Here is a 142,664-nt window from a genome sequence, read left to right as displayed (position 1 = left end):
CTTACCCCTTCAGCAGCCACATCTCTGGCCAGAGTGTTCCTTGCTCATTCAACACCAATCCCAATGATGGGAGACAACCAGACAGGAGAAGGACCAACTGATCTCTTTGGTCTCCAGCCCATTTCCTCACCAAGGGTATGGGCTTCTGGGAGGAAGCCTCCTCCCCACCCCATCGCTCGTGGGCAATGCTCCTCAGAGGTCCCCAACCGAATGACAAGCTCCTACCACATGCCGACATTCCTATGGAAACCAAAAGAGCTCCTCAAGCCAAAAAACAACTTTATGCACACCTAAAATTCATGGCTTAAATCTGGGAGCTGCTGGCTGTTACTGCAGAGCCAGCCTCACCAATACGAAATCCCTCATGCCACCAGGCCAAAAGCAGTTTGGAGCTGTGCTAAATGTACAATTACAAATACAGACACTGTTTTGGTTGTGGTCCATATTTTTGTTTTATGAGGCAAGCGAAGCATAAATGAAGTTCTGTTTTGTTTGTAACATGCTGACACTTTCCCAGGTTTCCAGCCATTCAAAGCAAGGCAGGGGAAATATCTGATCATTTAAATCTATTTTCTGTTCTGTGCCTGAGCCTTTGTGAATAAATCCAACACCAGTTATTTAGAAACAGCTCACTCCCATATATAACTGTAATTCCTCCGTGCAAAAAAAAATCCTTGATGTTTAGTCAGTGCTGTTTTATTCAGTGGCAGTAAAAGCACGGAAGAAAAGACTCAGTTGCCTGTTTATTACCATGGATGTTATTTTTTGTACTTTACAGGATGCATTTGCTGTCAGGATTTGTAAAATATTAATCAAACAAAGAGAAAACAGCACAGAAACTACAACTTGAAATGAAGGTGATTTCACAGCGACACTAAATCCATAATGGCACATCCCCCATCTTTATTCTGTCAACTGTGCCACCTAAATGCTTCATTTACAGAAGGTTTGCTTTTGTTTTGGTATTTCTTGACATTTTATTGTCTCGGTTTCATTGAAATGAGAACAAAGGAGAGAAGCTGTCTGTGAATAACAATGTTAAGCAATTATCCAGTAGAAGTCAAAATACATGATCATGCGATTAAAGTACGTGACAACTCACATGCACAAGAGGGAAGAGCCACATTCAGCAGACGATATTAAATCAGTATCTGTCATAGCCTACTTGTCATACTCACTGCACGGACTGCGATTCTTATAGTGTGAAGAAAACAGGAGGTGGGAAGGTAATAGAATCATAGAATTGTTTGGTTGGAAAAGACCTTTTAGATGGAGTCCAACTGTGCCTGTCCACTACTAAACCATGAAGTTGCCTGTATTATACGTCATTGCTGTCTCCCCCCATACCTCCCCACCCAGATCATTTGCCGTAGGACCACATCCACCTGTCCAAAGGGAGACAACCCATCTTAGATTGGTTTGCACCAGAAATGAGTGCTAAATGAACATACACTCAAATGTTCTGTGTTGTCAGACCTCCCAAAGTACTTACATTGGATCCACTGGGCAATTTCAACTGGATCTGATGGAAAAAAAGGAATTCAGAGTTTCTAGGCTTACTCTGGGCCTGTGTAAGTAAAATTCACAAATACCCATATTTTTCTTCATCCGTTTCATCCAGTGGCACTGAGGGATTGTCCCAAACAGCGCATGTCCTCTGCTAAGAGGTAACCAAACACAGATATGAAGCCACAACAAAAGCAGCCTTTACAGCCCATCAAGCAATCACCACTGTCATCACAGTCGCTCTGCTCATTATTTCATTCCCTGTTCCATTTTTTCCAGACACTGAACTGTAAAGAAAATATTTTTGTAAGAAGAAAAGAAGACGAGGCATTAGCTGAGCAATGAGACTAGCCCTGCCACAGCATAAACCCACAGCCTGAGGGACAGCAGGACAGGCAGAGCAGGAGGGACAACACTGCCTACAGACCAAGCACAGGTACCCAGTGAGTGGGACGGGATGGGATTGGGATGGGATGGGATGGGATGGGCCAAAAGCTCCTGGTAAGAAAGAAGATGAAAAGAAGATAAAACCCAGAAACAGTGGGAGAGGAAGGAAATGGGCTGGGAAGAGGCAAGCAGAAGTAGAAAGCAAAGTTGGATAGACCTTAGCCTGCCCTAAAAGCCTGTGTTAACTGTAGGGCAAGAGGTTCTCTCTGGCATATGATGGCCTGAATGATCTAATGGGTCTTTTCCAGCTGAGCGTTTGAGACTCCACAAAGCCGCCAGGGTTGCTTTATGTAATCCATTGGAACAAGGGGCATTCCAGAAATTGTTTGCAAATAAAAAAGTACTGAGTTATTGCAACTTTTTCTTAAATCAGTCATGAAGTCAGAGGGAGAATTTTCACAGCAGCCCCAGAGGGAGCACGGTTAATATCAATCTGGTTTTATTGCTACATGAAGTTTTTTCTGGTCCTATTTATACTCTTAACTTGACTTGGAATCCACTCTTGAGGAGGCAAAGGCGAGAACATGTTTATTTTTATGCATAAAGCAATCTCTTTTTACATCGTAAAAACCGCACACTGGAACAGGATGGGATCATTTCTTTAACTTTTTCCTGGTAGTCTTTAACATTTGATCCAGTTCCTTTGCTGGGGAGAGATATGCAGGACACTGTGTCCGAGGGAGTGTGAGAGAAAGAGAACTTATACCCTGCGATCCTTGGTATTGATATCATTTCCTACCAGAAAGTTCAGTTCCGTAGTCAAAAGTCATCCTGTTTCCATCGCAGATGAACCATCTCCCCAGGCCCACAATGAGCTTTATGGTATCCACATGACCATTTGCTTTCCCCAAGCTCCTCTGCTGTTGGAGAACTTGTTTGCACCTGACTGGCCAACAACCTTTTTTGGGGAGGAAACCTGCTTTCCATACAATCAGTTGAAGATTTTTACATAAGTGTAAGAATTTGTTGAGCATCAGCTGACCTCTTGGTGCAGTACACATGGAGGGATCTTTAAAAAGTCACCAAAGCCTACAGAAAGAAAAGAAGGATGAGGAAGATGGGGTATGGTAGGACAGTATTGGTTGGGAGGACCTCATACCCTCCAGGATGGCACATCCAGGAGACACCTAGGCCAAGACAGCAAAGAGTCTATCATCCTCCTGCTTGGTCTTTGCAAGCAGTTGAGAATATGAAGTTGTGTGTTGGGTGCTCATCCAGATCTGTTCTACAGTCTCCTCGCGCAGCACCTTCATACTGCAGCTCCTGTGAAATGGCTTCTCTTTCGGCTTTTTTCTTCTTTTCTGCCTTAGATATTGGACAGAAACTGCTTCTTTGCCTTTACAGCCCAACAAGGACATGTATAGAGTTAAGAATGGAAGGAAAAGAACAGCCTCAAGATAAGGGAATAGGCTTTTTGGCTCTGTTTCGACTGTCCAGGGCTTCTTATCTCAGGAGAGGTGTTCCCATTCTGTGTCCTTTGTTCTCCCTGACTCTCCTCTGCCAGACTTTCTTTTGAGTCAGTCTCAGAGGGCTCCTGGAAATTTTTAGAGGAGACTTTTCCCTAAGCTTCTCTGAAGGGGAAGAAGGCCACTATTAAAACAGTGGTGACCTGGGTGGGAAGTTAGTGTTGGTCTCCTGGTGTTCCCAGAGTAGAAGACAAGGGCTGGCATTTGCCATCAACATGTCCAGCATTGGTCCCTGTGTCACTGGGCCAGGATTGAAAAGGCACTGACCAGTTATGAGCATCCATGGATAAAAAGCTACAAAAGCAGGCAAATACAGAGTGACCCTTAAATGCAACAACCCTGGACTGTCTCAAAACCAGTGCTGCCTGCCCTAGGTCTTGCTGCTCCTTTCTCGTAGGGCATCTGGCCCAGGAAGGCAAATCAAAGCAGATAAACCAAGGGTCTCACCTCCCTAGCACATAGCCATGTGCAGCTCTGTCCTCAAGACCTGTACAGCATGAAGATGTTTCCTACCACTCCTGGAGGACTGAGAGCAGCATGGATGAAGGCAACAAAGCTACTGGGATGAGAGAAGCCTGATAATGAAGTAGAAGCAATTTGGTAACAGTGTGTGGCCTCCAGGGGCAAGACAAGCTGAATAAGGTGAAGGTGTTTGTTTTCAGCTTCCATCTCAGCAAGTCCCTAAATCACTTTGGCCAGAAACAGAGTGAACCAGGAAAGGATCACTCTGTTCTTGAAATATTTCTTTCTCTTGTTCCCTAAGCCTGTGCCATTGGCCATTGGCAGTCAATCAGCCTGCTAAACAAATTGGCTGTGTTTGCTTTGACTCAAGTCGTGCCATGTTCCATCATGCAGCAGGTCTGCAAAAGGTGCCCCCTGTTGTGTTAAAAGGGGCTCCAGGAAAGCTGGGAAGGGGCTTTTGATCAGGGAGTGCAGGGACAGGATGAGGGGGAACGGTTTTCAGCTGAAAGAGGGGAGATTGAGATGAGATTTTAAGAAGAAATGTTTTCCTGTGAGGATGGGGAGGCCCTGGCCCAGGCTGCCCAGAGCAGTGGTGGCTGCCCCATCCCTGGAGGGGTTCAAGGCCAGGTTGGATGGGGCTTGGAGCAACTGAATCCAGTGGGAGGTGTCCTTGCCGATGGCAGGGGATGGGACTGGATGGCCTTTGAGGTCCCTTCCAACCCAAACCATTCCATGGTTCCATGAAGTCCCAGGCCTGAACGAAGTGGCTGAGGCTGCCCTGGCCACCGAGCCACCTGCAGGCGGCTCATTAGTCCCAGGCTTTGCTGTTAATGATGGCGTAGACAAAGTAGTTGTTCCTCACTGTTCCAGCTAGTGACCTTTGGAAATCTAGTGTCCATCATCCCATCCTGCTATCCCCCAGACACCAGCCGACAGGGATCGGGTGCAGCTTGCAAGCATAACGAATCCCTAGTGGCCTCAGAGCAATGTACAGAGGTCAAGAGTCATGTTTGCTCTGCCAGGTCCTGCCAAAGCTCTTCCTACAATTAAGCGCTGTTTGCTGTTGACAGGCCAGCTGTAAGGAGTCCCTTTTAAATACTGCTGGAACATCCCTATAGCCGAGATCCTGAGATCACTTCCCGATGCTGTGTGCAGCCTTTGGCAGGGCTGGTATGGCAGCCTCTCCTGGGTCAGCCAGTGCTCCTGTTGCTCTCCTAAAGGCTTGCAGGAACTAGACAACATCACACTGAGCATCCAATGAACCTTGCGCCTCTGCTGCGGGCATCTCCCCAAAGGCATTCAAAATCCAGAGCTCTGCTTTGCTGCTGAGACCACAAATGGTAACAAAAAAAAAATAGCCAAGGAGGTTGGTTTGTTCCCTGGAAACTCAGACCTAAGAGTTCGAGTCCTGGGCAGGCTAAAGGGGCTCATAGAAGCAGCAATGAGCTTGCAGCCACCTCGTGTCAATGCAGAAGCAGTCACAGCCTGCTTCCCAGCTCACCTCTACCTCAGAAAACAAAGACATGGTGCAAAATGCCCTCTGTGGCCCATCCTTCCACCCCCTTTGATAAACAGGACTCTGGACCCACCTGAGCAGGGCTGGAGCCTGACTGTGATCTCTATCAGGGGTATAAGATTTTAGTTACCTCCTAGTAGCTAAATCTGGAGCTCCAAGCATCTTCCTATTCCCTGCTCTAGACAGACCTTGTAATTCAAGTGTTAGTAGGAGCAGTAGCATTTTCTCCCACCAGAGCATTATTCTTACCCCAAAGTATTTTGCTGATGTTTTGCCATTTTAATACTCCCCAAAACTGTGTGGGACCTCGATAGGAGTGCTAAACACGAGGGCATATCAGGACATTGTCCTGATAATTAATCACTGAACTCAGAGCTGAACAGGATGCCTTGCCTGCATTAAAAACATTTATTCCTCTGTAAGTTTGGTTGCACATTTCATGCCTGGGTGCAGGAGCGATAAAACGGCTCTATTTCTGTCCCATCAGCACAGCTGGATCCCCATTCCTTTCAACTGTAAATATCCGTTAAAAAGAACATCTGCAACATGGAAATCAAAACATCGTGGCCGTAAATAGCAGCAGGAGGGAAGGTTTGTTAGACTAACGTGATTGTGTGGAAAAGATCGGGAGCCAAAAAGGACGAGGAATTTAATGGAAAGGTGAAGGATCAAGAAGGGTTAAGGTAGGGCACTTTCAAAGGGTGGAGGTGCCTCTAAAAGGGTAGATAGAATAAGAGCACTTAAAATGCAATAAGATGGGGTGTCATAGGAATCTGTCTGTGATCACAAACGCAACCACTCAGTCGGCCCAGAAAGCCAGGTATGTCCTGGACTGCATCAGAAGTGTAACTAGCAGGGCAAAGGAGGGGATTCTAGCCCTCTATCCTGCTCTTGTAACACTTCACCTGGAGCCCTGCGTTCAGTTCTAGAGTCCTCAGCACAGGAAGGACATGGAGCTGTTGGAGCAAATGCAGAAGAGGCCAGAGAGATGATCCAAGGGCTGGAGCACCTCTCATCCAAGGACAGGCTGAGAGAGTTGGGCTTGTTCAGGATGGAGAAGAGAAGGCTGCAGGGAGACCTTAGAGCAGCTTCCAGGTGAAAGGGGCTTCAGGAAAGCTGAGGAGAGGCTCTTCATCAAGAACAGGTTTGAGCTGCTGGAGGGGAAATTGAGATGAGGTCTTAGGAAGAAATGTTTTGCTGTGAGGGTGGGGAGGCCCTGGCCCAGGCTGCCCAGAGCAGTGGTGGCTGCCCCATCCCTGGAGGGGTTCAAGGCCAGGTTGGATGGGGCTTGGAGCAATGTGGTCCAGTAGGAGGTTTTCCTGCCCATGATAGGGGTTGGAACTGGATGGGTTCTAAGGTCTCTTCCAACCCAAACCATTCTGTAATTCTATGATCTCCCAGATGATGCACTGAGTGGTGCTTGCCTAGTGATCACTGAAATAATCAACACCCCCTTGGATGTCAATTTAGGACAAGCTGCTTAACAAACAGAGACTTTCAGGCCATAGAGAAGTTCACCAGAGCAGGGCTGACAACACCAAAAGGCCTAAGGAACTGCAAACACTTTAAAATTCATACCAAGCCTCCTGACAACATTCCTGTTGGCCACAGATCCCACTGAGAAGAAGCTCTGTGCTCCTAAAGCACACCATTAGCTTACAGGGAAATTGCTTCAGGAGCTTGAGAATGGCAGCACACCTCATCTACAGCCGACCTGAACGTACAGCCTCATGGACTGCACATTTCTCCATAAGCGGATGGAATCTGTTCATGGAATGACTTTCACTGGCAAGATGACAAATATGAGAGGTGAGCAGAGATAGACCAAACACAGTACTGGGCAGCTCCTCGTAGGTCTGCCCGACTGCGCTTTTCCTGCCGCTCTGAATGTGGTCAGCTGCTAAGAAAACGCTGATGCAAACATCGCAGGAATGTACAGATGCAATCAATGCTTTCTATAAAGAGTCAGTATTTATGTTCCGTTCTGAGAATGCAGAAGTGTGGGTTTCAACTCTAGCATCTCAACATCTACGGAGTGTAATGGATGAAAAGTGTGAATCGGGTCCCACAAGTTTTTCCCTTTGCAGAATGCAGGGTCCTCGTCCCAGTACAGTGTTCAGGAAAGAGGAACAAGTACGTCAAGATAGTGTATTCTGAGAAATAGATCAAGATTTGTGTCTTTGTCTGGATTTCAGACTAAAATCATTTTAGTACCCCTGGAGTTTGGGCACCCAGTGAGGTATCAAGACCTTTCTTTACAGACCCTTGTCTCCACTGTCTCCACTGTATCCAGGTGGAGGACTGAGGAAAGGCAGTTTTATACAAACAGAAGGTACATGAAGGCAAGAACCCAGTGTCTGAGAAGAAGCAGCAAAAGGGTGCACACAGGGCAGAGCTGGACACTCAAGTGGGAAAGAACCACATCAGAGCCCCTAGGGCAGAATAAATTCCTGCCACTTGTCACCTTGGTCAAACTGCTCCGTGCACCACCTTCGGATGTATTTGGACCTAGATATTGCCAAGGACTTCAGCCGTGGCCTCCAGCTGTAGCATGACCATTCTGATGTTTAAGCCTGCAGGTGGGACAAGCCACTGACTAGTGTGTCACACACAAGAGGGTGGCTGGAGAGGCAGCGACGCGGCGGTTGCCATCCGAGAACTCCAAGCACAGCAACCACCTTCCATATGGATAGTGATACCTACAACAGAGACACTGATATGTCTACATTCCTTCTCCAACTGTAGAGGGGGAATGCATTTCTATTTGTTCTCCTTCATGAATTTATGCACCAAGAATTTATCTCCTATATTGATCAAATTCCTCACTCTGACGCTGGAGGTTATTAAATCTCCAGTTTTCTGCATCTCTAATTTCCTCTCTCTGCTACGATGTTTGTTTAATATATAGGTCAGCACCATGCTCAAGCCAACAGCCACAGAAAGCGCCTTCTTTGGAAATGTCTGGCAACCAGGGTGCAAATAGTTTGGAGAATGAGAGGCCTGGATGGCAGCCCTGCTGCCCTGGGGCCAGGCAGGATCACAAACGGCAATCTGTGGATCAGCACTTCGCATTTCACTTTGCTGTAAACATTTGGGTTTAAGGAAACTCAGAGTAAATATTGGCTTTAACTTTTCATTGGTCAATATTTACTTCTTCTGTCAATAAAGCCTGATGTTCATTTTAGCAGAAGCCTGGACTTGTTTGAACAACATGGGTTTTCCTCTAAAACACGCATCCGCGTGAACGAGAGGCAGAACAGCCAGGCCAGTAACATCTGCGCTGCCCTCAACAACCAGGCTAGCAAAGCAAAGATGGTCATTTGCAGAGGAAACGCTCGAAAAAAAACACTGTATCTGAGCTTCAATCACAGATAAGCAAAACTCCAGTACCTTCAGTCCTTCTCACTGCTGAAAACTGAACTGTACTGTGGGAAGGCTCCTCTGGACCCTTCGCAACCTTTACCAGCTGCTGCAGACCCAGGTTGCAGCAGAGAAAGTGAAGGTGTCCTTCGGTATCCTTGCAAGGGGAACCACTCTTCCCAAGATTGCTTGATGACCACACTCCTATTTCAGGGGATGATATCTCCGTTGGCATGTGTTGTCCATGGGTGCAGTCTCATGCCAGCTCCAGCTGCCAGTGCACCCTTGGTGGCTGGGCACAGAAAAGCTGTCTAGGAGGAGCTTCTGGAGATCCCCAGCCCCAGGTTCGTCGCTAGCTCTCTAGAAAAGGTCAGCCATGAATTTTGCTTTGCCCTATCCTGAAGACCGGATCCAGCAGCGTGCTGCCCCTTCCTTTACACCATGTGAATGGCATTGGCTGCCACTCGGTACAGCCACGTTGATCTGAGGAGCCAAGCCAACCACGGAGGTGTTCCTCCTCCTGAGGTCCTGGATATGCCCTGGCTGAGCTCCCAGAGCAGCTCACACAGGGCCAGAGGACGTCCATGCCAGGGCAGGGGCAGAACAAGTCTTTGGGTGTGGGAGAGGACCATAGCAGCCCCAGTGCAGACCAGTTTACAGTTCTGCAGTGGTGCTTTTCCAGTTTGGGGGTATATTAACAGGTTCACAGCTTTCAGACTTCAGACGCTTAAAAAAACAGCATCAGAGGGATGTCTGCAAAATGCTCCATTGATATCATGGTTTGTAACAACAAGTTTAGAGGAATAGAGCCCTAAATCCTGAAGTCTGAGCTCACAAATCCCTTCAATAAAGCAGAAAGTCTGCTGAGAGACAGCGCCACAAATCTAAAGAAGGTGCTTCTAGAATAGCACGTGTTTTAATCCATGTTTGAGGCAGGTGCAGCAGCAGCAGCAGCAGGAGGGGATGAGGCGATGGGTTCAGGTGCCAGCACACATGGTTCTGTGCAGATGCAAATACCTCTTCTGATAGATTCCTCATGTCATGCACTGCCTCTTAGATATGCTGCCTCTACAAAAGGCCAAAATTTAGGATCAAATATGTGTGTCTAAGACATCTCCATGGGCAATAAGACTGCTTACATAAACAAAGGGCAGTTGGTTTTCCAATAGATTAGTCTTTCGTGAAAAGCCACAAAGGCTTTGACGCACAACCTCATTTATAAAGCGCTGAAGCTTTGTAAAACAAACCAGTCCTCTTTATGTCTACTACTAATAATTTTTCTTTAAGAGGCTTGTTACAGACTCAAGCAAGGGCTGCAGCCTCCAACTGTGTTACTGGGTTATTTAATCAGGGCTCGTGAGGAGCAGAGCACAGAGAGCAGCAGTGCAGAGACAGGAGGCTGGACTCATGCCACTGCCAGAGGACTGGTGAGCGTCACTGGCGGCTTTATTTGCTCCATTAGGAGAAGGGATGTCTCCCTGGGATGCCTCCTCCTCTGCCAGTTCAAAGAAAAAAAGAGCACAGCCCTCTGCACTCCAGCACTGGACTAGCAGCAACCAGGTTTGCAGTCAAATTTGGGGGATCACCAGCTCCAACTGCACCAAGAAACCCTGGAAAATGAAATGACACTGCTGGTCAGCAAGAGAATTGGATACAGCTTTAGCAAGAGGGAAAAGGTAGCATGATGAATCGTCTCTGTCTCAGTATGAAGCTATATCTCTTTCTGGTCCAAGCCTGTGGTTTCTGGCTGGAGGCTTCTCAGGCTCTGCACTACTTCAACTCGGGGCCAGTGACCTACTTTGTCCAAGGCTATGCACCTCGATCACTGCTCAACCCACCACACAAGTTATCTGGTCCCAACTTTCATGCCTCTATATAATTGTTTTCTTTCTTCCACTGAGCCTCACACCTCCCTGGAACCACAATGCTGTCAAACGAAATGGCATTGGTGGAATGTGCCTTTGGGGCCAGACCTTTAGTCCCTCCATCCGACAGACCATGATGGGGGCTTGCTGCCCTCCTGTTCTTTGGGATCTCAAACTTGGCTGCAGCCAGAGCATCCAGAGGGTTTCCCCAGGAGAAAGCCCAGTGCATGTTACACTTCTGCTCCACCCTGATGCTATTGCTTGGAGGTGGTGTTGCAGATGGACATGTGTGATGGCTCTTCTACAGACACAAAGGGGTTCTCACATTCCCAAGGTGTTATTTCCACAGAGGTGGAAGCTTCCAGCCCCTCTCTCTCCAGGCTTGTGCAGGGGTGAGCATGGGCATCCCCTCTTGCTCTTAGAGTTCATCATTTGGCTCTCGGCTCCTGCTGCAGCTCCACAGCAATACCGTCTTGGAGACCACGAAATAATGAGCACAAGTGGACTTGGAGCCTCCTGGTCACCATGAGGTGCTCCTGCAGTGCTGCATGAGGAGGTTTGCCTGGGTGCACAGTGCCTGCAGCCCTGCTAAATCAACATGTTAAAGAGCCCTGGCTTTGCTTGGCAAGGGAGGTTTGCTCTGACGTGGTGGGGAAGCACGTGCCTGATCTTGTTGACCATTTCTGCTTCATCCAGCCATCCCCAGGAGCTGCTCCTCTCCCATCGGCACCACAGCACATCTTAATCCCCCCACGCAGCTAAACAAGCCTTCCATCCCAGTGTTGTTTGAAAACAAAGGACAAAATTGGTTGCTTGAAAGATAAACGCAGCTGGGACTGGAATAAAAGTACTCACAGAGCAAGGTTGGGGGGAAAGTGAGTGGGGAAAAAGTCACCAAGTTGAACACTTGCAGCTGGGAAACATGAGGGCAGCTGAGAAAATTAAGACAAAGAGAGATCAAGCAAACCTCTGATTATACAAATGGTGCTTTGGGGGGGGGGCACAGCTGTAGAAATGCAGGTTCTGACAATCAAGGAGCAATATCTCAGCCCAGACACATCTGTGGGTGGCATGAGGGGTGCGCTAGCTGCCTCCTGATGTGCCCCTGCAGTGATTCAGCTGCCCAGTGTAGAGCTGCTGTCTATCATTGATCTGGCTGTGATGCAAAAGCAAGATGCTCAGGTACTGGAGGTGGTAACATCACTGCTTGCATAATACCCGGCTCTGCAGAAAATGTTCTGAATGGAAGAATTAAGGTGCAGCCATTTGAAAATAAAATTAAAGCTCAGGTAATTTTAGTGAAAGTCTTTCTTCTGGTCTGAAGAGTTTGAGAGGAAGGGCCAGAAATGTTATGGGAAGGGGGGTATTTTATTTTGGAGTTCATAGGAACATGGAATGGTTGAGGTTGGAAGGGATCTTAAAACCCATCCAGTTCCACCTCCTGCCATGGGTAGGGACACCTCCCACTGGATGAGGTTGCTCCAAGCCCCATCCAACCTGGCCTTGAACACCTCCAGGGTTGGGGCAGCAACCACTGCTCTGGGCAGCCTGGGCCAGGGCCTCCCCACACTCACAGCAAAATATTTCTCCCTAAGATCTCCTCCCAATCTCCCTTTTTTCAACTTAAAACCATTCCGCCCTCATCCTATCACTCCATGCCCTGGTTAAAAAGTCCCTCCCCAGCTTTCCTGGAGCCCCTTTCAGTACTCAAAGCTTCTCTAAGGTCTCCCTGGAGTCTTTTCTTGAGGCTGAACAACCCTAACTCTCTCTGGCTTTATAAATGAATTGCCTTGATCTCAAGCTGTGCGCGCCAAACCTATGAACCATGGCAACTCCTTGGAGTCAACAGCAAAGAAACTGAGCTTCCCGCTTTCTTTCCATTGCCATTAGTACCCATCACACAGGACAAGGGTGCAGCAGGCTCCATCCTCCCTGGGATGCATCGTTCCACTTGGGTAACAGCTCACCTTTACAAATTGTCCTGCTGTAAGTGAACACGCTGGTATCTAGATTTGCTTTTCTTTTTAAAGCACTAGTCTATTTAACTAACACAATAAGAAAGCCTACACCAGGTGTGGCTGATGAAAAGCATAATAAGCTGCCAATTACAGCTAGGAAAGCCACCAGAACATTGTCCCGTGGTGCAGCCATCAGTCACGTGTGGATCAGCTCGGCTGAGCCTGATAACAGCAGCCAGCGCTGCCATCCTCTGCCCCATTGACTCCAGGCGTTCGCCCCAGTGCAACACCCAGGGTCTTGCTGCATCCTGCAAGACGATCATAGAATCATAAACTCCCTAGGTTGGAAAAGACCTTTGAGATCATCAAGTCCAACTGTACCTGTCCACTGCTGGGTGTGAGCACGGATCAGGCAGACGGGGGAAGCAACATCATGACCACAGCACGTGCCAGATGGTGACAAATAAATAGGGGGGCTACTCTGCTGTCTGCAGGCAGAGGGTGGGGTAATCCTTTTGAAGCTGGACAAAGAAGGTATTTTCATGAGAGTAGTTGCATTAATAGGGTTGCCTGCTTGCAGACCTGCTGAACTGTCCACTGTGCAGACCCTTGCACTGGGACACATCAATCCATCTGCACGAACGTGGTGTTGGGGAGGCATCCAGCAGGCACGGCGGCTGCAACACCGAGCCAGCCTGTCCGGAGGCTTCATCTCCTAAACAGCCACATCTATTGTGACATGGTTGGACAGATGCCCAAAGGCTGAGGCTGTTAATTGTGCCTGGTTTTTAGTAAGCTTTGGGCTTTTTTGAGGGTTTTGGACATCTGTCTGATTGTGATGACTCGGAGAATGATTCGCATTGCAGGGAGAGCTTTGAAGCTGTGGGACTGCAGGAAGCTGCAGGAAGCAGATGGATTTAACTGACAAATTGAAGCTTACTGAGTTTTTGTTTAATTAACTTTTAATTGGCAAGTTTGGGGCTCATGCATTTTTAGCATAATTAGCTGCTTAAATTAGCTTTTGACAGAGTTTTAAATTTAGAAGCATACTTTTTATATCCCAGGTCTGGTTTTACACTGTATCCATGCTGTGATTCCTTTAAAATCAACTGATTTAACTGTATCGTGCCAAAGTATAAGGAGATTTGGAAGCTGCTGTGGGCGCCTGGGGCAGGAAGAATCAGAGGCACAGCCCTACAAGGATTATCTCTAGTCTGTATGGAGTTTCCTGTCACTTTGCACCACCGGATATGTAGGATCAAAGGAACACCAGAACATAAAGGACCCTAGGAATTCATGGGCACATTCCTTCCCCTGGTGAACACAAGGTTTGGGCATATTGTCAAGATGCCAGGCTGCACAAGGGACATGCATCCCGTGGAAGTCACCACCACAGGTTTGCAGACTGGCATCACAAGACAGGACATGGAAGCTGGAGTTGATACAAGTGAGATGTCTCCGAGTGCAGCTTCTTCTTGTTATTGTGGTAGAAGTCAAGGTGTTGAGATGGCCTGAAGCTAAGAAAGGTTCAGCTGGTGCATCCTCCGGTGTCTGCCTGGGAAAGTGTAGGAGGGTTTAATAAATCCTCCACCTTTCATAGGATCACAGAATGCTCTGAGTTGGAAGGGATCCACAAGGACCATTGAGTCCAACTCCTGTCCCTGTGCAGGAAAACCCCAACATTCACACTGCGTGTCCAAGTCATTGGCCAAATGCTTTTGGAACATTGTCAGGCTTGGCACTATGACTGCTCCCCTGGGAGCCGTTCCAGTGCTCCGCCACCCTCTGGGGGAAGAAAGTTCTCCTAATGTCCAACCTAACCCTCCCCTGGTGCATCTTCCTGTCATTCCCTTGGGTCCATTCATTGGTCGCCAGAAGAGCTCAGCTTTCTAGGCTTGTTGTTGGTGTTTGATATCCCTAGCAGCTCACGCTGCCGCTCCTCCTGACAAGATCACTGCTAAGGGAAGTTTTTTCCCCATCTGTCTATTCAAACCTGTAGAGAGAAACAATCACAAAAGGTCCTTTGCCACAGGCAAGAGGAAAGCAGAGTTCTCCACAGTTGCTATCATTGCCATGGATCTTTACACCACCTTTAGTGAACTCAACTCGTGTCAGTCCTGTAAGCCTACTTGTCTCCCTCAGACCTGAGCGCATCAATAGAGTTCTTGAAGTTGGCAAGTGGGTCTCTGCCACTGTGGCTGGAAAGAGAGGGGCGTGTAGAGACGTTTAGGCCACCTGGTGAGGTTGTTCTTGGATGTGTGCTCCAAGGATCTCTGAGCTACAGAGCTCCTAAGAAAAAAAGGCCTCCATAAATTGAGATGGATTGGGGTCAAAGGATGAGTTACATGGAAGGAGGAGTTCCCAGCAGCAGGGCTTTCAAAGAAGTTTAAACAAGTGCAAGTGAAAGAGAGAAACCTTTGAGTATCCCAGTTGAAAAAAGCGGAAAAGAAAACCTGACACAAGGTATCAAAGAGACCACGCGGCCAGGATTTGCCCCTCTTTCCAAGGCTGCATCTGCCTACCATTTTAGGAAGTCAATTGACAAGCAGGATAGGCAGATCCGTATTGGTCTTAATCCACCAGAATAAGGGCAGCAGAGAGGACAGAACAGCACAGCCGGCAGTGAGGGCTGATGCCTGTTTGCGCAAGAGCTGTCATATGTAAATCTGTGTTTTCCTCAGGATGAATAAACCCCACATTTTTCTTCTCTTTGCTAAGTTCTATAAGAACAGACCAAGAAAGATGTTGTGGAGGAGTGACCTTTCGCCAAACCGAACAAGAAAGGCATCGTCACTTTGCCCCTTTTTCCTGATGAAAAGGTTGACCAATATTTTAAGAACCACTGAAAGAATGGAAATGTGGGTAAGTGGAAATTCAAGTGGAGTAGGAAACAATAGTGTGGATTAGGTCATTCCTAGCGAGAACAGGGAGAAAATGTCAGGGATTCAAGTGGTCTCTGCCCCGGTTTCCTCTCCTGTTATGGACAAACGCAGGACCGAGCGCTCAACACTGACACAGCCCTGCAGTAAATGAATGGTTAGGGGAAGTGAGGGCACCCGAGACACCATCCCTGTGGGACTCAGGGGCTTTTGGCTGGGTGGTTCCTCCAGGCTAAAGCACTTCCCAGGAGGTGGCATGAGCCAGCAGAGCCCTGTTTGGGAGATGCCCCCCTGCCTCTTCCTGCTGGGTTGGGAGCCCTGGGGGCTCTGTTAATGATTGCACGTTTAACGATTGTGCATTAAATGATTGCGCATTTTCAGTAGCCTCTGGTTGTCTGTCCCCAGCACCCACTCAAAGATTTAGGTTCATGTATTCGGAACAGACAAAAAGCAACTGTCCGGAACCCTCCCTCCCACACAATCCTTTTGCCAGGGGAAAAGCTGGATTTACACAAAATAAAAACCCCAGTTCCTGGAAGAGGTCTGATTTCTGCAGAAATGTTGGAAAATTGATGAGTGGGGTTAGATATTTTCTCACCGACCAAAGTAAAAATCTAAGAGTTTTCACTGTGATTTTCTTCAGAAATTTCTACCAGCGTTCAAAAACACTGATAGAATGCTACATCTGTCACAAAAAAAACCAAAAAACCACATTTTTCCAGGACCTAAGAGTTATGGGATCACAGTTTCTCCAGCCAGGGGAGTCCTAGGGGAGCAAAATTACCAGGGATTCATTCCCTCACTGACTCATCTCCGTGCAGATTTGGTCAGAGAGACATCAGCCCACAGTGGCTCCAGGCTGCTCCCCACCTTGTCTCAGTGCAGCACAAGCTCTCATGCTCTTGCTTCAAACAAGTCTTAGGAGGAGCGGCTGAGGGCCCTGGGGCTGTTTAGTCTGGAGAAGAGGAGGCTGAGGGGAGACCTCATCGCTCTCTGCAGCTCCCAGAAAGGAGGTTGTAGTGAGGTGGGTGCTGGTCCCAAGTAACAAGGGACAGGATGAGAGGAAATGGCCTCAAGTTCCGCCAGGGGAGGTTTAGATTGGATATTAGGGAAAATTTCTTGCAAGAGTGGTGAAGCCCTGGCAAAGGCTGCCCAGGGCAGTGGGGAAGTCCCCACCCCTGGAGGGATTCAGAAGCCATGTAGCCATGGCCCTTCAGGACATGGTTTACTGGTTTAGTTGGAACAGTGGGATGGGCTGATGATTGAATAGGCTGAGCTTAGAGATCTTTTCCAGACTTGATGATTTTATCAGTCTATGATTATGATTCACCCTCTTGATGGATTTGGGGGGGGGGGGACAGGGGGCTTTGCTCTCTCTTAGCTGTTTATCCATTCTCAGCTCTCAATATCCAAGAGTTCCGCTGTCCTTTCAAACTGAACGATGGCAAATTTAGGATTCGGTGAGCCAGAGAATAGATGGGCAGCTTGGAGTATGGATGGAAACCTTTGCCTACATGATTAGAAATACCACATCCACTGCCCTGTGGGGCTGCAGCGAGGACAGTGATTTAGCCGGTGGCAGGGAAGCAAGCCTGGGGCTGGAGGAAGGCTAGTCTATGTGAGAAACCCTCCTTGTCAAGAAGAGATGAGGAGAGCTCCAGCTGTTTGCAGAGAACCTCTGCACCTGGCCAGCCTAATAAATCTGTCATGAATTCAGCTGCCGCCAACTGCCATCACAGCAGGGTAGCTCCTATCCTGCAATTTGCACATCCTGCCTAGAGGAAATATGCCCAAAAGTATTAAAGCAAAGCTGTGTTTCATAAATTGATCACATCCTGAGCCTTTCAGCCCTTCAGCGAATCAAATACCCAAAGGGATATTTCCTAAGACCTCAAAAAGGGAATGAGCTGTCAGGTTAAAATGCTGTGTTTATCAAATTGAGGTAGAAACTCCCCTGCTTCCTATGAGACTTTGAATAAATTAGAAGCCCATCTGCTGTGCTTGGATCCAAGAAATTAATTACTTCCAAGGGTGATGAGTTTTTACAATAAAGTAATTATCAAGTTAATAAAGAAGGCAAAGGTTGGATCTTCAACAAGAGCAAACTGCTATAACTTCAGGGCCCTAGCAGGGTGCTCTTGGGAATCCCCCGGGACTGGCCCCAGGGGTTCCAGGAGTGGTGCAGTTCCATAAATGAGAACACCACATTGGACCATGCTAAGAAGCATCCAAGAATGGGCTCCTTGAGACACAGCAAGAACAATTTTGGAACTAGCAGCGCATTTTACTGGGAAGTTGGGGATCTCTTCCTATTTTCTTGGAAACACAGAATGGGTTGAAAGGGACCTTAAAGATCATCCAGTTCCAACGCGCCTGCGTGGGTAGGGACACTTCCCAGTGGATCAGGAGGCTCAAAGCCCCATCCAGCCTGGCCTTGAACACCTCCAGGGATGGGGCAGTGCCAGTGCCACTGCTGAATAAAAGCTCAGTACTGGCTCAGGAACCAGGTCTTTCTAGAGTTCAGTCTCTACCTTTATGCTTACCTCATAGAATCATAGAATCCCTAGGTTGGAAAAGACCTTTGAGATCATCAAGTCCAACCATAGCTGTCCACTACTAAATCACATCCCTAAGTGCTTCATCCACCCATCTTTTAAACACCTCCAGGGATGGGGACTCAGTCACCTCCCTGGGCAGCTTCTGGCAGTGCATGAGAACCTTTCAGTGAAGAAGTCTTTTTCTAACGTCTGATTTGAACCTTCCCTGGCACAGCTTGAGGCCATTTCTTCTCGTCCTAGAACCTAACCTGTTGCCCACAGCTAATCTAGATATTTTCCTTAACAAAGAAGGCAAAGCCGAGCCCCATAACCAGCCACCTGATTTTACCATGAAATAAAATAGAACAGGTTGTGGTAAAAATTACATGCAGGAAGACTTGTGTTTATTTAGTTATAAAACAAAAGGAAACCCAGCTGAAGAAGAAAGAACAGGCTTAAGCTCTTCTGGAGTACAGATTAACAGGAATATAGGGACCCCAGGGACATGGAGAAGGGCTTCCCATCCTTCTTTCCAGAAAATTATGCTGGAAAGTATTATTTTCCTTACTGGAAACAAGCTTTACCAGGAAGCTTCCCAGGCTCTTATGCAAACAAATCCCCAACTGCACAATATTCCCTCTCCCTCTAACGTGCCCATGTGAGCCGTGGCTTTGCCAAGCGCTGCAGCAGCTTCGTTGCACCAGGCAGGGCAAGAATGAGGAGAGGGTTCTGAAGTGTCTGGATAATATTCCTGCCACATCTAAAAATACACAGTGCCATGGAGACAGGCTTCGGCTTCACACAATTGAATGTTTCAGAGTTGGCTCGGACGTTTCTCCTAAGCTACATCATTGTTAAAGACACAGAGTTATTCATGCAGAGGCCAGGGACTTTTTTTCCCACAGAGCTAATGGCCAAAAAAAGTGATGAATCAGGGCTTTGAGGTGATTTATCTCTCAGTCTCTCCTCAACTGTATTTTCTATTTCTAGCATCTGCTGTCGTTCAGGAAAGTCTTGTAGGTATCAACAGCACCCATGACTCACTCTCTGGCTCTTCCTTCTGCCATGGACAATTTTCACCGTGATGCAGATTCTGGCATGCTGTCTTGCAACAAGTGCCTCCCTGCGACCGGTACCACTACTGGGGAGCGGAAGATGCTTGAGTCCTTATGAGTCAGCCCAAACACCGTGGCCTTGTTTGTGCTGTCATTATTAACACGTCTATTTAGGTATTTTAATAAGCTTGATGATGACAATAGGTTTATTAATGGTTTTAGCTGTTAATAACCCTAATACCTGTCCACACTTCCCATCCTCCAGGGAGTCTCTTCCTTTTATAGAATCACAGAATCCAAGAACAGCCTTCCTCCTGCCTGGAACAGAGGACCGAGGAGCAGACCGTGGTTTCCAGACAGGACTGGAGATCACTGGAGTCCTTGTGGTTTAACAATCATAGAACCATGGACTCATAGAATGGTTTGGGTTGGAAGGGACCTTAAAGATCATCGGGTTCAAACTCCTGCCATGGGCAGGGACACTTCCCACTGGATCCAGTTGCTCAGGGCACCATCCAAATCATGACAGCAGCGTTAGGTGGCTGTAGGTGCATCCTGGTAACCATGAGATGAACCCCACCAGCCTTTCCCACTGTAGGGTCAGGCTTAGTCCTCTACACCGATGCAAGGATAGAAATTTTTCTTGGAACTGGTTGCACATCCCAGAGGGAATGGTCATAGCCCTGTATGTGCATGGAGAGCAGCATCGGGAAGGTTGGAGGTCTACCTGTGTGGGGCAGCCAGAGGATAGGTTTGAAGGACACAGCACTTTCTGGAGGGGCAGTCTGAGATGTCTATACCTGGGAATGTCCCTTCCTTCTTGGTTCAGTATTGCCCAGGGGAATACAATTTTGTGCCCTTTCCCAGTAACTAATGAGGCAGCCCAGAACAAGCAGAACAAAACAAATAGAAATTCAAAACAGGAAAACACTGCTGACTTGTGTGATTATTTTCTCTTCTGACAGAAGCAAATTAGCAAGGTCCCACCAGCAGACAATCTGCTCAGGCTGAAAAGAAGCAACATTCTCCCACTGAAATTAGACTGACTTGTCATATTAACTCCAGATACTCTCTTGGCAGTAGTCACGCTGCTGTGTGGAGTCTGAACACTCACAGCACTGCCAGGATTCTGTAGAAACTGCTATACCAGATTATATCAAGGCTTTATCGCACTCGGGACTTTGTGCCCATGCTTGATCCACAGCCATTGGCCAGGAGATTGTCCAGAAACCATGGGTCTGACCACGGTATCTCCAATCCCTCCACCACTGGATGTGCTCTTGCTGTGGGGAACTGCTCACAGATGAGCATGAAGAAGGCTCAGCTGTAATTATGGGCCCTACTCTTTGGCCTTCCTGCCTGTAGAGTTGGACAATACCTTCTCAGGTCCCTCAGGCCAGCCCGGCACGTTGGCACAGTGCAGACCAGGAAGAGGCTGCTAGTGTGACTGCAGCTGGAAACCCCATGGGAGGAACTATTTCTGCTGCCTCATTGCAGAAGGTTGTGAATTCAGGTAGAAATCAGTAGTGCACCAGGATTTAGGAGCTAAATACAGTGCAAACAGTCTTTCTAAGAGTAAAGTGTGGGCAAAAGCATGGCTTAGACTTAAAGAGTCCCTTCTGAAAAGGTGACCCAGAACAAAGATTCTCCATGTACAGTGAGGCCACTTCACCCTTTAAGAGCTGGGAAGAAGCTCAGTGCAGGATAATGGATGTTCTTGGAGATCCTCTGCTGAAGAACACTCTCCTTCCACAGTGGGATTCAGCCACCATGGTGTCAGTAACAAACTACCTCCAGGCGTCCACCGTACTGCCTCAGGGCCAGTGCCCAGACCACAAGTTCTCTGCTCTTACATCCTTGTCCAGTTCTGCTTTTACATGGAGAGAGTTTCACTAACAGAGGGAAATGAAAGAAGACGAAGCTCTTTCCAGTTTCCATTGGGGCAGGGGAAAAAGGAGGTCATGCCAGAGAGCTCGCCATCACAGCATCCCCTGCAGCACTTACCTGCTCACAGCACAGATATAATTAGGTCACCTGGTGGGAGCAGGAGGGATGGAGCAGATCCCCAAGCAGGTAGGGACACAACTGATGTGCTCCCTCTGGTGCTACGGTGGAGGGACGGCTGGAGGACGCCGTGGTGGGGGAAGTGTTCTGGTTGAACTTGTAAGAAACTGGGTCACACTTTAATACACTTTTCAAGGAGTTTTGGGGAGGAGTTTGACTTTGAATTTCCTTCGTAAAATTAGGAAGTGGCCTACATAAGACTGGGTAAAAAATTATACAAGGATCCCATGGTAATGTATAGAACAGCAGTAGAAAAGTCCAGAATAGCATCAGTGAGGGACCTGTGTCCTCCACAGAGAGCCAACAGAGACCATCTGCAGAGAAACTGCAGCTCCTTTGGAAAGTCAGTGTTGGGTTGCTGTGAAAGGAGAGACATTTGCCACCTTGTCAAGGCAGCTATGATGACTGTATGATGAACGGGGGTATGTGCTCAGGCTAAGAGATCTCCTGCTGAGCAGGTCCATGGCCACACTGAGACACAGCTGAAGTCCAGAAAGAGAAGTTGGCTGTTGGCTGCCTGTTGCTGCAGTAGGACCGAGCAATCTTTGCCCAGACTCTGTGGCACCAGACATGTGGAACACACACGAAGTAGCGTGCTATGCCCAGCCACCCTAGTGCAAGGGAAGCTGGCTGAGTGTGTCCGGAATGGTGTCCTGAGGACCTGCTCCATCCCTCATGTTCCACCAACCAAGAGGATTGATCCAGCCAAGGGCTCATGATGATCCAGACAGGTTTATAGAGAGAACTCATCCAGGGCCTACAGCTGGAGGCAGCAGGATCGAGAGCTGCCCACAGGCAGAGCATTGTGGAGGAGCATCCTTGGCCCATCAGGAGGCTGCTTGAGCACCATCACCAAGCTGTGAGCTTGTCCCATGCCCAGGCATCAGGGCACTAGGGCAGAAATTTCTGGGGGCTCGGAGTCTCTGGCCTCCCTTCCATTTTTACTTCCCCGGGTCGGGGAGGGTCCCACTGCTGGACAACCCAAGCACTGACTGCAAGTTTCTCTCCACCCCTAAAAGCACCTCTCTTTGACTGCCTTGGGCAGGACTTGCTTCTGGGAACTGTTTCTACATTTCCCACAGCTACGTGGGAGGCAGCTGAAGTGTTTAGGTGACACAGTCTGAGAAGACAAATTATAGCCCTAATTTGGGATGTTTAGGAAAAAAAAATAGAGCAGCTCTCAGGCACACCTGCATTTCCTCAAAACAAATTCTCCTGTTATTTCAAGCCCCAATACAAAACCCAAAGTCATTTACCTCACGGCACGTGGAGACCAGAGCTCAGTTTTCCGCAGGCAGGTGCTATTTGAGAAGGTAAACGTGGGCAGAGCAGGTGACTTGGCCACTGCAGAGCCCTTTTAGAGCTGCGTGCTGCTCTGTTGCAGTTACCCAATGTTCTCCTGAAGCTTGGGGCTGTCCAAGCCACTGGGTGACCAAAGATGCTGAAGAAATTTGGGAGCCAGTACTTTACCAAAAGTCAAAGTGTTCTATCTGCTGTATTTGTTATTCCCATGGCTTTTGTCACTGCGTATAAGAACACTTTTGTCCAGGAGGAATTATTGTGGCTGTATTTGTCGCAGAGAATCATCATCCTTGGACTGCCTCCCTGCTTCTCATTTGGAAAAGTCAGTGTTTGTATGACAGAAGTGTTTATATGAACGTGGTCCTGGAGCACATGGACAGGGACAGGACAGGGGACCATACTTCTAAAACCACGGACTTCAGCAACGTTCCTGTCAGCCTGGCACAATCCCACCTTGGTCAGCAACTCTGGATGTCAGCCAAGAGCTGAACTGGCTCCATGTCTCTTGCAGGTGGCTGAACACAGCGTTTCAGAGACTAAATGCAGGTGTCCCGGCTTGAATCATAGAATCCCTAGGTTGGAAAAGACCTTTGAGATCGTCAATTCCAATCGTATCTGTCCACTACTAAATGAGATCCCAAGTGCTTCATCCACCCAACTTTTAAACACCTCCAGGGATGGGGACTCAATCACCTCCCTGAACAGTCTGTTCCAGTGCTTTCACTGAAGAAGTTTTTCCTTGGGAAGTCCAAGGAATACTTTTTGCTCACTGTTTCTTCCCAGTGGAGGGAAGGGAGGATGAGGAGGAAGCCAAAATAGGAGGACAAGCATCCCTATAGACAAGCTCAAAGTGTTTCAGCCACTCTTTCAGACTCAGTCTGGATTAGTGCTCAGGTCTGGGTCAGGGCTGGATGGATGCTCAGGGCAGACCTGGACAGTCCGTGCTGTGACCTGGGGCACTTAACGAAGCTGGATGTGAGAGGTATCAGACCACGCTGATGAGCTTTGCCCAGTGACACACGAGGAGGGACACAGCTGCCCAGTCATAAGCCACGGTAGGTATTTGGAGATGCCCTGGGATTATTACAAAGGGGATTCTGTGGTCTGTGCTGGATCTTCCAGCCACGTGCAGATGCCTCAGGTCCCTTAGAGAACGTCACCTGCATTTAGGCAACCAAAAACCCCAATTCAGTGTCCATTACCTGCCAGCTCAGAAACCAGCAGCTCCCAGCTTGGGTCTGCAAGTGAGTCACGGCCACATGACAGATCCTGGCTCATGGCCACGTCACATGGAGTGAGGCTGAAATGTTGGCTCTGTTACAAACCATGGCAACATTTCCATCAGTTTTCACAGGGCCATAATTTCCCCTGGCTCATAAATGATGCTCCTGACCCTTTGGCCACAGCCACATTTGCCCAACGGCAATGAGCTGCCCCAGGGGGTGTTTGCCATGGCCCTGGGGCAGCACTGCTCCCCGCAGAGGTACCCAGCACCATTCCTGACCTACCGCTCTCCGGGGAAACCTAGGCATGTCCAAAAAGCATTGCAGTCCCATTGACGCGGTGTCCAACTGCCAGCCCCGTGAGAACCAGCGGAGACCAACTCCCAAAATCTCCTGCAGCCTCTCGAACCCCCTTTTTACCCCAAAAATGAAACCAAAGGTGCATTTTTTTTAACCCCCTTGTTGCATTTGTGGTGCTCTCCAATTTGAGAGAATCACATCCTAAAGACGGGCCAACAAAACAGTCCTGGAGACTGACTCTTACCCCCTCCTGCCTTCTGGCTCCTATAAAACCCACCTGGAAAAATAATCCCGGAGGCTGTGCTGACAAATGACTAACTCGTCCTGGTGCAGCAGTTTGCCCCTTCACTTTCCATGTGTGTGCTTTGGAAACCAAACAGAGAGAGAGACCCTTGGGGTGGCCAAAGCAAACACAGCTCTTTCTGGGCAAGCGCTCTGCTAGTCATATATAAATAAATATATAAACTGACGTATGGACAAAATATCAAGAAGCATAAATACAAACCCTGCCGTGGGCCAGAGGTTCCAGTCTGCAGAGCCAACGAGGGGCTCTTGTGGTGCTGTCAAATGTTATTGCTGCTGCCACGTTGATTTACAGCAGCTCTTTGTGCAGCGTGGCCCCTACACCAGGCTTGCAAGAGGCTGATTCCAGTGGGGGAGAGACACATGCGAGGGATGGAGGAAGGATTGTTCCTTCAGTAGGTGCAAACCCAGCAGGGGAAATCCCAAATCTTCTCTTTAAAGAAAAAAAATCTCCATCTTGATGTGATTTCTTTGCTTAAGAGCTGTTTATAGAAACTTTCAGAGGCCATGGGGAGGAGCAGTCTGCAAAACAGATCAGGAGCAAGGCTATCTTCTGTCTCCCTGATTGAGGGATGGGGGATATTTTGGGAACGTTTAGCCTGGAAAGGCAGGAAGGGAGGAGTTAGAGTGGAAACAAAGGGCTGGATTCTCCCCTGACATAAGGCAGCATAGGCAATGGAGCGGAGCTCCATCCCGCCAGCTCTTCTGCTCCAAAAATCCATGAGTAGAAGAGTTGGCCCTGTGAGACCGATGCTCTGCCGAGGGGCACCTCTATGCAGGGCAAAGATATGGGTCTGGATTCAGGAAGGAGGGGCAGCACATGGGTCTGTGTGCAAGAAGGATGCCTCTGGAACGAGGCTTGCTGTGACCTTCGTGAGCTGGAATGCAGGAGATTTACTGAGCAAAGGGTTTTCCAGCCATGCATGAAAAACCCAGAGCAGCTTCTACACATCGCTGGGGGAACAACAGGCAGGCGTGCTGGTGGGAGTATAGACAGCGTTACAGGGGTCCTCAGGACCAGGGGGGAGTAGAAAAAACTCTCAGAACAGCTTTTTTTCCCCAGAAAAACTCATGTATTACCCTGATATTACAATGCAAGGTGTTTGCTTTAAAAAAAACACACCTTCAAATAGAAAATATTCCTTATTGAAAATAAGATTATCTCAAGCAAAGCCTTCCACAGCACAGCAGGGAAATGGAGACTGTGTCCCCCAGCTCACTGACCTCCCTGAGCCAGCTGTTCCTGCTCCATTCTTCCTCCCACAGGCTCTGAGCCAGGAGACTGCCCTGAGGACAGCCCTTCAAGATCAAAACTTTGGTGCGTTGAGTACAGAAGAAAAATAACACAATCACGGAATGGTTTGGGTTGGAGGGGATCTTAAGGCCCATCCAGTCCCATCCCCTGCCATGGGCAGGGACACCTCCCACTGGTGCTCCAAGCCCCATCCAACCTGGCCTTGAACGCCTCCAGGGATGGGGCAGCCACCACTGCTCTGGGCAACCTGGGCCAGGGCCTCCCCACCCTCACAGCAAAACATTTCTTCCTAAGACCTCATCTCAATTTTCCCTCTTTCAGCTGAAAACCATTCCCCTCCATCCTATCTCTGCACTGTTTGATCCAGAGCCCCTCCTCAGCTTTCTTGGAGACCCTTTCAGTACTGGAAGCTGCTCTAAGGTCTCCCTGGGGCCGTTTCTCCTGCAGGGGGAACAACCCCAACTCCCTCAGTCAATCCTTCTGTGGCAGGTGCTCCAGCCCTCGGATCATCTTCTTGGTCTCCTCTGGACTCGTATCTATAGGTTTTGTCAAAACCCTCTGTTTCTTATCCTGAGACAAGGGTCCAAATTAGCTCAGAAAACTAAAAACATCCATAGATGCGCTCCAACTACTCTGTGCCCAGCAGACGTCTGAGCCACAAGACAAGCCATGCCTGACCCAAAGAACAACAACTGAGGATGTCATGGCATTAAACCTGTTACCCATGGTTGGGGCATAAAAGGAGGGATCAGTCAGCATTTCCTGCAGAGCAAGATCAAAGGGTACATTAGATACGGGTTGGGCATCTGTAAGTGGCCAAGCAGCAGTCTCGTATAAATTGTGGTTTAGACTGTGACCGGCTGCAATGGGAATTTTCAATCTGCAAATTCAGATTGAGATGAGATCTTAGTAAGAAATGAGCGTGGAGAGGCCCTGAACACGTTGCCCAGAGAAGCTGTGGCTGCCCCATCCCTGGAGGTGTTCAAGGCCAGGTTGGATGGGGCTTGGAGCAACCGGATCCAGTGGGAGATATCCCTGCCCATGGCAGGGAGTGGAAATGGATGGGCTTTGAGGTCATTTCAACCCAAACCATTCCATGATTCTATGATGTTTCTATGATAGGATTTTCCGTGGAATGGATCAAGGATTGCACAAGGGTGAGCACAGATGGTGGTAACAGTCTACAGGCATCTCACAGTCTGAGTAAAGGAAATTTCTCAGATGCTCATGGTACACCGTCAAGTGTAAAAGAGGATCATGAAAACAGTTCTAGTGTAATTTCTAAGAAGAAAAACTTTTCAAGCTTCCTTTTGTTGCTAAGAAATAGCAAAACATAAATACAAGCAAATGACTGCTGCAGAAGACACAGATGTGTGCTGTTCATAGTCGGTCATGGAGATACTCAACTGTGACAGCGAATTAAATACAGTTGGTTTCAATGGCTAAAATGATACTTTGTGGTAGGACAAAGGCTTCATGTATTACCAATAATAACTTCACCACTCTTTGGCAGAAATAATTCCAGACTTGGCTAAAAGATTCATATTTTTCTTTGTGGTTATTGAAGTCTCACACCATGTGGATTTCAAAGCATTTCTCACAGGTCATTACAACTCAGCTAGGAGGGGAATAAGCTGTTGCCTAATTGTTTTCAAGGATGAAACAGCACTAAGAATCTTCGAAAATGTGAAGAGCCCTTCAATCATGTGGTTTGAATTCTGATAGGGATTCAGCTTTGATTTTCAAGGTCATCATTCAGTCAGAAATTAAGGGGAATTTAAAAAAGGCTGAATATTTGCTTCTAAGTGTTCAACTCACATATACGAAACATAGCAAATTATGGTGTAAAGGCATTGTGTGATCTTAGACACTAAGTAACAGAAGTTTATGAATTCCTTTCCCTAGCAAAGGGCTTGAGAATTGTAGAGAATCTGGGATCATTTTATATTAAATACAACAAAATGGTGAGGCAGCCCCTCATAAAATGGCCCTCTCTCCCTAAGGAAGGTATCCCAGTGCGTTCAGCAGGAATAGCCCAGCTGAAGTCTTTATATTCTTTAATACAATACAGATGGCAAGCGAGACGGAAAGTGCTTGGTATGCAAGCGCTGAAGGTTTGCGATGATAATTTTAAAACATGTAATAATACTTCTAAAATGAAACTTCATCAATCTTTCTGTGCCAAAATTCATAACATGCATTCGCTGAAGTGTAAATTACAGCCAAGGCTGACAACAAATTCCTTGGATGTAAATGCTGGCCTCCTCTAAAAGAAAAGCAGAATAAGTAGAAAAAGATTTTGCTGGGCTGTAGGCATTATATTGCAAACACCTGACTCCACAGTGATCTCAGCAGATTAAATTCATAAAACTGTAGAACCATAGAATAGTTTGGGTTGGAAGGGACATTAAAGAACATCCAGTTCCAACCCCCTGCCATGGGCAGGGACACCTCCCACTGGATGCCCAAACCCCATCCAGCCTGATCTTGAACACCTCCAGGGATGGGGCAGCCACAACTTCCCTGGGCAACCATTCTAGTGCCTCACCACCCTCATAGTGAAGAAATTCTTCTTAATGTCTAATCTAAATCTGCCCCTCTCCAGTTTATATCCGTTGCCCCTCATCCTATCACTACAAGCCTTCGTGAACAGTCCCTCCCCAGCTTTCTTTTAGCCCCCTTCAGGTAATGGAAATCACCTAACCTGTTTTAGTCACTATCCATGAAACATGCATTGACTTTTCTGGAAGCCATAAACATCAGGGAAGTGTTAAAATGTTAGATCAGGCTTGCTGGGCACTGCTGTATCAAGACCGTGTATGCACGTGCTTTAGGAGCTTTGAATTATGGAAGGATCTAATTATGAAACTGCAAATCCCAGTTCTCTCTATTACTCAGAATCTCAGGGATCTCCTATAACCGTTACAGATGTCTCTGTGGGTGCAATGTATAAGCAGAGCCAGACAGGCTGCTACAATCTGCTACAGATCTACTCTGTTAGTGGGCAAGTCTCAAATTAGCATCATTTGTCCGTATAAAGTGTTTTATAGATTGATAAAGAAAGAAAAACAAAGAAATAATGAATGGAAGCCTCATTGTCATCCTGCCCATAAACTTTGTGAATAAGGTATCGATGGGCAGGAGGACAGAAGGCTGCTGTCCCCAGTGAGCCTTTCTAGACACCTCCCCGTGATGCGCCAATTGCAAGATGTTCATTAAACAGACCCATCACCCCCTCATTGTTTTGTTTGACCCCAGATCACTTTGTAAAGGGAACAGAAACCCAAGCAGGGTGAGGGGGACCCCAATGTCCTGTCCCTGGCCTGAGCAGCTGCCACCAGCAGAGACAGCCAGGGCACATCAGGTGCATGAACTGGTGAGCCCTTGGCTGCACCGTGGAAAACAAACCTCTTGCATTTGAGACAACTGATATGCTCACTCCAATCGGCACCTAAATATCTTCTTTGTGCTCCTGGAGCTTTGGGGCCAAAGTTCTGGCAGTGCCATTGCCTGCGGAGCTGAATTTGCAGCTGCTGTCTGGTTTTACATTGCGCCACAGAGAGGGGTCCACGGGGAGCCGCAAAGTGAGATCCCCGCACGAGACATTCCAGCTTGATGGAGGTGTCCCACTGCCCGGCCCTTGTTTCAGGACTGATTGGCACAAATCAGAGACAAAGGCTGCTCGGAAAGCTGGCATGTGGAGCTCTTTCCTCCTGTTCTCTGGGTAATTTAATAGCAGCCCAGGCTGGAAGGGAGCCAGGCAGCACGGTGAAGTGAGACAGTCTCCATTTGGCTTATTAAAGTCTTTCTTGATCCCAGAGAATTCTTCCTGAGAAAATAAAGCCCCTGTCTCCCATGGGCCAGCATGGGGCTAACAGATTGGACCTGTATGTCTGGTTTCTCTTTGCCTAGCCTGGTGCCTGGGCTCCTTGGCCACGAGCCCGCCAGCACCAGCTGGCCCCTCTTCCGCCTGCCTCTAAGGAGAGGGAATCAAGAACTACCTAAATAAAGCAAATGCTAATGGGTTAAAAGGGCTTAAATGGCCTCTTTTGCTTTCCTTTCTATTTTGGTGGTGTTTTCTTGGAGAGAAAAAAAAAGATGTGCAGCCTAGAGCAGTCTGCTCCTGTGTACTCAGATCTCGCCTCATTACAAGTGACCTGGGGAAAAGAAATAATAACTCCAATAAGACAGTGGATGTGCAGAATCCGTTAAAAATCACGGTAAATAAGCTTTATTTTAATCATTTCCCGAAGTCCTGTAAGTTAAGCAAACACCAGGTATCTTGCACTTGAAGATACATTCCTGCAACGTCAAGCAAAACACTGATGTGCGTGACATCAACCCATGGGCATTCACTGTCTGGAGCTCTCTGGTATGACTTGTCCGGCAGATGTAACCTTTGTACAAGAGCCGGCGTTTGGTGGTTGTATTCTCTAGCTATTTCTGGAAGTGAATGCAATGATTCTCAACTCGGATATGACTGTTTCCAGCATAAACAAATCCAGGCCAGCTTTCAACCATAGATTTAGAGTCTGGAAATATCATCATGGAGGATGTTTATTTGACTGTTTCCAGATTTTTTTGTTCTTTGGTTTGTTTGCAGTCTAACTCACCACTTTTTTTTTTCATAATTTTCCCAACCTAAATGTCTTTCCCCTATCATTTCAACATCGCTCGCTTCAGAAGTTGAGGAACAGCCAACCTCCTTCACTGTAACTAGTTTCCATTTAGGACATGACATCCTTCCAAGTTGTCACAAAGCCTAAGTGTGTATTCTATATACAACAACCAGCACTGAGAGCATATGTTATCTTTGGCGTAGGCAGTCACGCATTATAGCCACTGCCACGAGGACCCACGTCCATCCTCTGCTGGAAAAAAAAACTTTCCTTAAACATGTTTACCCATGCAGCATCAGACTTCAGTGTTTGGTTGACCTTTTGTCACTTAGGTGACATTTCTCAGAGCATATAGGACAGTTGGATTCCATGGCCTTGATTTCCCACTGTACTGGAAGCCTCCCAGTGCTGACGTGGGATTGTTGGGAGTGACATCATATTGTCTTTTGACAGCATAGACTCAAGGACGTACAGAAACAGACACGTCAGTCTCACCGTAAACATCTCCCATGTAGTTATCTCCATCTGAGCGATGCGCCCAATCTCCTTTAAAGACAGTGGAAAGGAAACCAGCACTATGCTCTGAATTCAAGGAATAAGATTAAATAGAAGCGATTGTTGGAGAAATCTGCCTTCACCTGGAGGCTGGCCATGGGCAGGAGGTGAGAAAATACCCTCTGTGCCTGAGTGCTCTTAAAAAGCCTCCAGTGCTTCCAGTCATTGATAACCCTGAGGGTGCCCTTGCTCCGAGACTGGGTGCTGCTGGACCTGATTGAGACCAGTCTGGGGAAAGGACTTTAAATTTTCAGAAGTGCATTTTGCAGATAGACTGATTTATTTCTGGCTGGTTTGGACCTGCAGAGATATGTGGGACACTGGACTCCTTTCCTGGCCACACTACAAAGGCTGACCATGGCTGCTTCTGTGTGCAGACCCGCTATCAGCCCCTAGACACACAAAGACACTTGTTGCAGGGCTCACCAGCAAGTGTGTGAAGCATCTGCACACACAACAGCCACAGGCACTTTGTTGCCAGTGTATTCTCGCTTAACACTTAAGTTGTTGGGACAAAATCTTCCAGGACGGAGCAGTTCAGATAAACTCCTGATACACACTCCTGGAAGGCAGCTATGGTGGAGGTGAATCAGCTGTTTCTTCATAACACCCAGACCTCCAGAGCAAGGCAGGCTATCGAGTACCATCAGCCGACAAGAGAGGTCCACAGAACATGAACTTCAGACCCCTTGGATTAGCAAGGTTCCATTCATCCGTCTGGAAGAAACCCTTGTACTACAGACCCCTGAGACAGAAGATACTGGAAATCAGAGTTGTGGAACACATTTCATAGAATGATGGAATGGTTTGGGTTGGAAGAGAACTTAAAGATCACCCTGTTCCAACCTCCCTGGATCAGGTTGCTCCATGCAACCTGGCCTTGAACCCCTCCAGGGATGGGGCAGCCACCACTGCTCTGGGCAACCTGGGCCAGGGCCTCCCCACCCTCACAGCAAAACATTTCTTCCCAAGATCTCATCTCAATCTCCCCTCTTTCCACTGAAAACCATCCCCCTCATCCTATTCCTGCACTCCCTGATCAAGAGCCCCTCCCCTGTATATATATATTGACTGTAGTCAATATATAAATATTGAAATATATTTATGAAATATAGAAATTTTTTTCCACCACCTCTCCCCCCTAAAATCCCAACTTTCCAAACAGCCTCCTCCAAACCTCTGTGTTTCTTGAGATCTGCTTTCACTCACGAATAAACCTGCAGGGGGTCAAACAGCAGAAAAGGGAACAAGTTAATTCAGTGCTTGCCCTTCTGAGCCCCACATTACGGCAGCAGAGATGTGTATTTTTGTCCTGCTTCCTCTGAGATATTTTTAGCTGCTCAAGTGACTTGTGGCAGTTCCCCGAGGCCAGAGTGATTCATACGGTTTGGGAGAAGGGCTGCAGAGCCAGTGCTGGAGGGAGCGCTCTTTGGGAAGGGAGAGTCATCCCAATAAAATCAAGAGCCTGTTTCAAAGGCATAAAGACTTTGAAAAAAATGGAATAGTGGTTCCAGAATGAGGTTTTAGCTCTGGCTAAACTAGAGATGTTGAATCTTCTGCATTTTATTATATCATAGAATCACAGAATGGTTTGGGTTGGAAGGGACCTCAAAGCCCATCCAGTTCCACCCCCTGCCATGGGCAGGGACACCTCCCACTGGACCAGACTGCTCAAATTCCCATCCAACCTGGCCTTGAACACCTTCAGGGAGGGGAGGGATCTATTTTTTCTGATGTTGGGGAAGGCTGGTGATTAATACCACAGGCTGGGTACAGGCAGTGTGCAGCACAAGACCGCACCATGGAAACTCCCTCTCTCCTCAGTCATCAGCATCTTTTAACATGGCCCTGGCACTATCTGCCACTTTTGTCCTGCTTTTCTCCCCTGAAGCCCAATCTCTGCCAATGCGCATCAGTCCTCCTCCTCCAGACCCCTGACCCATGTAACTCTGACACATCAGTTCCCATGAAGAACCTCTGGATTCTTTATCCATCTCTCCTTTGCAGACAAGTGGATTTTTCCAGCGTTCATGAAGCTCAGATACCAGAAGAAGGTAGAGAACAGGGCAGCTTTTCTGATCCTACAGATGTAGTTGCCCCTTCCTGCAGGCACCTGCTAAGATCGTGTTCAAGAATTGCATCTCTCCAGGCTGACAAAAACAAGAGCAAGGAATCTCACATTATTCCATGGGGAGGTGAGATGGGGTTGATTCAGAAGGTCCTTCCTCTAGTCCTTCTCTACTTAGGAACGGGGCACACCCCAGATGGACTTGGGTCTCCCACTGAGCCCCTATGGGGTGAGCAGAGTGTGGGCCTGGGAGAGTATTTTGATGTTTTTCACCTATCGAGAAGTCTGGAGAGGAGTTTGCCAGCATGTAAGGGCAGTAGTTGGCAAGCCTGTCCAGTGACTCATTTCCAGAGAGAGCAACTTACGGGACAACAACGAAGAATGGAAATGATCAGAGAGGGGAAAAGCAGCACAAGCAGCAACCAGAGCAACCTCCCTCTATCACCAGTACTTGTAAAACTGAGTCAGGATCGTTGCTGACAGCTGCTGCAGGGTATGAGTACCACGGGAAGGAATTAGGGCCCTTCTGGCAGGAAGGATCTACAGAAGGTAGAAAAGATCTTGAGGTAGAGAATGCAAGGAAAGACAATTCTTTGCCAATTCTCTGTGCCTGGCATGAGGGTCTGAAAGTCATCTTCGAGGCGCTTCTTGGGCTGAGGCAGAAGCCAGGATTCCAGCATCAGCTCTCAGTTTTCCCTGGTCACGTGGGTTCTGCTGGACTCCAGACATCCCTCAGCCGCAGTGTTTTGTGGCCAGATAATGCCTGGCTGTTTTCGTATGTATGTTGTTAGAGATTGTAAGTGACCCAACTGTACAGGGCGGTTCTTGATCAACGGGTCCTTCACGAGGTATTTTTGCAATGGACAGGAGCCAGTGAGATCATGTGCTTAGAAGTCGATTACCATCTCCTGCCGTCACAGGCTTGGACACAACAGTCAGGCTCCAGAAGTTATTTACAGCAAACCAGCCAAGCCCTTTGGCAAAGCAGTTGGTGAACACAACTGCCAAAGGCAAGTGCTGAGTCCAGCATCTTTCTCCCCATGACCAAAACTGCTACAAAAACAGCTTCTTCAAGCCCTGTCTTGCCCAAGACTCAACCTCAATCCACTCTTGCAGAGAAACTTCAGGTCTAGTGTCCACATTTCCTTGGTCTGTTCCACAGTAAACATAGAAGCAATGATTCCTGCCACCAGCCCACGCTGCTGAATTGTCACATCTTGGCCCAAGACTGGTGGGCTGGATAGTGAAATACGAGGAGATGGTTTGCAGCCAGAATAAAAGGCTGCTCCTTGCAACGGGAACAGAAAAAAATGCTTCCAGGCTTGGTACCTGATAAATACAGTTGTCATCCAGGAGAGGCAGGAAACAGCTTTATCTCTCTGCTTCAAAGGTTGCTCCTCCACAGATCATGGCCACATGGGAAAACTTAATTTTTCAGGTTGTACCCTAGAAAAGCAATGGAATATGAAAGAGATTAAACCCTGAGGAAAAGCCAAGCTCTGCAGAGGAATTATGTTGCATTTAGGCAAGTCTTTAATAGATGCATGAAGCCTTTCAAACACGGTTAAGCCAACCTAGGTTGAAGGTTCTGGCCACCACTAGGAGAGGTAGCTGAGGGACTAGAGAGTGAACCACCTCCCCTATTTTCCCACGTCTCCTGAGACCCTCCCTGAGGTTCAGGTGGAACCACAAAGCGAGAAAAGGAGCACGTGGGAAAATAGGTTTCGGGATAATATCTTACCACAGAGTAGTTGAGTCGTTCTGGGAAAAAGTTTCCCACCAGCGAGTGCGGTCACACTGGAACCCAAACTTCTCTTAAGAGGGGGCTAAAATGGAATGGCTGATTTCTAATTCCTCATTGTGGCAGGGCACTTTCGTTTTGAGTTTATAGGCTATGCATTTCAGTGTTTTAAATTAATGGTTTAACAATAATGTCCTAATTCAACACTGTATGAAATTTGATGCCGTGGGTGGGTGCTAAATATACCTCTGATCACATTCATGTTTATGTTCTGATGGCAATAGAAAGAAACAACTCAGGGTTACTGAGCGGAAAACTGTTATTTTGTCTGTTCTGGGGTAAACGCCAACATCTGGGGTTTTCTTTCAGACTTGGAGCTTTGCTCAGTTATAGGATAGAATGGTCCAGTTAGAAGGGACCTACAAGGATCATCCAGTCCAACTGCCCAACCACCTCAGGGCTGACCAAGTGTTAAAGTGTGTTGTTAAGGGCATTGTCCAAATGCCTCGAACACTGACAGGCTTGGGGCATCAACCACCGTCTTTGGGATCTTCTTGTAGTGTTTGACCACCCTCTTAGTAAAGAAACGTTTCCTCATGTCAAGTTTGGGCCTCCTTTGATCCAGCTTTTCTCCAAATTAGACAAACCTGGTGTCCTCAGCCACTCCTCATAGGACACACCTTCCAGCTCTGTCACTGGCTTTGTTCCCCTCCTCCGGACGCGTTCAAGGATCTTCACATCCTCCTTTAATCATAGGGCCCAGCACTGCACCCAGTGAGACTGCACCAACGCTGAATATAGTGAGATAATCTCCTTTCTTGGGTCAACTTCTTTATGGGTTAAAATCATATCTTGGCCTGAAAAACATAGAGAGTTGAGACACGAGCATCTGCTCCCCAGCTTGGAGCAGAGCAGCTTTTCTGAACTGCATGACTTGTGTGAGGCCACGACAAACCCAAACCACAGACCCATCTCCTGGAATAAACCGCAAAGAGGATGAAGAGTAAGAGTCGTTTGGAGGAAGCGCAGCGAGGGGCTGCCAGCATGTGGAAGAAATGAACCACCACAAAGGAACCCAGAAATGCCAGGGTTCCAGAGGGTTGAGCACTTGGATGTGAGATGAACTTCGTGCTGAGATGCAGCCTCAGAGATGAAGTTGCTGGGTAGCGTGGAGAATGGTCTCCAAACCTGGAAGCCAGCCCAAAGCTGATCCCCAGGGCCATTCTCAGGCATCATGCAGAGTTTTGGGGCAAAAACTGGCACAGTCCTCAATGGATGCAATCGCAGCTGTGAAGCCAGTGTGCTGATGGCTGGCAGGATTTAATTGAAAATAACAACAACAACAACAATACCACAACCTTTATTTCAGGCTCCTCTTATTTATCAACAGTTATAATTGCTAATCATGTTTGCCTTTTCCCTTCTTTCCAGCCTCCAGACCTTCCCCTCTGCCTCTGGTACAGAGACGTAAGTTATAATTTCACCCATTTGTCGTCTTCCTTCCCTACCCAACGCCCTCTTTCTCTTTCATCTCAGCCTCTGGCTGATCTCAGGAGAGGAAAAAGGCAGAAACAGAGGCTGTGGAACAAAGGCAGAAACTACAGCCCGTTGGTTGCAAGTAAAAGCAGTCTGGGGCAATGTCTTTCTAAATACTATACGAAGGATCAGTCGAATTCCCATGCAGTGCTCTACTTTAGCTCTTGAATTGAGCCCAGAGTTTAGAAAACACCAAGCAGAAATCATCTTCTCCCACCCTGCATTTTCAGCACATCAACAGAAACACCCCAGCCAGTCCTGCACTCCAGCATAGAATCATAGAGGGTTTAGGTTGGAAGAGACCTTAAAGCCCATCCAGTTCCAACCCCTGCCATAGGCAGGGACACCTCCCATTGGATCCGCTTGCTCCAAGCCCCATCCAGCCTGGCCTTGAACACCTCCAGGGATGGGGCAGCCACCACTGCTCTGGGCAACCTGGGCCAGGGCCTCCCCACCCTCACAGCAAAACATTTCTTTCTAAGATCTCCTCTCAATCTCCCCTCTTTCTGCTGAAAACCACTTCCCTGCACTCCGTGATCAAGAGGTCAAGAGATGCTCATCTCCGAGACGTTTGTCTTTTCCTCTACAACTTGCTGCCCAATAATTTTGAAGAAATAACCCCCTCAGAGGCCAGGGTCTGAATTCAGAGTCCTGGTGCATTACCTCTGCTCTTACGCAATCTTCCTTGACACTATAATTTAACAAATAGCTTAGGTCTTTATTATTTCAGCTTTGTCAGTAGCTGCTAGGCATGTTCTGGACCAGTCACCTGGAAAGAAATAAGAGAGAAGTGTCCATTCCTGTGCAGAAAGCAGTCAGGGGCTGTTTATGAGGGGAATCATGATCTGAACTGATACAAAGTTTAGGGAAAACAAAATGCTGCTGTTGCAATACAGAAACATTCAGAATCTACGTATCAAACCAAGCATGGAATTATATATATTCATTTTCAGAAGAAATAGAAAAGATTCCCGCATCAAAAGCAATAATGTCAGAGTCATGGTAGGAAATGAGCTGTGGATCGTTAGTAAGCATCATGAAAAACTGTGTAATTGTACAAAAATTACAAGTAGTTTCACAGAGAGTGATTGCTTACTTACATCAGGAGGAAATTATTTCATAATTCTCTTCTGGATGTTTCCCAGATTTTATGGCATTATGGTTTTCATTTAGTTTTAATTGGTAGAGCAGCAGTGAGAGAACAGAGATGTACAACAGTGGTTTTCTCCATGCATTAAAAGTTACCTGCTTGTAAATACAGCCCTGAGTATGGTCAAAAAAGCTGCATGTTCTGAGCTGAACAATCCAGAATCCAAAATGCCCTGACAAGGAAGGCAGGTTTATATCATCAAGTCATGGTATGGTTTGGGTTGGGCCCATCCAGTCCCACCCCCTGCCACAGGCAGGGACACCTCCTGCTGCATCCAGCTGCTCCAAGCCCCATCCAACCTGGCCTTGAACACCTCCAGGGATGGAACAGCCACCACTGCTCTGGACAACCTGGGCCAGGGCCTCCCCACCTTCACAGTGAAGATTTTTTTCCTTACATCTAATCTAAATCTCCCCTCTCTCAATTTAAAGCCCTCACCGCTTGTCCTACCGCTGCAGGCCCTTGTAAATAGTCCCTCCCTAGTTTTTCTGGAGCCCCTTTCAGAACTGAAAGCTGCTCTAAAGTGTTCCCAGAGCCCTCTCTCCCCCATGCTGAACAACCCCAACTCTCTCAGCCTGGAGAGGTGTTCCATCCTTCTGATCATCTTTGTGGCCTCCTCTGCACCCGTTCCAACAGGTCCATGTCCTTCCTGTGCCGAGGGTTCCAGAGCAGAACACAGTGCCCTTTGGGGTCACATGAGAAAGGAGCAGAGGGGCAGAATTCTCTCCCTCAACCTGCTGGTCACATTTCTTTTGATGCACCCCAGATACAATTGGTTTTCTGAGCTGCAAGCGCACATTGCTGTGTCATGTCCACTTTTTCATCCACCACTACCCCAAGTCCTTCTTAACCAGGCTTTCATTTCCTTCATTCCCCATCTTATACTGATACAAAGGATTGCTCCTACCTATGTGCAGGATCTTGCAATTAGTCTTGAAGTTCATGAGAGTCACACAGGTCAACCTATCAAGCCTGTCAAGGTCCCTCTGGATGGCATCACTCCAGTGTGTTGGCAAACTTGTTGAAGGTGCACTGGATCCCATTGTCCACGTCTGCGATAAAGATGTTAAACAACATTGGTCCCAATACCGACAGCTGAGGAACACCACTCATCACCAGTCTCCACTTGGATATCAAGCCATTGACTGCAACTCTTACAGTGCAACCTCCCAGGCAATTCCTTATCCACCAAGTGGTCCATCCATTGAATCCATGTCTCTCCAAGTTAGAGACAAAGATATCATGCAGGACAGTGTCAAAATGACAGCCCCAAAGCCTGACATCACTATATAAGGTTAAAAACAACATGGCAAATGGATGTGAAGTGGCATCCCTGTGCCCTGCCGGCTGCTGTATGGTAAGAGACACCCAGGTTTAACTGCAAACCCTCTACCAAGCACAGGGACTCAGCGAAGCCCTCTCCTTTGAACTCAGCCCTTGCAGTAGTTGGATCCGTAACTCCGCTGCGCTGCTGGGGTGGGTTTTTTCAGCCTCATCACATCCAGAAAGCTGAACGAAAAAGCACTGGATGTCATTACAATGCTCACTATTGGTGCCTCATGAGATACTACATTCACACTCTTTTCTGGGGATAATAGTGTTGATGTTTTATGGACAGTGAAGCATCTGGGGAAATCCTTTGCATTGAAGCCTCTGCTTGCATTGTGTCCCTATTTTTAAGGGGAGAAGGCAGCACCAGGGTGAGAACAAGCCGTTGCATGGCAGCCTCAGCTTGATCTCTCATCAGAGGTGCCATTTCTTTGTTTTCTGGTGGAAGAGAAAATACTTGCCCTCACGACGCATGGGATCCACAAAGAAACGTGAACAGGCAGAAGTGTATCACTGCTAAAACTATCTCCTTGCTCACAAAAGAAAGGGTATATTGGAAAGTGCAGTTTGTCTCTTTTCCTGGAGTGAGTGGCACAAAACACATAAAATCAGGATCCTGCCAAGGCCTGGCTGCCCTCGCACTGCTTGTATCCCATGCTTCTGGGACCACTCTCCAGATTCCTCGCTTCCAGTTCCAATAGGGCAACACTTTAGGAAACAGAGCTGTGGGAATTTGGCTGGATATTTTCACATCTTCCTCTCTGATGCCTATTTTCTTGGTGCCGAGTGCTGCCCTGAGACATCCCCAGGCTACAAGAACTGAAAAGGTCACCCAGCATCACATGGCTCTGCATTGCTCAACATGCTCAGCTGGAAGAAGCAATGTGGGAGCAAGTGGCCCAGGATGTGCTGAAGACGCTGCCCCCCTCCATCCTCACCCTCCCTTGCACCTCCATTCCATAGCGCTGCACCCCAACCATCATTCACGACTCAGCTCTGGTGAGTCCAGCTTCCCAACAGTTGCCAAGACCTCCACCTCCTCTGGAAAGTGAGGGGCTTTCTCTTATTTCTCCACCTCTGGGCAGCCCCTGGAAATGTCTTCAGTGCCAGACAGAGTGAGAAACGGTTTCTCTCCTTCTCCGCTACCTGCTGGTCAAGTAGTGTCTGAGCATGTGGCCAAGTCCACGGTGCAGGATTTCTGCTCTCAAGCTCACAAGCACTGTGCAGGACACAGGATTAGGATTGCTTCCTTGCTTTCATACAATAACTGAAGACCCAGGAACTATCTACCCACTTCCCAAGGGATACCTCGCTTCCTCAATACCCTGTTAATCAGGTGTTTCTAGCACTGCTCCCTATCTCTTCACATCTGGCTTTCAACTGCCCTCACACTTCACTAAGGATCAACAAGCTGGCTGGAAATGTTTCTCTCTGCCTGACTGACCACGTTGATGCTCCACCTTGGACCGTTCCCCACTTTGCCTTCACACCTCTCATAAAAAAACCATAATTCAGCAGCCATGCTTTGTGCACTCTTGCAAACGTGGCTAATCCAGATGGCTCCAACAATGCTGTCCTGAGACCAGCCGTGACAGCAATCTCCCACCATCTGGAGACTCTGAAGTGAGAGTCTCTGACCCTTAACCTAACCTTGGAGGGATGCTGTGACACCAGCTGATGCGTCACTCTGCAGAGAAATGATGCTTTGCTCCCCATCCAGTCATCGTATGTTGTGGGGCTCCCAGAGACGACCTCTTCTCCAGTCACAGCCAGGAGACTCATTACTGACCACTCTATGTTTCTATGATTAACCCTCTGGGAGTCTGTGGGACCAGAAATGCAGCATTAAAGGCTCCAGCCTTCCCAACACAAAGAGAGATCCATCACCAGCCCCCCCTCACAGTAAATTCCTCAGGCTGTGCCCATGCTGAGTGAATATTTTCTCCCCTTTGATTTAAGTTTATAGCCCTTCCTCTCCTGTCTGAGGCAGGACAAACTGGAGGGACCAAGCAACCTCGCTGATACCCCGCAGACTCTGACCTATGTTGATTACGACCTCTCCATCTTTCCCTGTTGTCAAACCACGGACTCTATATGGAGAGCATCCAGTCCAGCAACCTGAGGTGGGAGTCAGGTGCTTGAGCATGGGCACCCAGTGCTGTTTCAGACACATTGGGGTAGCTGAAGCACCCACGAACCAGCCCAAGGCTCCTCTGGATCTGCTCTGAGGATGGAAATCAGGTAGGACAACCCAAGTCGCATCTGAAATTGATGCCAATGTATGCGTGAACCCTGTGCTAAACCCCTAGTGCTAAGGTCACAAGCCCTGGCCTGGATATAGCTCCCCAGGTGATGGCACCCAACCTAACACAGGGGCTCAGCTGGACAAAATCAGAGCCTCAGGGTGGGGGATGAATCAGCCTTCCCCCAGCTCCCACCCAGCACCCCAAGAGGCTTCAGAACCAGCGACGCTGGAGCCAGGACCAGGAGAAAAGACTGTCCTGGAGAAGCACAGGAGAGTCTGAGGCACCATCCCAACACTCTGATGGGAAACAGCTGCTCTTCCAGGGATGAGGTCTCAGCCCCTTACACCACCAGCCACATTTCTGGAAGCCATTGCCCCATTCATTAGAGAGAAAAACAAGAAGAACCTCCCTTCCCTCCAGAGCTGACCTAGCAGCTTTGAGTCCATCAGAGTTATTTTTGCGGATTGTACTGGGAGGGTTGGATTTGGGTTGAGCTGAAACTTGAACAATGTGCAATGGTGCTGGGACCTGCTGAGCTAGTAGAGCACAATGACAGGATCTCTTTGTCTGCTGGAGCATTGCTCGAATCAAAGGATGTTTACCCAGCTTGTGGGGGATCACTTGATTGGAAAGTACATCCCCAGTCATGCTTGTCTGCCTGCCAGCTCTCCCCACCTCCTCCAGAGCTCTAACCACATCTAAGACTCCCAGAATAGCGCAAGACTAAGCAGATGCAAACTGATAACAATTCAGGCCCTACTTGAATTGCCTGTTGCTTTCTTGTTCCTCCAGCCCCTGTGGCAGACCCCAGCTTTCGCTGGAGATGTCACACAGACGTCACGTGGGAGGAGGTCAGCACTGGGAGAGCTGTTACTCACCCAAACACCTCCTGGCAAGATCAGCCTTACCAACTCTTGAAAAAATGCCTGGAGAAGTTGGATTGCACAACTGTGGGCTCTCCTGAGAGGTGGTCCTGTGCATCTGTGAGCCTGGGGTCTACACGTTCCTCCAGCTGCGTTGTCAAGCCTCGAGTCAGACAGCTTTACCATGAGCCCCTGCAGCCCAAAAAGCCCACTGACCCATTTCTGACAAGTAACTACAAGAGAAACCTGGTTTTGTCATCTTGCCTGACTGCCTTTGTTATTCCAACGTGCGCCCTTTCCCAGGAAGCACAGCTGTCTCTCTGGACACCAATATCACAAGGCAGAGGCTGGTTACTGCAGTGCATTGTTCCTGCTGCAGGAGACTGTACATCCTTCCAACGGCAATGATCAGCTGTCCAAGCAAGCAAAAGGAGCTGTGAAGCTCCACGTCACAGGGTAAATTGAGCCGTATCTTAGGCAGACAATGCATCTACCAGAAGATGCTTTGCACTTTAATAACATCTTTCATCCACAGAGCACTTGAAAATGTTTATAAATAAGCTTTCCACATCTCTTCAGAAGAGAATGTGTTCCTCTTTTAACACTGGCCAGCTGCACAGGAAAGAGTCGAGCAGCTCAGCAGAGATCTGAGTTTGATGCTGTGAGGAGAGCCCCCCTATCTCCTGCTGCTCTGGCTTCTGGGGCATGATGATACCAGACTCAGGCCTGACTAAAACGGAATCTCCTGAGCATGTTAGCAAAAACCACACAGCCTGGTACCAGAACTGGTGTTCCTCACCATTAAATATGTTTATCAGATATCCTCATCTTGAGTTTCCCTCATGAGCTGTTCCCATCAAGACAACTTCCCTTGTCGAGCACAGAAAACCACAGAGTATCCTAAAATCTCCAGATAACCAAGGCAAGCAAGCACAGTGATAACAACTTTGCCCGCCCTGAGCATGGCTGCACTCTTGCTTTCCAGAGTTCAGTCTGTTTTGACGAAAGTGCCAGAAAATAAGTTTTAGCTGTCCTGGTATTTAAGGGTGCAACAAGTGTGGGAGCTGCTCAGACCCCGAGGGAGGCTGTGGCATAGGAGGTCCTGTCCTCAGTCAGCCTTTTCCTGGCCCAAATCCCTGTGCCAGCCACAGCAGCTACCCAGCCTCCTTCGGCTTCTGTTGCTGCAGAGACCAAATAGCCCCAAATCACAACCCAGGAGGGACTTCTGTAGAGCTACACAAGATGGGAAGGGACAACTCTCTGCAGGGAGCCGTTAGAGACAGTATTTAGTTAGTGTCAGGGTTAGGCTTATGGTCAGGTTTAGGGTTAAGCTTAGAGTTGTCCTTGCAGAGAGTTGTCCCGGCAGACCACTGGCTGCGTGGAGAGCTGTCCTAAACCCACACAAGAGGAAGGTCTTTACTGCCGTAGGGGAAGTCTACAGCAGCCACCATGAGATGGTGCAGTTCCACCTGTCAAAGGGCTCAAGGAAACGATGGATCTGTCCTCTAAGCCTTTGGGAAGACATGGGAACTGCTTCTTTTCCCCATCTGTACCAGCCCGTAGGGTTCAAACCAGCACACGCAGATTGGTCCGAAACCACAGAACGAGTCCCAAGCAGGAACAAGGTGCAGAGGGCAAAACTGTCATACACACACACACACACCAGTCACACTGTCACCACTGGCTGGCATTGCAGCTCCCACACCTCACTCCAGATGCAGGTCCTCAACATGATGTGCTGTCACCAGAGGGCCCCTCCAGCTCCCTTTGTGGTGCCACCATGCCCTGTGCACCGTGCTGCAGACTCTGCTCAGGGAATCATCTGCAAGAAAGGGAGAGCCCCAGAGGCTGCAAGTTCCAGCCCTCCATTGCAGGTATGGTGGGAACTTCGGCTTAGAGGGACCAAGAAAGCCCCACCAGATCCCACCACCTCCTGCCGCAATTGCGAGACAGCAGAGGGACTGTTTGTACTTGGCAGTCTCCAAAAAAAAAAGCACTATCTCCTCACTTCTGGCTCAGCACTCAGCCTGGGATTTGGGCTCTTCCTGCATTTTGGGTCATTTTGCCTCCCCACCCCCAGGCTGCTGTGAGACATCCCAAGGGGAAAATGTCCAGACACAGGGGCAGGGAGAAAGGTCCAGTCAAGCCCGGGCAGGGCTGCAGAGGTCAGACAAACTCTGCTTGACCCCATGGGCAGGTCAGTTATTCCCAGTCTGTGGAGTTTACTGGAGGGACTGGGTCTGTGAGCACAGGCAGGAGGCTCCAAGGTTCTCTCCATGTCAACAGACAGCTGTGAATGAAGCACGGGGTGGCTGATACTCTCCAGCGAAGGGAGATGCCTGCAGATCTATACAGCCATCAGCAGCAATGCTGGTGGCCCCAGCCTCAACCTCATGCTGTCCCAGGCTGGGGAAGAGACCCAGAGGGACCGCGCATCCCCCAAACCACTTAGAATCAGAGAAGGGTTTTGGCTGGAATGGACCTCAAAGACCATCCAGTTCCACCCCCTGCCATGGGCAGGGACACCTCCCACTGGATCAGGGGCTCCGAGCCCCATCCAACGTGGCCTTGAACACTTCCAGTGATGGGGCAGCCACCACCGCTCTGGATAACCTGAGCCAGAGCCTCCCCCACCCTCACAGCAAAACATTTCTACCTAAGATCTCATCTAAAACCCCCTTCTTTCAGCTGAAAGCCATTACGCCTCATACAACGGGAGTAATTAGAGCACCAAATCAGGCTGTGCAGGGTGGGTGAGCTCCAATTCACAGGCATCCACAGCTCTGCCCTCTCCCAGGGAGGCAGCACCAGCAGATGAGAACAGACCCTGGGATGGAGAGAAACCCAGCCTCCCGTCCCGGCAGCCTTTCCTGCCCTTCCCAGAATAGCTCTGTTGTTCTGCAGCCCCTTTTCTGCTTCGTTCACTGAGCTCCCATTAGCCTCTTTTTTTTGCAGTCTCATTAGTACCAGGGATAAATGGCCCAATTGTTCCCCCTTCTCCTTGAATGAAGGGGCATTTTGTTTATTAAAAAGTCATGCTGTTAATAAGGATCTTCTCATAGCCAAAAATAACCGAAGCTGTGATTGTTTCCTCCCTGCTTCCTTATCTGCTCTGGAGGACTCAACCAGGAGAAGCTGAAGCCGGACCAGCTGCAGCTCCATGCTAAAAATATGCCTTGGAGTGAGAAGCAACAAAACATCATAAGAGCAGCAGAGGCATTTAGTGAAGCACTCAGACACGCAGGAGTAATAGACCACCCTCCAAGAGCATCTCCAGATGTTTGCTAAGGATAGTGTGTCTATAGAGGGAAGCACACTTCAGTCCCTTTGCGCTGGGGGACCAACACCCCCACTTCAGCACACGTTTCGGCTCCTCTCGGGGTGGTTGCCAAATGTTTTCTTTGCAAACATCACAGATGGCAGAGGGCAGGCTGTGACAGCCACCCAGGGCTCTCTACCAGGGAGCCACCAAAGGGGCTGGGATCAGCAAGGGCTCTCCTCACAGCCTGGGGTGTAGCAGTGTCTGGGGTGGGGTCTCATATGTCAGGGGTTGTTCAGGGCTCCCTGCAGATGAGGATGTCCCAAGGCATTAAAGCCACATGGTGACAACACCCTTCAGCCACGCAGGCTGCATCAGCCGCTCTGGTTTGGTTGGCTACCCCAGAGCACTCAGATAAAACCTTTGTGCCTTCCAAATAACTCAGATGCTTTTTCTGCTCTTCAGATGCAGGATGGGCCCTTGGAGACCAAAGTGGCCCGTAGGACACATGTAGTCACCCTCCTTGTAACCGCCTCCTCTATCCACCATAGAACCCCAACCCTGGGGACCTCTCTGCTCCCCAGAGAGCCTCCTGGCCTGAGGACCAACCAACATTTCATCACCATCAGTCCAACCTCACTACCAGTCCTCAGCCCTCCAAGCACTATCGGTGGGGTGGTGCCAGCCCTGCTCCACAGCCACCCTCCTGGCAGGAGGAAGAACAAGAACCAAGTCAGCATCGGTCATTCCCAGGCAGGTCTCTGAGGTGCCCTTCACGACCTCTCCAAGTCCAGGAGCATCCTGCCAATAGCACACACAACACTTGTGGCCTCCCATCAACTAAAGCCCTGCGAACCACTCTGCCTTCCCCCATTTCCCAGCTAACCCTTTACACTGTTTGTCTGTCTATAATTTAAGGCCATCACTTCACATGGCACAAAACCCTCTGAGCTGCTCTAAACCCTGTCATCAGGGGGCAGAAGCTGCCCAGGACATGGTGCTGGTGATGCTCTGCTCAGGTCCATCCCCCAGAAGGGCAAGACATGAACTCTCAGTAGCAAAGGGGGAAGACAAGTGTGACTCCTCGTTCCCAGGGTAGCTTTTGATGGGCTCTCCTGACCCCTCCTCTGCAGGGGAAGGGTCTCACCAGGCTTCCATGCCCACAGCAGCCCCAGGGAAGCATCACATCAGAGACAGCCTTGGACCCTCTGGGCAGCCCTGACTACAGGCACAGCTTCTGTGGTCCTCCCCACCCGCTCCCCAGCCGGGACTTTATTGCAGAAGCATTGCATGGGTTGGAGTGTGGGGAAAACTCTTTGTTAAAGCACACAGCAGCTTTGGAAACATTTTGTGTTGCTTTTCCAAGAGCTTTTTGCTTTCTGGCCCAAACACACCACTCATTTTTCTGCAGCGATGAAGATAAATGCCAATAAATCTTCCGCAGCCATTTCACAGGGCCAAGAGTGATCTCAGCCCTGAAGCATTCCAGTATCCTGATCTTGTGTTACACCCTAAGCCCCTGATCCAAACTTACACGGATCTGTAGCCTCAAGCATGCAAGTACCTCCTTTAACAAGGTGTGTATTCCCTCTGAACTCAATGATGCCTCTGTACTCGAGCATTTTACCGGATCAGCTCCTAAACAAGCAGCCTGTGTGCAGCAGAGAGCACTGCCAGTGCCGAAGCTCATTTTGGAACCCTCACAAGACCACTCCGGGCAACCCAGGTGTTCTGCTGCATTTTACTCCTTGCAGCTGGCATCAGCAAGCACCCAGCAAGGTGGGACGCAGACTCTGCAGCGCCTGTGGGTGCCTTGGTTTAGCAGGTCAAGGCACACATTCTCCTCTTGCCCCTTTAACACACAGGGCTTTCGTTTAGGTTGGAAGGGACCTCAAAGCCCACCCAATTCCACTCGCTGCCATGGGCAGGGACACCTCCCACTGGATCCGGTTGCTCCAAGCCCCATCCAACCTGGCCTTGAACACCTCCAGGGATGGGGCAGCCACCACTGCTCTGGGCAACCTGGGCCAGGGCCTCCCCACCCTCACAGCAAAACATTTCTTCCTAAATGATGCAAAGGACCTTTTTCAGCTGGATGGGCAGGTAGAAGCGGGTGGAAACCCCACTTTCCAGGGTGCAACAGGCCTGGCTTCAGGGCATTTATCACCCAGTGGTATTTTCCCAACACCTTTCAATGGTACCACAGCACAGGTGATGCGTGATCCTGGCATGTCCTGCTGTTCCTGCCTGCTCTGGCTTCTCCTTTCTGCATCTTGCAGCAAGCAGGACTTTCCCCTGACATCTTGCCACTCGGGAGACACCTGGACTTGTCCTACATCGGGGTCATTGCACTGCCCCACGTGAGCTGCCTGCCCCAAGAAGTCCAAAAGAGAGAGCAGAGAGCAGTCAGCTCAGCTCTGCAGAGCAACTGAACTGAGTTCAACTACACCAGCACCGATGCAGCGTGCGAGGGAGACCGCAGCTGGAAATTGGGTTATTGATCCACAGCAGATGGCACAGAGCCAGCTCTGCTGGGCCAGATAACTCTCCATCGCTCACCCTGCTCAGGAAAGCAGCCTCGTTCCCCTCGTGAAGGTGCAAATGTTGGGTTTGTTCACAATGATTTGGAGGAAGAGACTGTTACTCTGGAGTTTGCAGGTTCTAATCAAGCCTAAAAGTAAATATTGCCCTATCCTGGACACATGGGAGCCAATTTCTGCCGGTGGGGATGGGTGACACCAACCCATTGGGGTAGCAATCCCTTGCAGAGGGACAATGCACACCTCATTCAGCACTTCTACATCTCTGGAAGTCCATCCTTCCCTCTGCTTCTCCTGGGTGAGCAGGACCCAGGCTTAAGCTGCAAGAAGAAAGCTTGTTCCCTGCTATGAGTTGCAGGATCTGCAGTGCCATAGGCTTGTTTCCCATTGTTATTTCAGTCCATTCAGCGTAATTGTAGGGTGGTCCTTGCAAAACAACGTGACCTTGCAGAGTAGCCATGAAAGCAGACCGTTTCAAACCATCCGAGGCAAGCTTTGCCAGAGCTCTTATCTGTAAATGAGGTTAGAAATTCCTCAGCTCCCAGAGCCAGTACCAGGTCACAGATCTTCCAGAGATTTTGCAGTCTCTATGGAAGGAGGGAACATCCAGTATGTTCAGGAGAAATTCAGAATTAATTGTCCTAGCTGGTTCCAGTGAATCCTCATGAGTTGGGATGGAGCCCAAAGAAATTGTGGGTAATTTTTTTTTTCCCATCCCTTGAGTTTCAGGTGTTAAAAATTTATTATTGGTGATTTGCAGTGGTTCTGCTCCATTTCAAACACATCTCACATCATGTACAAGCACCTCTTCGAAACAGAGCTATTAAAAATGTCCACCCTTGTGAAGTATCTGAGGAATCCTCCTCCAAAAGTAACTGGTTAGCATGGGTTTTTTTCTCCCTGGAAGCCATTGTTTTAAGTCCTTTCCTCTGCCCACCTCACAGCAAATCCAATTTGCAATTCAGGGCAGGGGATTCACCTGATCAAGCAGTGCATTTCTCTGGAGAAGCCCTGGCCAGGTGGGATAGGACAGGCAGGACCAGCAGCTCAGCCCTCCTTCTGCCTCCAGCCCTGCTGGGTTAGACAGCACAGAGATCCAGCCCTGGACAATTTTCTCACATGCCCAAGAGGGATTTCACCCCCCTGCTTGCTCTAGAGAGCCCGGACCCAGCTCCATCTCTCAGAGCGGAGGCATATCTCACTGTACAACCAGCCTGGCTACTGCAGTCATAGAATCATAGAATAGTTTGGGTTGGAAGGGACCTTAAAAATCACCCCGTTCCAACCCCCCTGCCATGGGCAGGGACACCTCCCACTGGCTCAGGCTGCCCAAGGCCCATCCAACCCGGCCTGGAACACCGCCAGGGATGGGGCAATTTCCCTGAGCAACCTGTGCCAGTGTCTCACCACTCTCATTGTGAAGAAGTTCCTCCTTAGGTCTAGCCCAAATCCGCCCCTCTCCAGTTTATACCCATTGCCTCTCATCCTGTCACCAGAAGCCTTTGGAAACAGCCCCTCCCCACTTTTCTTGCACCCCCTCCAGGTACTGGAAGGTCACTATAAGGTCTCCTCAGAGCCTTCTCTTCTCCAGGCTGAACAAGCCCAACTCTCTCAGCCTGTCCTCAAATGGGAGGTACTTCAGCCCTTGGACCATCTTTGTAGCCTCCTCTGGACCCGTTCCAACAGCTCCATATCCTTCTCATGTTAAGGATTCCAGAACTGGACCAAATACTCCAGATGAGGTCTCCCAAGAGAGGAATAGAGGGGCAGAATCCCCTCCTCGCCCTGCTGGCCACACTGCTTTGGATGCAGCCCAGGACACGGTTGGTCTTCTGAGCTGTGAGCACACATTGCCGGCTCATGTTGAGCTTCTCATCAATCAGCATCCCCAAGTCCCTCTCCACAGGACAGATACATCCACAGCAGCATGGCTGCTGGTGAGTACTCTGTTTCCACAAGACAAGCGATGCTTAGCAAGGCCAGTCCCACCCTTGCACCCCACTTACAAGCCCTGCAGTGGTTTAACAGGGGCAACCTTGCTCCTTCCACTGCTTGTACAGCATCCATGGAGGCACAGGCAGCCCTGTCCAGATGTGGGAGTGTGACAAGTCCCACATCCCACTGCAGTCTGCCTTGCCAGCTAGTGGCATGTGCTTTAAATCACTTCCATACTGTTGGGAGCTGAAACAGCAAGAGGAATGGGGCTCTTTCCTCCCCTGCAGACACAGGACCAGGCTTTATTTGGTCCCGGCATGTGCACAAGGGCATGTGCTGCTCACAAGTTCCTTTGAAAAACTGCTCTGAGTCAACCAACTACAGGGAACTTTCCCACAAGGTCCCAGCCACAAACAGACACAAACCCCCAGGGCTGTTTTGCAGTCAGCTCCCCTAAATGCACCGGGGTAGCATCAGAGGATGCTCTGGAGCCTTGTGCTGGCCTCTTGCCCACTCGTGACTCATTTTGTGCAGAGCTGGAGCTCAGCTGCAAAGCGTGAGGTTATTTCTTTTGGAAAGTGCTGCAAAGGGAGCTTCAGGTTCCCAAGAAAAGGTTGACATGGAAACCCAGGATTCTGGTACAAGTCACCGAGCTGATTGTATGTAATTTCTGGGCAGCAGCAGCTCTGCTGTTTGCAGATGTTTGAACCTGGCTGATGTTTGAACCTGGCTGGGTGAGGCCAGCGCCATCCCACTCCTTTTGCCTGTCCTCATTATAGCAAGTTCAGCCTTTCTGTACAAATTCACTTTCTAAAGCCTGGTCCAATCAAATAAAGGAAATCAAATAAAGGGACTATTTATTGGTTTCTCACCCCAACACCACCCATTCTGAAGGGGACTCTGCAGAGCAGAGCCCCAGGGTTTGGCAGAGCCTAAGCCCGCAGGTACAGACTGCCTGGAAACAGATGTCAGACAGATGTGGCCCAGGCAAGCAAGACTTCCCAGCCTGCCAGGGGTTACTTTGATAGCAGTCAAGCACAAACCCCACCTCCAGGGGCTTTGAGACTTACCATCATCAGAGAAAACAATGCGATGAGGTCTCAAGCCTGCAGAAATCCCCTGGAAGCTACCAGCCTGGCTCACTTGTCAGAAAAAGCCAAGAAACTAAGTGGGTTGGGATCAGGCTGCTGGAGTAACCCCAAGGCAAGAAGTTCATGCAGCAGAGGTGTTAGAGAGGATGGAGGCAGCAGCACCTCCCAGGTAGAGGAGAAAGTAAATGAAGGTATGGTGGTAGGAGCAGCTTATCAGTAGAGATGGGCTTGGGTCTCACTCAGACCAATGGGTCTAAGTGGAAACTGTTCTGGAGCCACGTCTGCACTACAACAGAGCTTTCAGCATTGCCATGTCCAGCTGCTTTGCTGGAAAGAGTCCTCTGGGATCACACCACCTGCAGATCCCCGAGCAGCTGCATTTCTCAGCAGACTCATCAGATCAGTCCAGTGCGGTCCAATGTGAGGGGCATCCACAGCACCATTTCCTGCCCACATTGCTAGGTCAAAAGGCCAAGAGTCATCTGTGCTTGTAGTGCTCCCTCTCAGCTGCTCATCCTGGAGCACAGAGCCGTGGGGGAGGACATGCAATGCACCCTGCGCACAGAGCTGGGCCACGCACTGCAAACCACTGTCCGGGGTGGGGGAGCTGCATGCAAGATGCTGGCAGTGCCTGGAGAAGGGACCACAATCACCTACGTAACCATGCCATAACGATGAGACTCCCTCAGGCTCTCGGTGGTTCAATGAGCAGCAGAGAAAACCTCTTGTCTTCCAACCTACCGGCCAAGGTGCTGTTCTGTGCATGGTCCACAATGCCTCCTCACTCAGGTGAGGATCTGGTCTTCCAAATTCCACTCAGTGCCCTCCACATGATGATCAAAAGAGGCACCTCACAGCCATGTACTGACCCTAACATAGCAAAATCCTGTTCAGGATAGTCCCGCCAGGATGCTGCATCCTCACACAGGCTACTAACAAGCTCAGACTCCTTCAAAACCACTGACCTTGACTGCAAGGCAGCTGCTGCATCACCCCCATTTATAGCCCATCATTTTAAGGAGAACCAATCCCCAATCAGTGCTTTCCATAGAAGAGCAGTCAGGAGTTAACCTCCAATAGGATTCACCTGGGAGTTATTAGCATCCTTGCTGGGAGCCTAGTGCAAGTCCTTGCCCTCAGCCCCGGCTGGTGCCCATTCTGCAGGCACCACTCTGGCTATGGTTTTGCTGAAGATCTTCTGCAGGTCAAGGGACACTTCCATGTCACATCCCAGCACTGGGTCATGTGGCAGGATATAGTTCAGTAGAGGCTCCTGGAGATGAATCACCAAATCCCCATGAGCCTGGGCATGCTGTACCACTTGTGACTCATCCCAGAGTGTCACTACGTAGGACCTGATAGGACTGCCGCTCCCTTCCCCGCCCAGGCTTGTGTGATAGCAGCTACACTTCACTCCAATATTGACCCGTGCTTTTTCTGCCTTTGAAGGATTCCTGCTGCAGGCCAGCCACCCCAGACCATGGCCAAAGGATGGGAGGGGTTTAGAGTGACATCATCCTTGATCACGTCCAGGAGGAGCTTCATCACCTGAGGACAGGAGTGCAGGAGGCAACCCAACAGGTTCAGCCCTTTACCCTCGTGCATTCCTACCTAATGTCCCGTCACTGCTGGCTTCTCCACCCACAGACCAGCCTGTGCAGGAGCAGAAGTGATCATAGACTGCAGAAATGAGAGTGTGTGAAACAAATGCAGCCCCAGTGGCAGGAGAAGGGTTGAAAGTCAAGAGCCCCGCAGCCGGGGAAATGACTAAAACAGAAGATGGGGCTATTTCTAAGAAACACACTGTGACGGGACTGGATCCTATCCTGAACTTGAAACTGCTCCCAGGAGGACCACAAGTTCTTCTGGAAGGTCAGAACATGAATGAAGCGGTAGGGGAGTCACATCCTCATGCCGACTGGCCCTGCCTGGGTGACCAAGTCACCCTGGTTGTCTCTTCTCTGCAGCCACCCTCAAAAGGGGAGCAGCTGTGCTGAAAACAGCCACCCCTGCCCTCTCCATACATGGGGTTTCTATCCCTTACATTGAAAAATACAATGGTTGGAGAACTGAAATCACTGGAAACTGCTCTTACAGGCCCACAGTGAGCCCTCCAGCCTTTGGAGGCCACGTGCACCCCAGGAGCAGGTCCAGCCCTTGGCCACATGCCTTGTTCTCCAAAAGCCTTGGCTGGAGGACAAGAAAAGACGCGGGTGGCCTGCACAAAACCTGCTCACCAAGGACATGTGTTCAAAGCCTCAGCAGTGGCCATGATGAGACCTCTGGGTTTGAGTGATTCAGGCTCAAGAGCTTCCAAACTCATCACGCTGGTCCTCCAGAAAAGGGCCAGCCTCTCCACTCCAGGACAAGGTGTGAAGACCCTGCTGGTGCTCATGGAACAGGGTGGTGGCACGTGGCACAATGCAGCCTGAGGGCAGCTCTGTCCTTGGCTTTCACCTCACTCAGGGGTCAAAGCCTCGCATCCAAGGTACCTTGGTTGGCCTGGCGCAAAGCCATGTCTCTCCATGCCACCTCACAGCACTTATGTGGGTTACCCCAGCATTTAGAGCAGAAAGGTCCATTGCTGCCCACGTGATGGGTCCCCAGTTGCATGGGTTAGCAGAAAGTGGTGGAAATGGTGACCTATTTTATTCCTCAAAATAAAGTGAAAACAGCCTCTGCAGAAAACTCAGCAATTTGATGCTCTGGGGAGTTGAATCCCTTCCTTTTGAAGACCTAGGGGGGGAAAACACTTTACTCCAGCCCCTCCACCCATGGCCCACGCTTCTTCCAAAGCTTGCGCTGTGCCAAGCTGCCCTCCCATCTTGCAGGGAAGAAAATCTGCGGGATGGAGAACAGGACGAGCTGAGATGGGATGAAGAACAGGCACCGATAAGGCTGCAGGAACAGGAGGCAGAAACGTGGTAAAACGTGCCAGTTCTCTGTGATTGATATCAGCCCGGCGTGGCCCCGGCTCCCAGCTGAGTCCGGTTGCAAAAACCCTGGCAGAGCTCATTCATTTCATGGGAAATCAGAGCCATGTCCCACAGCCACCATGGCCTCAAACCAAGACATCCTTCCCAGGGGGTTTGCAGAGGTCAGTCTTTGATTTTCAGAGTATTTATCTAGTTGATTGGGGGGAAAAAAAAAAGAGTCTAAAATAGCCCCCATAAACACCCTGGTGCCTGTGCAAAAGCTGGCAGCAGGGTCAGCACACAGGAGAAGGTCAGAACTTGACCCATTCCCTGCCCAGTGCCTGGGGTTCCCACATGGAAAAGTCCTGGGGTTCCCACATGGACAAGTCCTGGCGTGAGAGCAAAGCCCAGACGCGCTCGCTGCCACTGTAGGACAAGACCATGGGCAAGACCTTGAAAGCCCTTGAGATGCCTCAGGCAGCTGCGGGCAGGGCTCCCCCGGCCCTTCGGGATGGATCCACACAGTGATCTGTGCTCAGTGCAGTGCTTGGATGGAGTAGCAAAGCAAAAGAGAGCCCTGCTCACTGGGCCCACCGCTAGAAAACAGACTGCAGTCCACCATGAGAAGGTGTTTCCCAGGAGGATCAGTCAAGGCAGGAGGGTGCTTTCACCATCCATCAGCACAAGGAGCCTTCCTTTCCTCTGCCCTCCTCTCTCAGGGAGGTATCTCTGCACGAATCCTGGTACCTTCGCTGCAGACTGGAATCATAGAATCATAGCATGATGGAATCGTAGAATCATTAAGGTTGAAAAAGACCTCATCGAGTCCAACCATCAACACAATACCAACACGTCCACTAGTCCATGTCCTGAAGATCCACATCTACACATTTTTTGAACATCTCCAGGGATGGTGACTCCAACACTGCCCTGGGCAATCAATGATCCTTCCGTTAGACCTCAGGTACCACTCACTATGGCTCTGCCCCTACACCAACACCCAGAGGTGGGTGCATGCTCCCTCCCAGCCTCACAGCCCTCTCTGACACTTTTCTGGGGCAACAGCAGCAGGTTAGGAAAAGATTCATGAAAAATGATTTTAAAAAAAGCAACAAACAACAGTTTGAGGAATTTCAGACAGAGATGGATGAGTGCTGTGACTGTTCATTTTCCTGACCTGGAACACGCAGATCTTGAGCACTCCCATGGCCAAATAAATTAGTCTGGACATCACTGGATCAACCAAGAGCTGTATTTCCCTGTGCTGCACGTGGTAGGATAGGTTGGAGCCCAGCGAATACCCCACACCGGAGTGCAGCCCTGGGGATGCGTAACACCCTGGCTGAGGTTCAGCTGATCTCACATCCCACTGCCAACCCCACAGACGAAGAGGTTAAACTCTGCTGGGCAAACCATCCAGGCAGCACTTTTTGTCCTTGTGCTGCATTTGATTTATGCTGGCTGCTGGAGATAAAGCCTCGGGATGGCCATCGCAAAGCGATGCTGCCATTTGAAGCACACAGAAATGGTAAAGATTTGTAACCCGGCACAGGGATCTGCAGCGCATCAGCGGGCTGGATGGCAAGACAGGAATGAGTGATGCTCCCAGGGCTTTATTTCCATTAACAACTGCAGTTATTTTAGGAGCTCAGCACAATGGGAAGTGCATTTGCAGGAGCCAGGCTGCTCCAGGAAAAAAAGAAAAAAGTAGATTCTTTTTTTAACAAAAAAATTCCCCAACAATGCTGCAGCTTGATTGGAAAAAGCCTGAGGTTTGTTTTTCTGTTTCTCCTTAGCTGGCCGTTCTTCTGAAACTATGGAGCATTTTAAGGTTTTTCCAGAAAAATGAGGAGCAGCAGCGCTGCCAGGAGCAGTTACTGAGCCGCCAGAGCTAAAAGCAGCAAAGGCACCAAAGGTTTCCAAAAGCCGCAGCTGGAAATAACCGAGCACAGCACCACAGGAGAGAGCACAGTGAAGGCGTGTGGGGCTGTGCACGATGCCTTTCTCATCCCGGGGTTTCCATTGCTGTCTCCTTGTGTTGGAGGTGGCTGACCATTATTAATGACTCCGTGTGGCCATGGAAGGGTGGAGGAGAATGGTCTTGGAGCAGAGCAAATGGGGTGCATGGCAGCAGAGGGCTTTGAATTGAGGAGGAGCAGGCACTGATCTCTTCTCTCCAGTGACCAACGATATGACCTGAAGGAAGAACAGGAAGATGCTCTAGGGGAGGCTTAGGTTGGACATTAGGAGAAGATTCTTCCCCCAGAGGGTGGGGGAGCACTGGAGCAGCTCCCAGAGAAGCAGTCACAGCCTGACAATATTCCAGCAGCATTTGGCCAAGGCCCTCAGACCCACGGTGTGAATGTTGGGGTGTCCTGTGTAGGGACAGGAGCTGGACTTGATGATCCTTGGGGGTCCCTTCCAACTCAGGGCATTCCAGACCTTTAAAACTAGAGCCTGGAAAATACCTGCAGTGTCTGGCACTCTCCACAGGGCTCAGGCTGGATGACAGGTGGCACAATCACCACCACAAACCTGTGTGCCAGTAACACAAGCAGAAAAGTATCTTCCTACCTTCCATGAGGAGCTTTGCCCCTCCAGATCAAAGAGAACTCAAAGCTCTTGTCCTGATCAGTGGGGACAAAGCAGCACACCAGGACATTCTTCATCTCCTCTTACATAGGTGCCTGCAGTGGAGCGGTTAAATAAGTCTTTTATTGGATCTGTGTCTCTTGGTAGACTGGAGAGGTTTCTGGTTGACCAGGTCAGATGGAGCCCTGCATGCTCCGGACAGCAGGCTGGTGTCTGACTGAGAGTCAGTAAGGGTCACTATATTTCCCAGCAAACTTTCATCCCTCTAAAACGCTCCTCTGCAGAGGGAGCTGCAAGAATGGTCCAAGCTGGGACCCCTCTGGATCTTCAAGAGGTGGCCCTAGAGCTGCTCCTCACGCCCCTTACTGCACAGGAGAGAAAGAGGACAGAAAGAGGGGTTGCCTTGTGTGAGATCTCTCACTCTGCAGCCTCGCTCAAAGCCCCTCTGCTGGGTCTGCAGGGCTGTGGCTCCTGAAACTGCCTGCACAGACCCAGAACATTGCTCCATCTGCAGTGATCACAGGACACACAGAGTAGTGGTGAGCACTTCTGGGAAATAACGTCCCTGACATACGGACACCTGGCAGCTAATGAGGGCGGGCACAGCAGAACCCGCTGCTTTCATTGCCAGAGTCAATTCCTTGGCTGTAATGAAGCTGCAGTAATGAGTGTGTCCATAATTCTTGTTTAATTAATGCTGTGCCAGTGCTTCAGGATCTGTTATTTTATGGCTTAGCCATAAAAGTCGACACTCTGTTAAAATGTGATTTGCGAGGATTCCCATCTTCCTTCCTTCCTTCCTCTCTATTTATTTTAGCAAAGGAGAGATTGCCCGTATTAGCTTATCAGACTTCCTACCTGTAACAACGCTTTGGTTTCCTGAAAAACCATCTAGTTAATTAAGTCAATTGTTTGCATTCAAATAGCAAATTAAATGAAAGATGTTGGGCAATGGCTGCAAGAGCCAATCGGTGTCCCCGCCCCGTGTCTGATCCCTGCAGTTATCAGGGTGCTGCTCAGGCACTGGGTGGTTGGCACATTTGTGGAGTCAAAAAAAGAAAAGAGATTTTTAAGTTCTGGAAAACACAGTAATCTGGAGATCAACATTTCTAGTCAACATTTAGGGAGATGGGCTTGCCCAATCAGGGCAACCAGAGGTGGCAGAAAGGTTGCCCGTCACCATCCTAGAGCCCAACACAACCCAGTTTTTGGCAGCTCTCATCTTTACCCAGGCCTGGACAGCTTCAGAGCTGATCAGAGGGCAGAAGGAAGGGGCTCTTCCCTCAGCACAGACATCAACATGATGGGCCTATCCCCAAACCACAGAAATCACCACAGCACTCATCCCCACTGGTCCCATGAGGACTTCGACCTGCTGCATCTCTGCCCCACATCTCCTGTGGCCTTAGTGTCTGTGTCCTGGAAGATCTTGACTATGTCCACCACAAAAGCAAGGGACAAATTCCTCAGTATCCCAGAAGTGCATCTCTGGGAGTCTCTGGTCCAGCCCTCCCTCAGATGAGGAATATCACCAGCTCCCAGTCAGGTCAGCTGTGATTTTGGCTAAGTCTTGAACAACTTCCAATGATGGAGACCCCCAACCCTTCTGTGTTTCTAGTGTATCAGCCTTGCAATGAAGATACTTTTCCTATTGTCCAAACTGAAGGTCTGAATATTGTCACATATTGTGGATGTTGCCCCTATTTTGTCACCTGGTGCTACTGAGAAGGGTTTGGCTCCATCACCTTTGTAGCTGTCCTTCCTAAAGTCGTAGTATTCTGTTGGACCCCATCCCTCCACACAGGTCCTGTGTTTGAGGTCCATCACCACCTCAGTAGCCTCTGCAGGACCCCCTCCAATTTCTCCATATCCCTCTTGAGGTGTTTGGAGGGAACAGGGTACAAAATCAGACACACTCATCCAAACACCCAGTGTCGAGCATGGGAGCTACATCAAAGCGTAGAGCTGTGTTTGTTTGGCTTTGCAGATCGGATTTCAATGCGTGAGCCCATTCGCCACCGAGCTGTTGATTTACCCTGGACCAGGAGGTTTGTCTTGGTGCTCTGTGATCAGTCATTGCTGTCCTGTGTCCCAGGAGCAGGAGATAGCACCCACTTGTCTTTGTCTCGGAGCACTGTGATCGCGGTAGGGAGAATCAGGTTGCTACACTGACGAGCTGACGCACAGGCTGGGTGGAACTTTCCATGAGAAACACACGTGTCCTTCTGCAATAATTGCCCTATTAGTTCAGGAAGAGACGAGAAATTACTTGCAAATGGCTCCTATGCAAACACTCCTTCCCTGGTCCCCACCTGCTCCTTCTTGGCTCTTCTCCCTCTCCCCGACGTCCCTCTTCCTCACCCTTTGCCAAAGGATGAAGACAGGGAAGTGAGGGGGGGCCTGAGTCTTTCCAAGGCGAGAATCCAGTTCATCACCTCTGGCTCTGCTGTGCTCCATACACATCTCCACCCACGGCAGGGTGGGCGATGCTGCAGTGGGTCAACCTGGGGAGAAGGTCCTCCTCATCCTCCCACTGTGTCTCTGCCCTGCAGATGTGCTCAGCAACAAAGGAAAGTCTTTTTCACCATCCTTTCCCCCAGCCTTCCCTAGGATGGCATTATTTGCCTTCCTTCCCCAGCACGGGAGAATACGTGAGCTGGATGAGCTGAGTAAAAATGACCTAATGCAGAGAAGAATCAGAAAATGAGCAACGAGAGGGTCATGACAATGCTTCCCGAATGAGTTAGCAGCACCCAGGGGACTCTTACCACCGCTGGATTTCCTGTCCAGGCAGCAGCCCAGCGGAGCTTATTTTATTTCCTTGACAGACAGCATCTGAGTCTATTTTTATTTTTACTGCAGAAGTGTTTTGTTTTCTCCTTCTTTGCTCCCTTGAATTGTTTCGGAGCGACACTGCTACTGCCAGCCACAGAGGGTGCTGGTTATTCCTCCTGCATCTGAAGGGCATCCGCTGTTTGCAGCATCCCCTGGGCAGGATGAAGCCCCACGCTGAGCTAGGTACCCCCATCACGCTGCAGAGATTCCATTCAGCTGCCTCATGTGGCTTTTCTGAGCCCAGCCCCAGGGTCACCAGCTGGAAGGACAGGAGCCCTCACATTCCTCTCTGAACTCCTTGGCCCTTATCAAACCCGCTGGAAGCGAAAGTCCCCAAATAAATCCAAACCAACACTGAATTCCAGAGCCACCATGTAGACAGCCAAAGAGCGGGTGTTGCCGTGGCGGCTCTCCAGACGGCTTCTGGGCACCTCAGACACCCAAAGAAGAGTTCACTGTGCTCCTGATAAGCCCCAAGAACTTTCTGAGCGAGGTGAAGGGACATCGGCTTTTTCAGCAGGGCAGGGGAATTCTTGTGTCTGCAGTTCCAACATCGAGCTGGGGAGCTGTGTTTAGTCTATAGCTATAAAGTAGCCTTGTTTCTATTTTGAGGATATTTGTCTAATCAGGGGTCCAAGGAATTATTTTGCTCAGCAGAAAGTTATGTTTATTTGGATAAGCTCATACTCCAGGCTGGGTGCCTCGGGAAAGCCCACTAAAGGCTGCGCATTGCTGAGTGTCTCGGGCATGGTGCACACCTGTAAGAAAGGCAAACTTTCATATTTTGCAGAAATAAGAGGAAGGCTTTACACTCACGATGCTCACCAGCCCTGAAATGAGACCCTCTGCAACCTGAGTGCTGCTTGCTGTAAAGCTTTACACCCCCTGGACGCTGTGGCCATTAGTGCATTTGCAGGTGAGGACCAGTGCTGGCCAAGGAGGCAAAACCCCAGCGAGACCCACGCTGCTCATTAGCTTCTCCCAACTCTTTCATCCGAGAGGTGCTCAGCAGCTTGAACTGAATTTTCATGCAGCCGCTATTTTCAGAACTTTGTTCACTTTTGTAAATCCCAGATGACCCCAACGCTCCGGGTGCTGCGTCAGGAAGCTGATGGAACACTGAGCTGAGGGACAGTTTGGAGGGTCAATCCCATAACTTATGAGGAGCAGCTGAGGGAACTGCAGTTGTTTAGCCTGGAGAAAAGGGGGCTGAGGGGAGACCTCATCGCTGTCTACAGCTGCCTGAAATGAGGTTGTGGACAGGTGGGTGCCGAGCTCTGCTCCCAAGTAACAAGTGATAGGACAAGATGGAATGGCCTCAAGTTGCACTAGGGGAGGTTTAGACTGGATACCAGGAAACATTTCTTCACTGAAAGGTTCCTTGGGCACTGGCAGATGTGCCCAGGGCGGTGGTGGAGTCCCCATCCCTGGTGGTGTTTAAAAGACGGGCAGATGAGGTGCTCAGGGATCTGGTTTAGTAGTGGACAGATAGGGTTGGACTCAATGATCTCAAAGGTCTTTTCCAACGATTCTATGATTCTGTGATCACCGGAGACAGGTAAGTGATTTACCAGCCTTCCCAAGTTTTTGTTGGTTCATGCCATCACTGAGGGTGTGGGGAAACTGTCATGTTAAACCCTGACCTTAGAACATTTATCCTACCTTCTCTACCTATGGATTCATGGCATTTTCTTTAACCTAACAAAGCAATCAGCACTTTCAAGTGATTGTTCCCATTTTCCCATTTAAATCCTTTCCCCGTGGTGCTTTGCCTCGTGGATGCCTTCAGCCTGGTGAGCTTCGTCCCGTGAACGCACCAAGAGCATCTGCTCCTTTTTGGACTTTACCCTGTTTGCAGATGACAAACACAGCTGAGTTGTGACTCCTTGCAACTGAGCAACCGCTCATTTTGAACCCCAAGATAAATCCTTGTTATCTGCTAAGATAAAGCCCACTATGGCATTCTCCCCATTTGGGAAGTCGCCCATTTCCGCATTGGGAAATTGCCTTTGGCCGTTGTGTGGAATGGCATCAGCGATGTCCACAGGCAGCTGCCTGCACACACGTGTGGGCTTTGGGATGAGCCTGAGATAGGCAGCAGCTCTCGCTGTCACCTCCCCGTGCCAGTCACCACCTTCACAACTTCGGTGGCAGTGGCTTGAGTTCAGGTAATGGCTTTTCGTCTGCCTTTTGGCCACTTTCCCCTAGAATGGTTGAATCATTGAGGTTTGAAAAGACTTCTAAGCTCATCCAGTCCAACCATCATCCCAACCCCACCGTGCCTGCTATCCCATGTCCCAAACTGCCACAGCCAGATACTTTCTGAACCCCACCAGGGATGGAGACTCCCTCACTGCCCTGGGCAGCCTCTGCCAGGGCTTCATCACTCTGTCAATAAAGAAATTTTTCCTAATATCCAATCTAAACCTCCCCTGGTGCAACTTGAGGCCATTTCCTCTCATCCTATCACTGGTTACTGGGAAGAAGAGCCCAGCACCCACCTCACTACAGTCTCTTTTCAGACAGTTGTAGAGAGTGATGAGGTCTCCCCTCAGCCTTCTCTTTTCCAGACTAAACAGCCCCAGGTTCCTCAGCTGCTCCCAGAACCCCTGAGCTCCAGACCCTTCCCCAGCTCCATTCCCTTCTCTGGATGAGCTCCAGACTCTCAATGTCCTTCTTGTAGTGAGAGGCCCAAAACTGAACCCAGGATTCGAGGTGCAGCCTCACAAGCGCCAAATGCACGGGGGTGATCCCTTCCCTGCTCCTGCTGGCCGCCCCATGGCTGATCCAAGCCAGGATGCTGTTGGCCTTCCTGGCCATTTGGGCCACTGCTGGCTCATGTTCAGCTGCTGTCAACAAGCAACCTCCAGGTCCTTTTCCACCAGGCATCTGGTGACTCCCCATGATTTCAGCATTGCTGCCCTGGGAATATCCCTCTGAATGTCAGCAATTCTACTTGGCTTGAGGTTGTGCCTCAAATTAGGAGTTAGGAAAGCCTAATCTCCATCTTCATTGCCCAGACTTACTGCATGGGCATCGACATCTCAATAATTTCTTCTCTTTGCATTCCTCGTAGTCTGATTGGATTTTTGTCTTGGGTATCTTATTTTGTACTAAATGAGGACATTTCTTTCTCCCTCCTACATGAGTGCCCCTCTAACAGCTTCAGCAGCTCCTCATCCCCTAGTGCCCCCTGGAAAAGGTGCTGCTTAGGGCAGCAGAGCTGTATCTCCATCAGGACCGATGTCCCTCCAGAACCAAACCCTTCCATGAGGTGATGTCCCCCCACCCAGATGCTCCAAGCTTCTCACTCTGCAGCACAAAGTCTTGTAGAAGATGGCACAGCTCTCTTCTGCAGCACATAGGGGACAAAGCTGTGGCTTTGGTGTCACCATAGGGCCCATGATGCAATTACTCATGATGTCCTGATTCAGAAGGCAGGAAGAGGGCACTGGTCATCCCAGGAGGACATAGAATCATAGAATCATAGTTTGGGTTGGAAGGGACATTAAAGATCATCCAGTTCCAACCCCCCTGCCATGGGCAGGGACATCTCCCACTGGATCAGGCTGCCCAAGCCCCATCCAACCTGGCCTTGAACACCTCCAGGGATGTTGGGATGAGCACCCGGCATTTCCACCTCTTGCCCCAGCCCTGCCTCTCCTAGCAATCGAGCACCTCCCAAGCATGTGGGGATGGTGTTTGCAGAGTGACTCACGCTAACCTGATGGGCCAGCAATAAATTCTGTTACAGCAATCACTAAACCTCTGTCACTCACGCAGGGCTATTTCCTTTTTCTCCAGGGAGTCATCCCAGGTCCCCATTTCTCTGCCTTTCACATGTGCTCGTGCCTCTGTCACCTTTAAGGACTCTGCAGGCAGGTTGGTGGTGCTTACTCCAAGTTGTGCACCACATTCCCACCCCGTGTGTCCCACAGCAGCTCCAGCCCTTGCTGCCTTTCCTGCCAGAGGGGCTGGGATCATTCCCATAAGCAAGGCAGTTTAGCGGCTCAAAACGGCTATTTTGTGCTATTTGTGCTATTGTAACTAAGGACATTAACGTCCTCCTCATCCTTGTTTCATAAGCTCCTAACAGCCCCAGCAGCTCCCCATCCCTATTCCTCCCTGGAAAAGGTGCTGCTCAGGGTGGTGGGGCTGCATCTCCATCCCAACCGATGTCCCTCAGGACAGGGAGTGGGTCTGGAGGTTGGATGTTCCTGGGCATCACTGACAGCTACAGGAGAGCTCACTGGACCTGGCGTTCAGGGCAGAGAGGAGGTGACAGCAGTACCGAGCTGCCTGGTGGCACAAAGCCCTCCGAGCCAAGGAGACACAAAGCCTGTGGCCAAAGTCACCTTGCAATAACAGTTTCCTAACACTGATGGCTCAAGACCGAGTGAGGGGAGGTCAAGAGGGTGACGGAGAGAGGGGGAACAGGGCAAGAAAAATCTGTGCCAGGGCCAGATATGAAGGAAAATTCTCCTGGCTGGGAAGGAGAGGAGATGAAGGCTCTCAGCAGTGCTGGGTAAAAGAGAAGGGTCTGGCTTGGAGGATCCAGATGTGGTGACAACAGCAGAGCTCACAAGGAGGTTATGCCAACCTGCCGGGACCCAGCAGCTCCAGGGTTGGTGACAGTTGCAGCTGGGACACCAGCATATGGACCTTGGCCCCGGGGTGCCAAAAGCATCCTCAGGAGAGCCCCACAGGTGTCCCATCAAAACCTGCTGCCTCCTGCTGATCCCTGAGGGGGTCCCCTCAGCTCTGCCTCAGTTTCCCCACCTGGCTGTCACTGCTGGTTGTTTAAGGAGGGAAACACAGACAGTTCCCTAGAGGGGATTGTATCTGCTGGGAAGAGCTGTGCTTGGGATAGATCGCCAGGGTAGGGGCACCATCTCCATCCCTGGGCTTCACCGGTAGCATCTCTATGCCACAGTGCCCCATGGCACAGAACAGCCTCACGACACCATAGGCACATTTCTGAGCCACCCAAGTAAACAGGTGATGGGCATGAGACATTTCAACTACCAAACCCACACAAAAAGCCTTTACAAAATGTTTTCATCACACACCAGAGCTGCTGAAGTGCTGCCTTTGGCGGTGGAGGAACAGCCCTGCCAAGCTGCACAGTCAGGACCTGAAATAGCACTGTTGGGTTTTTTGATGCTTCTTTTGGTGTGTCCCAGGGGGACCAGGAGCTACACTAGGTCACTTATGTCACTGGGCATTTCCATGTACAGAGGTTCGTGCCCTGCTGTGTTTAAGCAGCGAACACTGTTCCTGGGAACAGTCTTGTTTTGGGCAAAACTCGTTCCTTCAGGGAACCCAGACCTGGCCTCAGGAGCACAGGGCAGCTGCTCCATCATGAAAAACAGCTCAGAAATTCATGCAACCACATTTTCCCTTCTTTAGCCATGCAGTAATAGGATTTTACGCTCCTCAGTGAAGCAGGGGACGCCCGGCTCCACCAGCACTGAGAAACAAGCCACGAAGAAAAGGCAGCTACAAGAAATTATATTCTCCTTTTATTTACCTATGACCATGCCAATGTATTTTTGCTAGCTGCAGAGATGCTTCGCACTGTAAACTGGGCACCTGGAGGCAGGCAGTTCATCCAGCTCGGCCAGGTTCAGCAATAACCCCCGCTTCTCAGACCACAATATCATTATCCAGAGTAAGGAGAGCATCTGATTCCCAGAGCTGCTTTTCTCCATCAGCAACCCCTCTGTCGTCAGGGCACCATATATACACCCAGGCTCCCCCAGCGGCCCGCTGCTAGGGAACGCGTTTGGTCAGATAAAACCCGCTAACTTAGAAAATGTTGTACGCACTCAGCAAATAAAACAAAAAGGCATCCACTCCACCGGAGAACTCCGCCGCGACACACACAAATATTGCACTTGGAATTTCAGAACGGGTAAGGACACAAGGATTTCCTATTACACAGCAACGCGTCCAGCTATAAGGAGGTCAATAAATAAACCAGGGGTGGGAGTGGGAGGCAGTTGCCTTGCACGCCTCCAGCACAGGGGAAGGACCCAGCTTTGCTGCTCCCGGAGGGACCACGAGCAAGGGAAGTGCTGGGCTCCTGCGGAACAGCTGCTTCGGGGGAGCCAGCGGGCATCGCCGGCATGGGGAAGCACAGCAGCATCATGGGGTTGGTCCACTTCAGAAGTCTTTTAGCTGGGAAAGGTGTTCATGTCGGTGCTGTTGTCCCCTTGCCGGAGCCCTGCACAGAATTCCTCCTCTTCCTCGCCAAGTCGGGATCAATCGTTGCCTTCCAACAACGCTCGCAGCTCGGGCGCACGCTTCACAGTAGTCTTGTGGGAGCTTCCCTCCTGGCTAAAATCCATGCCAGAGTCACCCCGAAGGCGTCGTACCAGCGATGGTGAGACGGGGCGATGGAGCAGTACCAGACTGCTTGGCTTGTTGGTCCTCTTGGCCTCATGCTCAATGCCTTTGGCTGCCCCACACCTGTCCGCTGCAAGAATATGGCTTGGGGGCACAAACGGCAGCAGGAAGGCAGGCTCCTGCCGTCCCCTGGAAAGGCCTCCGCCACCCGATTCCATGTAAACACACAGCTCCAAGCCTGCCCCGAGAGAGTTCTTGGGTCTACAGTGGGGAGCTGGCTTTCTTCTGGTTAATTATGTCTAAGTACAAGTCAGAGCGGAGGAAGCGGGGGTAGGAGTCCTTCTCCATGAGCCCATAAATCCTCTTCTGTGCAAGGTCGAAGCAGCTGCGGGTGATGTTCTGCAGGTTCTCCTTGGTATGTTCCCGCGTGTAGGAGTCCAGGTTAACCTGTGGGCAGAGAGAGCAGCGCTGGTGAGCAGCTCCCCAGGCAGCTGTTATGCTGCAGAGCTGCACACCAGTGCAGGAGCCAGGCCTCACCTCCTTGCAGGACTGGATGGCGATGTACTCAGCAAAGATCTTCTTGGCCTTGGAGACCATCTTGGATTGGGATTTGATCTTCTTGAACTCCTCGCAGGCCAGCCAGAACTCCAGGTTCTCCTCGCTGAACTCGGTACGTAGGAAGGCCCTGAAGGCAGCGAGTCCATCTGTGGGGACAGAGACCTGTCTCTACTCCCAGTTCCCTCAGGCAGGGAATGGCCTCACTGGGAAGACCCTCGCCCTTTGCCCAGCAAACTTGCAAAGCTGCGTCCTACACAACCTCCCACCAAAAGCCCCTCCTGAGCCCTTGTGCTAAGCAGGCAGCGATGGCATTGCCAGGCCAAGCACAGCAATGCAAGCCATCCGTGTGCTGAATCCGCAGTCCTCAGCCCAGCTGCCTGGACAGAGAGCCAGGAGGGCGGCTGGGCTTGGAGCAGCGGTAGTAGCGGCAAGAGAGAGGATGCCCTGGCTGTCCCTATGGGAGCCTGGTGTAGGATGTGACCACAACACAAGTGCCCCAGCTGCACAAGAAGAGGAATGTTCTAAAGTGACTCCTTTTTCACAGACCCAGTGCACAGCTCCGAGTTAGGCTTTCCCTCCCCAGGCTGGAAGGGGCTGCATCCCCAAGCCACAGCTCTCCCCGGCCCCATCACAAATCCCGCAGGCAGAAGCAGAAGGGATGCAGGCAAGGGGCAGCCTCATTTCTCTTTGTCTACTCCAAAGACCGGAAGGTCTTAACAGAGGAAATCCCAACATTATCCATGCACGCGTCTGGATATTCCCCCGGCAGCAGAGGTGGATGAGATGGGAAAACACTTACATTTGTGCAGCAGCAACTTCTCCAGGGAGTCCCCCCATTTGAGAGCTTCCTCGGGAGTGGGCCTGCAGGAGAAGGGCAGCATGTTGGCAAAGTGAAGCTGTGAAAGCCGTGACACAACGCGAGAAAAACATTTCCATCTGACAAAGCACTGCTGGCCCCAGCAGGGCCAGCTCCAGTTTCAGAGCATCCACGGGCAGAGCCAGGCTTTGCACCACAGAGGCTCTGCTGGAAGGAAACCTTTGCCTTTAGGCTGGCAGGAAGAAAATCTGATATAAGAAGGTCTGTGTCAGCAGCTGCGTTGCTTGGGATGTTCCAGCAAGAACTGGAAAAGCTCTGGTCAATGTCCAGGAGGCTGCGGGACAGCAGGGATTTCAGCCACCGCATTCAAGCAGCTGGATAAGCAACCAGGTGTGAGAGTACAGAGAGCTCATGTCTGGCTGCTGGAGCATCTCCAGAGTAAAGTGGGTTTTCAAACCATTCTCCAGCCAGTTAAAGTTTCACGCAGAGGCACTGGGACAAAGCAGCCACCAGGGAAATTTCCAGCCCAAGCTTGTGCTGTGCCCGCTCCCAGGCACAAACCTCCCACCCGCCTGCAGTGCATTTTCAGCCAGCAAAAGTTATTAATTCTCCTGCAGATACAAAAGTGTTTGTCCACAGCTTCCCCCAACAAGGTAACCCCAAACCTCCCTGGAGGTGATGTCAGCCCATCCACAGTTTGTCCCCAAAACCTATGCCCCCCAGTCCCTGGGCTACCCGCTTGCAGCACCTACTTGAGTGACTTGAGCACTTTGTCCAGCTTGCCAGACGGGTTGGCCCCCGGCGACTCGTTTCGCCGCCGAAAAATCCCCAGCCGGTTCTTCATATCCTTGGCTCTAGAGGGAAGAGCAAGTTTTAGCAGGCGGGCGAGGGGTTGGGAGGACACCCAGCATTCTCATCCCACTCATTGCCCGCCGTCCCTCGCCCACCACCTACTCCTTCATGGTGTGCCGGCGCTGCAGGCTGCCGTTGTGGGGTCTCTGCACGCCCAACAGCATCTCCGTGTGAAACTCCAGTGGTTGGGGCTTGGAAAGGTCGCGGAAAAAGGGCATGGCTGCTGGGATGTCCCGGCAGCAGCTCCCGGCGTGACCGAACGCTCGGGTGTTCTGACGGCGGCTGTGTGCCACGCTCCCGCCCGGTGCAGGCAGCGCGGAAGTGGGAGGGCTCAGCACCAAGAAGCTTTAAATGCGACGTGGGGCGAAGGAGGCACAAGTGAGTAAGGACTGTGTCAGCCCCGCTGCTATTTCGGACAGCTGTGCCGTTGCTGGGGAAACTCAAGGAAAGGTGGAAAAATCAACGCCGAGGGTGGATAGTGGGGCCTTTCAAGAGACGGCGGGGAAAATAATCTCAGCAGGGATTTATGAGGGCTATTTATAGAGCGCAGGCGCCCAGGGAAGGCAGTGGGGCCGGCAGTGGGGCTGAGCGGGGTTAGGGGCAGAGTGCACCAGCAGTGCTTCACCGTGTCCCCACCGTGGGGATGGGGCTGCGAGCCCACGCGTCACCCACTGGTGTTCACACTTAGAATCATAGAATCGGAGTCACTTGTCCAGTGCCAGCCCAGAATGGCACAGCCACAGGGATGTAGGAGGTGGATGGGACAGGCACACACAGCACAGAGGGGTCCCGCAGACCCCCCGCACTGCCACGCAGCATGGCACCCCGCTCTGCCATCCCTGGATGGAGCCCCAGACACGGGGCTCCCAGTTCCCCCAGAGACCTGCCACCGGGACAAAACAGGACAAAGCTTTTTGCCAAGTGCCACAGGAAAGTGGGACCCCCATTCCAGCCCCAGCCTGGCCTTGGGAGGGCTTCCCCGGGACCAAGGCTGGGGAGCAAGAGGTGGAAAAGGCGACTTTGAGGACAAGAGCAGACAATGCTGTCCCCTCGTGGCACAGTTCTTGCATGACACCAACAGACGGAGGGGTGCAGGGCACTAGCGGGGTGGCTGGGGATGCTCATCCTGCACCAAGGCTGGTGGTACCACCAGGGTGGTATGGCCAGGCCACCTCTTGCAACCTTCCACAGGTCCCACCCTGGCGGGTCCATGCGAGGATGCTCAGAGAAGACACCTCTGCCTGTCCAAGCTGTGCCCAGGGCTGGCTGGGGACACAAGTCGGGATTCAAAGCAAGGGTGTATCCCACCCTGAGGGATGCTATCTGGACCCACAGCTCTCTCCAGTCCCAGAAGGGTAAAATATAGTAGTCTACTGGAAAAAAAATAGCTGTGACAACCCCAGGGTTCAGTCCTGCACGGTGGCACCCTGAGCCAGAGAAGAAGAGTAGCGGGCATTTGCGCCCTGCTCCCAGTGCCGTCTGTGCCCTTGCAGGGTAGCACGGGAGGTTTCAATGCATTCGCATCATCCAGGCTGTGGTCCCAGAAGGACACCCATCCCGCTGCCACCAGCTGACTGGCACCAGCTCAGCACTAACGTGGGAAAAACAGATCCAAACACGGAGCATCACACTCCAAACACCATCTGCCTCCCGTTATCACCCTGCCAACAACACCCACAGCCGAGGACCAGCCGCCACACGGGACAGGCTACCCCACACAGCCCCATGCAACAATTTTAGCAGTGTTCCCAGTTTAGCTTTGTGCCCAGCAGGGCTTTAAAAGCTCTGAAAAGCCCTTGTGTGTGTCCCCAGCACACGTGGGCTGCCTTCACCCGCACAGCCTGCTGCACGCCGGTTGTGGGTAGATTTGCCAGGTGTAAGAAGCCAGCAAGCACCATCCAAGGAGGTTCCCTTATTCAAAACCCACTGCTCCTCTTGCAAATGTTTGTAAATAAAGAGCAAGTGACACCAAATTAGGCTGCAGCAGCCGCAGGTATGCACAGCTTTCAGTTGCGGCCAATCCGCAGTATAAAATGCCACAGTAAAAATAATATTTTATATAAAATTGCTGGTTTCTGTCTGGACTTGTCCCACCAAAGTGATCTTCTGCACCTCAGCATGGCCACAAGGCCATGTCCAGCACCATCACCCGCGCTACTTCCGAACCACCCCCTGCAAAGCACATCACCCTTCCTCGCAGGATGCTGCAGTCCTACCTTTCCAAGTATTTTTCCGAGAAGTCCACCATGGCGTGGTACATCGGGCAGTGCCGGCAGGGGAGCGGGGCCGGCAGAGTGTGCCGTTGCCGGGAGGCAAGTGCCAAACCCCAGCCTCTTGCACCATAAATACTCCCTGCAGACAAGTGGCAACCAGGCTGTGCAGCCAATAGCCGGCCAGTGTGATGCCAAGAGGCTCCCCAGCGCATCCCCTGCTGTCTCAAGGTGAGGAGAAAACCCTCTCTGCAACCGCCCCTGACCCCGTGGCTGAGCCTCCCCCCACCAGCCCGATTCCCCTGGCTCAGCGCCGCAGCAGGGACACGCGGACGGAGGACGTCCCTGCTGCAGACCATGAGGGATTCATTTTAATTTCAAGTGTTGGCAGGGGGAGAATAACAAAAAAGAGCTAAAAATAGGCGGCTGCAGCTGGGAAGCGCATGGGACACGAGTGCCGCTCGCTGGCAGGCAGCGTGAGAGGCGAAGTTGTCAAGCCTGCATCTGCAGCCGGTGTGCTCAGCCCGCTCGTACCTCCTGAGCCGCTCAAACCACGTGCAACTTTTCCACCTGCACAAAGCCACGTGGAGGGAACGAGCCAGCCCCGAGCACCCCTGTGGCCGTGACACCTGGCCAGATCCTGCCTTGCAAAACTGGAGGTGGTTTGTTCCCAAACATCCTCGCTTGGCTTTGCCGGAGTGCCTGCCCCCACGCAGCTGCAGCTGCGCTTGCGGGAAGCAAAGGCCACGGCTACCTCGTCCTTGTCCGCTTTTTGGCATCCCAAAGCCTTACCAGGAGAGGCAGCGAAGCGTCCCTTGGCAGCCCCCGTGTTCGCTGCCTCTACGCTGTGATGTGCAACAAGGGCTGGAGCCCGTCCCGCAGTGGGAAACCTCCCCATTCCTCCTCTCGGCATGGGGCCAGCGGGAAGGAGGCCCCCAGCTCATGTTTCACTACTCGCATGTCCTCTTCCTGAACCCAACGCCACCGCAGCAGAGCTCTGCCAGCACCGGGGAACTGCGTCCCCATGCCACCGCGGCTCCTTTGACCTGTCTGTCAAAGCAAGGTGAATGCAGACTGCTCCCAGCCGGGCTGTGCGATGCCCACTCTCCTGCCCAAACCCCACGACTCCTCATCCATAGTGAGACCTTAGCTCACGCTCATCTTTGTTGCTTTCTTCTTTTTGGCAAAGCTTGGGAGAACAACAACAGAAGCCCCAAAGGCTTCCTGGACCCACAGGGCTCAGACAAGGTGTTTGACCATGGCCAACAGCCCTTGTATGCTCTGATGCCACCACAAAGTGACACTTACATGTTCCTGCTCCGTTTCTTGCGGGAGGTCTCATCCCCTTCATCACAGCTGCATTCAGGGTCAGCTCCACTCATCTAGGGGGGAACAGAAAAACAGCGTCTGCATCATCATGTCAGTACATGTCCACGGTGGCACTTCAAGTGTCACCAACCTGCATTGCCAGCATCCCCCAAGGTCCCTGTGCCCACCCAGCCCAGGGCCACAGCATCGACCAGGGTTCTTCCCCACAAGCACCGCTGGCTGTGGCAATGCAACAGGACACGCCCCTTTCTGCACAACCCATTCCTGTGTCACCTCCAGTCCGTGAAGTCCCTGGAGCACCTAAGGAGATGCCACGGCTTGTGGCCCAATTACCCCTCCAAGTTCAAGATGCTGACAGCGGTACCTCCTCTGGGGAGGACACTCGTATCCCCACTCTTGATGCTCCTGTTCCTGCTATCCTGAGTGGGCACAGGGAGCCCTCTCCATCCCACAGGCCATCACATCACTGCCGAGCCAGGCTGGGCAGCCAAAATTAATCAGGACCCCCACAGCAGTCTCCAAGCAGGAAAAATGAGAGCAGTTCAGCCAGAATGGAACCACATAATGGCAGCTTTCAAGCCCGAGGAGCACCCAGGGAGCCAACCAACCACCCCGAGGAGGTCTGGGTAAACCAAAGGGATCTCGTAGGCACCACCAGCTCAGGGCAGCACCAGCCCAGCCTCCAAGTCATGAAGCTTGGAGCCAGGAATGGGAACTCCTCATAACTCGGGGGCTTTAGCAATTTATCCATTACTGACTGAGATTGGAAGATGCTCACAACAAGCTTGACCCCACAACTGAGCTCAGCCCGACGCTGCCTGGGGCTACAGGGCACTTTCCAGGATCGCCGCCCTGCGGCCGTGCCGTGGGAACTCGCTGTGCAGCCCCGCAGCCCTGGGCTCGAGGCTTTTAACACTTCCTCCCATTCTGCGCTCGGGTTTCCGGAGTTTATCGGCCCCAAACAATGCAACCCTTGCAAAGCACCTTCCCCATGCAGATAGGGCCCCGGCAGGCGGGCTGGCCGGGGCGACACGCAGCCGGAGCATGCTTCCTGCCATTGTCCGGAGAGGCTCCGCCACGCTTGGGGACAAAAGGCAGCAGCAAGGCTCGCCTGAGGAGTCCCAGTGCTCCCAGCCAAAATATGCTCTTAAAACAACCCCCTCCCAGCCCCAACCAAGGGAAGGAGGGGAGCGGGGAGGTGCGCTGGGCATGATGGTGTTAAAAGGCCAACAAAATTAGTCCCATCCTCTGAAATGTTCACCTTGATGAAACGTTCACCTTGATCATAGACTCATAGAATAATTTGGGTTGGAAGGGACCTTAAAGATCAGCTAGTTCCAAACCCCCTGCCATGGGCTGGGACATCCCATGGGATCAGGCTGCCCAAGGCCCATCCAACCTGGCATTGAACACCTCCAGGGATGGGGCAGCCACCGCTTCCCTGGGCAACCTGGGCCAGTGACTCCCCACTCTCATCGTGATGAAATTCTTCCTAATGTCCAGTCTAATCTGCCCCTCTCCAGTTTATACCCATTGCCCCTCATCCTATCACCACAAGCCTTTATGGATAGCCCCTCTCCAGCTTTCTTGTAGCCCCTTTCAGGTATTGGAAAGGATGCTGTGGCCACAAGGCTATCGGGTGCAGGGATCGCTGGGGCTTGGCAGCTTGGTGGAGAGGATCCATAAGGGAACTGCATGGCAGTGTCCTTATCCAGAAACCTTGGAGGGTTCATCAAACCAGTTGGAAGGCACAGTCTGACCAAAGTCCCCTCAGAGACATGGCAATAGCCCAACAGCCAGTGCACATGGCGGCCCAGCACCATGTCCTGCTCCCCTGCCTGCTCCAGCCTCTGGGCAGCCTCGGCTCCTCCGCAGGCAGTGGGAGTGGGCACAGAGTGTCCCAGGAGGGGATACAGTCTGGGCGTTACGGCATCAGGCAGACAAAGCTGCCAGAGGTGGGAGCCCCAGAGGTCCAGCAGCCACACTGCCCTCAACCAGCACAAGCTGTCCTGGTCCCTGCTCCAAAGAATCCCAGTCTCATCTGCACCAGAGCAGTTTTGTGCAGAAAGAGCTCAGTTTGCCTGTGCTGAAAAACACCACCCGGATCAGCCGAGAAAGCGCAGCGGGGGCTCTCTGGGGCTGGTTCGGGGCTCGTTCCTCAGGTGTCTCCCAGCAGCAAGTGTGCAGCCTGTCCGATCTCAGCCCGCGCTGCAGCAGCCTCTGGCTGCAGAGCTGTGCGCTCCCGGGCTGCACGCACAGCGGCACTGTGAAACCTCTTTCCAGGAGCCTCGTCCCTTGCAGCCCTAACAGGACACTCTCACCAGGCACTGAATCTGCCACCAACCTCCTGGCATCTGCGCCAGGTGGCATTGATGTCCCTGTCATAAAGATGCCCCTTCTTGATAGCATCTGGGAGGGAGCCTGAACCCCCAGTCCACAATCGCTGGCGTCAGCCTGCAAGAGAGTTTGGGCTAAGCTTTTGCACAGCAGTCCCATCTGACCGGCTGTCAGACTCCTAAGAGCTCAGGGACTTCCAGCCCAAAAGCTGCTCCAGGAGAGGCAGTTTTTGAAGCAGCACAAGCCTAACAGAGAGAGGATTAACCCCATCGTGGGTGTAATCCCACCATGCTGCCACACTTGGTGGCATGCAGGCTTTGCACCAGCCTCCTGCCAAGAAGCCATCCACGCGATGTGGTCCTGCTCTCTGCAAGGTGGTCCTGAGCAGGATGACATGGTCCTGAGCTGTGTTAACACAGTCTTGAGCTGCACAACAAGACCCTGAGCAATGCAACATGGTCCTGAGCCAAACAACACAGTCCCAAGCAGAGAAACAGCAGCCAACGGTGCTGGCAGAGACCGAGCTGGTGTGAGCGCAGTTGGGCAGAGCAGCTGTGCTCAGCACCCAGCCAGGCTTCACCCCGGGAGAATGGGGCAAGCAAGGCTTCTCCCACTCAGTCTCTGCAATGGCACAGTGCTTCCTGTAAATATTTGTTATGCTTAAGTACAGCCAAGGCAAGCTCTGCTCCAGGGAGGCGGGGGAGCATCCCAGACTGCCAGCCCCAGGGGCACAATCCAGCCCTGCGCAGAGCTCCTGCACAGCGTTCCGCTGCTCCTGCTTTCTGCACATTAGGGGCAGAAATCACTGCTGACCTCAACCTTTTTCTGAGACGACCACCAAAGCCCCACAAGGGGCTGGCTGGGGCAGAAAGCCAGACTGCTCCTGGCATCCCCGAGCACACAGGGGACTCTGTCACTGGAGGCTCTCTGGAGTCTGGCTGTTCCTCGACCCCACCACTGTGAGCAGCTCTTTGCCAGTGCAGACACCGGGCTGCACCTCTCCCTTCATGGGTCTCAGCAGCTCTCCAGGACATGGGAATCTGTAGGATCTGGACCTCTTGGTGGCAGATGCCCACCCACAACAGCAGCACACTGGCTCTGGGTGGTAACCCCTGGGTGCTAAGCATCTCCCAGAGCTGACTACCAGCGGCAGGGACCTTTCTGGCCCCTCAGAAGCCACAGCCATTGAGGCAGGGGCCATGTGTGGGACAACTCCACCCCAGGTGCTCCCCCATCCTTGGCTAAGCAGGAGCCAACCAACCCACAAAGCCAACACCGGCTCACATACCTTTCTGTGGCCCGAAAACAGCAGGGTGAGCTGGTGGATGGAGCCACCATTTTTGGCAAGCTCTTTCTTGAGGGTCCTAGGGGAGGGCAGAGCCCAGTGGCCCTTGCTGCCCTGGCTGTCCAAGCAGTTGAGGGTGGTGTCGGAGGTGAAGCAGTGGCTCTTGGTCTCCTGCAGCAGGCTGCCCTCGCTGTGGGTCCGGCGCCGCAGCGAGCTCTGCACGCTCAGCGTATAGGCAGGCTGGCAGCCTGATGTCTCGACCATGCTGCTGCGCTTTGCCTCGTTCCTCTCTAAGTAGTGCTCATCACTGTCCTCATCCTCCTCATCATCATCTTCCTCATCATCATCTTCTTCTTCATCTTCGCCATCCGTGGTACCACTCACTGTGCCCATCACGCTCTGGCTGAAGGTGCTGTCAAGCCGCAGCTCAGGGATGATAAAGGATTGCAGGGAGCTGGGCTGCTCCTCTCCCTTCTTGGTGGCCACCGGCTGCTTTTCTGCCAGGAGAGGACCCTGGGTGGTTCCCAGAGCTTCGCGGGACTCAGCTGGCGCTGGTGCCTCTGCAGCTGGAGGAGCATCGCCTGCTGCTGCCTTTCCATTCTCTGAGTGCATCTGCCCTGGCTTCTCAGCGTCTGTCTCCAGCATCTGCCCAGAAAAGAAGATAAAGAAAGATGAAGGCAGAAGCCCTCCAAATCTCTCACTGCCCGCCTGCCTAACATCCCAACCAGAAGGCTGGCACCAATTTGTACAGCCCTAATGGTGCTCTGGAGGGGTGGGAGAACATCAACCCCACATCCCCAGATGGTGGCAGGTCATCCATCAGTTCCACAGCACCCAGTCCTCATCCTGATCCCTGGAGCGCTGGGTACCCCGTCAACAGCCAGCTGGTGGCTATGGGGCAAGAGTGGGACGGGGCAACACAAGTCCCACCTCCAACAACAGGCAGTGCTGGAGGGTTTGGAGGAAACCAGGGGGGATGGTGGCAAGTGGCTCAGCCCCGTGGCACAGCAAGCAGACAGACTCAGCTCCGTCTGCAGAGGCAGAGCTGGTAACATCATCCTTACCTCGATGGCTTCCCTGTCCCCCTGGGAGCTGCTGGGGGGGGCTCAGCCCTGCAGAGATCTTCTCTGGGGTCAGGAGGGCAGCAGAGAAAACCAGAAGCTCTCACCCAGCAGCTCCAATCCCTCCTGCACTGCATTATTAACTGCAAAAGGGAAGCACCGGGCTCTGCTCAGCTGTGGATTGCCCAAGCTCAGCCTGGCCGCAGCCGTGAGCAGCTCAGCTTCCCTGACCAGCTGCCCCGGGCTGTGGGGTTCCCCATGAGCACCCCACTATGTCCTCTGCAGACATGGTCTTGCTAAACTACAACTTTTCCTACCAGCTCCTTTCAGGTTTTATGCCTTCAGGGCTGGTTTCTGCCAGCTTTCCTCTGAAGCCAGGAAAGGTCTGAGCAAGCTCTGCCCTTTCAAGCATCAAAAACAGGAGTAGCCCAAGGCAAAAACGCTTCTAAGGTGTTTTGGTGAGCACGTTGAGACCTCCTCATTGCCAGAGCTGCACCCTCTCTTCTGTGTGATTCTCCTTTTGCACAGAGCCCCTCTGAGCCTAAAAAAAAAGCTCAGCAGAGGAGAAAGATCAAAGCAGAGAGAAATCCTCCCCCTGGGAAGCGCTTCCCAGCTATGCAGGCCCCGCAGGGCTGGGGTGGGGGTTATTGTACAGGATCAGCACAAGGTCCCCCAGCAAAAAATATCGCTGTAGCCATAGTTAAGATCCAAGCATTTTCAAGACCCTGACGGCAACCAGAAAGCTGGTGCTAACAGAGCCACCAGTTTCAAAACATGTAGTGGCCCTAGGAATTAGCCCATCCCACCTCACATCCCAGAGGGAAGACAGGCAGCCACAGAGCAGAGAGAGGTTGCAGACCCATGGTGGTCCCAACTTGTGACAGAAGACCCCAACAAGCCAGCCCTGGGAAAGGGGAAAGCCAACCAGCTGCTAAGCACCTCCTCGCCCTGCAGAGCCACTGTGCCTGGATGACAGCCTGCCCTGGATGTCACCAGGGAAGTGCATGCAGATGTCAGGCTGCAAAAGCAGCTGTCATCCTCAGGAAATACCCTGGAGGTGTTTAAGTCCTGGCTTCAGCACCATCTGCTTTGCGCAGAGGGGATGGCGCAGAGACCTCACGGCACCCGGCAGCCTCCGCTGAGATAACAGGTCTGAAAAGCCGGCCAGATTTCCAAAAAGATGGTTGGGTTCAGAGCCACAGCCAGGTGCCTCCCTGGCAGTGCAGAGAGGAGCTCACCATGCCCTTTTGTATCACGCCGATAGGGTCTCCTTACACCTATGAGCATGGAGACGAACCGCGCTGGCCCCCTCCACCTGACTCACCACAGGCAATCATTTAGCATCACCTGAAGTGCCCCAACAAAGATTTTAGTGAAGACTAAAATTCAGAGACCATCATGTCCTCAGCCCCAACTGTAATGTCTGTCCTGTCCCAAAACCATCTGGATTTGGTGGGAGACACAAAGCAAATGCTCATTTTACCCCATCCTCAGGGCTGTTTCACTCCCCCTGTGGTAATTTCTTGTAAAAATGGAAAGTTTCCAGGCTTGCCGTGCAAGGATGCTGGTTGCACCAGCGTGTGTTAATGATGCTGTTTGTCTTATTTGTACTGCAACCACTGTCATCATTATTTCATGAAATAATTAAAGGAAAAACCCACGCAGTCCTCAGTTCACTCCCTGCAAAGCCCTCCCCCTCCCCAGCAGCTCCCTATCTGTCCAGTCCTTCTGCTTAATATTGCTGGGTGCCCGCATCAGATAAGGGGCCAGGAGGAAATGAACAGGCTGCTTTAAAATGAGAGACATTCGGGGATTAAATTAAATCCCTGCACTAATTCAATCAGAGACTCTGCTGCTCTTCAGCGGCAGGGAGGATGCGAGCAGGAGCCTCACCACCAAGCGAGGTTTCCATCTCGGGTTGAAAGCATCAGCAGGGCTGTGAAATCCTATCAGCGTAGAATCATAGAGTGGTTTGGGTTGGAAAGGACCTTAAAGCCCATCCAGTTCCACCCCCTGCCTGGGCAAGGACACCTCCCACTGGATCCAGTTGCTTCAAGCCCCATCCAACCTGGCCTTGAACACCTCCAGGGATGGGGCAGCCACCACTGCTCTGGGCAGCCTGGGCCAGGGCCTCCCCACCCTCACAGCAAAACATTTCTTCCCAAGATCTCATCTCAATCTTCCCTCTTTGAGCTGAAAATCGTTCCCCCTCGTCCTGTCCCTGCACTCCCTGATCAAGAGCCCCTCCCCAGCTTTCCTTGAGCCCCTTTCTGTCCTGGAAGCTCCTCTAAGGTCTCTCTGGAGCCTTCTCTTTTCCAAGCTAAACCCCAACTCTCTCTGCCTTTCCTCCCATGGGAGGTGATCCATCTCTGAGATCATCTTAGTGGCCTCCTCTGGACTTCGGCTGTGGCTGAGCTCTGCTAAACAAAACCTACTGGTGGGGGAAAGAGAGAGAAGGGAAGCATCAGTAATGCCATCACAGCCAGCCAATAAGTGTGATTGTGGCTGGAGGCACCAAGGACTTCATCAGCACAAAGCCAAGGGCCACCTCAATGCACAAAGCGGAGTTGGGCCAGCAAGAACAGGGATACAAACAGCTTTCCTTCTCACCATCATCACAGCCAAAGGGCTGCTGGAGGAGGCAGCAGACACAGGCAGTGCTGATGCTGTCTGGGCAAGGAAGTGAAGGGACATCTGTCCTTCCACCTCAAAGTCAGATGTCTCATTGCAGCATAGGTCCCTCTCCCATGGCCAGCATCAGTAGCTAAGAAGCCAGCGGCCAAGATCTGGATCTCCCCATCCCCTAAGAGTCTCACGGCTCTCAGTCTCCTTTCCTTCAACATCTGGGTGTCCCTGTACTCAATGTGCAGCTTCTCCTGTTCTTAGCATCTCTATCTTCCCATCCTCAGCATCTGAGTTTCCCCATCCTGAGCTGGGATGGCCTGAGGTCTTTACTACCTCCTCCCTCACACTTCACTGTTCCAGTTTCTATCTCGGACTAACTGGTCAAGGCAGCATGTCCCAAGAAGGGGAAGAGAAAGTAGAAGATCGAGCTGCCTCCAAGCCCAAGGATGGCTCTCAGGGGTCATGTTAGAGAAGGAAGGTGACTGCTCTGAGATCAGAGCAACAAAAATCAGTTTCTCTAAAGAACTAGCCTTAACACACTCAAAAAAAGCCTAACATTGCCCTGCCTGCTCCAGAATCCTCAGTCTCTGCACTTGGAACCCTCTGCCCGGATTCCCTCTGCCTCTGGGCACCACTCCCTGACTCAAAAGCTCTCTTGAAACCAAGATGAGGGAGAAGTATCACAAACCCTTTGCTCTGTAATCTGACCATTTTTTTTCTGATGGCTGCTGCTCTGATGCCAGCAAAGCACATTTCAACAAACAGATATGGGGTTGTCAGCGTGGCCTCTACTTCTCCAGCATTTCTTTAAATAATGTGTCCTTTCTGGTGGCCAGGACTTCCAGCTGGGAAAACACCGGCCACAGAGATGGTACAGCTGCAGCTGAAGCCTGCCCTGGCCTTCCCCTGGTGCTGCCAGCTCTCATGCCGTGATATTTGGCATTCCCCTAAATCCCCAGCTCTGGGAGGTCAGGGATTTTTCTGAGGCTCTCAGCTTCTTATTTCAAAGCCTCTGCTCCTCACAGTCACGGAGCCGTTGTGGCTCAAGTAAATTGGGCACAAGAAAATTGAATTCTGCCTTTTCAGGCTCCTGATGCAGATGCTGAGGGTTTGCAACGCACATCTTTCTCTTAAAGTAATACTGGGGAAGAGGTGACTAAACACGCCTGGAACTGCAGCATTCTGCACCCGTGGAGCTCCTCAGCCAAAATCAGGGATTGGTAAAAGCAGGAAAATCGGTGCATATCACACTGTTGGACACTGAGCTGAGGATGACAGTGAAGGACACATTGCTCTGACTGCACTCTCACCCCAAGAGTAGTTACTGGACCTCCCAAGATATTGCTGGAAGAGCTGCTTGCAAGGGCTGTCCCCATCATCCCTGAGTTCCATGGAGCAGGAACCTCTCTGGCTTCTGCTTAAATCCACCTTTCCTCAAAGGTGCCTCACCTGTCCCCAAAAGCATTTAATTCTGTAGGAATGGGACCAGGTCCTTCTCCAGGGCAATTTTAGGGAGGACACAGCCAGCTTTGCTGCTGGCCATGCATTCCAGGTGTGGAGTTAATGTTCCTTCCCAGGGCAGAAGGGATGTGGGGAAAAGAGTGCCTACATCACCTGGGGAAACAGCAACGTTTCCAGTGTAGGTTTTCCTAAATTGGAAAAAGTTAATTACAGTTTCAGCTCTTAGCATGGGACAAACTGCACTCAGATCCGTCAGACCAGAAACTTCTGACTGGCCCTGGGAAATGCCACCAAAACCATCGACGACGTGCACCTCAGGACTTAAAAAGTGACCACTAACAACATAAGCACACAGCTAGAGGAAGCAGCATCTAACCCACAGCACAAGGCTGAGAGAAAACAAAGCTCGAAGCGCAAAGCAGAACTACCAAAACCTGAGACAATTTTGATGGGAGTCATTTTGAAAGCGCTCGTGAGGAACATCTCCCCCCCGGCAGCTCCACTCCTCACCCGCCTCGAGCCAGCACAGCTCTGTGGGGCCAGCTGGAGCCAAGGGTTTTCTACCCATTCCTGCTTCATTACTGAATCAATGAATAATTGATACAGAGCAATTAGTGTAACACCAAAAGCAAGCGTGGCTGTATTAACCCAAAGAGCAGGATCCAACAGTGCTGGGGCAGGGTGGCGAGGGTGGATATCTGCTTCCCATGAGATGCCTGTAGGGGTGTGAATGTTCATACCACCCAAAAATCCCTGGGCTTGAAATGTCTGGGAGCCCTGGAAGGGGAAGCCCTCCTCTGCAGGAAGAAATGATCCCATGTCCACAGCCCGCACTAATCCCATTACCCCATTACCAATCGACTGCGCTGCACACGGGGCCTGACCCGGTATCACCCAGCCCTGCTGCTGCAGGGGCCACGCTCTGCTCCTCTCCCCAGAGCCAACCTGCTCCCTGCAGCACAGTGGTAAACAGGAATCAGTGTTTAATGGAGAGCAACAGCTTTACCCGAAGCAGAGGGTGTACAGGAGGGAGCCAGCACTGCAGGCATAGCTTGCATCCTGCACTTGGGCTCAGCTGCTGAAGGTGTCAGCAAACAACCTGGGACAAAATCTCCTCATGTAGTTCAGCTGAGCAGCTGGAGTTAACACAGAGCGGCTACTGCTGCAGCGCTGGGCTCCCAGCTCCAAACTGCAGCCACCTCGGCAGTCCCAGCTCTGGTCTCCAACCTGTCCCCTGTCCAGTGCCCTCCGTCCCCACCTATGAGCTCAGACACAGCTCTGATTTCAGAGGTAAGGGCTAGATTTACTGGTTTGTCCCCAGTAAAGAGAGGGATTCCAAAAGCCCTGGAGCAGAAAGCCCATTTTGGCAGCACACACAACGCCGCTCCTGCAACAAGAGCCAGACGATGCCGATGGCACAGCCCTACACACCCAAATTGGCAAGAGAACCTCAAAACGTCCCCATTGCTACAAACTCCCCCACGTTCTCCCTTCTGCCCCAATGCCGTTCAACACCAACCCGTCAAACCCAGCCTGGCAGTGAATGAAGCTGGGCAGGAGCCACAGGTTCCCCAGGAGACAGCAAGGTCCATCCCAGCACAGAGATGCTGGAGGACCAGCACAGAAAGCAGAGCAGATGCCTTTCATCTGAAGGGACATCAGTGCTCCCAGCGATGTTTCCTCCACCTGTGGCCAGATCCTGCCCAGCAAAGGGCACAGCCCACGGGCTGCAAACTTAGAAAGTAAAACCTACCAAATCTGGGCTCTCAGTTGCATCCCAGCTGAACAAGCCAAGCGAGCGGCATCTCCCTCTGGCAGCTCCGGCCCCGACATGTGCCCACAGCACAGCTCGGCAATGTTAGCGCAGCGCTCGGCTCTGCCTCTGCAGTTATTAATGCCCGTGTCAAGCAGCAGCTAAAGCCGCCCCAGCCTCTCCCAGACACCACTCCCTCATGCCCCTCGTGCTATTTATGGCTCTGCTAGCGGTCCCCAGAGGCTCTATTACCTGCTGATAAAAGTGGATGAGCGCTCTGCCTTGAGGAAGAGCTATGGATCACCCTGAAACCCGTCACCTTCGCTTCTGCAGCTCCCCTTCCCCTGCCCTGTTCTGGCCTCGGGCAACGCCGAGCCGCAAAATGATTCCAGTGCTTCCTGCTAAATGAAACTCTGCTGCAGGTTCACAGTTGGGGTTTTTTTTGTTGTTTTCACAAAGTACTTTCTATGGAAAAGGGGCAGCTCTGAGGTGAGAGATGCTCTGCTGTGTGGCACTTTGCCCTCTGCACTGCAATTCCCAACAAGTGGCTCTACCTAAACAGGCAGGGAGAGAAGAAAAAACACACAGGAGGGTGTATGGTCTTCATCCAGGGCACAGCCCATGTGTGACCGTCTGCCCCCTCTCTTCTCTACAGGAAAGCTGGGGAGGGGCTCTTGATCAGGGAGTGCGAGTATAGGATGAGGTGTAATGGTTTTCAGCTGAAAGAGAGGTGATAGAGATGAGATATTAGGAAGAAATGTTCTGCTGTGAGGGTGGGGAGGCCCTGGCCCAGGTTGCCCAGGGAAGTTGTGGCTGCCCCATCCCTGGAGGGGTTCAAGACCAGGTTGGATGGGGCTTGGAGCAACTGGATCCAGTGGGAGGTGTCCCTGCCCATGGCAGGGGGTGGAACTGGATGAGCTCTGAGATCTCTTCCAACCCAAACCATTCCATGATTCTATAATTCTCCCACAAAGGCCAGTGCCCTCTTGTGAAACCCCCGTTCACACCAGGCTAAGGACCCAACTGCCTTGGCTGGATGTGTGTCCTCCTCATGACATTTTATTGACCAAGACAGGCAAGTTCTCCTGATGGCTACAGACAGAGAGCACAGCAGTGCCTCTGTGTGCTCTGGGCACAGACGTGTTCCTTTGCTCCCAGCCAGATGCAGGGTTGTGGATGCTCCTGGGATGGAGATGGGGAGATGTGCTGCCTCCTCTTCCTCGCAAGTAGCCACAGCTTTGTAGTGGCTCAGGGAATATCAAAGCTCCCTCACACAGTCTCATTGGACACAGAGCTGAGCTCAGCTTCTCGATGCCACCACAAACAGCAGCAACACAGCCCAGCCACACCAGCAACTGTGGTCAGCACCTATCCTGCCCACACTGGCAAAGGGAGCTGTGTCCAGTGAGTCTTGTGTCCGGTCTCTCCACAGAGCCACCCGGCTGGCTGTGTGCCCACAGCCTAGGGATGTCACCAAGCCAGGGGTGGCTGGCTGCCCCTGGCACTCAACACTGATCCAGCCTAGGCTCCTTGGCCCCTCTCAGCTGGGAATGAAACCACTCACGACCCAAATCCACACCCACCCACCGCGCTGTGTCCATCGTTTTGGCAGCACAGCTCCAGTTTTGCCAAGCCAGGCTCCAGCCTGCAGCCTCCTCAGCTTGGGTAGCCCAGCTCTGCACGGTGAGCACAGTGGGACCTGGTGCTGGAGGCTATCGAGATGACATCTCGGTCATAAATATCCCTAGCAGTATAAAAGAAAAAGATCGGGAAAGGGGAAGGAAGGGGTGGATCCCATCATTGGCACTCAGCCCACAACCCTCAGCATCCTTCCCGGCTGGGGGAAACAAGGTGCTGTGTGCAGGGGCAGAGCATCGTGCCCTGTGCAGGATGAGGGAGGTGACAGCCAGAGCCTGAGCTGATGCATTCAGCTGCTGCAGAGCCATTGTGAAGGATTCATCCCAACATCACTTACAACAGGAGCACAAGGTCAGAACTGGAAGCCATTGTCGCTGCCAGCACAGATCATGGTACAAAAACAACTACGGAGAGAAAAGGACCTGGCAGAGCAGCTCTGCCTGCAATTGGCACCAACAGGGCCACGCCCAGAGCAACCACAGAACAGAGGAATCCCAAATGGAACCAAAACCAACAGCTTTGGTGGCTCCAAAGGCAAATGCAACCCTCCTGCAATCATGCCATCAAGCCTTGCCCTACCACTCCATCAGAAAGATGCTTGTCACAGAGCAGGATGCCAAGCCAGGGGACCCCGACAGGGCAGGACGAAGATGTTTCTCCCAATCCCTTGCCACTCTGAGCACTATCACCCAGAGCCCCCCCAGCATTTTGTATACATTCTTTGGCTTTGCAAAGACATGAGGCTTTGTGTAACTTTTGCAAGGAAGTACTTGATCTTGGCTTCAGTCTGCCCCACCATACGCTCACAGCCTCCACCACACTAGAAGGGAAGAGCATCAGTAGCTACCACGAACAGGAGCTGTTTGAAGCTCAGGAGAGGAGCGCTCCAGCCAAGCAGCAGTGCCAGCCCTGCTTGGCCTCACCAGCATCCTCCCTTCGCAGGCAGCACTGCATCAGAGCACTTCCAGCACCTTCATTAAATCACAGCAGCGCTGGTTTAAACCACTTAGTCTGCGCCTTTGACCACTCTGAGCAAATGATCTCAACAGCGCTCATCCCCCCTGGGCTGCTGGCGCCACTCCTGTCAGCACGCTTGCTTTTCCCAGCTCTTCTAAAGATTTGCCAGAAACAGAGCTCCCAGGGCTTAAAAATGCCTCTGGCCATGCTCAAAGTGCCAGCGGCTGCTCAGGTCCCCACTACCCCACCCTGCCCTCCTTCTCCGGGTGGGATGCTGGTGCCACTGGATGTGGCCAGGAGGACATCTCACAGTGCCAGAGAGACAGGAGCCCGTGTTTGCCAGAGGGGAGAGGTCTGCTTTCCTAATGGCTTCAGAGTCCAGCTAAGCAAAAGGACAAATAAAGCTCTCAGTTGGCCCATCTGCTCGGTCAACCCTCGCTGCTCGCTCCTGGCACACGTGAGCCTTGGGAGCCCGTAAGGCAGCAGCACCGGGGCCGAGCGAGCAGCAGTCCTGGGCTGGCAGGCTCAGGCACCTCCACGCCACCTGGGCACCAAGAGCTGGCAGGGCTGGAAACCAAGTTTAATAGAGCCAGGGCTTGGGGCCAGGGGAGATGCTAAAAAGCCCAGTATCGTAACCCAGTGTCCCATCCAGTCCCACAGAAGCTGCCAGGTAAATCTTAGCCTCCCCAGGCTTTGTGCTGTGCCCCTACACTTAGGGCTGGAAGCCAGCTGGAGTGCAAGAAGGGAATGATGGGGTGAAAGATTAGCCCTCAGCACCCATCCAGGCTCACCTGCATCGCAGGGAATGAACAGTGAGGCTACTGCATAAAAGCATCCTTCAGTTTATAGAAGGACATTTGAGACATGCTTCGAAGCTTCACAGGAAGATGTAAAATCCCCCCTCACAGCCTTCAATGCCTTGGTTACATATGGGGCTTGTTCTTATGAAAGAGGGCTACAAATCCAGCAAGGACATGGCTCAGAATGGATCAGTCTGGGATAGATCAAACTGCATCTGCTTCTTTTATGGCTGCAGACTGCTTCACACCTACTGATGTATCTTCAGCTTCTCTCTCAGCTGAATTAAAGTCACCACACTGTCTTTCTCTTGGCCCACCAGGTGCCGAAGGGGACATCCATGTGTCACTATGCACTGAGGTCACGAACATGGATTCAAGGGTCCCATTTGCTCTGATGGCACAGGGACTTCTCACAGGGACAGTTTAGATATTTAAGAGGACAGAGCTGAACTGGAGCCTGAAACACAGGGAGGCAGCGTCTCCAGAGCCACAGCCCCCCAAGTCCCGCAGCAGCCTTTGGCTGTCCACAGTAACGAGTTTTTCCAGCCCAGGCTGTGCTCACTGGCATGGAACAAAACACTTATTTGCTTTACTTTTGTAACCTGGTTGGTAAGTGCTGCTGGGCTGATGCTTTAACCCTTATTGGGGCAGAATAAACCTCCATGTGAGCACCCTGACAGCACAAGCGAGGTGCTGGGAGTGTGTGTGGCCAGGGTCAGGCTGGCTCGCTGGGTGTTGTTGAGATGTGCTCAGCCCTGCCCAACCTCTCATGCTGGCATCACAGAAGAAAAGCAGGTTCTGAGGAGGCTCCAGGTTTACAGAACCCTTGGCCCTGGAAAGACCAAAATGGAAAGGCCGTTGGGCCAAAAACAAAGCAAGAAGGTGCAAGTTCCTCCCCTCCTTCCCATCAAACAGCCAGTTGTACTCTGGACACACAGGGCAAAGCACTCCATGAACGCAGGATGAGAGAGGAAGACATTCACCCCACTTGTTCCCAACCCAAGTGCTTATCACAGCCACCCCAATGCCAGTGGTGCCTTGGCTGTTTCAGCTCAAGGATGCACGTAGCCATCATCCAAGACCCCAGGTAAGGTGTAAGGGTGTTGCTGAAGGCATTGAGGTGTTGGGGAACAGGGACTGCAGAGGAACATGGATGCCCACCAGGGTGCTTGGGGCAAGGAAGAGGCGGCAGGTCATGGGACACAAGAGGGGTCACCCATGCTGACCCTTCCCCAGGCTGCAGGCGCTGGAGCCAGCACACGGGGAGCGCTTCCACCCCTCTGCCTGCAGCTCCGGCGCAGCAGCCCTCCCCGCACCAGCGCTCCAGCCCTGGTTTCCATCATCCCTCGATTACACGCTGTTTGCTCTTGTTGACAGAACATTTACTTGCACTTGTCAAGCAGGCTTTAAATAGTGAGAGAAACAGCCCTGCCCTTCCTGACCAGAGGAACGGCCAGGAAGGGCCACGACGCAGGATCGGTCCACGCCTGCTCGCACGGTCAGCAGCCATAGCAGAGAGACTGGTGGTCAGGCTCTGAAAAGTGCTGAGGATCCTCTACCTCCCCTGGGAAACAAGAGGAGTCCCCATCCCTGGAGTCCTGCTCAAAGTCCACACCACAAAGTGTCCATAGTCATTTAGCTTAAGGATAATCTACATCTTTCAGATACAGCCAGCCATCATCTCCGAGGTAATCTCAGGTCACGCAGTCAGAAGGAAGAGTAATCAGCCGTTCTGAGTGTGGAAGACACAAAGAAACAAGCAGTGAGGATCAGAAGATCGTAGCAGGTTTGTTATAAGCAGGGTGATGTGTCACTAAACTTTTCCCAGCAGCCACGCTTGTGTGGACTTGGGTTACACCGACCCCATGCAGTGCTCCAGGCTTGAGGAAGAGCAGCTGGAAAGCTGCCCAGTGGAAAAGAACCTGAGGGTGTCGGGCAACAGCAGCTGAACATGAGCCAGCAGCGGCCCAGGTGGCCAAAAAGGCCAACAGCATCCTGGCTTGGATCAGCCATGGGGTGGCCAGCAGGAGCAGGGAAGGGAAAGTCCCCCTGCACCCAGCACTGGTGAGGCTGCACCTCAAATCCTGAGTTCAACTTCGTGCCGCTCACTCCAAGGAAGACTTTGAGGGGCTGGAGAGCATCTGGAGAAGGGAAGACAGCTGGGGAAGGATCTGAAGCCCAGGGGTTCTGAGAGTGGCCAAGGGACTGGGGCTCTTTAGCCTGGAGAAGAGGAGGCTGAGGGGAGAACTCATTGCTCTATGCAGCTCCTGGAAAGGAGGTTGTGGAATGGTGGGTGCTGGGCTCTGCTCCCAAGTAACAAGACAACAGGAAATGGCCTCAAGTTGTGCCAGGAGAAATTTAGATATTGCATATTAGGAAAAATTTCTTTATTGACAGAGCGATGAAGCCCTGGCAGAGGCTGCCCAGGGCAGTGGTGGAGTCTCCATCCCTGGGGGGGTTCAAAAAGCACGTGGCCATGGCACTTTGGGACATGGTTTAGCAGGCAGAGTGGGGTTGGGCTGATCGTTGGAGTGGATGAGCTTAGAGGGCTTTTCCAACCTTAATGATTCTATGATTCTATGAAACCAGCTGGAGAAGCTCCAGCCCCAGCACCTCACCCTCGCCCCTGCTCTGCAGTTTGCCATCTCTTCAACAGTGTTAATGCAATTCATCATGGGGCCAGGCTGGAAACAGGACCAGTGCAGCGATTCAGGGTTAAAAAGAGCATTGTGCTCTGTGCAGATGGTCATTATTCAGCCCAAGGAGGCAGCCTCACTAACTCGATTAATTCATAAAGCTGCTTTCACTATAATCACATTGCCGCCGCTGTTTCCTCACCAGCCAAACTCCAGGCTCCACGCCTCCTCATTTGGGGACATTTCTCACCACGTTGGGTCACCCTAGTGATGTGTTTGCACATCCTCACTTAGCACAGCCAAGAAGCAGTGAGCAGCCTGCCAGGGCAGATCCAGACCCAGGGGTGAGAGTGGGGAAAGCTTTGTAGGTGAAGAAAACACCTACAACAAATGCAGCATACGGCAGCTGGCAGGATGGGTTCATCTCTTGGTGAAGTTCAGCCATGTCTTATAGTGGCAGCAGAGAAGCCACCAAAGTCCCACTTCTACCAATGTCTCCTGGGCCTCAGGGCTGGAGAACTGGACCACATTGACAGCCATGGTTGCCTTCAGAGCTCCTTCTGCACTGACTCTGGCAGGAAAAGCCCACTGGGAGCATGATTGGACCATCACAGCTGTGTCCCACAAGGTTTTCTCTTCTTCTGCCTCCAGAAGCAGATGCTCCACGCATCGTATGTTTTAGTCTCCCAGAAACGCACAGCTGTGCTCTTAAACCAGCTGCTCTGAAAACAGCAGCAATGCCAACACACAGACCGTGTAGGGTGCATCCACCAGGCTTGGCACCGTCCTCCCAGGAGACATTCCTGGAGGTGGTGACAGCCCTGCAGAACCATATCCCTGAGCGAGAAGGACCTTCTTACCCTTACTGCTTCCCTACCCAGAGGACCTTGAAAAACAAAAAGTGCCATCCCAAAGCCCAAAAATTGTCTGATTTCCCACATTTCCAAGAAATTGCACCATGCAGCTTTCCTCCACCAGTTTGGCCTCTCCAGCCTCTCGTCTCCAGATGTACCCGTTCTGCTGGGGATCTTCTGCCCCATTGCAACTGTTTGTTCTGAGCAGGACTCGGGGACAGCATTAACACGTTGAAAGCAGAATCGTTCTCAGTTCTCCTGCTGGTGCAGCAGCCACAGACGCTGCTGAGGAGCTGCTCTCTGCTCCGACAGAGTCCCTTTCTCCAGCTCCAGTGCATAGCTGGCACACGGCACATCTCTGCCTGGCACCAAAGCTGCACCCTTTGCTCCCGTAAGCCAGGCTTGAGCTGCAGCGAGATGAGCTGCCTCTTGACAAGTTGGAGCAATTTGGAAGGCTTTGCAAATCAGATTCCTGTTTGGAGCAGAAATCAGCATGCAGAGGCTCATATTTCCAGCTTATTTTGTCTGTCCGCAAAGCACAGACGCTGTTCTCTCTCTTTAAACAGCCCTAGTATCAAATGACTTGTAAGCAACAAGCAGAGCTAATGGATCACTTCTCCCTAGCAAAAATCAACTGATTTTCCCAGCTCCTGCTGCACTGGCATCCCCAGGGATGTCTGCCCATCAAACCAGCTGCAGTGCAGACTGGTCTCAGAGGTCCCAGCAGCCACTGGCCCGTGTCAGGCTCCTGCCCACAGCCTGGCCCCATGGGCAGTTGCCCACCCTGCTCTGAGCCTGTGTGCTCATCGAGCATCCTCGTGTGTCCATTGGGAGCTGCAGCCTCATGCAGGACTGCTCCTCCTTCCCCACGATGCTGCTGCTTGTACTTCAGGATCAGGTTTGCTATAAAATTGTAGTTTATACCTTGCCGAGATGAGAAATGGTGCTATGAGCTCACTTAAACGCTTTGTTTGTCCCCATGCTCCTTTCCTCCCTTCCTGGTCCCCACATCCCACCAGTGGGATTTCCATCAGCTTTGGCAAGCTGAGACAAATCTCTTTGTCACAACCTTTGAGGGACAACACTGGCTCTCCACTGCATCTAAGGAGGTCCCTCTTGACTAGGGAGGCACAGAGAAGCCTTGGAAAGGTTTATGTTGTCTTCTGTTGTATTTCTTCACCTGCACAGTAGCCAGGCCCCTTCCGTAGCACAGGGAGCAGACACTCCTCGGGGCTTCGCTCGGTGTCACAGTGTTTGTAGGTCTAGTAGAGAGCCAAACTCAGAGGATAATCCCACACACTGCTATGAAAACAGTCTGGGGTTAGAACTGGATGGGCTTTGAGGTCCCTTCCAACCCAAACTGTTCTGTGATTCTATGATCCCCCAGCCCATGGCTGGATTGCAGCCAGCTGAGAGCATGTCAAACCCCCTGCAGCCCCATCGCACACACCCCATGCCCAGCAGCCCGGACCCTCTGTGCAGGTACAGCACCGTGCCAACAAGACATATCACAGGTAAACAAGAGACATGGTAGAGTCTTGTCACCTGATGGAATTGGCTGCCCTGGGCTATTTGCATTTCTAGAGGCTTGGATGTTAACTAGGTTCTCAGGCTTTTCATGTTGTTGCTATTTTAGTATGTCTAAAACGTGCAGAAAAAGGAATCCGGAGGCTCTGTCTCCTGCAGAGATGTTTGCGCTGACCCAGTTAGAGAGGCTGCAGAGCAAAAGCCACGTCGTTCCGCCTCCGGATCCGGCCGGCAGCGCAGCCGCCTGCTCCTGCTTTTGCCCAAATATATGGTAAGAGTGAGTCACCAGCCAAACGAGATCATGCACCAGGGCTGTATCCACACATCACTGTGGGGCAGGAGCTGCTCCACCACTGCACACCAGCCGAGGGGAGGTATCCTGGTGGATTTTTCCCCTGAGACCTCCCATCTGCCTCACTTAAAGCTCTTTAAACACTCAGCACAGTGTGTTTCATTTCTCCCAGAGCAGTGGGTCAGCCACCAATGGTCCAAACCCAACTCCCAAGGCACGAGATGACTCCAGCAGAGATTGCCACCATCCCAGACAAGTCCTTGCTGGCAGCCACAGCCCCTCACCAGGCAGACGGCTGATATTAACTACATCCATGCATCCACGTTAACTACACCCCCACAGTGATCAAACCCACTCCACACACACATTTCTCTTGCCAGCGCTGCAGAGATAAAGCTCTTGAGCCCGGCTGAAGCTCCTTAGTGTGGGAAAAGAGGTGGTGCTGCCTTGCTAGGTTTGAAAAAGAGCACTTGTCAAATGACCTTTTTGGATTTGAGGCCACCTGTAGGGTCCAGATCAAACGCTTGTGCCTGAGTGCACACAAGGGGCACATCTCCACATCACTGCTCCCATGACATCAGCCTTTTAATCAGGACCCAGAGATCACTGCCTGAACCTCTCCCTCTGCATTCAGCCCTGCCTTAGAGCCAAGCTCTCACGGATGGCCGTACGCTGGGCTTTGTGGTCTCAGTTGTCCAAATAGAGATGCTGAGAGGCACCAGGAGGTTGTTTGCCGGAGGCTGCCTCGGTGCAAGGCAGCAGATGCAAATACAATAACTGCCTCCTGGAGCAGGGCAGGAAGCTGCAAGCACACCAGTGCCACAATACAAACTCACTCCTCGCCTGCTAAAAAAGCAGCTTCCAAGGCAGCTCACCTGGCAGAGCATCACTGGAGCAAAGACCCTGTCACAGGCAGAGACCCGTGATGCTCCAAGCAGGGTTTTCGGGCTCCCGCATGGGTCACTTACCTTGTTCTCTGTAGGAGCCAATGCCGGATGTTGCTGCTTGGTGATGTTCTCAGCCAGACACCAGCAGATCCTCTTCTTCTGCTCCTGGGAGTAAGCCTCCAAACTTAATAAGCACTCCGACTTCTGACGTAAAGGAAACACAGGCAGAGAGAAGGTCATTAGCTGCGTGTCGCAGGCCCCAGCTTTGTTTGCAAACTACTTGCTTCCAACACACTGTGTCAGATGAATGTGAGTATAACGGGAAAGCTCGCGCCAGTGTCCTGCGCTCTAGGCACGAGAAAGTAAAATAGATGGGAAATCAGCTTCCTAGTGAAATCCAGACAGGGAATGAAAGGCTGCAGAGCAGCAGACTTTTGCTTTAATAAGCAGGAGCGGAGTGGTGAGGCACAGGCAGAGCATCAGTGGTTCTGCACCTTGCGCCACCATGGTGAAAACCTGTCTACTAAGATGATTTTGAGGGTGGAAATTGCTCTTTGCTGCATGCAAACGTTAATGAGGTGCTGTAGCACGATCTGAGGAAAAGAAGTGCCTTTGGGCTGGGTGGAACTGGGAGGAAGGCAGATCTCCAGAGAAGCTCCAGACCAGCCTTGTCTGTTCTGCTCCTTCCTCAGAGCAAGCATCAAGAGTTGTTTGGAGAATGCTGCCCCAGCTCTGCTCACATACTGGCTGTGAGGGACGGAGAGTAACGATAGGAATTCATCTCAGCTGAGCCCATCTCCCCTCACGCCCTGGCCCTTCCCAGCATACACTCTTTGTGATCATAGAATCACAGAATGGGTTGGGTTGGAAGGGACTTCAAAGTCCATCCAGTTGAGCCTCCTGCCATGGGACACCTCCCACTGGATCCAGTTGCTCCAAGCCCCATCCAACCTGGCCTTCAACACCTCCAGGGATGGGGCAGCCACCACTGCTCTGGGCAACCTGGGCCAGGGCCTCCCCACCCTCACAGTAAGACATTTCTTCCAAAAAATCTCATCTCAATCTCCCCTCTTTCAGCTGAAAACTATTCCTTCTTGTCCTGTCCCTGCACTCCCTGATCAAGAGCCCCTTGCCAGCTCTCCTGGAGCCCCTTTCAGCACTGGAAGCTGCTCTTCTCCAGGCTCTCCTTCTCTTTCCAGCCCTAACAACCACAACTCTCTCAGCCTGTCCTGCTCCTCTTTGAAATGTTTTCTTTGGGCCAAATCCCGTTCATTTAATAACTCTTGCCCTTCTCTTGGCAAGTGTCTCACAGCCCTTCAGCCACTCATCACTTGTGCTAAAAATCAGGATGAGTAACATCTGCTGCCCACTGGGATTTTGCAGGTCTCACTTTCAAAAGGGTGCAGAAATGCCAACAGCTGGAGCATCTCCTTCCGTGGCCAGATATGAAAAGGAAAAATAAAAAGCAGAACTTTAGGACAGAAGTGCAAAGAAAGAAAAAAGATCCTTCCACTAAAGGGCATGCAAAAGGCCTTCATTTCCCCCTAGGATTTCCTTCCAGAAGGGCAGGTCTCTGCTAGCCTGTTTTTCCCAGAAAGGTCAGTGAGAACTAAGGAACTCACAGCTTTGTGACTCCAGAGACACAACCCAAAGGGGAAATGCTTTTTAGTCACACCATTTAAACCACTGTTTTCATTGGACACTAATTCATTCACATTTAATCCAAGATCCCTAATAATGCGGGAAATAAACCAACCACTCACGTCACCTCTAGAAAAAGAGATCTCTAATTCAGTCCTTGGCCCCTCCAAGAAGACTTCTAGGAAAAAGATTTGATCTTTCTTATGTCTGGACATCACCACATGCATTCCTACAGCAGAAAAAGGCTTAAACATTGGAAATGCATACTCAGGCTTACTGAGCATCATCAAAACGGAAGAGAGGTTTGTGATTCAGAGTCACAAGGTGGTGGGGCTCCCCTTGCCCCCCATATTCTGAGTTGTAGTGATGCTCTCAGCATCCCCACGAGCATCACAGTGCTTCCCATCCCAGATATCTCAGCTTCTCCCAGTCCCATCCCAGCAGATCACCAGGCTGTACCACAGGGATATCAATTCAGCCCTAGAAAGGCACCTAATCATTCCGACTTTCAGAGGAGTGGACAGATACCAATGTGCTGTGCCAGAAATCCAGGCTGGCATTCCCCCACTCTGCATTTGGGGCCAGAAGTGAACAACAGCAAGGACTCAGCGAAGCTTAAAAGGCATCAGCACACCTGCGAGGAGCCCAGTGCCCACAGCAAAGCTTTAACTACCGCACATCTCCATCCCTACCGAGCTTCTGCAATTCCCTTGGCATGAGGCCTAAAGTAATTCCAAGGGCATCTCACAGGCATCTCATATCCCCTTGCTCGTAACGGATGCACAGCTCACCTACCCTTGCTCTGCGGCCCCTTACCAATTCAATTAGAGTCCTCATCTCTTTGATTGAATTTAGCATAAAGCGATGCTCAGCCTGCACTTGCTGCTGAGAGCAAAGCGCCCCTCTCTCCCTCCTGGATCAGCCTCAGTGAGCTGGTGAGACTCCCCAGCCCCAGCAGCCTGCGAATATTAGAGCCAGGAGAGAAGATCATCCTCTGGTCCAAAAGTCAGAGGAGAAATTCAGTTGCCCTGGTGTGTCTCCTGAGTATTATTATCCTTCCAGTAACTGAAAGGGGCTCCAGGAAAGCTGGGAAGGGACATTTTACAAGGGTCTGGAGGGATAGGACGAGGGGAAATGGCTTTAAATTGGAGGGGGGAAGATTTAGATTAGACGTTAGGAAGAAATTCTTCATGTTGAGGATGGTGAGACCCCTGCCCAGGTTGCCCAGAGAAGTGGTGGCTGCCCCATCCATGGAGGTGTTCCAGGCCAGGTTGGATGGGTCTTGGAGCCCCTGATCCAGTGGGAGGTGTCCCTGCCCATGGCAGGGGGTGGAACTGGATGGGCTTTGAGGTCCCTTCCAACCTAAACCATTCCATGATTCTATGATTTCAGGCAAGGCTGAGGACAGACCTGAAGAGCCAAAATTGCATTTATCTAATCTATAGATACTTTACTATCATTTCTGTGCTACAGCACCAAGATCTCAGCACTTTATTCCTTCTCAGTGCTTTTTAACCTCTCCAATGCACATTTCACACGGGAAGAGCTCTGCTTTTCCCTCTCCCATCAACCTGCTCCCCCAAACAATGTGCAACTGTGTTAGCCAACCCACAGGGGATGAACACCTCCAGTTGCCTCTAAAGCACAGGTTCCTACTTGCAAAGTCCTTTGGGATGCAGCCACAGAGGGCAGACACACGAAGGATTGACGCAGATTGAATCATAGAATCATTAAGGTTAGAAAAGACCTCTAAGATCATCCAATTCAACCATCAAAGATGGGATAAAGCCCTACACATGACCCTGCAGTGCAGCCCCTGCTCAGCACTTCCATGCACCAGGAAGGCTGTGGAGCAGGGAGGTCGGCAAATACCAGGGCTGTGCCGTGCCCTGTGCACGCTGCCTCGCTCAGGGCTCGCTCTGGGAACCGACCTCCCTGCTATTGTTTTCATTCAGGGAGGCTGCCGCTTCGCCTGCCAATATTTACAGAGAGAAAACAGGGTTTAATCTCACAGTGCTGGGAAAGGAGGATGCAGATGGCGTGAAGGGGGCGTTTGCGACCAGATAAAGCGAGCGACTGAAGTAGCTGCCAGTTGCTTTCTGACTACCTTCAACCCCAGTGGTTTGAAAAACATGTTATTGCAGGTGTTGCGTGCCGGCCGGCACGGGAGCCTCCGGTAAACACATGGCTCCAGGGCAGTGCTGGACCCCACACCAGCGCGAGACCCCACACCAGTGCTGCCCACGAGAGAGCAGGAGGAAAACATCAGGCATAGTCTGGGAAGACGGAGACTAACCAGCACAAGCCCTGTTAAAGCAGGAAAACGTCTGGTTTTCTCCATGGGAAAAATCTCAGCCCCACGGATGCTCCCCCAGGCTGAGCTCCAGCCCTACTGTGCCCAGGAGCATGGGGAGATGACAGACGAAGGGTCTGGCCAGGCAAAGCTCCTGGTTACCACTGCAGACACCGACCAAAGTGGTGCTGTTGACTCTGCAGCCCATAGATCAGCTGAGGACCTTCTGGAGGATGGTTCCACCTCACAGGAAGGGCCCCTTGACCCTACACACCAACACCCCATGCTGCAAGACTCGCCCCTCTGTGCAGGACCCAGCGCAACAGCTCATGGTACACGAAGGTGGCTTTGCAGGTCTCTGCAAAGCAAAGAGATAATAATAATAAAAAGTCAGATTCAGCCTGACACCTCAAAGCTTTGAACTCCATGACCAGATCAGACCAGCAGTTGTTCTCATCCCACTGCCACCTCCCCATCCCAGCAGACGGTCAGGTCCTTGGGTGGATGTTCCCCAGCCCAGATCACATTTCTGCTCCTTCCCCCAGACTCCTCTGCAGGGTTCACGGCAAAGTGGTTCAGGGACAGGTCTCACAGCCCAGCTCAGCTCTGCCCAGCCCCTGGCCTCGAACGTTCAGAGCGTTGGTCCATAGCCAAACCCAGCAGAGATCCCAGAGGGGAAGTACCTCGGAAACGGGCTCCAGACTACAATAGCTTTTAAATCGTAGAGCAAACCTTCCATCAGTGAAACAGCAAGCCCTGGGAATATCCTGTGCACAAAACACAGGCAATGCTGGCCGGTTATTTCATGACCCATGGAGCTAGGTCTGATGAGAAAGTTCAGTCTGCTGCCATGCTAAGCTGTGCTGGGGGAGACCACATCTCTTCCTGCAGTTTTTGGACTGCTGGGCACACTGGTGGTGCTCAAAAAACAAACACCGGCAGCAACAGCAGGGGCCCTGTTTAAAGCTAGTGTGACCAAAAGGTGACAGGATCTCACGGGTGCTTGAGCAGATGATGTGCATGGAGCTGCTGTTTGTAGGGCACAGAAACCTCTGCAGAGAAGGGTAGCTTGTTGCTGCGTGGTTGTTTGGAGGCCAGAAATGCTTTGCAGATGAAGGATAGATGTGTCCATCCTTCCTGTGACACCAAGGGCTGACTTTTAGCAAATGGGTTTTTCATTGACCTACAGACACTCATGGATAAGAGGCACCAACGTAGCCAAGTGGATCTGCTACTTCATGGTCCAGTCCAGCCCACCCCAGGCCAATCAGATCTTGTTGCATTGAGACACTGCTGCTAAGGAGTGAGAAGATGGAGGAGCGATGCCACAGGATCACTATATCATGGCACAGCTTGGAAGATTTTAAGCCTCTATGAGGAAATGCCAGCCTGAAGAACCTTTTCCACCCACTTTGGAGCAGCACACAAGGACACAAGGCTTGGTCTGTTTTCACAGGCCAGCAGGTTGTCCTTACATAGCTCATCAGATACCAGCCTTCAGAGGAAACCTCAGCCCTGAGAACACCAGCCAGGCATGGAGCTCCCACGCAAACAGCACTATGGCAAACAGAGAGCAGGTCCACCACTTTCCCATTCTGCAAACACCCTTTCCTCTCAGGTGAGAAGGCTCCAAGCTGAGCAGTCCCAGAAACAGTAACACTGAGCTCACCCATCCACTGCAAACGCAGCCCCAGAGCAATCCATCCCTCTTTGCCCAGCACAGCCCCAAAGCGAGCAAGCTCCAGCCTGAGCAGTCAGCCCCAGGGAACAACAGTTGCCCTGCAAATGTACCCACTGGCTCTTTTTATAACGTCTCTAGCACTGTAACTGCATCAGATCAGCTCTTCCACTTTCCAACATCTGGGAAATGTGACCACGGTGGTGGCCAAGAAGGCCAACAGCATCCTGGCTTGCATCAGCCACTGGGTGGCCAGCAGGAGTAAGGAAGGGATCGTCCCCCTGCACTTGGCACTCGTGAAGCTGCACCTCAAATCCTGGGTTCAGTTTTGGGCCCCTCACTCCAAGAAAGACATTGAGGGGCTGGAGCTCGTCTGGAGAAGGGAACGGAGCTGGGGAAGGGGCTGGAGAACAGGGGTTCTGGGAGCGGCTGAGGGACATGGGGCTGTTTAGCCTGGAGAAGAAGAGGCTGAGGGGAGACCTCGTTGCTCTCTACAACTACCTGAAAAAAGACTAGTTAGATGGGTGCTGGGCTCTTCTCCCAAGTAATAAGTGACAGGACGACAGGAAATGGCCTCAAGTTGTGCCAGGGGAGGGTTAGATTGGATATTAGGAAAAACGTCTCTACTGACAGAGTGGTGAATCCCTTGCAGAGGCTGTCCAGGGCAGTGGTGGAGTCTCCATCCATGGAGGGGTTCAAAAACCATGTAGATGTGGCCCTTCAGGACATGGTTTAGTGGCACAGGGGTGTTGGGCTGACAGTGAGACTGGATAAGCTTAGAGGTCTTTTCCAACCTTAATGATTCTATCACTCTAAGAACGCTTTGACACACTAATTCTCCCATGGACCAAGCTAAGACATCTCCAGTGAAGACTCTGGAGTCACACACACTTACACAAGCCTCAATCTTGTCCCTCGCTACAGTTGCCATCCAGTTTAAACAGCATTTGTTCAAAGTGCACCCTTGCCAGCATCCAGGACACAGCTCAAGGATGCAAACAGGAACGGTGTCCACAGGGGACCCTACGGCTGCAGCGCTGTGTTGGCAGAGAGCCAGGGCATGGGGTGGGGGGACAAGACAGGACAATGTCATTTCTGACACTTGTCTAGAGGATCTCCTGTGTAGAGTTAGAATGCACAAAACAAGACCAAGCAAAGATCCGCAGCACTGATTTGCTTGGCTCTCTAAGTGTGCTCATAACAGCAAGTGAAGAAGTTGCTGCTAGAAAGATTTTCTGTGGAGCCGTTTCCCAAAAGAAATGCCAGTGGTTGTAGACGAAAACTTTCAGAGAAACAGAATGAATTGTGCTGGTGCTTTTCAAGTCAAAAACTTCTGGATCCATTTGATTAGAAGTCAATTTGGTCTGAATATGTTGGGTTTGAATCAAAAACTTCTAACAACGCAATAAACCCCTGATCTGCAGTTTCCTATCAGTAGGACATTTCCGGAGCAGGGGAGGGTTTTAATACAGCCCTGGAACACATTCCCATCTCTGGTCTGGCTCCCTGTGAAGCTATCGATTCCCACCACATAGTAAATGTTGTCTTCTGGCAGGTTTTACGCCTGTTATCACTCGAGGTGGATGTGCCCTGTGGGGAACGGCGTGTGGGGAAACGGGGCGAAACTCCGGCACTCCAGATTCTCTTGGATGCAGAAACATAGGTCCACTCACTGAATCAGCCCAAAACTTTCACAGGTGGGGTTGACTCAACTGACTTTAAACTGTTTCATTTGGATTTATGAAATGTATTTTAGAGGGGGTTTGCACACCTCGGTGGCTCTTTCTCACAGACCCCATTGGCAAACAGAGAAATTAGACAAAGTTTCAGGCATCACAGAATCATAGAACGCCAGGTAGGAAGGGACTTCAAAGATCATCTGGTCCAACCTTTTTAGGTGATGTATAGTTTAAATAAGAAAGCCCAGAGCCCTGTCAATGCTGAGCTTTAAAAGAGTTCAGTGCCAAGGAATCTACCACTTCCTTGGGAAGATTATTCCAATGTAGGCATGCACCGCACTCCTCAGATTGAAAGGTATCACTCTCACTTCCAAAATCCTGGCTTGTTTATGTGCTGGGACTATTGCAGCTGCCCCATGACCACCATGAGGAACACAACCAGCATGACTAGACAGCTCAGTGGAGAACCTTCCTCTATTTCTGCATTCTTTCCAACACCAGCCTATAATTAGCCCTTCCCTTCTAGGAGCCCAAGTGCCCCCACCAGGATTGAGGCCACCTGCACTCAGGACCTCCAAGCATTGCAAGAGCCTGTAAAATAAATCTTCCTTCCACTGTAAACTACACCAGGCTACAAAGATTCCTGCTTGCCGTCTGGCTGTCAATAACCATAATGCACAGGGTTTAGATTCCCAGAATGGTTTGAGTTGGAAGAGACCTCAAAGCCCATCCAGTACCACCCCCTGCCATGGGCAGGGACACCTCTCGCTGGATCCGGTTGCTCACAGCCCCATCCAACCTGGCCTTGAACACCTCCAGGGATGGGGCAGCCACCACTGCTCTGGGCAACCTGGGCCAGGGCCTCCCCACCCGCACAGCAAAACATTTCTTCCTAAGATCTCATTTCATTCTCCCCTCTTGCAGCTGAAAACCGTTCCCCCTCATCCTCTCCCTGCACTCCCTGATCAAGGGCCCCTCCCCAGCTTTCTTGGAGCCCCTTTCCATACTGGAAGCTGCTCTAAGGTCTGCCTGAAGCATCCTCTTCTCCAGGCTGAGAAAAACTCCATAGAGTGATTTATTCACATGTGATTAGACAGGATGACTAGCAGGAGCATTTTTATGACACTCCAGTCTCCCTAAAGGCTGGAATTTTCTTTCCTGTTTAAAATAAATCAAGCAACTCACAGACCTCGAAACACACTTTTAGTTTGGATCATGCCAGATCCAAATGCAAAAATGTGACCTTCTGGGTCAGAACATTGCTCACAAACCTTCCGAATGAGAAGAAGCAGGAGATGTACCTCAATGCCTCGGCAAAGAGCTATTCCCACAGCAAACATAACATCAGCCCAGCCCCGCGGGCTCCCTTTCAACTCACAGCAGCGCTAAATACATTAGTGCTCATTGCAAACGATTCGTGGGTAAGAAACAGCAGTAAGAGAGCTTCCACCAGCCTCCCAGACCCCACCATGGCAGAACAATAGATGTGTCTGCCCAGATCACAGGGACGGAAGAGCTTGGATAACGACGACCAAAAAACCCTTCAGACCCTTCACCTCCACTCCAGAGAGGACCAACCAGCAGAGCTGAGCCTGCAAAAGGCTCCCGTAGCCTAAAGTGCTGCTGGCAAGCCCAGGGATGGAGCACGGGCTGCAAAGAGCAGGGCAGGAGCAGATCAGGATGAGGAGAGACCCCTCTGAGTGACACGTCCACACAAGCATCCTCCTCTTACACATCCTTACACAATGCTTTCCAGCTGCCACAAGCAGTCACAGGGACCCAGCCAGTGGGATCCAGCCACCGGGCACTGCTGCACCACAGCGCTGGGACCCCAAGGTGCCAGTGATCCCTGCCCAGGATGCTCTCCCGAGCCTCCCTCCACACTGACTCCAAAGCAGAGCCAGCTCCTTTGTGGGAAGCCATCCTTGCAGAGCGAAACAGTCTCATTCCCACAGCCAGGAATGATGCTGAGCCTTGTGCTACAGCAAAAGGACATCATACAACTGGGAACGTGGCACTCAGTGGACACCGCATCCATCAGGCAACAGGGCTGGCCTGGAGACCCCCCCACCCCACTGCAACACGGGAGTGCCACTTCACCAAGCCCAAATCCCAAGTTTCATCCATCAGCAGCCACGCCGTGAATCCACCCCACCGGAAAAATATCCTGAACACCACAAACTGGTGCTCCCATAGTCCAGCAAGGCATCCAAGCCCCCTGCAATGCCTCCAGGAATGCCCTTGAGGTGACCGTCCCCTCCCTCCCACAGGCTGCCAAGACTTAAAACTTCCTGGTGACACCTCCTCAACCCTGTAATTAAAGATTTGCTCCTGAAAAGTGAATGCAAAGAAGAAAAGAGGCATGACCTGAAAGTGACTCTCTTCTTAGCTTCTCTGCAGGAAGAAGATGCTCAAATGCCCACAGGCTGGTTCCCACAAACAGTATCCCATCGTTTAAGAGCCTGTTGCCATTTGCCTGAGGTTTACCTCCGCCGCAGATGTTTCATCAAGCCATACAACCCTTCACTGCAAAAGCGTGAGGTTTCTGCTCTCATGCTTTGACAACCAGGCCGCGTCCTTGTAGGCTGATCACCTGCTCCACGTGGCTCTCAGGACTGAAGATCACCGTTTCCAAGAAGAGCGGCTGTGGGGAAGTCAGGAGGGTGCCATCCTGCACTAGCTCGCTGCTGACTCACAGGCACGTCCCCCGCTCTGTGCCTCAGCTTCCCCTTTCAAACCAAAACTACCCATTGCTGGAGAGTCTGGTGAGACTTAGAGCTGGAAGTGCCCTGTTCCCTTGACGTCAATTGTTTCTATCCGTGCTGCGCACTCATAATGGGCACGTAAAAGTCACCTTCTCCCTGCCTTGCAGGAAAGACGCAGCCAAACCACACCACTGAAGACTCACTTCTCTACCTACTCATTGGCAGATCTCATGCCAGCCTCATCTCCCTAGCTCAGTGGAGACCACCAGCCTCAAAGCAATCCCATGGGGTCCAGGAGGGAATGTCCTGCTCAGCAGGATGCCACCTTCTGAGCCAGATGCTGCCCAAAAGCTGTGGGCTGGCACACCGCAGGACGGGTGCATCCAACTTGCCCTGGAGCACAGGCACATGGACAACCTGCCGATCACCACGGGTTGGGAAGCTCCTGCTCTGCTTGCAGCCTGCTCCAAAATACCTTGAGTGGACAGGGGGAACAAGGAGGACTTTGTAGAATCCCATAATCATGGGGAGCATGCTTGCAGGGAAGTAAATGTTTCACATTTTCTATACAACTACCACACTCCATCTGCAATAGATGGCACAGATCTTGGTCACCAGAGCAGAGAGTCGTTTAAGCCCATCAGAAGAAGGCAAAGCATTCATTACATCTCGACAAAGAGAGTCTTCCCCTCCCAAGATCTCGTGAAACACAGCCAGCTCTCTTTCGGTCACTTCTACTTAGGGGCTTGAAGCTTTTAACTTAAAAGCCAGGCTGCAAGCGCATGAGAAGATGCAGGACTGCCTCATCCTGCTGTTGGGATGTCGCTGACGAACACCCATCGCAGCCTTTGAGTCACAGCCCAGGATTAGCTGGGTACAGAGACATCACGCGAGCCTGATGTTACACTGGGACATGCACTGAGCAAATCCTGAAGGAGGCAGCTCCCGCCCAACTGCCCAAGGAAGACGCAGAGGAGACAAGGAAGGAACAAGAGGAAAACATACGACAGAACTCGTCAGCCCACCCTTACGCAGCAAGTCATGCTTTGGCCCAAATCCCAGCCGCTCAAGGTGAACCACTTTCATTCCGAATGTTTTCATCCAGCTTTCACAATAGCTTATTATTTCGCAGTGCTGCTGTGCAATGTTTGCCTTTCTCCTCTGCGCCCTGGGGATCTTTCCCAGATCCAAATTTCCACCCCTGAAAATACAAGGCCTTGAAACCAGGAAGACAGCAAAGTCACTTGAAAAAGGGAAAAAAAGTAACAGCACTCAACGGCTGCATCAGAAGCAGCATGGCCAGCAGGGCGAGGGAGGAGATTCTGCCCCTCTGCTCTGCTCTGGTGAGACCACACCTGGGGTACTGTGTCCAGTTCTGGAGTCCTCAGCACAGGAAGGACATGGAGCTGTTGGAGTGAGTGCAGAGGACTGCAAAGGCCTGAAACACCTCCCCCCCATGAAGAGAGGCTGAGAGAGCTGGGCTTGTCCAGCCTGGAGAAGAGAAGAGTCCAGGGAGACCTTAGAGCAGCCTTTCAATATTTAAAGGGGGCTGTAGCGATAAGACAAGTGGCAATGATTTTAAATTAAAAGAAGTGAGGTTTAGACTAGATATTAGGAAGAAATTCTTTACTGGAAGGGTGGTGAGGCACTGGCCCAGGTTGCCCTGCGAGGTGTAGATAACCCATGCCTGGAAACGTTCAAGGCCAAGTTAGATGGGGCTTTGAGCAACTTGACCTGGTTGAAGATGTCCCTGCATACTGCAGGGAGGTTGGACTGGATGACCTTCATGGTCTCTTCCAACCCAAACCATTCTATGACTCCATGATCAGGTAGGTCCACTCACTGTGAACCAATTTTGCAGTCTCCTTGGCTGCTTCACAGCACAAACGTAGCTGTGCCAACGTCTGAGTGATTGCAAATCTGTTTAGAGCATTTAGCCATGTACCAGCCACATGTGTTTTTAGAGCTCTGATTATTTGCTTCTTAGATTGAGCTCCCTTATTCTATTTGAGGGCTTCAAACCTGGGTGCTTGAAGGCAAGAAAAAACAAGAAGCCTAAAAAATAAAGACAGAAGAGCTGACAAAGAAATCTGCCCGCCAGGCAAAAAGAATCCCAAGATGAATTAAAAGTGAGATGCTTGGAGGAAGATCCACCTACTGCACACAGGAGGAAGGGGAAAAGCAAACCAGTGCCGCCCAGCCTCCCCGTTCACAGATACCTTTTAGCAGCTTCTTACTAATATATTCTGGCTACAGGCATTAGGTTTCCATTCCAGACCTCTGGCGAAGTAATTACAAAGGAAGTTAAAACCAGCCCAGTCAGTGCTCCTTGCCCCAGCAGAAAGGATTGGAGTTGTTCATACGTGTTCAGCTCCCATTAGAAAGTTAATTAGGAAAACAGTAACACTCACCTCTGCAAGGTAAAGGATGCAGAATTTCCGATCTTCTAAACCTAGAAAGAAGGAAAAACAGGATCAAAATTAAGCTACAACTGCATTTCTGTGAGCAGAGACGCTGGCAGGGGAATTGGCTAAGAGACAGCGTTAATGAATATTCATTGTTGTTATCCCACAGTGCCAGGCTGTGATCCGGGAGTGATGTATGCTGCATCTGCAGGGGCCGCGCCGGGCAGGCTGCACCGCACGCTGCCTTGCATGGACTCACTGTGCTGTCATAGAATCATAAATGGTAGAGGTTGGAAGGGACCACGAAGGTCATCCAGTCCAACCCGCTGCCATGGGCAGGGACACCTCCCACTGGATTCGGTTGCTCCAAGCCCCATCCAACCTGGCCTTGAACACCTCCAGGGATGGGGCAGCCACCACTGCTCTGGGCAACCTGGGCCAGGGCCTCCCCACCCTACCATGGATTCTTCTTTGGGTTTGCCCTTTTGGAAAAAAGGTTTGTGTCGTTCTGAGGCCATGCACAGGCTCCTCTGCCCAACCTGCACAGCCTGATTCCTCCCTGGGGGCTGTGGAGGCCCCACAGTGCCCATGCAGCCATCCTGGGCAGTGGGGTCAGGTCTCTCCCATCTCACCTCTCTGGATACTTTGCTCCCAGGAAAAGTAACCAGAGCAGGTCCTGTTCCTACATCCTTGCGGTTGGCGGTAGCTCTGTCTAGGGCTGTCTGTCTCGGACTCTATCAGTGCCAGTGACTGGGGTCGGTGCCTTTCCAAGGAGATGGAGCTGAATCCTGGAAAATGGTAAGAAGCTGACATGGGGACAGTGGGGGAGAGCTCATCCTGCTCCATTGGGCTCCCACCAGCGTGGCATCACTCAGGAGACCTGGCCAAGAGACTTGCCCTTCCATGGCTTTGGGAACGAAGACAGTGCTGGGGTCAATGCAATGATCAATATTGTGATCCACATCTTGCTAAGTCATGGAGCAACCCATTTCAGCATCCCATCTTGCTGCCAGCTATCCCGGCGATGCCTTATGCTCCAGCTGCTCCACCAGGCCGAGCTTCTGTCCGCAACAAGTAGGTATTCCTGAAGATTTGCCCTGCTCTTTGATCCCTGCTGGGGAGACACAAGTGTCCCTTACATTAGCCTTACAGAAGAATATGAAGCTGTCACAGGACAAGGTCACCTCAGCTCTGAAGCAGGACAGTCTCATGGAGCCAGCTCACTCCTTCACACCAGGGTTGCCCTTGGGAGCACACAGCACCACTAGGCTACAGCTTCCATAACCCTTTTAATGATATTATCTCTGCATAAGCTCAGCTCTACAGGCTGGGCACAGCCGCAGATCCCATTCACAGCAGTGTCAGCACAGGCTCTGCTTCATCTCAACTGCCTGAGCTACGGTGACGATGGGACACACCTCTGCGCCGCAGTGGAAACACCCTGTTCCCCAGTGGGAAGCAATTCTTCTGCCGCAGGCAGCAGCCCTAATGTCAAGGTAAAAGCTGTGACCCATTGAGCGAGACAGATGCCTCCTGAGTCACCTCATGGACACTGCAAAGCCCATGGAGAAGTGCAGTAGCCTGGAGCCATTTGATGGATGTCTCTCCCATGTGCGTTTTGGAGGATTGTTTCCTCCACTGCCAGCTTCACTTTTAGTACACAATCACAGAATCATAGAATAGTTTGGGTTGGAAGGGACCTTAAAGATGATCTAGTCCCAACCCCCCTGCCATGGCCTGGGACATCCCACCAGATCAGGCTGCCCCAAGGCCTATCCAGCCTGGCCTTGGACAGGGCAGCCACCACTTCCCTGGGCAACCTGTTCCAGTGTCTCACCACTCTCATAGTGAAGAAATTCTTCCTAATGTCCAGTCCAAATCTGTCCCTCTCCAGTTTGTAGCCATTCCCCCTCATCCTATCACCACAAGACTTTGTGAATAGCTCCTCTCCAGCTTTCCTGTAGCCCCTTCAGGTACTGGAAGGTCGCTATAAGGTCTCCTCTGAGCCTTCTCTTCTTCAGGCTGAACAAGCCCAACTCTCTCAGCCTGTCCTCATAGCGAAGGTGCTCCAGCCCTCTAATCATCCTTGTAGCCTCCTCTGGACCTGTTCCAACAACTCCATCTCCTTATCCAATGGGATATGGGCTTACAGTATGGGCTGGAATATCACTATGGGGACACTAGGACACCGTGCCACAGCAGCTGCTGGAGCTCAGCACCACCAGGAGCACTACTGTGGACCCTTGGATGATGAGTCCTTCTGTCTTTTCATAAGTTTCCATCTTCTCCACTCTGGGTGATGCGAGGGTCAGGGAAGCAGCCTGGCCCCCCAAGGCTGCCAGCCAAAGGGCTCCAACATTGACCTCCCAAATCTTCACTTCCAGAAGAGGCCTGAGAATAGATGCTGAACAGGCCTAGCTGAGAGCCCATGACTCACACCTGCACCACAGAAGAACCATTCATTGCTCTCCATGGCTCTGCCTGAGCTCTTCCAGCTCCCTCTTTCAAAACCCTAGCAGGACCAACAGGGAGCATTTTCCTTCTTAAGTCAAAGCCTCCAATGGGAGGTCCTTAGCCAGTGCTTTTCTCCCTCAGGGAGGGTTTGGAGGCAAGATCTCAGCCTGCTGCTGGTACACCACAAGTCCACCAACCCCTTCTGCCTCCCAGGCGGTCAGAGTACAACAAACACCCCATGTTCTCAACTGGGCTCTGGGCTCCTCTTTGCACGGTGACCAAAGCTCCCTAAGCTGCCTTGCAAAGCACACTGCAGAAGACCAACACATCTTGGCTGCTTTCCCTCAGGAGCTTTAACCTGGTTTTCCCAGCTGATGCGAGGAGCAAGTCATCCTCTGGACACATGCACTGCCAGCAAAGAAAGGTGATGCTGGAGTCTAACGGCCCTGGGAATGACCCCACTTCTCTTGGGCCTCTGTTTATACTTTCCGCTATACCAAGTGACCTTGACAAAGCCCAAAACCATCAGAATGAAGTTCCTTCTAAATTCCTCTCCATTGAGCTATGTATCTTGGCGATGAGCAACTTCCACCACCAGCAGCTCCTGTCCCTTTGTCGCTCTGAGGCTCAGGGCTACACATAGAAGCATAGAATCACAGGCTGGAGAAGACCTTTAAAATCATCAAGCCCAACTGTACCTGTCCGCTACTAAACCAGATCCCTGAACACCTCTTCTACCCATCTTTTAAACCCTCCAGAGATGGAGACTCCACCCCGTCTTGGGCCAAGCAGCTCAGTGCCTACAAGACCCAGCAAGCAAAGAGCCAACCTCAGCTAAGGAACTGCCCTAATCCCATTTTCTCCTAGTGACCACCTTCAGAGAGAAGCAAACAGGAGGTAAAAGTCTGGCTGCCCAGCCCAACAGCTGAGCTTGAGCTGGTGCCAATCCCTGATGAGGTGCAAGGGGAGGCAGAAGAGCAATGGTAGAGCTAGGAAGGGCAGACCCGAGTGCATATTTCAGCACAAACCAGGTTTGGTGGAATGTCTTCCGCTGGAGCTTTTTCCAGTTTCCAAAGGGTCAGGCTAGCATGCTGGAGCCTTCTGTGCCCTGAAGCCATGCAATCCTTGGACCACAGAGGCCACAAAAAAAACAAGGAAAGAAGCACAACCTTGCGCTGGGGAGGTGGCAGCTGGCTGTCCGGGCAAATCCTGGGTTCTGCTTCCCACACTGTGCAACCTCCACACCTTCTTTTGACAGCTGAACAACTCACACTCTCAGCCAAATGCAGTGAAACACTAAAAGGAATTACGCAGGAGACAAAAAACTCACTTGAAGCTATTTCAGTTTCCTCCTGATACACTGTGATGGTGACTAGCTTGTCTTCCTGAGTAACTTGAACCTTCCCTGCCCCAGGGCTGGGCTGCTGCGTGCACTCAGCACAGATCAGAGGAGTCTGTGTGCGTGTTTTGTGGGGACACGTCCCCCTCTGCGGCTGATCTTCATTCTGAGCATCCATGCTGACGTTTACACAGCTCCTGGCACAACAGCAGCTCTCGGTGCCAGCTCAGCTCTGCCCACCTCCCATGATCAACCCGTGGGAAACCCCCGCTGCTTTCAGGATTTGGATGGTGCATACCAGGTGTTGGAACCTTGGCAATGCCTGGGGCGAGGGCAGACACGCTGCTCCCCAGCATCTCACGGGTGCTCAATGAAGATGGGACTGCATCAGGCACCCAAAGAGAAGCTCTCAAGATCTTAGGGGCATAAGGATAAAGGAATCATAGAATGGTTTGGGCTGGAAGGGACCTTAAAGATCATCCAGTCGCAGCCCCCTGCCATGGGGTAGGGACACCTCCCACTGGATCAGGCTGCCCAAGGCCCATCCAACCTGGCATTGAACACCTCCAGGGATGGGGCAGCCACAGCTTCCCTGGGCAACCTGGGCCAGGGCCTCCCCAATCTCATCGTGAAGAAATTCTTCCTAATGCCCAGTCCAAATCTGCCCCTCTGCAGTTTATACCCGTTCCCCCTCATCCTATCACCACAAGCCTTTACGAATAGTCCCTCTTCAGCTTTCTTGTAGGCCCCTTTCTTGTAGGAAGACTGTTTTGCACATTGAAGCCTGGTTCCCAAGAGGGGATGAGCTTGTCATCCTCTGTGTCATATGTCCCACAGGAGATGTGGCATGGTGCAAGCCCTGGGTGCTTCCCAGTGCCCTTGGTGCAGCAGGGAGAAGCCACAAGGGGACAGGAGCCCCATAAATCATACTTAGGGCATCTGACAATCTTGAAGCTGATGGCTGTAAGACATGGCAAGTTGGGATGCTGGAGACAGCAAAGCATGACATGGAAAGTCTTTGTTTGCAGGATCCTAGCTGGGGCTGAGGCTCACAGCCTGTGGGTCCTCCTTCCAGCTGTAAAACAGGAGTGCTCTTCTCTGTCCCAAAGCTGAGCACACCCACCCAGAAGGACCAGGATCCCAGCGAGGCAGTGACCTTTGCAAGGAAAATTCCCACAGTATCTAGTGAGGAAGCCAGCCCTGTCACACTGGAAACACTGGCCAGCGTGGTGCTCATCAACCAGGCTGGGCTTCTAAAGCAGGAAGACAGCGTATTGTAAAGCAGATTATACTGATTTGCTTTTGCACAGGGCAGTGAGCGGCAGAAACAGGAAACATCACAATGGTCTTCAGCGTACCGGAGATGTCTCAATTGTTATACTCAGCAATACGCCTGTTCCTATTAATGTGCCATTCAGTTCTTTAGAAGACCAACAGAAAAGCCCTGCCAAAAGGGACAGACATCTTTTCACTTGGTCCACCCGCCTTTGAAGCGGCCCTGCCCAAACCAAGAGGGTGAGCTGTCTGAAAACCACCTGTGCCAGATTCCCGGCGTATGGGGGGTGGTTCAGAGCTGCAGAGACAAACATCCCCTTTGGAGAGGCTTGTTAAGCTGTTCCAGATGTGATCCAGCCAAGTTATTATGCCAACAAGGAAATAAGTGGCAGAAAACCGCTCATGAAATCCACACACTCTGCCCGAGGTTAGGAGGCACATTCCTGTGCCGAGCTGCACACAGAGCTCTGTCAGGACCAGCACCAGGGAAGCTGATTTCTTCAAGGAGGCAACCAAAAGCAGAGTTACATGAGCAACCTGATCCAGTGGGAGGTGTCCCTGCACATGGCAGGGGTTTGAAACCGGATGGGCTTCGAGGTCCATTCCAACTTAAGCCATTCTATGATTCTACTCAACAGCCTCTGAGAGCAGCCGGGGTGGCACGTGTGTGCACTCCAGGAGCAGACGCTGACCAACAAGCACTTCCACATGGAACAATCCCTTTTGTCTGCTTCTTAGAAATGAGTAGCATTAAGAACAAACTCAACAAAAAGCTTCAATGGGTTTTCTAAATGGCTCATGCTGTGGCACCCTATGTCCCTTAGTGTTTCTCAGCCCACCAAGTAGGTCAGTGAATTAATCTGGGAGCAGAAATGTTGCTGGAAATGGGAAACAACAACTGACAGGCAGCCAGGGGTGTCTGGCACGGCACTGTGGATCCCCAGCACTCAACAACATGGGGGAGCTGGAGAGATGCAGCTCATTCACAGAGCTCAAAGCACGGCTGGGGAAAGTGGCTGGGAATGTGGCAAAACTCATCCAGAAAATAATCTCTTTGGAGAAGCACCCCAGATCTGGATTAAGCCCTTCTGTGTCAGGGCCACAGGACTTCATAACGACATCAGCTCATACAGTTACAGACTATTTCAGATTGGAAGGGGCCCCTACCCAAAGCACCCAGGATCAGGGCATTCAGGGCTGTGCCCAGTGGAGTCCTGAACACCTCCAGGGATCCCAGAATCATGGAATGCATTGGGTTGGAAGGGACCTCAAAGCCCATCCTGTTCCAACTCCCCTGCCATGGGCAGGGACACTTCCCACTGGATCCGGTTGCTCACAGCCCCATCCAACCTGACTTTGAACATCTCCAGGAATTGGCAGCCACCACTGCTCTGGGCAACCTGAGCCAGGGTCTCTCCACTGTCACAGCAAAACATTTCTTCCTAAGATCTCATCTGCATCTCCCCTCTTTCAGCTGAAAAACATTCCCCCTCAACCTATCCCTGCTCTCCCTGATCAAGATCCCCTTCCCAACTTTTCTAGAGCCTCTTTCAGCACTGAAAGTTGCTCTAAGGTCTGCATGGAGCCTCCTTTTCTCCAGGCTGAGAGAAACTCCGTGGACCCCAAGAAGACAAGATGGAGACCCACAACCTCTCTGCATTCCTTAATATTTGACCAAACTCACCACAGAGAAGTTTTTCCACATCTGTAATCACGATTTCCCACACGGGATGCTGGTCCTGGGCTCAGGGAGGAGCTGCCTGGGCTCAGGGAGAAGCTGGGACACCAGCTCCATGCTGATGCAGTTGGGTGGCTGTACACAAAACCAGTAACCCAAAAAGCAACTGCACCAAAGAAGGAACACAGTGAGACCGGGCCCGGGGCCAAGAAGTGGCTCCACCATAGCAAATAGGATGTGGTAGAGCAATTCATCCATTCTCCTATTGACTGTGAGTAGCTAAAGGCCACCTCTTGTACAGCCTCAGTATTTCAACTTGAAATAACTGATTTTAAGTCATCCCCCTGCCTTAGAAGCCCTCCCTGAGCCCTCAGCTAGGTGTGAAAGCCCAGCCAAGGTGAAGAGACCATAGCCAGAGTCTGCTCTCTTCTCGCTGTTGGGTTCTGCGTGGGGCAGGGATGCTAGTGCAGGGGACAGCGTGGGTGGCTGAAGGGAGAAGTAGCAAAGTAAAGGTCAATAGGGCTTGGCCAGCCTTAGAGACAACCTCTGAGCTCTCTCGAGGCACCACGGGGGAAATCTCAAGACTACACTTCCCTTTCTCAGCCTCGGCAAGCCCCTCTGTAGCACTGTAACACCAGCAAGGGGAACAGCCCGGCACAGCAAAACCCTGGGGAATGCCAGCCCAAAATCCCCAAGAGATGCAGTCAGAAAGCCCTGGGAAGTGGTACTACCTGAGTGCCCCAGAGGCATCCCAGGAGACGGAGCTCCTGGAGACTGCATGAATGCAAGGATGAGAAGGGTGATGCTGGCCCTAAACTCCAAGGAAGGATGATCTGGCAGCACCAGTTGGATGGTACTGTTACTACTGGAAGTAAGGGGATAGCAAGGTGCTATCTCGCTGCTGGGCAGAAGCTTTTACAGCTAGCAGCTCAGAAACCATCCCAAATGGCTCCAGCTGCTGCTGCAGACACTCACCCTCCTGGAGTTTGACGCTCTGCAGGTAGAGAGGGTTCCTCAACACATTGCAGCGCCCAGGCTCGTCCTCCTTGGTGAAAAGCAGCAGGTCGGAGTAGACAAAGAGGGTCACCTGCAAGCACAAAAGCAGCAAAGAAGCTATAAGGAATTCCCCTTTTGGCACTGAGACAGAGTCCTGGAAAGGTCCTCCACCCTGGAAACACACCAGCCACGACAGGCAGCCCAGCCACCCCTTCCCTACAGTGCCGATTGCTGCTGCACCCCTTGGGGTGCTCCCTGGAAGATTCGGACAAGGCTCCCCTGCCTTGGCAGCCACCTACCGAGGCTTGTGCAGTCCTGTGACAGGAGGGATAAACCTGCCCGACAGTTTAACGCCACGCAAACACACCCTCTCTGCTCTCTTGTGTCACTTCCCATTTACATAAGTTATAAATCAGAGGAGTAGGAGGAGGGAATAAGTTGCCGACTAATCCCAGTACACCGAAGAAGTTGTGACTTAAAAGCAAACGCGATCCCCCTGAATGCATTCATGCAGGAGCTCCTCACTGTTCTCTCTCTGCCTGTCCCATTTTGCACTCTTTGAGACAATAACACTTTTTACAACAGCAGAAGCCAAGAGAGCAGATGCAGAGAACAAACTTCACACCGTTAAACCATACCGATGGGTGGAAAGCAAACACTGAACCGAGTGCCTGCCCAGCGCTGTGCTCGAGCAGTGACTCAAGTGTCCCAGGAGCTGGGAGCTACTGCAGAGCAGTGATACATGCTGACAACTTAAAACGTAGGTTTTGTTCTGTTTCTGGCTCTTGCCTGAGGTCCCTAGTTCAATCAGAACAGATTAGAACAGATCTTTAAAGCAAGAAGAATGAGCTGCTCCTCTGTACTGGCAATCCTTGACCCAGAAGCCTACCAGGGGTGAGTAGCTTGGTGCGATCATTATGCCAGTAGCCAAGGTTTGAGGCTGTCCTGCTCTCCAGTACAAGCTGGGGCCCTGCATCAAAACTCCAAAGACGTCAGGAAGCAGCTGGAAGACACCAGTGGGCATAGTGGGTGCTGGACCTGCTGCATGCTGCCAAACCTCACGCTGCTCTCAGCACAGGAGGCAGCATGACAGGCTGAGAGAGTTGAGCTTGTTCAGCCCGGAGAGGAGAAGGCTCCAAGCAGACCTTAGAGAGACCTTCCAGTACCTGAAGGGGCTACAAGAAAGCTGGGGAGGGACATTTTATAAAGGCATGGAGTGATAGGAAGAGGGGGAACGGCTTTAAATTGAAGAGGGGAAGATTTAGACTAGACAAAAGGAGGAATTTCTTCACAATGAGGGTGGGGAGGCCCTGGTACAGGTTTTGCCCAGAGCAGCGGTGGCTGCCCCATCCCTGGAGGTGTTCAAGGCCAGGTTGGATGGGCCTTGGGCAGCCTGATCCACTGGGAGGTGTCCCTGCCCATGGCAGGGAGGTGGACTTATATGACCTCTAAGGTCCCTTCCAACTCAAACCATTCTACAATTCTACGTCAGCTCGTGGCTGCTTTTAACCACACCTTGGGATGCTCTCAAAACCCTCCCACAGCAAAGGGAAAGCTGCTTTGCAGCACCTAGGAACTAAAATGAAGAGTTTGTGGGCTTCACAAAAGCAGAAAACAACCCAGCACCCCAGGGGGTCAGTGGGAGCTGGCATTGCTGCCTCCACCAAGGCACTTTGCTGTGGACAGGTGACTTTACTGTGGACAGGGACTGAGCCACTGTTTACGGGGGCGCATTGCCAGTACAATTTGTCTCCATGCTCAGCGGCTGACGGACACGTGTCAGGAGGAGGACAAGCTGGGTAACAGTTCATCACTCGGTGGTGAGTCTCACATCAGGGCAGCGGCATCTGGCTTTGAAACCCAAATCAAGCCCTGACCACAAGATTTCTCTTTGCTGTGCAAATTCATTTTTGTGGGATTCTTAATAAGCGCAAAGTTACCGGTGTGGTTTAATTGACAATAAAACCAGGGAGTGTCTGTTTTTCTCTGTGTTGTTTGGAAAATCCCTTCCTCTGCTCTCAACACATTATTGGCCCAGTGCCCACATTCACCCTCTTCGTTACTTCTGACCTCATTATTAATACAAGGAATAACGAAGCACAAACTTTACTATAAACTTTTTCTCCTATGCCCATCTTGTTCCAAAAGACAACTTTTCTGGGATGAGTCTGGTGCCTTCCCAAGTCCCTCAGACTCAAAGAAGAGACGTTCAGGGATTTTGGGAATAGCAACTCAGCAAACTGAAGGAGATAAAAGCATGATCAGTAAGTGGTCCTGTTGGAAATGGGAGAAAGAAAACGAAGAGTGAATACACACAGAAATGCAAAGGGTAGAAAAAAGGATGGAAGGGTCACCAAGAAAAACAATCACTTCAAATGCAGGGAGAATTAAATAGGGAATCATGGAAACAGAAATGCATGAAAAGTAAATTTATGCTTTAATAGAAAGATGGGACTGATTGAATCCAGGATGCAGAGAAGATAAAAGCATAGCCAGTATGGGTTATGTAAAGGCGTCTCTATCAGATGGGGCTTCCAGGAAGGCACTGGGTTTTAGAGCAGCTCCACACCAAATGGGTTATAGAGTTCCCTCTGCTCCTCCAGGCTGCGGGAGGAAGAAAACGAGGGTGTCCCTTCCACCTACCCATCCAGAACCTCCCAAGAGCATCCCAGTGCTATAAGGCCCAGGGCTCCAGCAGACCCTGCTCGTGGCGGTGGGAGCAAGACTGGCTCTGCGGGGCAGAGCGTTTACCCCACTTGCAGAGCTGAGCACGGGAAACTCAGTCCATGGATGACCCTAAGGCAGCAACCAGCAGGTATAAAAGAGGAGAGCCGGAATGAGTAATCTGGAGTTCTGCCTAGGGCTGCTGTCACAGCACGGACAAGCTGCAACACGTCTCTAATAGCATACAGACCTGGTACCAACCATGAACAATCACACGGCTCATAAAAGCAAGAGCAAACAAAAAAGGAACACAGCACCTGAATTCATCCAGGCAAGACACAGAATCCATCAGAGCTGCTCCTTGCAGAGTCAGGGTATCATGGAATTATTTGGGTTGGAAGGGACCTCAAAGCCCATCCAGTTCCACCCCCTACCACGGGCAGGGACACCTCCCACTGGATCAGGTTGCTCCAAGCCCCATCCTGGCCTGGAACACCTCCAGGGACGGGGCAGCCACAAATTTCCCAGGCAACCTGGGCCAGGACCTCACCACTCTCATCAAGAAGAATTTCTTCCTAATGTCTAATCTAAATCTTCCTCCTTCCAATTTAAAACCATTCCCCCTCATCCTCTCACTCCAGGCCCTTGCAAAGAGCCCCTCCACAGCTTTCCTGGAGCCTCTTTCTGTACTGGAAGCTGCTCTAAGGTCTCCCCACAGCCTTCTCTTCTCCAGGCTGAACAACCCCAACTCTCTCAGCATCTCCTTGTACGGGAGGTGCTCCAGCCCTCACATCACCTTTGTGGCCTCCGCTGGATCCACTCCAACAGCTCCATGTCCTTTCTTACGTTGGGGATTCCAGAACTGGACGAAATACTCCAGGTAGGGGTCTCACAAGAGCAGAGTTGAGGGGCAGAATCCCCTCCTTTGCCCTGCTGTATCTCTGTGTGTTTCCCAAAATTGATTTCCTACCCCAAAATCAGAAGTAAAACACCAGCATGGTAGAACAACTCCTCTGAACACAGAGACAGGCACATCCATGTTACTACTAGAGCGCTCAAGGCAACACGACAGTGGCCACACAGACCTTTTGGGGGTGAACAGGTTTTACACGGAGGGGAAAAAGTGTTTGTAGAAGCTGACACTGATGTCTCAGACCCTGTTCATCTGTGTGGCTCGGCCACAGCAGAGCTGATAGATTTAACCAACTACAGTGACTGGACGAGCACGGTTACAGGAGGAAGGGCACATTTAAAGGGTTTCCTAAAAGAAAACAAGAGAAAATGAAAGGGAAGGTGGAAAGCAGTGGGTTAGAGTGCTTCCCCAAGATGAAAACAGGAGATAACGCTGGAACTGCTACGGAGTGGCGCTGCAGGAAGGAAGAAGCCATGGCCACACCTTGTAAAGCAAAATATGGCCACAAAAACATCGTGAAGAGGTGCCCAGAAATTCAGCCTTGAAGTCAAAGTATATTCAAGCTTAAGAAGAGTTAGCTCGCCTCCTAAGCTCACCCTCTGCTGCTCACCCATGCACGGGGAGCCACTGACACTTGGTTTACAGCAGGGAAGAGTGCACAGGTTGCTGGCACAATAGATCAGTGCAAACCTTGCCTGATTGTCCCAGTGCTCGGCAGGAAAAACCCAAGCCGGCAGATGCTTTCCAGGACATCACCCTCTCTCCCTCCAACAAAAGTCTCATAGCTGTGTCTGGCAAAACAGAAGGAGCTGAGGAAACAGAGGGGAGCAGAGGCAAGTTTTTTATGATAGAGCTTTCAGATGCCAAAGGAGATCATGGTGATTGATGAGCCCCTGCACTACTGGCCAGAGAACGCTGCCTGCAGCTGGGTGGGGAGCTTTTAAGACAGGTATCCATCCCCAGAACTGAGCCATACACAGTTTCTACTTATCACGATTGGATTCTTCTCCAGAGAGTTGGGTGCAAACCCAAAGAGAATCCCCAGTAAGATCGGTATGAAGGTTGTATCTACAAAGTTCATGTCCCCCCATTCTTTCAGTTCAGCTAAATGGATGAAGCTCTCTTAATCCTCCTCAAGATGAAGCCTTGAGCAATCTGATCCAGTGGGAAGTGTTCCTGCCCATGGCAGTGGGTTGGGCTTTAAGGACCCTTCCAACCCAAACCATTCCACAATTCTGTTTCTATGACTTTTACTTCTGCTTGTATCCATATTAAATGCATGTTCTCCAAGACATCCCAGCAGTCTTTTAGCCTGCAGTGCATTTACTGTCTTTCACCACCTCATGCCTTTTCTTCTGCCAAGAATGTATAAACTAAAGGAATTTATACACTCAGACTTTGATGAAGATACATGACCACACTTGCTAAAAGGAGATCGATGGTGAAGGGTTCAGCTGTCAACCTGGAACCTCACCTTAGCTTACCTGAAGCAGATATTCTTCTGCCACGAACATCAGGCACTGAAGACCTCCAGGGGTCACATGCCTACCCTCAAACAGAGTGGCTGTGCAGATGGATAAATGGTGTAAACAGTGAGGAGGAGCAGGATATCAAGAGACGGTGAAGAAGGGACAAGAGTAGGTAGGACTACATGGTAGAAGGTAAGTGCAGGTATTCTCACCCAAACGAAAGTATCCAAAAAAGGCTGAAAACAAGATTTTGAAACATCTCTGCCACAAAGTAGGGTTTTGGTCAACACACTGTGTTGACCAGACTCAGCCACCCACTGAAACAAAGAGCTGGTACCCTCTCCCAGGTCAGGAGCACAGGGAACTTGCAGTGCAACACTTGGGATGAGAGAGAAAAGCCTCTTGCTCTGCAGAGAAGACCATAAAACCCGGGCATGCCATTCCACGCTCTCCAGGCTCCTGGCTGAACTGAGGGCTTACAGAGTTCCAGGGAGGATCATCCTGATATGCAGACCCTGCCAGGATGGCAGAAGAGAGGGCTGAGAAGCAGGTGAGCATGGCCTACACTGTGAAGGTAAACCCAGGGCTTTGGAAAGTTGCCTCCAGGTGCATTAGAGATGGATCGACAAGGACAAAGTCCATGTTCAACACCTCATGTGCAATTGCCTGCCTTACACTGGTTCCTCTGGCACTCCGCATGCTGGAGGGATTTCAGAAGACCATAAATGTGGGAATTGCAACAAAGTCTAGACAGGATGTGATTAAGGCCTGAATAAGGATTGCTCCAGAGGTAAGGTCAGGGAAAGGACAGATCCTGGCCAGCCTCCAGAGAGATAGGTTGACTCCTTTAGGAGATGGAGGAGAGTTTGCTCAGAGACGAGGATGAAGTGGCTGATGAGGGAACCACCAAAGGGAAAAGATCCTGGGTTTTTGGAAAAGAAAAATGAGCCAGCACCTCTATCTCCTACCCCTGCACCTGGTCCCTCATCTCTTGAGCCACTGAGCCAAAGCAGAATGACATACCGAAAAGAATCCTGCAAACCACAGGAGCAGCAGTCCAGTTTGAGAGAGGTTGGGTGGGAAGGGCAGTGGCAAAATGGAAAACAACATGGAGTAAGGAAGAAAGGACCGATCAGAAACAAGACAGCCTCTGTCCAGGCAGGAGGGAAGGCTGGAGAGTGTGGGAACTCAAGTCCAGCAAAAGGAGAAGCCAGAGCCCTTCTGTACCAGGGAATGCTCCATTATGTCCAGGCCATTTTAGGTCTTGCTGCTTCACGAGTTCAGATTCTCTCACCTCAGTCCACCAGAACTAAAGCAGACACCTCTTGGCTGCTGGAGAAGGGGAGCCTCTCACTTTCCAGAGACCTACACTGACTCCTTGCAGCTCTGCAAAGACTGCCATGACCCTGTGACACACTGTAGACATGAGAAAGTGCCTCCCCAGAGACTCGGCCAATGTCTTGATATTGCCACCTGCAACTGTCAGCTCCCAGCAACATGGGCCTCAGCACCATGCTGGGTTCATACCAAGCAAGACTCCCGCCTTCCAAAGCAGACTCTGCCACACACTTGTTCCTATTCACTGCTGCTATTTTTTCACTCGACTTAGTCACAACCTCAAGCCTTGCCTCTCTGCCAGGCTTGCACGGACACCACAGCCTTAAGGAACCATCATTCCCAAACACTGTCACATTCCTGGCCAGCATACAGCATCCTGCCCTTTCTTGGCAGCAGCTCTAACTGGGAAACCCTGTTCCAGCCTCACGCTCATCATTAGGACATCATAAGCAAATAGGATCCTTACCCTGAGATGTCCTCCTTCTGATTTTGCCCACAGTTGGGGCTCTGAACGTGGCTATTTGGAGATGGAACCGCACATCTCCTCCAAACACACCTGTCCAGAGGCTCTCCTCTGTCTAACCATGAACATCTCCATACACACATACCCCACACAGGCTGCAAACAGCATTAGTTATTCATAATTATTCCACATTTGGCTGCTCCTACAGACCTCTGGGTCCCACCTGAAAGCAAGCAGCTCCAAGCCACCATCCCAACTTCAGGCTGGCCCCATATTTCCAAGCCCTCGCAGCCCACCTGTGCTACACAGCTATGATTTTACCTGATTTCCACTCAAGCAGGTGCTCAGAAGACCCTGAGCAGCAAAGAACAGCAGGACAGACAGGGCAAGAGTTTTACTTAGAAATCAGTGCCAAGTTTCCTAATCGACTGTGCAATTTTTCAGGTACGTTGGCAGAGGAAAAAAAAAGAGTGATTCAAGTGGGGAGGCCCTAGCAAAGGTTGCCCAGAGCAGTGGTGGCTGCCCCATCCCTGGAGGTGTTCCAGGCCAGGTTGGATGGGGCTTGGAGCCCCTGATCCAGTGGGAGGTGTCCCTGCCCATGGCAGGGGGTGGAACTGGATGGGCTTTAAGGTCCCTTCCAAACCAAACCATTCAATGGTTCTGTGCAAAATCAGAGCAAGGGATGAATTACATATTGAAAACTGCAAATAGAGAAGCGTCACTTAACACAACACAATTTTGTAGTGTTTTGCCAGGCCAGCGATGTGACACATCTCTGGGATTCTGCTGCCTGCCATCCAGTAGGTGCTACCCAGAAACTAGGATTAGTCAAGTAAGAATTCCTTGATGGCTCTGTGAGGGCGACTCGCTGTTCACCCCAACTAAATCCAAACCACTCTTACTCTGTAGAGCGGTGAGATTCTCTGAAAACACCCCAAAAGAAAGAACAGTTTCGTCCAGCTCGAGTGAGCAACGCAGGACTGGGCTCTCCCAGTCGCTGCTTCCTCTGTCCTGAGTTCCAGGGCTTTGCAGGCTTTGCACTTGGATGCAGCAAAAGTAACCAACACATCCAAACTCTGCCAGTTTGGACGGTGAACACTGTCACACACGGTCACGTGGAGCCATGGCTCAGCTGTTTTTTTTAATAGCGCTCAGATAACACCACAGAAAAGCTGAAGTAAGAAAAAGGAGAGGAATACGGACAAGACACACGCCCTGTTTCAGGAACTACATTCTCCATCTGATTCTCTAACCTGGCACAAAATATTCTTAAACTGCCTCTTTCCAAGCCTGCCGGTGGCCTCAGCTGTGACCGGCACACATTCACCGTGTGCAGATTCTTCTTTGTGAGTATAAAGGAAGACAAGAAAAACAGTTGATTTCTACCAGAGAAAAGGTTTGATATTTAGTTTATCCCTTAATAAATTGACTACAGGTCTTTCCAAATATCATATTAATATAAGTCAAGTGCAAGACAACTTTTCCTATCTCAATTATTGACATAAAACTGCAGAAGAGCACATTTAAAAAGCTCAGAGAGCACAGGAAGAGCCTTACCTGTATCGTCTTGCTTCTGCTCTCATGAAGCAGCAGCTCCTCTGACAGAAGCAGAGTCCGGGCTGGGTTGCAAAGATCTAGGGGCTACGTGTGAAAAGGAAAAAAAAAAAAAGAACAAGACAGAACGAGTCAAAGCTTCCACTGGCAGTGTGGTTTGCCAGACAAACTTTCCGCCCACCAAATCTGCTTTGTCTTCACCTCAAGCTGTAACCCATTCCAGAAGCCACCCCACGCTGAGCTCAGAGGGACAGAAAGTCTGCAGTCCAGTGACATGATAAAAAAAGCCTTACACTTAACACCTACGTCAAAGCCATCTATAAAAAGACAATCAGCCGCTCGCCTCTGTACGTTAACTGTTCTGCGTGGTGTGGGCTTGAGCGCTCTTTAGCAGGAAACACAACCACAACAGCGGCACGTTAGGTTCTCACGTCCCTCAGACAAGAATATTTGCTATGTGATTCGATGGATTGTTTAAGCCCATAGGAAATCACCAATCAGAGATATCAGGCTGGTGTGGGGTTGGAACTGGATGACCTCTAAGGTCCTTTCCAACCCAAACCACTCTATGATTCTATGATGGGGACAGTGTCGTTGCTGCGAGCAGGGGAGGATGAATGTTTCCCCACAACCTCAGAGATGAAGGCATTCATCAGTCAGGTACTCTAACATACAGGATCTGCTGAGGTTTGCTGCGTCTCTAGCCATAGGAAAGACAAAATAGAAGACCCTGAGGTAACATTAGAGCTCCTACCACCAAATGCAAGGCTAAACTTTAAGAAAATCATTTATGGAACTGTGGGGTGAGAGCATCCTCTGTCAAGTCACTACTGCTCTGGATCCTCCTCCATGATTTTAGTGCTGGCCACCAGCTAAACTAAAACAAACCTTTGCTAGCACGCTGTAAGTAACAGCACAAAGAATCCACAGGAGGAAATCATGCTGATCATCAATTACACAAAGGTGGTTGCTGAAGCCCAGAACCTGGGACACCTTCTCCTGACTCAAGCAAGCACCCAAGGACCATGTCTGAAAGCTAAAAATTGGGAAAACTCCAACAGAGAATCTCTTGGGCAAGACACGGTTCCCTCTGAAAAAGCACACAGCTGCTGAGTGCTGCCAGCTCCAGAGAAGAGAGCTGAGGATAATGGGATCCATGCATCCATGGTGTAGGCTGTTGGGAAATACATCCACCTTGCATGATAAGCTCCGACACAGCCTGCCAGGCTGACTGCACTGGATCAGTGACACCTCATATCCAGCTGCACTTACCTGCACAAAGACGGGGAACACCAGCACCTTGGGAGCCAACGTCACATACGTGCCGTAGCTGGAGTGTGGGATGTGTGGCCGCACTATGGTACAGTTCTGGTAGTTCCCATAGCTCTTCATCGTCTGCACAGTCTTCATCAGTCTGGATTTTCTCCCAGACCCTGTGTGTGATTTCCCTTTACACGCATTTCCTAGAGCGACAGCAGAAGCAGAGAGAAGCAGAGAATCAGCACAGCACTCCTGCATGGGCACCGCAAGCTGCCGGCTCGGTTCTGGCTCAGTTCCTGCTCTCGGGAAGAGCTGGAACCAAGAGCTGTGGGGACATTCATCGCTCTGCTATCAAAGTTTCCCAGAGATTCACGAAATAACAGCGCTGACTTCATTTTTCCTAATACAAAATGAGATGTCCCTTGACATTCCTGCTCAATCAAGAGCTGCTCACTTGCTGGAGCAAGGATTTAACTGGCTCACAGCAACAGCACAAACACTTCTATGTCTGCACAAACAAAAGCCCATGGCAGTCACAGCAAGCTCTGCCTCTGGTTGGGTGTTCGCTGCCTTCTGTGCGGTGTATGAATAGGTTGCTTTGGAGGAAGAGCTGCGGCACTATTCCATGTGTCTCCCTGTGCAGCACTGAAAGTACAAAATGAGAAATCCAGAACCCCAAACACAACTTTAAATGATCATTCTGGAATCACAGGAGCACCAAGGAGGTTCCCACCACCGGGGAATACCTGCCCGCACCACTGACCCTTCCCTTTCCAGGGAGAGGAAAAGCATCTGTGATTAACTCGGGGTGGGGAAAAAAACACTGGAAATTTAGATCTCGGCACATTTTTATCTGCACAAGCCCTGCCTGCTCTGGATTCTGGCCATGGGAATCAGCACAGTGTGGGGATTTCGTGTCATGGGGTGCTGGGTATCAGGTTAATCACAGTTTTTAGAAGATACTAAGATTGGAGGTGTAAGAGAGAGGGACAGAAGCGATAAACACATTCATGTGCATGGGATCAATCCATGCCCTTCCAAATCGCTCTCAGGGACGTGACAGTTACTCAGGCATGGGGGTGTATTTATAAGCATGACCTCATTTTGCATGAAGCTGCCACAACATCATCCACTGGTTTTCAGCATTATATTTCAGTGCTGGGAAAGGTCTGAGCAGCCCAACTGGTTTTTCACTCTGTCCCTCTTCATCACAGAGAGCCGTTATTCCTCACTCAGAGGAGCGGTTACAAAGCTTCCCTTTGCAGCCTCCCACCTCCGCTGGTCCAGCCGAGCTAAGACTTTTCCCAACAAGCCAACACCAGCTCCTGCGGCCACTCCACATCCACCAGCCCGCATCGCTAGAGGCCAGGAGATGCAAGACGGCATGGCAAAGCAGTCCCAGAATCACTCATACAATTGATAAACCTGTGATTAAAAGTATTATTGATAATTATCAACAATTATCATTGTTCCATACTAGCTGCTATGTTAGTGAGTCCTTCCTTCCCCTAGGATTCCTAAAGCCCTTTCCTCCCCAGCCCAGAGGACAAATGGATGAATAAATACATATAGCAAGCTCCCACCAGCATTTTGTCTCACAAGCACAGGTAAGGGGTGGGTGCTCTGAGGATGCTCTGCCTGGATAAAACTCCCATTTTTCCCATCACCAGCACCAGAGCTTCCCAGACTGCTGGGAGCCAGAGCACAACCAGCTGCAAGGGAGCTGACAGTTTGAGGGGGATCAGAAACAGCGATGCCAGCAGGACCTGGGAAGTGATTCTCCCCTGTGCTCTGCACTGGTGAGGCTACGCCTCAAATCCTGGGTTCAGTTTTAGGCCCCTCACTATAGGGAAGACACTGAGGTCCCAGAGCATGTCCAGAGAAGAGCAACAAAACTGGTGAAGGGGCTGGAGAACAAGGGCTATGAGGAACAGCTGAGGGACCTGGGGTTGTTTAGCCTGGAGAAGGGGCTGAGGGGAGACCTTATTGCTCTCTACAGCTATGTAAAAGGAGGTTGTAGAGATGTGGGTGTTGGTCTCTTCTCCCAAGTGATAGGACAAGAAGGAACGGCCTCAAGCTGTGTCAGGGAAGTTTAGATTGGATATTAGGAAAAATTTCTTCACAGAAAGAGTTCTCAGGCACTGGCAGAGGCTGCCCAGGGAGGTGGTGGAGTCTCCTTCCCTGGAGGTGATTTTACACGGACACCTCCCACTGGATCAGGCTGCCCAAGGCCCATCCAACCTGGCCTTGAACACCTCCAGGGATGGGGCAGCCACAACTTCCCTGGGCAACCTGGGCCAGGGCCTCACCACTGTCATGGTGAAGAAATTCCTCCTTATGTCTAGCCTAAATCTGCCCCTCTCCAATTTATACCCGCTCCCCCTTGTCCTATCACCACAAGCCTTTGTGAAACTCCCTCCCCAGCTTTCTTGTAGGCCCCTTTCAGGTACTGGAAGGCTGCTATAAGATCTCCTCGGAGCCTTGGTTTGGTGATGAACCAAACCAGCATGGGTCCAGCAAGCTGAACTCACCACTTGGATTTTAACATATCCAGGTGAGAAATTGGAACACTGGCCCAGGATCCTCCTACATAGCGATATCTCAGGAGCAAACCCTCCTGCAGATGCCTGCTAGAGGGGTGTCCCAGCAGACACTTCCCAGCATCCCTCTGTCTACCCAACCCAGCCCAGGCCACCACAGAAGCTTTCTGCACAGTGGCTTCTGCCTTTGCGCTGTAACGAATACTCAGAACCTTCCCAAGCAGAAACGAGCCAAAACACTTCTGAACCTGGCTCAGAGCAGATAAGGTCATATCCAAAGCAAATAGAGGAACCTACCCAACATTACATATTCCATTAACTATTAGGAAACAGCGCATTTACTTTCAGATAAACGTGGGCAGAGCCAGCCCATGCGCTGGTGGCCATCCAGACCTGCTGTTTACTCCTTTGCAGGAGGAAGCCCTCATGACCTCTAAGTGCAACAATCCTGACATTTTCTCTTTTCCTTTTTTTTTTCATGATTGCACTGCCAGATGAAGTCAAAACATAAGGACAGCCCAACAGAGGAGAGAGGGAATCTGTCTGAGCTGTTCAGGAGCTGCTTGTCCTCTTATCCCTACGTCACTTTATTGTATCAGAGGAATTCATCACCTGCACGCTGGCACAGCTTCCAGCCTGCCTGAAGCTTGAGCTCCTGGCACTGTGATTGATGGTCAGCTCCACACCACCACACCTAATCACTGCTGAGGTTAACTACTGCATCCTTCCCTCTTAAGACTTGACATTAAATAAACTGAATCACTAAAAAAAACTGTTATGGGAAGAAGCCCAAGTCTTTCAAATTCCACCCTGCTGTAAGAACAAGGTATAAACTCATAAAATGGTTTGAGTTGGAAGCAACTAAGAAGGTCATCCAGTTCCAACGCCCTGCCATGGGCAGGGACACCTCTCACTGGATCAGCTTGCTCCAAGACCCATCCAACCTGGCCTTGAACACCTCCAGGGATGGGGCAGCCACCACTGCTCTGGGCAGCCTGGGCCAGGGTCTCACCACCTGCACAGTAAAACATTTCTTCCCAAGATCTAGGCTAAATTTCCCCACTTTTTAGCTTAAAGCCATTACCCCTTGTCCTATTACTACAGCTCCTGTCAAAAAGCTTTTCCCCGTCTTTCTTATCAGCCCCCATTATGTATTGAAAGGCCACACCAAGGTTTCCTCAGAGTCTTCTCTTCTCCAAGCTGAACAATCCCAACTCCCCATGGTCCTTCACAGGATCCACAAACAGCAGGAAAGAGTTGCAATCACCCATGGTACAACACCCACCCCCTGCAGCTGAGCTGCAGAAAATTCTTCTGGCCACAGAGTTCCAGGGCTGGGAGCAACCAAGGCATGAGAGTCTTGAACCCACACTGCTCCCTGGCATCCCCACCACGGTTTTGCCCGCTCCACACTTTGCCTTGTACAGACACTGCCCCATCTTTACAGGCAGCACAAAAAATTCTAGCTGGAAATCATGCTGATATAGCTGTGCCCACACCAGAGAGGGACTGCTCACAGAGACATCCCTGCAAGATCTGCCTAGGTGGTCAGCTCTGGTACAGACAAGCAGCTAATCCTGAGGGTATTCTAACAGCCCAGGGTGCAAGCATGGCCTCCCAAAGCTGCCAAATCAATTAATTGGCGAGATATGGTTCTGCAGGGAGCTCGATGGGATGAAATTGTAATTGCAAGTTCCACAGCCCTTAGGGAACACCCCAGGGAGAATCTCCAGGCCTCACTGTTCTCGGATTGTTTCTGTCCCCAGCTTCCCATCTCAAATGACAGTTGATAAGCACTTTAGGGCGACCTTGTGTTGTTCTCTTGTCCCCCTCTCGCAGCCCAGGACTCACGCAGTGCCCTGCCAGACACCTCATCCCACGTTTCAAGCAAACCCAGCTGTACCCAGTTCTCCAGGAAGACCATGCATACCCGGTGCTGAAAGTTTATGCTTCGAAGAGGTTTTGAGGAGAGCTGGTAGGGACTGCCAGAGACCTTCTAGCAACCCAGGAAATGAGTATTCCCCAAATGTGGACTTTAACTGATGCTGCTGTTGGTACAAACCCGAGCCACGGCCATCCTCATCATCTTGGAAAGAAACTGAGCTTCAAAGCAGGGGCCACAGCGTTAGCACCCCCCAGCAAGACAACACACTCAAGAAGGGAAACGCATCATGGACAGCCCCACGGACACATCTGGGGAACCAGCACAACAAAAATACTTCGCACTTTCACACTTCATGCTTTCATCACACCGCTGATGGAAAGTCCCTGCCCCCAGCCTCCCTTCAGCTGCTCTGTGAGCTCCCACACAGACCTTCTCACCATGAGGCTCATCCAGTGACACCAGGAGCTGTGTTCTCCTCTGGGTTTGGCGGTAGGGTTCTTGCTTTTGTGTTTGACACAGAGAGCAGGAAGATTAAACTAAAAAAAAGCCCCAGGCTTCTGCCACCACCCTCAAAACCCAGGGGACTCCAAAGCACCATTCCAGGGCTAGGGGTAAGGATTCAATAATGCCTGAAGGACCACGTCTAGCTCTACTTCGTGCTCTGAGCATCGCTTTCAGCACATCAGCTACTTACCCACAGTAGTGTTGTTCTCTTGATAGAGAGGCCTCAGCAGCTGTAAGACACAACCCAGAAAAGACAGAGACACTTAAAGCAGGTTTGAGGGAGACTTTACAACAACCAACTGCAAACTAGAGCATGCCAAACCCAGCAAAGCCAACCACTCCAGAGAGAAGAAAACCATTTTTGCCCTATTGCCAGCAGAAAATGAGAGCAATGACTTGCACCATGGTCCATGCAGTGGAAACCATTCCCGTATCCATACCCCTTGAGTGAGTCCCGAGATGAGGCAGCGGGTTGTTCACTCCGGCTCCGCAGTCTACGTGGTAAATGTTTTAGGTAATTAGTGAAATTGTCCAGCAAGGGATACTGCAATGGCTTGTAAAAATGGAATGTGCTCTATCAAACATTTAGAAATGAGGCTCGACGGGGCTAAAGCACAGACCAAGAGAGGGTTCAGCAGGAACAGCCAACAGCCACAAGCAGGAACCTGAGTGTGGGGCTGGAAAGCAGCCCTACCTGGCTCCCCGGGTTCAAAGGCGCTAAGATGATGTAGTTCTGGTCCGCAGTGGAGGGGACCCGGGACAGGGGTGGCATGGTGTTCTGGCTGTGCTTGCCGATCTCCGTGTACCTCTCCCAGCCGTTCAGCACTAGCCCATCGCTCCCATCATACAGGATGTGGCAGCTCCGGCGCTGCTCAGGCCGTGGAGGCACAGTGCTGTTCTTCTCCCGCTTGTTGGGTGGAGACTGGAGGTCATAGGCAGACTTACAGGATGATCTGCGGATCATGCCTTCCTGACCAGACTTGACCTGCGGGACGAGCCTCCAGACCAGGAGGATGATCTCGGTGGGACAGTTCCTGAAAGAGATGGCATGGGGCACGTCAGAGCTGGAGCAGTAGAGAGCAAGGCACCTCGCACCATTCAGACAGCCATGAGCTCCGCAGTCCTTCCTCTCACTAATGCCTCTGCCTTTGTCCTTTCCTCCCCAGCGCCTGCATCCTTTCTTTTCCCATTCAGCAGAGTCCTTTCCCGGTCACCCGCGTCCCCCAAAGCCTTCTCCTTCCTGTAGCTGTTCCAAGCTTCCACCCCCTCCCTCAGGTCCCCTAGACTGTCCCTCCCACAGCCCTGCCCTGATGCTTTGGGTGAACACTCACCGGATTTCATGTGCCAGGTCCACACATTTCCAGTGCTCCACAGGCTGCTCATTCAACTGCAGCACCGTGTCGAGCTGCTGCAGACCAGCCTTTTCTGCTGGACCACCTATGGAGAGAGGAGATGAATGCCAGTTGCCTGCTGGACGGAGAGCTGAGAGCGTAAGGGGAAGGAGAAGCCCTGAGGACAGTGGACAACCAAATAGCACAGCTTCACAACTTGCACTTCTTCCTCCTCCAAACCCTATCTAGAATGGAATGTCCTAAGCTGGAAGGGACCCACAAGGATCAAGTCCAACCCCTGTCCCTGCATAGGACAGCCCCGTGTTCACACCACGTGTATGTGTTTTCCCCAACATCCCCACCTGAAGATGAAGTGGGGCTGCCTGAGCCTGAAACTTCACCTTCCATTGTGTACGCATGCACACACAGAGTGCCTGGGACAAAGGAATAAACGCTCTCTCAGAGCTATTGCACAAACTTCCCGTGTTTCCTGGTGCAGTGGGGGCACCAGGGCACAACAGAGACATTAAGTCCATCCCACAGCTCCCCACCAAGAAGATCTACTCAGGCAACTGAGGGCTTCTCTAGTCCTGCTACCCTCTGTGCCCCATCTGACATCCATCCACAGATGCTTTTCACGGGTGTCCCAACAGTTCTCAAATTGGAGAAGAAATGGAACAAAATCTCTGCAAGTTACTACAACACACCGTCAAAACAGTGACACAGTGCTAACCCGGTTGTCTCTGCCTTCATTAGAGGCAGCAGAGAATTCATTAAGTGAAGTTTTTTGGAGGTAATCAGAGTCCTGCAAGGCACGGGAGCTTCTGAATCACAACACGTTCCGGGAAGCAGAAAGGAGCAGAGGCATTCATTCAGATTGAGAGGGATACACACGATCTGGTCTCTTACCGGAGTCCACAGCCTGCACACGGACTGGGGAGTCGCAGCAGATTGTGAAGCCAAACCCATCGCTTCCTCGAGGGATGGTAATCTGAAGAGAGACACCAGAGTCACCCCATTAAGTGGGGAAGCAGCCGCTGCCTGTGCTCAGCAAGTATCCCCTCTTTCACCCCCACACTGCCCACACCTTTGGAAACACAGACACGTGGCATTTACAGAAGCGGTCACAGACACTAAAGGAACCACCACTCTGTGAATTCCACAGACAACGGGTCTCTCCCCTGCTGCACCCAAAGAGGGGTAGAAAAGATGATAAAAAGCAATGCAAGATCAAGCTAAAGATCAACAGAGAGGAATACCACAAAAGGAAGCTTTATTGAGCATATACAAGTTTCCACTTGAGATGCTCACAAGTGTAAGGAAAGGTCTGATAAGCCATTAAAAACGAAAACCTGGCAGCCTGGCTCTGACACCAATTTCTAACACAGCTTCTCTATACAAATCACTGAAACATTTCCTTTCCAGAGGGGGAATACAGAAATAGCAGCGCTGTTCTACTGCAGAGGCAGCCACGAAGACCAGCACACGCTCCGGTCCACAAGGCATCTGTGCCGGAGCAGGCTCTGCAGGCATCACCCCATTAGCTGAGGCGAGTGTGTTTTCTCCTGCTGAGCTTAGAGAGGATGGATGCTGTGTTGATTTAGGCTCATTTCTCCTCCTGATTGAAGAAGCACTGAGCTTATTAATTAAATGATATTTATTTTTTGATGTTGGCTTCCAGCAGCAACGCAGCATGACAGTTCCTGTAAATACCTGATTATCCCCCAAGACATTTGTCAAGAACCTTGTTTTACTGACAAAGAAAAGAAAAAAAAACCACATCTGACCTGTATTATTTTGAGAACAAGCACAGGAATTCAGCAGAAGCTGCCAAGGAGGGGAACTGGTTCCTCGCTCCTTTGCCACGGGAGGGCAAATGCAGGAAGCTTTCATTTCTCTGCACCTTGTCCCTGCCCGATTGCTCAGCATAAAACCTGGTTCAAAAGAGAAGCTGTCTTTCCCTGGCAGGATCCAAAAGGAGGTCCAGTCCCACCACACTGAGTATTTTTCTCTCTGAACTTTGTTGGATCCCCAAAAGAGGGAAAAGGCTGCTTCTGGCTCTGCACCTACAAAGCAACCTCGCATCTCCACTACACAGCACGGGGATGGGAGTCCTGCAGAAGTGTTACCACTGGCACCTCAGGAGCCAGCCTAGAACGTTCACCATGAAGACTCCATGGCCACTTCCCAGCCCAAAGCTTCCCACACGCCAAGAAGTCTCCCACTCCTTCTCCACAAGCTGCCTGGCTCTTGTCTCCTGCCAATGGAGACTCCTTTCCCGTGCCACCAACCAGCAGCTTCTCACTGTTGATGGTTCGCTTTCCTCGGCTCCCACCAACACAGCCATCAAAGGGAGCTCACGTCCACTTTTACCGCTAAGATCCACGAGCATCTGACATAAGCTGGATGGTGGGGGCAAGGTGGTGAGAGCCTCCAGCACCACGGAGGCTCACTGTACTCATAAATTTCTCCAAAAATGCAGAAGGAATTGTCAAAATAAGGAAAGGAGGAAGTCTAAGACACTAACATCACTTGTCATCAATAGAAGGCAGAGCAGTATTCCTGCATGAGACAGTCCCTATAGCCCTGATAAGAAGCAGGCATTTTTAGAGACGCTGTTTCTTTGTGCGATTCCCGGTCCACGTTGTCCCCGTCACAGGTTCAGACATGAAAAATTAGCACAGGAGTGTAGAGAAAAGCTGGCTGAGAGCTGGGAGCCCCAGTCCAGACCACAGAAAAAAGCTGTGTTCAAAAGTGCTGGAGACTGGGACCTGTTCAAGGAAAACCAGCAACCAGCGTCGCACACCGAGCAGGTCCAAGAGAGTTTACGCTGGCTTTTACAGAGCACAGCAATCTACATTAAGCAAATTGCTGTTGGCTGTAACCAGCTACAGGCAACACTTGATTCCCAAATACATACACATTAAAACAGTTTTGGAAAGAGAGAGCAGCAGCCTGGCAGAGGCTGAGCTGCCTGCTGTGTCTGCATCTCCTCTAACGGAGACAGCACCTCGCAAATTAGTGTGTTCCTCGTTGGGATGCGACCCCTCGATCCACATTTATCCACTGCAACAGGCAGGCAGCAAGCATTGACCTCTCTGAAGAAGCTTTCCTGATATTCCCAACATATCATTTGCTAATGACAGCAAATCACATCCCAGAAGCAGCTCACACACAGCCCAGAAATGGTAAAAGAGCCCACGGACGTTCAAAAATTCAAGCAAAACTTGCAGCAACACACGCACAGGCTGACACAGAGATTTTCCCCTGGGAGATACAGACCTGCCTGTATCTCCGCTCCGAGCACACCTTGCAGAGTCCGTTGAAGCGATTCATGGCTGGAAACCCTACGCTCACCGTTGGCCCATGAAAATCCAGTCCCACAAAGCAACCGTAATCCCGATCTCCTTGTATCGCCCGAGCGTGGAACAAACCACAGGCAAACTGGCATGACCGCCCATGGGAACCCAGCTCCTGAGAAGAATGGCAGGAAGCCACCTTTCACCTCCCCGGCCCCTGTCTGCACTGTATGCCGCTTTACGATAAGCCAGAGGGCTTCCTGAAAACCCTCACTGACAAGGAAGAGAGAGAGTTTTATATTAAAATTCCTGTCAACTCTTTAGTATTCCCTAGTCCCCTGCTCTGTTGATGTGGCTTTTGTTCCCGTGGCATTCTTCAGCCGCACGGAGCACTTTGTTATTGCCATGTTCTCACAAACACTTTGAGGATGTTTAAGCGGCGTTTCACAGGCACCGGCTGCGCGAGCTTCATTTCATTACAAATGCGACTTGTGCTCATTACCCTTGGAAAGGGTAAGGGAGATTTTGGGGAGGGGAAAAAAAAAGAGGAAAAAAAGACAAAGCAGAGTTTGTTTTTGAAAGCTCAGACCCAGGGGACACGTACGTCCTCATGTTTTGTGCTCACAGAGCCACAGAGGGGGAAGAGAGAGGGCAATTGAATTGTACCCAGGGTATAATTCTGCAGTTAAAGACAAAAAGAAACTCTTAACTCAGCTAGAAGGGCTCACAAGTCTGCACGTTCGGCAGCACTATGGCACCAACCCCTTGGTTGTAATGGAGAAGAAAGCACCTTCCACAACTCCTACATAAGGATGGACGTGACAGGGAAGACTCATGAGAACCCCAACCTTGGGCTCCTTCACACAGGAGCTGGGGTGGAGGGATAAGGGCAGGCTGAGGAGGGAGCACGAGGAGCCCCAGCGCTCCCAGGGGAGCCGTCAGCGTGGTGGGGCCGTCGGAGGCCGTGCCTCTACGTGCATTTTCCCAGCCTGCCGCACCGCCAGGCTGAGCTGGAAGGAGGATCCGTCTTCCTTCCCAGCCACCATCTTTCAAGTCAGTGGCGACTGCCGGAGAGGAAGGGAGGAGAGGGGCGCTCGCTTTGTTTGTCTTGCTCAATCCTACACTTTAAAACAAATAACTGAAAATGCAGCTGAGGGAAGCAGCAAAGCGGAATTCAGCACAGATAAATCACAGGGTCGGCTAAGACAAATTTCCGATGCAGGCCATGTGTTTGTGTTCCCATTTCCCATCTTTGCCTTTCCCATAAATCACTAAGGCTCCACCATGGGCCTTTCCCTTCCCAGAGCAAAGGGCCTTGAGAGGAGGAGGGGAGGAGATGCACCCATCCAGGGAGACACGGAGACGGCCAGGGACTGGTGCTGAGTGGCAGGCCAGCGCTGTCCCCATCACTCCCAGTCCCCATTGCTCCCAGTCAGTGGCAATATCAAACAATAGTTTGGGTTGGAAGGGACCTTAAAGATCATCCAGTTCCACCCCCTGCCATGGGCAGGGACACCTCCCACTGGATCAGGGGCTCCAAGGCCCATCCAACCTGGCCTGGAACACGTCCAGGGATGGGGCAGCCACAACTTCCTTGGGCAACCTGGGCCAGTGCGTCACCACTCTCATAGAGAAGAAATTCCTCCTGATGTCCAGTCTAAATCTGCCCTCTCCAGTTCATACCCATTCTCCCTCATCCTATCACTACGAACCTTTGTGAACAGTCCTTCCCCAGCTTTCTTGTAGCCCCTTCAGGTATTGGACGTTTTGTGTGGTAGAGAGGAGTGAGTATGGGATTATAACCCACATCACCCACCTCCACCCATTGGTGTTCCATCAGGATAACTAATCGCCTACAAAAGCCATGGTGTCTGCAGGGAACCTGCCACAGCTCCCACCTCAGCATCACCCCCACTAATACTCAGCCCCTTGGCTCATTTGAACCCCTCCATACAGACTCCACTGCCCGCCAGCTCCAGACCTCACATCTGCACACCCCTGGTGGGTCGTAACCCCATCACACTGACCTTCAGCTGCTTCATGGTTGCAGCACCCAGGTTTTCCTGAGTTGCACCCTGGCTTCCCGGCATCAGCTCTGGAAAAAGAAAATGGGGAAGGTCATATCAACCTGACAGCATGTGTCTTCGGACAATCCATCTCCTTCCACACTGCATCTACACACTATATGTAAGATCTTCACGTGTTACAGGCACATCTCCTCTGGGCTGGGGCTGCAGCTGTGGGGTGGCTGAACATCTGGACAGGCACAGCTGTCTCACTCTGTGCTGTGCCAGCCTGTCCTCCTCCACACACCCTGCCAGCACAGCAAAACAAGGCAGGAGACAATTCCACCTACCATCCTGCAGACACCCCAGGAGCCAAAGACTCCAGCCACAGGATCAGTCTGCAGGGCAGGAATCAGTGTGAGGAAAGGCTGAGCAAGAGGGAGAGACGTGGCTGCAGTGTTGGGGTCCCCAGAGAGCCTCAGGTAAGAAGGAGCAAGGATTGAAAGGCAGAACTCGGTGCCTGTGCAGAGGGTGCTGAACCAGCTGGGATCTCTCCTACATGGAAACGGACAACTCTCCATTGGAAAGGTTAGGGTCTGGGGCTCACCACGTAGAGCTGCCCTGCAAGAGTTGCCCTAGACACACACCCCCACATGGTGATCTTTTGGGATCCTGGTGCCCACTGAGCATCACAGGGCTGAGAAGTGGGCGTGGGGACATAGGTGCCATGGGGCTGGGCGATGTTCCAAGCCACCACGGAGGTGGGCACGAGATTGACTCTTCCAAACCTTGCCAACGCTGTCTCGGATATCCCAGCAGGGAGACGCACCTCTATTCTGTTTCAGCCGCCGCATGGCCACCTTCAGGTGCTTAGTCCTGCCCAGATCCTCTCCAAGGAGATAATACCAGCCACTGATCTCCTGGGTGGGAGGAAAGAAGCTGTTAATGTAGAGGCAAATACTCACCCCCATTTAACCCCGTCTGGTTAATTTAACCTAGATCCTCCCCAGCTTTCCTGGAGCCCCTTTCAGTACTGGAAGCTGCTCTAAGGTCTCCTCAGAGCCTTCTCTTCCCCAGGCTGAACAGCCCCAACTTTCTCAGCCTGTCCTTGTATGGGAGGTGCTTCAGCCCTGAGATCACCTCTGTGGCCTCCTCTGGACCTGTTCCAACAGATCTATATCCTTCTTATGTTGAGGATTCCAGAACTGGACACAATACTCAAGGTGTGGTCTCACAAGAGTGGAGTGTTTTAAATCCACAATGAGGAAACTGTGGAGGGGAGGAGATATCCGGCAGCACCCAGGAGACAGGGCCAGCTCATCTCAGCCCCAGCTGAGGTCCCAGGAGGGCCATATGCCCCCAGCATCCTCCGCTCATCCCTGCAAGAGAAGGGTGCTGTGTGTGGACACTGTGCACATGAACACTCCAACCTGTCAGCACATAACGACACTTGGTGAAACTCACTGCCAAAACCTGAGAAGGAAAGGACACCTTTGGAGGGAGGGGGTGAGATACAACCAGAGCAGAGGTCTCTCCTTAGGAGAGCTGCAGTTTAGAGCTGCTCTGCCTCATTATCTTCACTGTTATTAAAAAAGCTGCATCTCACTTGTCCAAATTTCAGAGGAAAACACGCTCAAGCTGCCTCTTACCTTCCTCTTACCTTCCTCTCAGGTCACGGCCATAAATAGTTGCTTTTTAACCTCTTGCTAGGGACTAAACGTCCACACCTCAGGAGATGTATTGACGCTTTGATGAAGTCCTTCCAGAGTGCTGTGATACCCTGATGTGCCAACACCAGACCAGCTGTGCAGGGATGAAATCCCTCCCCACTGCCAGCTCGGATGAAACATTTCCTTGCTTTAGGGGATCGGCAGGATTCATTTGCAGCAGGAGCCTTGCAGGCTTCTTTTGGAAGGCAAACCCAGCTGATGCGAAAGCTGTCTTACCAAGCAGCAGCCAGGCTGGGGCAGCAGCACTGTGACCAAATGCACAGCAGTGGGGACATGGGCTCTAGCACAGGGACAGCCCCGCTGGCTCCAAAAGAGCCTGGGAACTCTACTTTTTTTTCTCACCCCATCACAACCTCAGCTGGTGAAGCCCAGGCTGCTGAGCACAGGGAATCAGGCAGACTCCGAGGAGGGGGAGCATGTCACCACCATCAGATGCGACACGTGCCAGCAGGCTGAGTGAGGCTGGCCCTATCTCCTGTACCTCGGGCAGCCCTGCTGTGAGCAGGGCAGGCAGCACTTGCTGAGGCCACCTCTCTGCACCCTCAACTGCTGCTACTCTTTCCATATCCCTGCAGAAAGGAGTGATGGTCCCCTATCCTAGGATTCTGGAGCATCTCCCATACGAGAAACAGGCTGAGAAAGTCAGGGTCGTTCAACCTGCAGAAGAGAAAGCTCCAAGGAGACCTTATAGAAACCTTCCAGTACCTGAAGGGGCTACAAGAAAGCTGGGGAGGGACTGTTACAAAGGCTTGGAGTGATAGGACAAGGGGGAACGACTTTAAATTGGAGAGGGTAGATTTAGACTAGTCATAAGAAGCAAATTCTTCACCGTGAGGGTGGTGAGGCCCTCACTCAGGTTGTCCAGGGAAGTTGTGGCTGCCCCATCCCTGGAGGTGTTCCAGGCCAGGCTGGATGGGGCTTGGGCAGCCTGATCTGGTGGAAGGTGTCCCTGCCCATGGCAGGGGGTTGGAATTAGATGATCTTTAAGGTCCCTTGCAACTCAAACCATTCTATGATTCTATGACCACTCCTCTAACAGCCCCTCCAATCCCGTCTCCAGCAGTCACACCAACACCAGTCTCACAGTGGCCATCCACACTGGGAACAGAACCAGCAAACTTCCTGGGCACCTTCAGATCATCCTTCTCCCATGGTGGGAGAAGCCTGCTCCTGCCCTGAGGGTGCACTAGGTCCAACCACCAACCCAAGAGAGTCGGTCCCCAGTCCCACTCGCTGCACTCCCGCATGGAATTACCTTGTCCAGGGTCAGAAGGGACTTCACACCAAAGCTCATGCAGCCAATCAGTTTGCTCTGCCTGCAGAAGAGCCAGAGACCATCAACTGTTGTTGAGCACTCCTTGAGGACCAGCTTCCACATGCATCCCTCTGCAGTGATCCCACAAATATCCCTGCCTGTGCCAGGACCTGGGCAGTGCCCAGGCTGTGCCTCTCTCTCTCCGTGCTTTGAGCGAGGTTGTAAGCACACAGCTCAGCTGCAGCAGGGGCAACGAGGAGCTGGGCTGAAGTGCCCTGGTCACCTCCAGCCTACCTGGCGCTGTCAGGAGCTTGGCTGAGAAGGCAGATGCCGCTTGCCTGAGCAGGCAGCACAGCCTGTGAGGTGCCAGACCCCTTGCTGCTGGGCTTTCCTCCTCACTGCATTGCCCCTAGAGACAGGGAATGTCCCCATCCCATAGCCGGGCTCCAGCCCCGTTTGGCTTTAGCCAGCAGCGCAAGCATGAGTGGCTGCAGTATTTTTGAATGCTGACAGCTACCAAGCAGCAACAACGCTGACAGAGAGCAGCAAGAGCAAGATTTCCTCTCCACCAGCTTGCACGCAGCGTGGGCTGCCCGTGATGACAGTCTCAGCTGGGGCACCCCACCAGCAGGTCCCTGTCCCAGCCCCGCTGCTCAGCTCCCACTGCCTCACTCGCAGCGCTCGTGCAGGGCAGCCCCGACGTCAGGGCCAGCCCTCGAGGCCACAGAGCTGGAGGAACTCACATGGAGCAGCCAGAGCAGATGGCAGGTTTGCTGCTGCACCAGCCCCGTTTGAAAGAAACTGAACGGCAGGCTGGCACCCCCTTACCTGGAATTCCTCTCTCGGTTCCAGACTGTGACCAGGAGACGTTTCTGCTCATCCTCCTCTTGCACTGGGCTGTAACAAGCAGGGGGAACAGATCGTGAGCACCAGTCTTCCCCAGAAGCACCCAACAAGGGCTGCCTGTGCAGGCAGAGACCCCTCATCCTCTTCAAAGCCAGGTCTGCACAGAGCACTGCAGCATCACCCCAGACAGCGACCCCCACAAACATGCCACGGCTGCACTAACCCATTCATTCCTGATAGACAACTGCAAAAGGAGGTGGCCTTTCTTGGGCAGGCGCTGGGGACACCGCTCAGGGGGGCTTAAGAGGAAAAATAATCTTGCAGGAAGACACACATCCAACATCAAAGGGCAGACATAAGGAACAAGCCACATTTCATGCTCTGAAACAACCATCCTGTGCCAGGTCAAATGCTATGTGGAGACAGAGGTCTGACAGACTGGTCAGCTAGCAATGACAAGCTCTACTGAAACACGAGCCGTGCAGCTCCTTTCCCATGCAAAGACATGCTGTAGCCACAGGCAACCCTTTTACCTTCCTCACTCTGTTCGTATCGATGCCCACACTATTGCAGGTGCAAGGTCTAGGAAATGGAGCATGTTTGCCCAACTCCTGCCCAGCAAGAAAGTCCAATCGTGCAGGAGCATCGCTGCCACACAGTGTGCTGACAGCTTTGTGAGCCTCCCCGGAGCTCTGCCCAAAAGTTCAAGGCATTTCAGCTATAAAAAATAGCAGAATAATGTCTGTCACTCCTCATCTCAGCAGCAGAGCTGCTCATGCATGATACGCGCGTATTACAGATCTAAATGTAGAAGCAACCACAGGGTCTTGGCTTCAAGAGGGATTCCTGGTGCTCACTGTGAACACAGAGCTAACAGATGGGTCAGAGCTACCTCTGCCCTGTCATACTTACAACAGAAAGTGCTCATGGAAGACAGGATTTTTGCTGTCTGGCACAGTCTTCGTCTTTTGCCTGCATTTCCAGTCAGTGTCTGGCACGATCGACATCTTTACAGAAGACAATAAGCAGGGCGTTAGCACTCTCAAAGCAAGCACTGGCACAAAGCTGCCAGCTTCATCGCTGCAGTGGCAGGAGACGGGCACAGTCATTTTTATGGGTGGCTGAGCCTCATAGATACAGCTAAGCCTTATTAACACATAGTTTAGATCAATTTATAGAATTGTAGGTTGGCTTGGGTTGGAAGGGACCTCAAAGACCATCCAGTTCCAAGCCCCCTGCCATGGGCAGAGATCAGGGTGCTCAAAGTCCCATCCAACCTGGCCACACACTCCTCCCCATTAGTCCTTGGGCACCCAAAAGGATGATTTGCAATGAATGGTTAACACAGCCCTTAGCACGGTCCTGTCCTCTGTTCTTCTGGCTCCATGCCGACACCATGCCAACAAGACTCGTGAGCCCTCCAGCACTGGGCAAGAGACCAATCACCTCCCTGCACACTGTGGGTGCTCAATCAGAGCAGGGCAGAGGAGGAAAGGGAAGGAACATGCTTGGGAGAGCCAAACCCAAAATCTCAAGGAACCTAAAGCTCCCCTAGCAAACCCCAGGAGAACCCACCTTTACATAGGAGTCACATGGCCGGTACTCCTTTCCCATCAGACCTTTTGCTTCCATGACTGGAAAAGAAATGGAACAGTCAAACCCCAGAGCAACAGGAAAGGCATCTTCCTACACTGTAGCACTCTGCACCATTAGGTACCCCATCCCCGTGGGGCCAAATCCATCTCCAGCCCTGACCGGATCCTGCGTGCACCTCCTGGCAGCCTGGTCTCACTGGGCACCCACCACCAGATGAAGACGGAGGGGGTGGTATTTTTTCTTTAATACAACCACGCTATAAATACAAGCAGCTGTAGGTGAGGTCGGTGGCAGATGCAGTTCAGCGCCCGGATGGCAAACTGCATTTCGTTTGCTTGACTTCACACGGTTTTAGGCTCCCTGCCCCGGAGCCAAATGTATCATCAAGTTAAATATCAACAGCCGTATTCTGATGGCAGCCCTGCCAGCAGGAGCTCAGCATTTCACCGCTGCTGACCCAGAGAAACCGTGCACTTCCCAGCCATGCAGCTGGAGGCAGGATCTGTGCAGCAGAGTCTGGACAGCTCGGGATGGGCTGGGGAGAGAGGCTAAGCTCATTCATAGCAGTCTGATCCAGCGGGAAGTGTCCCTGCCCATGGCAGAGTGCTTGGAACTGGATGGCCTTTACGGTCCCTTCCAACCCAAACCATTCTGTGATTCTACGCCCAGCAAAGCAGCAGTGACTTTGACTTGGTCAGAGATACGTGTCCCTAAAAACCATGGCCAGTCTGATAGATACCACAGAGCATAAAGGGAAAGGGGCTCTTCAAGACCCTCTCATACTTCACAAAGCAGTTTGCAAGGCTCCTCTAGGGCAGGCTCCATCTCCAGCCAGACCTACTTTGGGTTTAAAGATGTTGGGGTGGAGAATGAAAACGCAAGGCAGAGCGCCCCACTTCACCCAGCCTCCTCCTGCCCAGAGTCACCACCCTGAACATCCAGCACACGTAGCAGGATTTCAGGTCCCAGACTTGAGTGACCCTTGCCACTTTGCTGGCCCATTTCCCTCTTCCCAGCTCCTCCTTTGGAGATGGCAACCGAACAAGATGGTGGTTCGCACCCAGCTCCTGCTGTGGCTGCTCCAAATGGGTAAGGCCTGTACCAGATCCTCAGAACCACACACAGTGTGGAGGGAGCCAAAAAAACCCACATTTTCCTGCTGCTGGTATTTGACAAAGCTTGTCTGCAGAGCTGGAGAAGGGCAGCAAGCTGTGGTGGACCACAGGGGCTGTATGTGCCTTGGATGGTCCTCACAGCCTCACCAAGGTCTGGCCACCCTCTGCCTCCATTATATTACAACCAGACTGGGCTGCAAGGTGGGACATTGCTCAAGAGAAAGGTTTTTTCATTCCTCCCACTCTGTCACGCAGGTCTCTGGGATGGGGATGCACGGGGAGTCCCAGGGCCCTGCTTTCCTTTCACCAAACCCAGGGCAGCAACGAGCCTGCTCTGTTCATGGGGAAGGAATTTTAATTCTGACCATTTCAAATTCTTGGCTTTTCCCTTGATTCTTTAACCATGACCTTAGCACAAAGCCCTGATGAGACCCTGGTGGGAAGAGCTCTGTACCAGGAGACCCAACACACAATCCTTCACTGCAGGAGCAATCCTAAGGGCACCTTAAGTGTCTCCAGGCAGGTTTTGCTACACAAGAAAGCTTGTTCCAACACTCGCGTTGGCCTTTGACACACCAATAAATGTGCCGTGCTATTTCCTTAGGACTTCGATGAAACCAGTCTTCCAGGTTCTGCACCACTTTCCTGCACCAGTACCTAGCAGTTGTGGCCAAGGCTGAGTCCCCAGAAGGAGAGCATCTCTTGCCCCAGTGGGACATGGGGTGATAAACAACCACCTCGGCCTGGACCTGGTGAAATACTTTTGTTGTAAGATCACAGATAGGTTTGAGTCAGTAAGGAACTTAAAACCCATCTAGTCCCACCTCCCTTCCATGGGCAGGGACACCTCCCACTGGATCCGGTTGCTCCAAGCTCCATCCAGCCTGGCCTTGAACACCTCCAGGCATGGGGCAGCCACCACTGCTCTGGGCAATCTGGGCCAGGGTCTCACCACCCTCACAGCAAAACATTTCTTCCTAAGATCTCATTTCAATCTCCCTTCTTTCGGTTGAAAACCACTCCCCCCCATCCGTTCCCTGCACTCCCTGATCAAGAGCCCCTTTCCAGCTTTCCTGGAGCACCTTTCCATACTAGAAGCTAATCTAAAGTTGCCCCAGAGCCTTCTCCTCTCCAGGCTGAAGAACTCCAACTCTCTCAGCCTGTCCTCATACAGGAGGTGCTCCAGCCCTGGACTCACTCCAACAGATCCACGTCCTCCCTGTGCTGAGGACTCCAGAACTGAAGGCAGAGCTCCAGACAAGGTCTCACCAGAGCAGAGGACACAGAGTAGATCAGCACAGCATTTCTCATGTTAAAAAAAAAAACAGAGTTGAGAGGTAACTGAACCATTTGGAAATCCTGGCAAATGGTTTTGGCAGATGTAAAAGACATTCCAGAGGAGACAAAGTTGAGTCTCTCCATCAAAAAGACCCCAGTCATACCACTTTACCACAGAGTTGTTCCAACAGATGCTATGAAGCTCTGAAGAGCCTGATGAATGGAAGGGCTACCTCTATCCCTACCCACCATGGCTGTGGAGTCACCTCGTCCTATGTTCCAGGGACATACTCACCATGCAGCATCAGGATCCGGCCCTGCACCTCGATGGACAGCTTCAGCTGGCCTGGAGGAGAGGAAAGACAATGAAGGAGGAAAGGAGAAACAATGAAGGAGGCAGGGCTCACACCACCCCAGTACTCAGTGTGGGGACCCCACAGCTTCAAGGCTTGCAGAGAGCTGAACCCACTGTGCTTTCCCACCCCTGGGCTTGGGGCCTGGCTCCAGGAGCCAAGGGGAAGGAGGTGGGAGGAAATGTCTTCTGCTATCAAGTAAGTCTTCCAGCTCCAGACACAAAAGCAGTCCAGGAAAGCCTGACCACGTTTTTCTTAGCACACAGTAAACTCTGGTGGCAGAAGGCAAGAGCCCACGGTTGAGGGGAAAGCATCAAGGTGAACCAGTCACTGTGGGACGAACCAGCCCTTGTTCAACAAAAGGACGCAGCGTGCTCAAATCCTCCTCCCAGCCCACGTTCAACAGCACCTTTGCCTCTCCCCTGAGGTTCTGTGAGGGCAAGGGGCTGCATCCCCTGCAAAAGGTGACAGCGGGACAAGCTGCAGACAGCCTGGATGAACACTGAGGACAACCAGACCCTGCAGTGGCAGGAACACACCAGCACAGGGTCAGCCAAGGCTGAGGGAGACCCAGGCCATGGCACTAACTCTGCTGCTGCAAGACCTGGCTCCATGCACACCTCCTCCCTGCATGCCCAGCGGTGTGCCTCATCCGTCCGGAGTGGTTTGGGGAAATGGGAAAGCCTTAAAAACCCCTTCGCTGGCTGTCACATCCAGCAGCACTTCGTTATCACCAGCACTACTGAGCAGAGACAACGCAGCAACGAGGACTAAGACAGTGCCGTCCACAGCATAAACCCAGCAAGCAGGAACCACAGAGCACCCACGGCCTCCTGCGTCTCCCAGGTAATCTCCTACACCAGGAGTCAACACATGCTTTAATCCAGTATAAAACAAGAATTATCTCAGCAGTGGTTTGACACTGGGTATTTGTCAGGTGGCCAACAAGGCCAGGAGCAGCCAACCCACAGGGAATGATCTACCACACTGCAGTCCCTCTGCTGCTGCAGAGCCCAGGGGGCTCAGACCAGGCAGCACCCCTGACTGCAGCACCTCCAGGGAAGCGGTGAGGCCCTGGCCCAGGTTGCCCAGAGAAGTTGTGGCTGCCCTGTTCCTGGAGGTGTTCAAGGCCAGGTTGGATGGGGCTTGGAGAAACCTGGTCCAGCGGGAGGCATCCCTGCCTGTGGCAGGGGGTTGGAACTGGATGGGCTTTAAAGTCCCTTCTACGCCCAACCAAACCATTCTATGACTCTTGAAGCGCTTGGCTCCCTGCACAACAGCACTGAGAGCTTTTGATTGAGGAGGTGGAGGCAGGGGAGAGCCTAGAGGACCTATGTGAAAGAAACATAACTTTGGAGCAGGTCTGGATGGAGATCCCCCTTGCTCCCGATGCACTGGCTTACTCACAGCCATCCAGCAGGCTGGAAGCAGGACCTGGTTCCCAGCTGCCAGGCCTGCCAAGCCTTGCAGAGGACCTCCTGCCCATTGTCATCAGGAGCAGAGCAAGGAACACAGCCAAGAGATCAAAGGCAGGATGCTTCCAAGAGTCTTTGGCAGACCAAAAGAGCAGATCTTACTAAGAGCACAAGGGTGCCCACTTCTGCTCCTCAACAGAGCAGAGAATGACATGGAAGAGAAAGAAAGCTCAAAGATCTGGTGCCTGGAGTGAATGACAGGATTTTTCTTGAAACTCTTAATTTACTAAAGGAGGACCCAGATCCCACCCCACAGGCAGGCCTTAAGGAGAAGGGTTCTCCCCATGTGGATCAGCCTAGCAGCAAGAGCTCACCAAGGGGCTCAGCAATCCCTCACGGGCTCTGCAGGGCCCACCTGTACAAGACAGCAGCTCAGATGGCAACTTTTCTACCCGTCAGTGCCTATTAAGCTACCTGAGGTGAGAGAGGAAGGGAGGACTTGGCAGAGAGAGGAGGTGGGAAGGATGGAGACAGGCAAATGTCAGACCAGGGTTCCACAAGAAGCAGACCAGAGTCACCCTGCTCAGCCTGAGCATCCTCCTGCCAAAACTGCTCTCAGTATGGACAACACGGGCAGATCCAACTTCTATGCTTGTGAGAGCGTCTGCTTGGGACAGGGTCAGCTGAAACCCAAGTACAAAGGCGAGA

General features: G+C 51.3%; 1 protein-coding gene across 7 annotated transcripts; it reads right to left on the bottom strand.

Annotated features, from left to right (window-relative positions):
- Positions 1–64,287: 64,287 nt before the first annotated feature.
- Positions 64,288–137,819, bottom strand: RGS3 (regulator of G protein signaling 3). 7 transcript variants are annotated; one of them, XM_054083770.1, is made up of 23 exons: positions 137,775–137,819; positions 137,112–137,206; positions 136,733–136,917; positions 136,182–136,250; positions 135,354–135,414; positions 133,198–133,288; positions 132,390–132,457; positions 127,973–128,054; positions 127,064–127,169; positions 126,427–126,766; positions 125,923–125,962; positions 120,816–121,006; positions 119,547–119,630; positions 111,122–111,233; positions 104,033–104,188; positions 103,407–103,447; positions 91,081–91,203; positions 74,512–75,153; positions 70,866–70,939; positions 67,248–67,349; positions 66,478–66,539; positions 65,658–65,824; positions 64,288–65,567 (listed from the first exon to the last, which is right to left on the bottom strand). In XM_054083770.1, the coding sequence occupies exons 5-23, from the start codon at positions 135,390–135,392 to the stop codon at positions 65,382–65,384; spliced, it is 2,706 nt and encodes a 901-aa protein (XP_053939745.1). In that variant the 5' UTR covers positions 135,393–135,414; positions 136,182–136,250; positions 136,733–136,917; positions 137,112–137,206; positions 137,775–137,819; the 3' UTR covers positions 64,288–65,381. The 7 variants fall into 7 exon arrangements, with proteins under 7 accessions (XP_053939745.1, XP_053939746.1, XP_009559003.2 ...); XM_054083771.1 differs by lacking the exons at positions 132,390–132,457; positions 133,198–133,288; positions 135,354–135,414; ... (2 more) ...; positions 137,112–137,206; positions 137,775–137,819 and adding an exon at positions 130,346–130,575; XM_009560708.2 differs by lacking the exons at positions 104,033–104,188; positions 132,390–132,457; positions 133,198–133,288; ... (3 more) ...; positions 137,112–137,206; positions 137,775–137,819 and adding an exon at positions 130,346–130,566.
- Between the last annotated feature and the right edge of the window lie 4,845 nt (positions 137,820–142,664).

Source organism: Cuculus canorus, chromosome 19, assembly GCF_017976375.1.
Source record: "Cuculus canorus isolate bCucCan1 chromosome 19, bCucCan1.pri, whole genome shotgun sequence".
NCBI lineage: Eukaryota > Metazoa > Chordata > Aves > Cuculiformes > Cuculidae > Cuculus > Cuculus canorus.
The sequence above is the reverse complement of the archived record's forward strand: the minus strand, read 5'-3'. Positions and strand labels throughout refer to the sequence as shown.

What these genes read in the sequence shown, in the direction of transcription:
- RGS3 (XM_054083770.1), bottom strand. Translation starts at nt 135,392, where the DNA reads ATGAGCTTTGGTGTGAAGTCCCTTCTGACCCTGGACAAG. An exon ending in GCGGCTGAAACAGAATAGAG is followed by an intron (nt 132,458 to 133,197) that starts GTGCGTCTCCCT and finishes TTCTTTTTCCAG; the next exon opens with AGCTGATGCCGGGAAGCCAG. An exon ending in GCATCCTTTACCTTGCAGAG is followed by an intron (nt 91,204 to 103,406) that starts GTGAGTGTTACT and finishes CCTTTACGTCAG; the next exon opens with AAGTCGGAGTGCTTATTAAG.